General features: G+C 40.3%; 1 protein-coding gene across 1 annotated transcript; it reads left to right on the top strand.

Annotated features, from left to right (window-relative positions):
- The first annotated feature begins 41022 nt into the window (after nucleotides 1–41022).
- On the top strand, nucleotides 41023–80159 carry SPTLC1 (serine palmitoyltransferase long chain base subunit 1). The gene is made up of 15 exons (XM_063295256.1): nucleotides 41023–41115; nucleotides 43377–43484; nucleotides 45477–45571; nucleotides 52085–52178; nucleotides 55338–55410; nucleotides 58204–58336; nucleotides 62500–62629; nucleotides 63268–63357; nucleotides 64602–64709; nucleotides 67265–67360; nucleotides 68785–68881; nucleotides 73276–73330; nucleotides 76786–76903; nucleotides 77618–77691; nucleotides 78701–80159. Exons 1-15 carry the CDS (start codon nucleotides 41053–41055, stop codon nucleotides 78792–78794), a joined length of 1428 nt encoding a protein of 475 aa, XP_063151326.1. The 5' UTR covers nucleotides 41023–41052; the 3' UTR covers nucleotides 78795–80159.
- The last annotated feature ends 43499 nt before the right edge of the window (nucleotides 80160–123658 follow it).

The raw sequence follows: 123658 nt of genomic DNA, 5'->3' as shown, positions 1-123658 counted from the left end.
TTGAATTCACATCCTGGATTGGAAGTGCCCATATGAAAGCAAGAAAAGGAGAAATATAGCGTCTTTTCCCCTTCATTATAATGAAGGCCAGTATGCAATCTCTGGCTGACTTATTTAGGATGGTACTTTCATTCCTTCATTTAGGATTGCCTTTCTCATTCATACTCAGATGACACTCTAAAATCCAACCCATGGCCTCAGGATAGGTTTAGAGCAATTGGGCTCATCCTCATGTCTCCCTAATTTCAGCACTAATATACCCCAGTAACTGTTTTTGTATGACATTGTTGGCATTTTTTTTCTGCTCTTGGCTACCATGGTAATTAAGTACTTCCTTAAGCATCAGCCAGGTGAAGAGGTTGAATTTAATTGTCCTCAGTTTAGGTGTTAACAGTTGCATTGCCTGAGGGGAAGGCAGCTTGCAGGACTTTTGTTTAGTTTTTTAGCCTTGCAGCCGAGTAAGCAGCTCCTCTCTGAGAGCGTGTGTGCATGCACAAGCCTGTAAATATGTTTTTGTGCTTTCTGTAAATAATTTTTTTTTTATAGAAATGCGTGGTGTGTGATTTTTCTGATCTCCTGGGCCAACCACTTCCTAGCCTACTCTGACAGACATGACCTTACAACATTCCCTTTGACTCATCCCTGGAACATAGCTGAGGCAGCTTAAAGTCATGTTTAGGCTATTCCAGTTTTAAAGTACTGTTTTCCTCTTCTCACTGCACAGTTTTTGCTGTGGACATGATCCAGGACACTTCATCAACAAGGTGGTTGGCAAGGCTGTCAAGCTTTATTCTGCCCAGCTTCTATTAGCTGCTTAGGCTGCTGCAATCACTGGGTGCTGCCCACCAAGGCTATTTTGGCTTAGGCTGCAGGAGTGACAGGACACCTGGCTTCTACAGACAGCTGTCTGTGTAATTCCTAACCAGTGCCTTTAGAAGTATATTTCAGGTCTACCATGGCTTCTTTTAAAGGTATTAGACCTGAAATAATGCTAGATCTGTGGGCTGATTGCTAGTTCTGTGATGCACAGCTCCCACTATATCTGTGTGAAGCTCATCATCTCTAAATAAATGTTGTTAGAATCCTCTAAATTGCTCATGAACCCGCCCCCTGGGGGGTGACCTACAGTTTGGGAGTGTTCATAAATAACATGTTAACATTTCTTCATTAAATGTTAACTCCAACATACACATGACACAACTGTATATTGCTCAAAACTATATATGGTTTTTGACAAGAACACAACCCAAACTATCACTCATGGTAAACCATCTGTCTTCTGTTCCTCCCTTTGCTTCTGTTCTAGCTACCAGTTAACCTCTATCTAATCAAATTTGTACTACTAGTGAAGAATTAATGATTTGTGATCTGAAAGATGAAGACTGGCAAAGAATTATTCACTACGGTTTTTCTATCTCTTTCTCATCCATGTGCCGCCTCCTGTTTTACTTCCACTGAAGTCTGGATAACAGATGTGCCCAGATGACTATAAAGGGATTCCTAATTGTTTATCTGAGGGTATTCTTTGCCAGATTAGCTCACTTTCCTCCTAAAAAAATGAGTGCATTCTTCTAAATACAAGAGACAGTCTGCTTCCAGACAGAAGGAAAACACTGGATCACATTTCATCTCCAAAGATTATGTTGGTGTCCAAAAGTTATGTGAAGGATGAACATTTGTTTCAGTAGGATGTAGCCTGCCTGCCTGCCTGCCTACCTCCTTCCTTTTGATAATGTTCCAGCTTGGGTCTTCCTCTTCCATCGTGTTTTGGAATAATTCCATAATTTTGTGGCAAGATTTTTCTTCATTATTAGATTATTTTTCAGTAAAGACAACTTTCTCAGAAAGTAAATGTGACACTTTATTTTTGGAGCATCTTCCATATTATTTGATACCACAGATTCATCAGAATATTACATGGACAGCAAATGTGTACTGCAAATACCCAGAGTGTTTAAAAATAAAGAATGCATAACAGTGATAGACAGGTGGAACATTCTGCACCCAAACTATATACATCTAGTCTTGGATATTGAAATATAATATTCCAATTTTATTCAAGAACATCTGCCCAGGAAAATAGAAGAGTACAATATCTGGATTATCAGCAATAAAATTATATGAAGTAAAAAAGAATGATTGTATTATACATTCCTTGTCTGGAACATTTCAGCATGGGATCCAAATAATGTTAATGTCTAACTGCAATCCTCCTGTGGTTTCCCAGTTTCCTGCTTCCATCTTCTTACTGGAGAAAGTTCAACTTATTTTTAGAATGGAAGAATCATGCAATCTTGTTCTTAGAAGAATAATGGAGAAGCTCACAATAAAACTAAAGGGAATGGCAGATAGCACTCAGGTATAATGATATTTTGTAACCATTTTATACAAATCATTTTGCAAGAATATCTCCCACATGTTCTCAAAAATTCAAATTCACCCACTTTTATACTGTATAAAATATAGTACAGAAGCCCACTGACAACCCAACTGCTTTGCTTACATTCAATTTCCTTCCAAAAGAACACAAAGGGCATATGATGCTCCCTTCCCTTCCCTTCCGTCCTCACCCAGTGAGGTAGGGAAAGTCATAAAAAAAAACACTGCCAGATGGAGACAGAAGACACTGATTTCCATTCACTTAACATCTTTTTTTTTTCTTATGTGCTGAGAGAAAAGATATAGGAAACAGTGAAAACATACAAAGGAGGTAGAAGACATCATCATCTGGACCCTGTAAAATTCCATGGGTGAGTCAGGAGAAATGCACAATGAAAACTTAATCTGGAAGTACTCAGGGTGACTGGTTCTTCAAATTTCAGTCTCTGCACAGTCTTCTGGCTTGCTGACTGGAAATTCTGGAATTTGTTAATCCCAACACATCTGGAGAGTACCAGGTTGGGGAAGGCTTGTGTAAACAGTTCTTAATGCAAATACAACCAAGAGACCTGTGGCTTTTTACAAACCAACAATTATTATGGTAGAGGTTTTTGTGGGCCAGAAACTGTATCATTATAGGCATGGATGTCACCCTCAGGGGGCAGATTATACGTGTACAGATGGGTACAGGAAAAAGAAGAAGTATGTTAGATTGGAGAGAAATGAAATACAAGAAGTTCAAGCTTTTACAATTACATTAAAATGTAGATCTTTAAAAAATATTTACAGACACCAGTAAGTATTGTTGAAAAACATATTGGCATTCAATCAATTAATTAATAAGTGAAATGCAATAAAATGCCACTGGAGCTAGAACTGAGCGTATTTTGGTTATCAAATGACTGACTGTCATGATACCACAATTTTTTTTCATGTTTCTGCTTGTAACAACTTTTAATAGAAATTAGGAGCATTGTAAGAGTTTTGATGGCAATGTAACTGCTTTTTTTCCTTGTCTGGACACTTTGCTTCCAAACTGAGACCTTTCTAAGGAGGAGCTGTCACTTCAACATCCAACCATACCTGAATCTGGAGTTAAACCTCAGACCCTGTACATAAAATTCAGATCTGTAAATTTTTGGTATGCAACCAGTACACAAAGAACAATACAGGATAAATGTAGGCACTTCAAGTGAAACTAAAGCCAGATTCTGACTAGTCTGGACTGATCCAGATCTCTACACTTAAATATTGTATTACCTCTAATTAATTTTTTTTTAAAAAGTTCTTTTACATGTTCAGTTCATAATCATATCCTTCTGTCTCGAGTCAAGTAATTTCTTTTCCAACCGGACTTTTTGGCTGACATCATAATTTGGAAAGGTATGATCCCATCGGTTAAGATAATTCTATATAGATTTTTATGAAATTTGGCAATTATGGCAATCGCAAAAGCTCAGTATAAAACATGCAGAGTTTAAATGCAAAATTAAATTGCCATCTGTTGTAAAAGAAACTGTTCCGTTAGCAGTTTGCCCCAGCAATTCAATTTCCTGATATGAAGGGAAGCAACTTCTTCAGAAGACCACTTAGTCTGAGACATTCATGCAGAGTTCTCTAACTTTGCGCCTGGCCAACGGGTGTGCTAACTGGGAATGAGGGAGCTGTAGTTCAAAGAAGTTACTAGACGAATATGCTGCATTGATATTGTGAAACATGGCTTCATATTAGAAAAAGCCCCCAAGTAGCATATAAAATCAGAGCTGCAAAACAGCTTAAGGAAACTGGGCTGAAATTGGAAGGTCAGTCTGCTAGTTTAGATTAGTTCACTAAACGACAAATTTGACACCATTGCAATTTAATTAATATAAGTTTTGAAAGCTCCTGGCTCATTCCGGCTGATCCTGGGTCAGACCAGATTACTATCTGAAAGTTGAAAAACATCCCAGAAAGGATGTTTTAAATGTGAAAGCATCTGAGTTCTCATATCACCTTATTATTGGGATGGAGAATCTCTGATCCAGAAATCAAATGCAGCCAGCCAGACTTTCCCATCCAGCCTCCTCCTTAAATCCAGCCTGTCCCATATCCCTTTGCCTCCTTTTCATCTTTCAGGAAAAGTTTCTAAATGGTTCCAGGATTTTGCCCACCCATTCTGGAGAACTCTGCCTTGTCATAGCTGATTCAGTACAGTTCTGTTCCTGGCAATAGTTCTGGTTTCTTTGGAACTGACGTGCCAAGTGCCTCTAAGCTGGGTCTTCTGAAGCAGGCTAAACTAGCTTACAAGCAGCTGCTTAATAATATTCATGAAACCCTGAAATGATAGCTCCCCAGGATTTCTTTGACTTCAGACAGTAGTTTTCAAGGAGCCACTCTGGTCATCACCACCAGGTGTCATCTGTCACTGGAAGGAACTCTGACACTTCTGCATGGAACTGTGAAAGATTGGTGAGGAGATGGTGGTGTGGACCCCATTTTGCACATAAAAGGTTTAGCTAGCTGAGGCAATATGTCTGTAACTTAACAAACTTGTACTATAACTTCTTCCACAGATGTACTTAGAAAACATTGCTAAGCAAGCTTTGTAGATTGCATCAATGTATTGTAAAACACTCTTACCGGTAAGCCTTTTATCTGCATTTCTGCTTGTAACAATTAAGATAAAGAGGACAACACAGTTCCCTAATCTAACACCTGCTAAGGGAGAATGAGTGATGGCTATACACAAGAAATAATGTTCCCATAAAATTTTTCTTAGCAAAGAATCACTTATCAGAGTACCCAAATTATTGACAAGAGATATCATCAGACCATCCCTGAGGTGTTATCTGCTAGAGACAATGCTTTATTCAACGTATCTCTGGCAGAAGGTCAATTATCTAGATTCACAAGCTATTGACAAGATATATTAACAGACCCTTCCAGATGCTGTTTGCTAGAGACCCTGTCTTAAATAAAAATATTTCTGGCAGAAGGTCCACTATCTGAAGTTATGACAAAGTCACTGATAAGGCTTGCTATCAGCCATCTCCACATGTTATGGTTTGTTCTCTGTGTCTCTTAAGAAAGGTATAAAAATGGCAGAAGACCCCAAACAGTTTGAACCTCAGCATAGACTTAAGTCCCAGGAAGAAGAAGTGCAATGCAATTGCTGGTTCATAGAGTGTACTGTACCTGCTACCACTTTCAGAGGTCCTGGTAAGCTGAAGAAATATAGACTGGTATATCTTCCTTTCTCTATAATTCTCTTAATTTTTATTCAATAAAATCCTTTTTGGCATTTTACCCTGAACTGAGCTGAGAGTCTTAAAGAACCTGGTGTATCCTGGTTGGCCACTGGGTGGCAGCACGTTACCTCAATCTCACCTTAGTAACATCCTGATTTAATAGAATTGACTGTACCATTGCAAGGGGAAATATAACTTTTGTATGATTTTCTTTTGAATGAAAATTTTAAAAAACCTCTACAAACAATAATCAGAAAAGTTCAAGTACAGTCATGTACTCAGGCTGAAAGAACCGATTTTTCATTCTGTAATTGTAAGTCAAGTTTATGAGTTCTTCTTTAACTGTAATCTTTAGTTCCCACTAGTGTCCGATTTCTAAAATCTTATTTTTTTTTAAATCAAAACAGAAGAATTTTCCAACATGAAGGATTCCTTATAATTAATTCCAAAATCTTATTTCAAATTTATCTGAACCCTTAGTCTATTTGTAGGTTTCTAAAATAAAAGTTTAAATCACCCTTTTGCTGTTTATTCCAAAAGGTTTTTATCAAAGGCCTCCTTACTTGAACAAAATCAAGCACGCTTTTTAAGAACCATTCTGGGGACTGACAGGAATACATCTGCAACAGCAGTAAGAGCTGAAAGAGGCACCCATTCCATTTATAGTCTATCAGTAATCAAAGTCTTCAATTACTGGTAGTGGATTCTCCCAATGGAACATGATAGACTACCAAAAATGTGCCTTGAAGAACAGATGGGCACACCTCAACCCACCACTTGGATCAACTCCTCCAAACTATCGCATTCCTCAGCTTTTCATCACAATACTTACTTTCAGCTGGAGACCAGGCCAAGGCAATATTCAAACAAAGAGTCTTGGATGTTAATGCCCAAACAGACATTGAGTCACTTGCACACAATAGGTCGTCAAAATGGCTGGCCAAGAATAAACTGTCCTTTCAAATAGAAAAATACCTGGCAATGGGTCTGACTCAATACCATAGGATAGCTCTTACTAGAGCACGATTTGAGCAACTAGATTCTATGGTCAAATACGGACGATTCCACCAAGTGCCTTACCTTGAGAGGACATGTGTTTGCGGAGCACCCAAAGTAGAAGACATCGCACGTGTCCTATTTAACTGCCAACTATATGCCCCAGCAATGGCTCAGTACCGTCAGACATTAATTGACAGAACCACACACTGGGACTGTAACAAAAGACTGTGTTACTTCCTCCAGGGCACAAATACAGTATGTATGTGGTCAACAGAACTGTTAAGTTTATAGTTAGGGCTGTCCAACTGAGAACGCAATTTATAGAACGCATTGGGGAGGCATGTAAAAGCGATAAATTCATTTAAACTTGCATTGTTTTTGTATTTTATTACTTGTTTTATTACATCTTGCATTTTATCTTACAATTTTATCTCTATTTTACCTTACTATATCTTACCTTATTTTATCTTATCATAGTATATTTTAGCTAATTTTACTGTATTTTAGCTGTTTTATGGTATCATATTTTATATTTTATATCTTATAGTGGCTGATGCCCAACTTTCTGATATGGTCATTTGACTAATCAATAAAGTTACTTTGATTAGAAAAGGAAGTATGCGAACTTAGTGCCTGTTCAAAGGCACAGACCACAGTTTGAGCCTTGTCTCCCAGAGCTCTAAACTCTCTGGAGACTGCAATCTTGTGGTCTCCTTGTGAGGAGCAACTGTCTGGAGCACTTGTGGGTGATCACAAGTCCTCTCCTTGTCCAGAGAGGAATTACTGAAAAGCTGGTCTACTTGCCAGCTCTTCATCCCGCCGCAGTCATCAGTTCCCCCTTTTGCAGAGCTGTCTTTAGTCCGCCATTTCTTCCTTTGGAAGTCCCTCAAATTCAGGCCTTTTCTGTGAGTTCTCCAACATACTGGAGAAGTTTTTGGAGCAGTCAATTGTAGGGGGAAGGGACAGTAAATTCCCTTGAAAAAGATCATTTCCATCTCTTAATATTTAATACAATCCAAAGCTTATATTTGGCTCCTCATATATGTAAATGTGTTTCATATTTATCTTACTAATTATGAAAGTGAAAGCATCAGAATCCCAAATAAGATTCACTTTAGACAGAACTCAGTTTAGGCAGTATAATCATGTGGCCTTAGACAAAACTCTTGACACCTCTTACTTGCATCTAATCATGGGACAAACATGCCATGGCAGCCGTTTTCCTCTGCCAGATACTCACGATATTGCCTTCCTCTTCTCCTCAGGTCATATCTGATGCAGGTTTAAACTATTCTCAGCTGTTCCTTTTTGTTTATCATGAATTTTCAGATGACATTGGAAGTGAGATAAGCCACAACTGTTGGCCACCTTAGGCTGTTGAGGGCACATCTCTTCCGCTCTGCTCCCTGTTCTCCAAAGCCATTCTGGTTTGGGCAGATGTAGAATGGCCTTGAAGGACAGGAGGAAGAACTGCTACCAAAACAATGGTCAGATAGAAGGGGGCCTGATCCCGGATCAAGAACTCAAGTAAACATGTCAGACAAGCCCCTCCCTAGTTCACATGAAGGTGGAGATGAAGAACTGAAGTGGGATGGGAGAAGCACATTCAGACTTGCAAGATTCTGTTACTATAGCTGTTACAATAAAAATAGTCCTGACTTACATGGGATTGGTTTCTTAGTCTGGTCTACCTTGAAGGGCTGACAGCAGCAGGAGAATCCAGTTCTTTCAAATTAGGCTCTCCCCTATATCCATCTTGTCACTACATTGTTCCCTGGTTTGGAAACCCATCTTGGAAAGATGTGCAGTGAAGCACAACACAGAGAACAAACTTTACTGCACCACACGTGAACACCCTGTCAGCTGCTAATTGAGCTTCTTTCAAAAGAGCACTAAACTCATAGGTAAAAGGACCCCCACTAACAACTGACTCAAGTGGCCAACAGTTGATGGCTTATCCCACTCCCAGGGTCATCTAAAAATTCATGGTAACAAGGAACAGCTGAGGATAGTTTAAACCTGCATCAGACATGAACCAAGGAGAATATGCAGACAATATCATGGGGACATGGCTGAAGAAAAAGGCTGCCATGGCATGTTTGTCCCATGATTAGGTGCAAGTAAGAGGTGCCAAGAGTTTTGTCTAAGGCCACATGATTACAGTGCCTAAACTGAGTCTGAGTTTGTGTGCAGTGCAGCAGTGGGGGCAAGCTCTCCCTTTTGATGTCCTCTCCCTGCTGCTTTTAAATACCGAACCAACAGCTGACAGATGGGGGTGTGCGGTGCAGAAGAGAGCCCTGTGGTGGTCTCTCCCACTTCACCGCATAGCCCCCACACCACCACTCAGCTGTCAGCCCTTCAAGGTAGGCTGGACTTGGACACCAAAGTCGTGAATACTAAAACTACTTTAGTGCCTCCCTGTCAGGGTAGCCATGCTTCAAATAAAACACAGACTCGCTTAGAGGGTCTAAGGATTTCTGGCTTTATTGAAACGGAATGCATACAGAGCGAAAGACGGGAATGCTTATGGGGTGACAAGTTGCCCTGTTTATACTTTGCTGGCGGACGTTGTGCTTCTCCTCCCCTTTAGCCAAGGCCAGATGCTTCCCCTGGGGAAATGGGAAGGTATCTCCTCGATCTTTGTTTAGATGTTAAATTCTGTTTGATGTTACCTTGATCTTTCATTTGGGTGTTAGATTCTGTTTTATGGGTGCTATTATTGTGTGGGATGTGTGAATGTGTCCCCAGGGAAATAGTGCGTTGGTCTTCCTGTCTTTGATGGGTGTTTAGTGTATGCCTGGGTGATTTAAGGATTATGTTTATCCTTTCCTTTTATCTAGAGTGCATGTTTCCTGTTGTGATGCCCGTAGGCCTTGCAACGGGGGACATGACATGCCGCCCCCCAAAGGAAATCCTAGGGTGCTGGTTTGGATGGGTATGCTTCATGGAAGTCCCTTACTAACTGTTTAGCTGAGACATGTTGAGCTGGGACCCACTCTGGTGTGGGAAATGCTTCCATTTGACAAGGTATTGCAGTGTACCCCTTTGTTTCCTAGAGTCGAGTATTTCTTGTATTTCGAAATGTTGTTGGCCGTCTATCATGATGGGTGGGGGGGTTTCAGTGTGCCATTTTGAAGGGGTGTCTGGTTTCAGGAGGGCACAGTGGAAAACTGGGTGTATGCGCCTTAGATTGTGGGGTAACTCCAGTTTGAAGGTGACTGGGTTAATAATTTCTGTGATGGGGAATGGTCCAATGAATTTGGGTGCCAGTTTCTTGGAGGGCTGTGGGGATTTGATGAACTTAGTGGAGAGGTAGACCCTATCTCCCACTTTGTAGTTCGGTTGCTCCACCCTGTGATTGTCTGCGAATTTCTTGTATGCTGCTTGTGCATCAGCCAGGGCAAGCTGTATGATGGGCCAAACCGTGCTTAATTGTGCTGCCCAGTCATCTGGAGAGCAGGGTGGGGTGTCTGGTTGGGGCAGTTCTGGGATTGGTACAAAGTCTCTGCCATAAACCACCTTGAATGGGGTGTGACCTGTGCTTTGGTGTACCGCGTTGTTGTAAGCCACCTCTGCAAAAGGAAGCAGGTCCACCCAATTGTCCTGTTGGTAATTAATAAATGCCCTCAGGAACTGTTCCAGTGTAGAATTGAGGATCTCCGTAGAGCCATCTGTGTGGGGGTGCCAAGCCGTTGACAGTGCTTGCTTCGTGCCAATGAGTTTTAGGAATTCTTTCCAGAACCTGGAGGTAAATTGTGTGCCCCTATCTGTCACCAACTTCAGCAAAGGATCGTTACCTTGTCGTGGTGCTGGAGCTTGAGCACCTCAATGATGCCATGAGCTAAACCGTGAAGGGCCACCCAAGACGGGAAGGTCATGACAGAGAGGTCAGACTAAATGCGATCCCTGGGGAAGGTAATGGCAACCCACCTCAGTATTCTTGCCGTGAAAACTAAATGGATCAGTACAACCAGAGATATGTCGGTATACCATCGGAAGATGAGACCCCCAGGTCGGAAGATGGTCAAAATGCTACTGGGGAGGAACAGAGGATGAGCTCAACTAGCCCCAGACGTGATGACGCAGCTAGCTCAAAGCCGAAAGGACGGCTAGCGGCCGACGGTGCTGGTGGTGAACGGCGAATCCGATGTTCTAAGGATCAACACACCATTGGAACCTGGAATGTAAGATCTATGAGCCAGGGCAAATTGGATGTGGTTATTGGTGAGATGTCAAGATTAAAGATAGACATTCTGGGCATCAGTGAACTGAAATGGACTGGAATGGGCCACTTCACATCAAATGACCACCAGATCTACTACTGCGGACAAGAGGACCACAGAAGAAATGGAGTAGCCTTCATAATTAATAGTAAAGTGGCTAAAGCAGTACTTGGATACAACCCAAAAAACGACAGAATGATCTCAATTCGAATTCAGGGCAAGCCATCTAACATCACAGTGATCCAAATATACGCCCCAACCACAAATGCTGAAGAAGCTGAAGTAGAGCAGTTCTATGAGGATCTGCAGCAACTACTGGACAACACGCCTAAAAGAGATGTTATTTTCATCACAGGAGACTGGAATGCTAAGGTGGGCAGTCAAATGACACCTCGAATTACAGGTAAGTATGGCCTGGGAGAACAAAACGAAGCAGGACACAGGCTGATAGAATTTTGCCAAGACAATTCACTCTGCATAACAAACACTCTCTTCCAACAACCTAAGAGACGGCTTTATACATGGACTTCACCAGATGGACAACACCGAAATCAGATTGATTACATCCTTTGCAGCCAAAGGTGGCGGACATCTGTACAGTCGGTAAAAACAAGGCCTGGAGCTGACTGTAGTTCAGATCACGAACTTCTTCTTGCACAATTTAGGATCAGACTAAAGAGATTAGGGAAGACCCACAGATCAGCTAGATATGAGCTCACTAATATTCCTAAGGAATATGCAGTGGAGGTGAAGAATCGATTTAAGGGACTGGACTTAGTAGATAGGGTCCCGGAAGAACTCTGGACAGAAGTTGGCAGCATTGTTCAGGAGGCGGCAACAAAATACATCCCAAAGAAAGAGAAAACCAAGAAGGCAAAATGGCTGTCTGCTGAGACACTAGAAGTAGCCCAAGAAAGAAGGAAAGCAAAAGGCAACAGTGATAGGGGGAGATATGCCCAATTAAATGCAAAATTCCAGAGGTTAGCCAGAAGAGATAAGGAATTATTTTTAAACAAGCAATGCGCGGAAGTGGAAGAAGACAATAGAATAGGAAGGACAAGAGACCTCTTCCAGAAAATTAGAAACATTGGAGGTAAATTCCAGGCCAAAATGGGTATGATCAAAAACAAAGATGGCAAGGACCTAACAGAAGAAGAAGAGATCAAGAAAAGGTGGCAAGAATATACAGAAGACCTGTATAGGAAGGATAACAATATCGGGGATAGCTTTGACGGTGTGGTCGGTGAGCTAGAGCCAGACATCCTGAAGAGTGAGGTTGAGTGGGCCTTAAGAAGCATTGCTAATAACAAGGAAACAGGAGACGACGGCATCCCAGCTGAACTGTTCAAAATCTTGCAAGATGATGCTGTCAAGGTAATGCATGCTATATGCCAGCAAATTTGGAAAACACAAGAATGGCCATCAGAATGGAAAAAATCAACTTATATCTCCATACCAAAAAACGGGAACACTAAAGAATGTTCACACTATCAAACAGTGGCACTCATTTCACATGCCAGTAAGGTAATGCTCAAGATCCTGCAAGGTAGACTTCAGCAATTCATGGAGCGAGAATTGCCAGATGTACAAGCTGGGTTTAGAAAAGGCAGAGGAACTAGAGACCAAATTGCCAATATCCGCTGGATAATGGAAAAAGCCAGGGAGTTTCAGAAAAACATCTATTTCTGTTTTATTGACTATTCTAAAGCCTTTGACTGTGTGGACCATAACAAATTGTGGCAAGTTCTTAGTGGTATGGGGATACCAAGTCATCTTGTATGCCTCCTGAAGAATCTGTATAACGACCAAGTAGCAACAGTAAGAACAGACCACGGAACAACGGACTGGTTTAAGATTGGGAAAGGAGTACGGCAGGGCTGTATACTCTCACCCTACCTATTCAACTTGTATGCAGAACACATCATGCGACAAGCTGGCCTTGAGGAATCCAAGGCTGGAGTTAAAATCTCTGGAAGAAACATTAACAATCTCAGATATGCAGATGATACCACTTTGATGGCTGAAAGTGAAGAGGAACTGAGGAGCCTTATGATGAAGGTGAAAGAAGAAAGTGCAAAAGCTGGTTTGCAGCTAAACCTCAAAAAAACCAAGATTATGGCAACCAGCTTGATTGATAACTGGCAAATAGAGGGAGAAAATGTAGAAGCAGTGAAAGACTTTGTATTCCTAGGTGCAAAAATTACTGCAGATGCTGACTGCAGTCAGGAAATCAGAAGACGCTTAATCCTTGGAAGAAGAGCAATGACAAATCTCGATAAAATAGTGAAGAGCAGAGACATCACACTGACAACAAAGGCCCGCATAGTTAAAGCAATGGTGTTCCCTGTAGTAACATATGGCTGCGAGAGCTGGACCATAAGGAAGGCTGAGCGAAGGAAGATCGATGCTTTTGAACTGTGGTGTTGGAGGAAAATTCTGAGAGTGCCTTGGACTGCAAGAAGATCAAACCAGTCCATCCTCCAGGAAATAAAGCCAGACTGCTCACTTGAGGGAATGATATTAAAGGCAAAACTGAAATTCTTTGGCCACATAATGAGAAGACAGGACACCCTGGAGAAGATGCTGATGCTAGGGAGAGTGGAGGGCAAAAGGAAGAGGGGCCGACCAAGGGCAAGATGGATGGATGATATTCTAGAGGTGACGGACTCGTCCCTGGGGGAGCTGGGGGTGTTGACGACCGACAGGAAGCTCTGGCGTGGGCTGGTCCATGAAGTCACGAAGAGTCGGAAGCGACTAAACGAATAAACAACAACATCTGTCACCAAACGGTAGGGGGCGCCGTGGATTTTGTAGATATGGGTGAGGAAGAGGCGTGCCAACTGCTGCGCAGAGGGGATGGATGTGCAGGGTATGAAGTGTGCTTGTTTGGAAAAATAGTCTTTTACCACCCAAATTACGGTTTTCTTTTGGCTTGGTGGCAGGTCTACTATAAAGTCCATGGAAATTTCCTCCCAGGGGCGGGAGGGGCTTGCCACTTTCTGCAGCAGTCCCTGGGGTTTCCCCACCTTCCATTTTGACCTTGCACAAGTGGGGCAGGTCTTAACATAGTCTTTGACATCTTTTCTTAGGGCAGGCCACCAGAATTGCCTCCTAATTAGGTGTAGGGTTTTAATGAACCCAAAGTGTCCAGCCGTTTTGTCATCGTGGGAGTGGTTTAAAACCTCCGCTCTCAATGATTCTGGCACGTATAAGGTTTTTTGTTTCCAGGCAAGCCGTTCGTAAGAGATACAAGGTGCTGATTGTTTTGCAACCATGTATCTTTCTCGAGGGCTTGACTGAGTCTTTGTTGCCAGTCCGGTGACACTGACTTGCGCCTCCCCCCGTTCTCCGGTGGTTGCGCTGAGGCACGGTTTTTTGACCGGCTGCGTGTAACAGCAGGGCAGCCCAGCTGTGTGTTTGTCCACACAGTCCCCACAATGTTCGGTGCCTGGCCCTCATCTTGAGGGCGTCGGGAAAGGGCATCCGCCAAGAAGTTCTTTTTCCCCGGAATAAACTTAAGTTTGAAGTTGAATCTGGTAAAGAATTGCGCCCAGCGTATTTGCTTTGGGCTGAGGCGTTTCGGGGTGCTGAAAGCCTCCAGGTTTTTGTGGTCAGTCCAAACCTCGAAGGGGCAGGAGGCCCCTTCCAGGAGGTGCCTCCATGTTTCCAGGGCTGCCTTGACTGCGAACGTCTCCACACGTGCCATCTCCTTTCCATTTCAGAAAACTTTCGGGAGAGGTACGCGCAGGGCTTCAGCTGATTGTCAAAATCGCGCTGAAGGAGGAGCGCTCCTATAGAAAAGTCTGAGGCGTCTACTTGGACGACAAAGGGTCTGGTGGGGTCGGGATGCTGTAACACTGGCTCTGCCGTGAAAAGGCTTTTTAGGCGCTCGAAAGCCGTTTGACAATCAGCTGACCAGTTTAACAGCGCCCCCGGGTTTCGTGATCTTCGGGTATCTCCCAGGCCCTTTGTCCGGAGGAGGTTGGTCAGTGGTAATACAATTTCCGCTAGTCCCTGCAGGAAACCCCTGTAAAAATTCGTGAATCCGAGGAAACTTTGAAGTTGTTTCCTCGTGCGTGGGCATTCCCACGCTAGTATAGCCTGGACCTTGCTGGGGTCCATTTCTATCCCCCTTGTCGAGATGCGGTAGCCAAGGTATTCGATTTGCTCTTTGTGAAACTCACACTTGGAGAGCTTGGCGTATAGCTCTGCCTTGCGGAGTTTCGTGAGCATGGATCTTACAAGGCGTTCGTGCAACCCAAAAGGTAGGACCCGGTATTGAAACGACCCCAGCGTGCAATTGAAAGCCGTCTTCCATTCATCCCCCTCCTTTATTCGAACCTGGAAGTAGGCTTCCCTGAGGTCTAGTTTCGTGAATATTTTACCCTTGGCGAGGTGGGCTAGGAAGTCTTTTATTATGGGCAGGGGATATTTATTTGATATGGATGCGGCATTGAGCCCACGGTAATCTGTACAGAGTCGGAGGGACCCGTCCTTCTTTTCCCTAAAGAGGACTGGTGCTCCAACTGGCGAGTTAGCCGGTTCGATAAACCCCCGTGCCAAGTTCTTATCAATAAAGTCCCTTAATGTTGCCAACTCCCTCTGAGTCATTGCATAAACTTTCGGCTTTGGTAAGGATGCCCCTGGGATCATGTTGATGGTGCAGTCCGTTTTCCTATGGCGGGGGAGTTTGTCAGCTTCCTTTTCACCGAAAACGTTGGCAAAGTCTGCATATCTGGTTGGCAGGCCCTCCGGGAGTGCTGCCTCCATGTGCATTGAGGTTGTTGTTGCCCTCCCCATAGCAGCGCAGGGAACCCGATCCCCTGTGGGTGCTTTGTAACGCCCGTCCAAAAAGGTGATCTCTCTTGTTTTCCGATTTATTTGGGGGTTGTGGTGCACCAGCCACGGGATCCCTAAGATGAGTAGAGGTTGCCCCACCGGTGCCACGATGAAAGGGAGGCTTTCCTCGTGGTCGCCAAGCCTCATCCCCACTTTCTCTGTGTGTTGGGTGACCGGGCCCCCTCCCGCTGCTGATCCATCCAACTGCGTGAACACCAAATGGTGCTGAAGTGGATAGCAGCGGAGGTTGAGCGTGGCTACCAGGTCCGGGTGCATGAAGCATTTCGAGCAACCGGAGTCAATTAGCGCCCAAACCTTTTCGATTTCCCCCCCGTGGGCCAGGGTGACTCTCACATATAGGGTAGGACAGTTTTCACTCACCCCAGGGTCCTTGCGCCCTTTGTTTTTTTCTTTCACCTGTCTTTTGGCGCTCTTCAAGGCAGGTGGCTGGCGTTTCCCGCCTGTTCTTTGCTTCCACTTTCCTCGTCAGTGTAGACATCAGGGAATTCCCTTGCCGAGGTTTCCCCTTTTGCGGCTGGCCTTTTTTTTGGTGTTGGAGTTGGTTTGAAGGGAGCCTTCCCCAGGCTGTCCCTTTCCCTTGCTTTCAGGCAAGCGGCCGCCTTGTGGTTCGTCTCCCCACAATTGAAACACTGACCATTGGCAAAACTTCGGTCCCATTCATCCATGCGATGTAGGGGTCTTGGGTTTGCCGGTCTTACAGCTGTGCGGGGTCGTCTCGCCGCCTCTGCGTGTTGCGCTTCCCTCCGCGCCTGGAGGAAAGTCTCCTGGGCGTCCTCTGCCTCCCCTGCCAGTCGGATCCACTCCACCAGAGTGTTGGGGTTGTTTCTGCAGAGTGCCCATCTGAGTACATTTAGGTTCAACCCTTCTTTGAATTTCTCGATGAGGGTTGATTGGGACCAAACCTCGACTTTGCCGGCCAAAGCTTGGAACTCCATGGCATAATCTGCCATGGAGCTCTGTCCTTGCCTGAAGGCTTTTAAAACTCTTTTTGCCCTCTCCCTTTCCAAGGGGTCCTGGAAATGCATTTCCAATGCCCACAGGAACTCCTGGCAATCCTCGAGTTCTGGGGCGCCCGACTGGCACATCTGGACATACCAGTCGGCTGCTCGTCCTTGCAGTTTGACAGCTAGGGCGTTTACTTTGCCCTTCTCCGTCCGAAAATAGGGGCCCCATTCCTCCATGTATATCCTCGCGTTTGTGAGGAAGAAGGAAAGTTTCATGGGGTCCCCATCGAAGTTGATCCCAAAGTCCTTGACTGCCACTCTTGGTGGGCTCCAAGCCACCGCTGGGCGATGCTGGGTACTGTGGGCAATCGAGGCTCCGTTGTTGGGATGCGGGGGTTCCCTCCATCTGGCGTCGGGTTGTGTCAGCGCCCACTCGTGTCAGTCTCCGTTGTGTTGGAGTCGTCTAGGTGGTGGGATGGGGGGGGTGGGGTGTCGCACATCTGGCGGGTACCTGGGGCCGGAGTCTGCCTGGTGTTGCGTCGTCCTCCGGACCTCTCCTTCGTCTCTATGGCTGGTGCGTCTCTGAGGGGGGGGTGAGGGGTGTTGGGCTTCCGGTGCCTTGTCCCTCTGCTCCCCGGCTGTGGGACTCATACACCTCTGCTAACCTGTGGAGCAGCTGTTGCATCGCCTCCAGTTTCTCCTCGACCGCTCTCATCCTCTCCGCCATTTGCGAGCTTGCCCTGGAGTGGTTGTCATTGTCCCCTGACACCTCTGCTTTCGGGGCGACCTGCGGTCCCACCAGTGTGCCTGCCACCCCAAGGAAAGATTCGTCCGTCGCGTTGAGGGTGCACCACAAGCCTTGGGACTCACGGGTAACGTTCGCCTCGTCATCTCCCTCCGACGTTGATCCTGAGTCCCCTCGGACGTCGCTCCGTCGGGGCTCTGGGCATCTCTCGTTCGCCTGGATGGGGGTTTCGTTGACGGCTGCTGAGTGGCCGCTTCCCCGTGAGTTGTAGTCTTCCATCCTAGCGTGGATCCCTCACAGAACTGGCCTGGATTGGTGCTAGGGGAAAAAAAATTTTGGACTCCCGTCTTTATGTCAGGGTAGCCACGCTTCAAATAAAACACAGACTCGCTTAGAGGGTCTAAGGATTTCTGGCTTTATTGAAACGGAATGCATACAGAGCGAAAGACGGGAATGCTTATGGGGTGACAGGTTGCCCTGTTTATACTTTGCTGGCGGACGTTGTGCTTCTCCCCCCCTTTAGCCAAGGCCAGATGCTTCCCCTGGGGAAATGGGAAGGTATCTCCTCGATCTTTGTTTAGATGTTAAATTCTGTTTGATGTTACCTTGATCTTTCATTTGGGTGTTAGATTCTGTTTTATGGGTGCTATTATTGTGTGGGATGTGTGAATGTGTCCCCAGGGAAATGGTGCGTTGGTCTTCCTGTCTTTGATGGGTGTTTAGTGTATGCCCGGGTGATTTAAGGATTATGTTTATCCTTTCCTTTTATCTAGAGTGCATGTTTCCTGTTGTGATGCCCATAGGCCTTGCAATGGGGGACATGACACTCCCTCCTCCTTGCCTTTTTCCTAAAAAGAACTAAAGGGCGGGGGGCGGGGGTCAGGTCTGACATGCTTTTTCGAATTCCTTTCCTCCTTTGCGCTGAGATTTCTCCTATCTGACCGTTGCCTTGGCTGCGGCTCTTCCTCCTCTCCCTCAAGGTTATTCTCACAGCCCATTACATCACTATTTGTTAGGCTCATTGGAATGCCCCCATGCAAACACTTGCAGAAAGCTGAGAGCAGGTTTTCACAGATGGCTTAACTTACTTAATGTCAAAACACAGCCTCAGTCACATCCCATGTTAAGGAGACTCATCAGCTGCTGACATTTGACAGGAGCTGAGGGAAATAAATCTGGACAAGTAGACCAGAACCTTTCCTTAACTTGCCATAACCATCCAGGTAAGGATCCTACCATTTGGTGCAACCAAGAACAAGCAGCAAAGTGATTGGCAATGGGGGAGCCCATTTTATGCTGATGCACTTTTCTGCTGGCCTGAGGACTGGTAGATAGCACTTTAACTTGGCAGTGAGAAAGGCATATTTTTTTTATCAAATCTTGTTTATAGTTAATGGTTTTAAATTCATATATTTATTTTAAAATACGTTTGTCTCTCTCTGTTTTAACAACTGACCCCAAAAGGATGAAAGTGACTAAAACGATGGTTATAAATATGCTAATTTATTGTAATAATTGAACTGCAGAGCAATCACATTCAGGAGAACCATATCTAATTTCAGATTGGCAGGGCAGGGCTGAGCAACAGTGAGTTCTGATAACTGTTTTTCTATGAGCAATATGTATTAAGAAGGCATGACAAGGGTCTGAAGCAGAGCATTGTCTGTGGACTATTATCTTCCCTAAGTAGTTCAAGACACTTAACTTCAGAAGATCACGGATGAAATATTCCATCTAATAGTCTCTATGAAATGCATTACTTGTCTCATTTAACTGCAATACTTATGATGAATACCTCTCTAAATCTAAAGAGAAGTTGCCTTAAGGGTGTTCAGCTGGATGCCCATAAGCTGCAGCATATTTCTACCTAACCATACTACCAACATGAAACATAACTCTTACTTTTAAAGGAATACTTTAACGATACTAAACTAGGTAGGGTGGCGGGGATTACTTTACTTTTATCTCGACAAACATGTATTTTCTAGCATACTGGAAGATAATAAATTATTCCATTATGTTGTCTTTAAAAGAAAACTACACCAAAATAAACTCAGTGTCATTCTTCCCCCAAGTCAAGAAGAAAGAGGAAGCCCTTGAATCCTTTTTTAACATAGTTGATAATGAAGGATACATGTTTACTCTGTCTTTGTTGTTTAACTGTAAAAATAATGGCTTTTAAATCAGAAGGCTTCTGGGGAAGATAAATATGTGCATCTGCTCTACCCTCTACCCTGTATTATCATCATCATCATCATCATTATTATATTATTATTTCCATATATATGGATCCTGAAGAACAAGATCCACTCCATCAACATTTATGCCCTGCCAGTCATCAGATACCCTGCCAGTATAGTAAGCTGGCCAAGGGAGGACATGGAGGCTGCTGATGTGAAGACCTGGAAGCTCTTCACAATGTACAGAAGTTTCCACCCCAAGTCCAACACCCAGAGACTGTACACCAGCAGAAAAGAGGGTGGGCAGGGTCTGATGAGTGTCAAAGCCACTGTCCTGAACAAAACCCAGAGCATCCAGAAGTACATCAGTAAGACAACACCCAAAGATGAGCTGCTGAGAGAATGCCTGAGGCAGCAACAGACATGGGAGGAAGATCAAGCAAAGGAAGTGCCATGGCAAGACAATATCCTGCATGGGATGTACTACTGACAGATAGCTGTGTTCATACTTTGTCTGGGACACTGATCTCCAAATCAGTCTAAGTCTGGTTCCCAGCCTCACAGCACTTGGGGTCTTTCCAAATGGGTATGTGTCAGCTTCCTACCTCCCCTTCATCCAGTTCTGAAGTTTTACTAGGACTTCACTTTGGCCATTGCCTTCCGCTGTTCTGTTGGGGTGTTACAAAAATACTTCCCTACACTAACATATATGTCTTTGTGGGGACAGCTCAGTAGAGCTTTTGAGTCAAATGCTCCTTTACAGCTCTCTGCAAAATCCTGGATGATTTATATCCAATGTATCCTGAAGAACTTCCCTGCAGACAGGTTCTATTGCTTCTCCAGTCCCACCATTGTTCAGAAATATTTTCCTGGATTGCCAATGTTGTGCCTCTATATGCCCTATCCATAAGTAATGTTCAAAATCAGGCTGGTTTCTCCATAAATATATTTCTGCTAGTAAGTGAGAAATAACATTTTATAATCTTGAATCCATCACTTTCCAGCATAATGATAAACTATGACAATGCCATGGAGAAGTCAGGAGCAATCTGTTAAATATATACATTATCTACTATCCAGTTCTCACAAAGCATGAAAACTGTGTTTGATCTCATTGCTGGTATGCTACTGCTGAGCCAAATTGTCCAAAGTATCACCAATGATAAATTAATATGGAAGCCTAAGCATTTTCTGTGGCTAGAAAAACATGTGCAGCTTCGTTAATAATCCAAAAGTTATGCTGTGGGGTTAAGTGTGTGACTCATCATAGACTCATCAATATAAAGGATTATTTTTGTTATTATCATTCAGTAGCTTGATATTATGTTACAATTCAATGTTTCCATAAAATAAAATATGGTTGTTTATTTTTTTAAGTTTTCTGAAGGAAAGGGAACAACTATATTGACTATTCAATGGAATACATGGCAACTTGTTCTACTAAATTAGGCTCTAATTTAAAATTTGGGGCATGGCCTCACTGATAACTGCAATGAAACAAGATCTGGATTCAGCAAGGCTTTCCTTCTCACAGCAATGCTGAGAAAGAACAAGACCCTTTCCTTTGACTAATGCCTATTTTACCTATGGAGGGAAGAATCCCATTCAATCACTACATTATAAGAACCAAAAGACATTTTGTAACTTATGTACAAAAAACAAGAGGGAGAAGTTGAAGTCAATTATATAATCTTCTGTAAATTTGGTAATCACTGTTCCCAAACTACTGAAACTCGGGGACAGTTGGAATCCTTTAATCTAGCCTTCCTAAGCCTGGTAGCCTGTAACCAGATGTTTTGGTCTGCAACCCCTATCATGTCAACCTGCACAGTTGGGAAGAGCTGTGTGAATTCCATTTTTACTGACCTGGATGTGGAGGAATATGCTGCTAACTGCAGGTATGACTACTGCAATGCACTCTAATAGGGCTATTTTTGGTTTAGCTCTTCTGTTTCAGTTATGATATCAGCCAAGTGTCTTTTTCTTTTTGAAATATGAAGCTTTATTTTAAACATTTAGTCATTTTACATTCTTCAAGCTGATAGTAAAGAATCAAGAGCATAGATACAGAAAAGCGAGATACTGAAACACAGTACAAAAAAAAGTAAAACATAAAAATACCATGAGATATTTCAGTAACTCATTTCCCCCTTCCCTTCCATAGTCTCTAGACACTAATCATTACAGTTCTTGAATATTTGAGCTTTTCTTGAGATATTGGAGAATATTGCTTTCATCTGATATTTTTAGATTGATCTCTTAATTCCTTGTTTTTTTTAAAAAAAAATTCCAAATATCTAAACCTGCCTTGCTGTGTGATGTGTTGTGTGTAAGGGAGCCATTCCTGCTTGAATTTAGTTAAACTTCTGTTACGAATAATACGGTCAGCTTTGCCATTGCTGTGTATTCTCTGATTTTGGCTTGCAGTTTTGTATTGTCAGCAGGGTTTCACTTTTCCAACACTGTGCCAAACTGGTTCTTGGCCCTGTCGGCATGTATCTTACTCAGTTGTGATACTTTTCATTTATGCTCTCTGGCATTTTTCCTAATAAAAATATTTGTAGTTTCAATTAACATTTTATCTTTAAAATTTTCTGAACTTTTTAGTATATTTGCTTCCATCCAAGTTTTGAATTCTTCTCCTAGGTTTGTTTTTTCCAGGACCTCTAGCAAGAAAGTCCATTCCAAAATGTCAAAGCCTTTTTCCATATCTAAGAATATTACTACGTCTTCATTTTCTTGTTATTAATGTATTCAAATGCATTTTTTATAAAGCTGTTGTTGTCTTTCATCTCCTTTGGAATGTAACCTGTTTGATCAGTATGTGTGATTTTGGAAATGCACTTCCTCTTGTTCACTTGTGTTCACTTGTTCAGCTAATATTATGCTAAATATTTTATAATCATTCAATAAATAAATTAGTTTATTTATCCAATATATGTAGCTGCCTGTCTCAAATATATGACTCTGGAAGGCTTACCAATGGTTAAAAACAATATAAAGATACCAAAACAATATAACAATTTAAGAAGAATAAAAACAATATAAAGACCATATTTTTTAAAAAATAACAAAATTCATAGCAGAAGTAATCATATCCATCAATAGCAATAAATACAGCCACTGCACAGACTCTACCACACTCCAGGGTCCTCACATCTGTTGGCAAAACCACATTTTCAGTGACTTGCAAAAAGCCAGTAGGATGGGGGCCAATCTGATCTGGGGGGGGGCGATGATGTTCCACAGGGTGGGAGTCAAGACAGAAAAGGCTTTCTTCCTGGCCCCAGCCAGACAACACTCCCTGGATGCCTCTCCTGCCAGACCTGATGGGACAGATAGATATGATTGGGGAGAGGCCATCCCTCAAATATTCTGGTCCCATGCCATGAAGGGCTTTATAGGTCATCACCACCACCTTGAATTGAACCCAGAAGCAAAGTGGCAACCAATGAAATGTACAGTGAACAAGGGGTCCACATAACTGTCCCCCCAGCCACATTTTGTGCCAACTGAAGCTTCTGAATACTCCTCAAAGGTAGACCAATGTACAATGCATTGCAGTAATCCATAGGAGAGGTGACCAAGGCATGAGTGACCATGAGCAGGGCCTTCCAGTCCAGGAACTAGTGCAACTGGCGCACAATATATAGTCGTGCAAAGGCACTCCAGGCCACGTCTGCCACCTGTTCCTTAAACAGAAGCCAGGAGTTCAGAAGGACCCCCAAATTGTGCACAGGTTCTGTTTGGGGTAGTGCAACCCGAACCAGAACAAGAGATGGAAAGTCCCCAGAGCCAGGGGGCAACAACAACCAAAGCAACTCAGTCTTGCTTGGGTTGAGCTGAAGCCTGTTGTTCCCAATCCAAATCCCCACAGCCTCCAGACACCAAGACAGAACCTCTACAGCATCACTTAACTGGCCAAAGGTAGAGATGTAAAGCTGGATATCATCAGCATACTAATGGTACCTCACCCTGTGCTGTCAGATATCCTCACCCAGAGGCTTCATGTAGATGTTAAATAGGAGTGGAGAGAGTACCAAACTTTGCAGCACCACACAAAGCAGGGGCCAAGGGCGGGACCTCTCCCCCTTGATCAACACCAACTGCAACTGGCCCTGAAGGAAGAGAACCAGCACAGAATAGTGCTGCCCACTGCCACCCCCAGAGTTGATTCAGAAGGATACCACGGCTAATAGTATCAAAAGCCGCCAAGAGGTTGAAAAGAGCAAGGATGGACATACTAATCCATCCCACTCCCACCAGAAGTGCAACCAATGCCATTTCTGTCCCATTCCCAGGCCTGAATCCCAAGTGAAAGGGGTCTAGATAATCCACTTCCTCCAGAATCCTCATAAGCTGCTACATGACCACTTTGTCAACAACCTTCCCTAAAAGGGGAAGTTTGGAAACTGAACAAAAATTATCCAGAACAGGTGGGTCTAGCGGTGGCTTCTTGAGGAAGGGCAAACCACTGTCTCTTTAAGAGGAGGTGGGACAACCCCCTCTCTCAAGAATAAAGCACCAGCAGCATCCAACTACACATCACATCCTGGGAGGCCTTAGCCAATCAGGATGGACATGGATCTAATACAGATGGCCAAGCTCATGATTGCAAGGACCCTGTCTACTTCCTCAGGTCCAACAGGATAAAACCCCTCCCAGATAACTGAGCAAGACTGTGCCCCAGTCACCTCCACTGGACCTGCTCCAAGGCCAGAGTCTAACTGGGAACATATCTGAGTGATTTTTTTCTGACAGATGTCCAGTATATTGCCCCAAATAGCCCTGCTGGTTGTTTAGGGTGCCTGAGGCTTCTTGGGTACAGCAGGCTCAGAAGTCTACCTGCATAATGTAGGTCTTTGAAGACCTACATTATCTGAAGTAGGATAATTTGAGCCTGGTCATTTGTGCCTCTAGTGAGAACTTTGGATTGATTTGTTTGATGATCCATTTGTTTTCTTGGCTGTCCACAGTATTTTCAGGAGTCTTCTCCAACACCTTTTATACTACTGATAAGAAAACAGCATGCCCATGTAATCATTGTACTTTGAGACTGAACTCAACTCAAAGGCACTTCTGTTTACTACAAGGTTCCATTCTGGCTGCCCATATATTTTGGGTTCTCTTCCTGATGTTCAAGCCACAGGAAGAAGGGTGGTGGTGTTGGGAATATACATATCAATGTAAGGCCTGTGGAGTCCTTGGTGCTCTCTGAGCCTTGTTTTCTTGCCGACGTTTCATTGCCAGACTAGGCAACATCTTCAATGCCACTGAAGGCACTGAAGGTGTTGCCTAGTCTGGCAATAAGACGTTGGCAAGAAAACAACAAGGCTCAGAGAGCACCAAGGACTCCACAGTTCAACCCTGAGCCACAAATATTTGCTTCTAATGTAAGGCCTACATAAGCTTGGCAGTTTCTGATTTTAGAGAATCCAAGAAACAGTGATCCTGCCAGATGCCTGCTACATTCAAAGTCCTCCACAGCTCTTCTCATTCTGCACTATACTCCGCAAGGCTCACCTCCAATAGTGGGATTCAGCAGAGGACAACATCTCCAGGAGTCAGTTTATTCCTCCAGGTTTATAGGTGGCAGACCTAGTTTTACAAAGACAGTTTTGAAGAGAATGCTACAAGTTCTGTGGAATCTATTAATAATGCCCTGATCAGATACATATACGTGGAATTAAATTATATTTATTAATGTAGTCATTTTTTCTTTGCAGCTCTAAAATGTGTGAACTCTTGTTTAGGATTTTTGAAAGAAAGGTAAAGTGTCCTGAAACATAAGAGACTTTGTGCTTATCCTCTCAGAGGTAAGTTCCTGTAGTAGTAGTAATAGTAATAATGTCCCTGAACCAACTAGATCTCTGATAATAGAAGTTGCTTCATGTATTGCAACCTGAAAGGTAGGACTTCCTGGTAGGGTTTCCAAATTTTGGAAGTTTGTATCGCAGGTATTGTTGTACCTTGTGCAAATGTGCTCTCTAGCAGAAAAGATTTACCATTACCAATGATATCTTTGCCTAGTGTGGCAAGGTAGGTTAAACATTTGCCATCACAAAGACCAACATTCCCTAGCAGGACTGCTTCTCATATTTAGTCCTTCCAGATGGAAAATTGCTAGGAGATTTGTTTTTATGGAATATGTAACAACTTTTCAGCCAAGAAAAGGGAGTCTGCCCTGAGAGAAGCAGTAATTGAGCTTTCCCTATTTTTGTAGCACATTGGCAACCTACCCTATCTGGTCTCCAACTCTCTAGAGGGCAGAGCATATAGATGGGGTATATGGGGTTCCAGGGACAGGGAAGATTGCCTTCCTTCTTTTCTACCAGTGGGATTCTTCTTCTGGATCAGAAACTTCCCATGGAGAGAACAAGTCCTTCTTTCCAGGAAAAGCTTACACTGGATCCAGCCTTGTGACTTTACAATAATATTCGAAAAGTTCTAAAAGTTCATTGGATTAACCCACATTCCATGTCCATCTAACAGTATCAACTCTTGGGCCATCTAGTTTTTAATGAAACTAATTAATATTTTGGGCTATTTTCAAACCTTCAATCACTTCTTATAGTTCCAGCCAGAATAGGTATTTCTGGTAGGGCTTTCTCACCTTCTTAAAAAATTATATGAGGTTGTACAGGGTGTATGCATACAGTGGAAAAATCAGATAGAAGCAGGATAAAACACTGAATAATTTTACTTTTAACTAATAAAACTGTATTATTGAACAGATCTAACAAGTATCAGCATTTTTTTCAACATTACTAAGGCAGATTACATCTAAATATGGTGGCACACAGGATCAGGTAGTGGATCTCTATCTTCCTCTTTTCTCTATTGTTATTGTAGTTGTTCTACTAATCCTCCACACAGAAAAAGGTGAAAGACTCTTTTGAGTAGAGTGTGACTATTGTGGTTTTGTGAATACCTCCATGTAGAGGGAATCAGTATCACTCCTTTCAGGAAATTAAAATGACTGTAGCTCAGCTTTCTTGCTGAAGAAGATAATCAGGACTACAGCTATAATAAATATGATTCTCTTCCTTCTGTTAATCTCCCTGCTAATTGGGCCTCCTTTGGAAGTCCCATAAAAAAGTTCATTATCTCATTTGCCCCATGGCAGGTAGCAACATCAATAGCAAAAATGCCATTGGCCTTTGAATAACATATTAAATACATCTCACTAGATTTATGCCAGGGGAAAAGATCTATGAAGCTGGCAATTTTATATATCTCATCATCAGTAAAAGTAATTGCCTTACTTACTTTGCTTCACTGAGTGTGTAAAACACTGTAACTCCCAATAAATCACATTCAATGTATATTTTTGTAGTACTCAATAGAGACCTTGTTATTATTACCAGTGCACTGGGAACTATGATTCATGCAATGAGTTTGCACATATTTAGTCTCTTGTCCTCAAAGCCTGGTAACGATGCTGCAAGTCATAATCTCCTAATAAAAATGTTGAAGTAACACCATTATTCTGAAAGAAGTCCCACTATGTTCAGAGAAGCATGGAGAAAACTGTAGCCTAAATTAAACCCTAATCCTACCTGGGCAATGAGCCAAGGATTATCTTTAAAAGTATTTGATGCAACTAACACAAATAACATCATCTGCACAATGATGTCATGATGCATGTAACATAATTTTTCCTCCCTTGGCCCCCTGTAGGTCCCTATGGAATGCTTGTTCATGGGGAAAAGGTCATAGCAAAGGTATCACATATTTTGATATGTCAGATCTTTTATCATTAAGTCTGATAGGTACTGGCCATATATTTAAGGGCTGTTTCCAAACATCTTAAGTGCTGGAACAGTTGTACATTCTCTCCATGTTATGAGTACACTTGAATGTTGGGTCCTTGACCTTCAGCTCAGCCATCTCCCAGTTTATGTTTTGCTCTTCAAACCCTGGTTGCCATCCCACATTTGTAATCTGGAATCCTTGATGCCCCATTTCTATTTTATTTCCTCTGTTCTTCGAATCTAATTTGCTAGTAAGAATTCTACATCTTGAGACTGGCTGAATTGAAAATGCAGGTTGGTTTCAAACTGCTTTGTGAGTGACAGAAGATATACTGTACAGGTGGCACAGTGCTCAATATCTGTGTATAAATAAATAAATAAGTTGGTGGTGGGAGAGTGAGGAGGGTTAGATATATCTTTCCAGTTTACAAAGACAGACCCAGAATATAAGATTTAAAGACTGAAAAATGATTTTTGCATTTTTTCTTCTCTGAGTTTGTTGTTTGCTGAAGAAGCTGAAGTAGATCAGTTCTATGAGGATCTGCAGCACCCACTGGACAATACGCCTAAAAGAGACATTATTTTCATCACAGGAGACTGGAATGGTAAGGTGGGCAGTCAAATGACACCTGGAATTACAAGTAAGCATGGTCTGGGAGAACAAAACGAAGCTGTCATGAGCACTGACGGTGAGCAGGAGGGGGCCCCTATCCAGCGGGGAAAACGCATGCGTAGTAGTGAGGAGTTGAGCAGCCATTCAAAGAGACACAGAACAGACCCGCCTTGACTTTTGGGGTTTATCTGTCTGGGTTTTCCCACGCTTCTTCAGTTTCTTAGGATTTTCTGTCTAATGTAGCAGTAATAAAACACTAGAGACCTATTCCTCGTCTCAGCGTGGTTCCTGACTGTTAGGACAGAAGCAGGACATAGGCTGATAGAATTTTGCCAAGACAACTCACTCTGCATAACAAACACTCTCTTCCAACAACCTAAGAGACGGCTTTATACAGGGACTTCACCAGATGGACAACACTGAAATCTGATTGACTACATTATTTGCACCCAAAGGTGGCAGACATCTATACAGTCGGTAAAAACAAGACCTGGAGCTGACTGTAGTTCAGATCACGAACTTCTTCTTGCACAATTTAGGATCAGACTAAAAAGATTAGGGAAGACCCACAGATCAGCTAGATATGAGCTCACTAATATTCCTAAGGAATATGCAGTGGAGGTGAAGAATAGATTTAAGGGACTGGACTTAGTAGATAGGGTCCCGGAAGAACTCTGAACAGAAGTTGGCAACATTGTTCAGGAGGTGACAACAAAATACATCCCAAAGAAAGAGAAAACCAAGAAGGCAAAATGGCTGTCTGCTGAGACACTAGAAGTAGCCCAAGAAAGAAGAAAAGCAAAAGGCAACAGTGATAGGGGGAGATATGCCCAATTAAATGCAAAATTCCAGAGGTTAGCCAGAAGAGATAAGGAATTGTTTTTAAACAAGCAATGCGTTGCAGTGGAAGAAGACAATAGAATAGGAAGGACAAGAGACCTCTTCCAGAAAATTAGAACCATCACAGGTAAATTCCAGGCAAAAATGGGTATGATCAAAAACAAAGATGGCAAGGACCTAACAGAAGAAGAGATCAAGAAAAGGTGGCAAGAATATATGGAAGACCTGTATAGGAGGGATAACAATATCGGGGATAGCTTTGACGGTGTGGTCAGTGAGCTAGAGCCTGACATCCTGAAGAGTGAGGTTGAATGGGCCTTAAGAAGCATTGCTAATAACAAGGCAGCAGGAGACGACGGCATCCCAGCTGAACTGTTCAAAATCTTGCAAGATGATGCTGTCAAGGTAATGCATGCTATATGCCAGCAAATTTGGAAAACACAAGAATGGCCATCAGATTGGAAAAAATCAACTTATATCCCCATACCAAAAAAAGGGAAACACTAAAGAATGTTCAAACGGTCGAACAGTGGCACTCATTTCACATGCCAGTAAGGTAATGCTCAGGATCCTACAAGGTAGACTTCAGCAATTCATGGAGCAAGAATTGCCAGATGTACAAGCTGGGTTTAGAAAAGGCAGAAGAACTAGGGACCAAATTGCCAATATCCACTGGATAATGGAAAAAGCCAGGGAGTTTCAGAAAAACATCTATTTCTGTTTTATTGACTATTCTAAAGCCTTTGACTATGTGGACCATAACAAATTGTGGCAAGTTCTTAGTGGTATGGGGATACCAAGTCATCTTGTCTGCCTCCTGAGGAATCTGAATAACGACCAAGTAGCAACAGTAAGAACAGACCAGGGAACAACAGACTGGTTTAAGATTGGGAAAGGGGTACAGCAGGGTTGTATACTATCACCCTACCTATTCAACCTGTACGCACAACACATCGCGCGATGTGCTGGGCTTGAGGAATCCAAGGCTGGAGTTAAAATCGCTGGAAGAAACATTAACTATCTCAGATATGCAGATAATACCACTTTGACGGCTGAAAGCAAAGGGGAACTGAGGAGCCTTATGATGAAGGTGAAAGAAGAAAGTGCAAAAGCTGGCTTGCAGCTAAACCTCAAAAAAAACCAAGATGATGGCAACCAGCTTGATTGATAACTGGCAAATAGAGGGAGAAAATGTAGAAGCAGTGAAAGACTTTGTGCGAAGATTACTGCAGATGCTGACTGCAGTCAGGAAATCAGAAGACCCTTAATCCTTGGGAGGAGAGCAATGACAAATCTCGATAAAATGGTTAAGAGCAGAGACATCACACTGACAACAAAGGTCCGCATAGTTAAAGCAATGGTGTTCCCAGTAGTAACATATGGCTGTGAGAACTGGACCATAAGGAAGGCTGAGAGAAGGAAGATCGATGCTTTTGAACTGTGGTGTTGGAGGAAAATTCTGAGAGTGCCTTGGACTGCAAGAAGATCAAACCAGTCCATCCTCCAGGAAATAAAGCCAGACTGCTCACTTGAGGGAATGATATTAAAGGCAAAACTGAAATTCTTTGGCCACATAATGAGAAGACAGGACACCCTGGAGAAGATGCTGATACTAGGGAGAGTGGAAGGCAAAAGGAAGAGGGGCCGACCAAGGGCAAGAAGGATGGATGATATTCTAGAGGCGATGGACTCATCCCTGGGGGAGCTGGGGGTGTTGACGACCGACAGGAAGCTCTGGCGTGGGCTGGTCCATGAAGTGACAAAGAGTTGGAAGCGAATGAACAAATAAACAACAACATGAGTTTGTTTATCTTCCCAAAGCAAGATAAGGTTGTTACTACATGTTATTTCAAGGGATCACAGGAGTGAATGCCATGTTTAATACTTATATGTTCATGATGTTCATGACACTTGAAAACATGAAGATACAGCTTTATATTGTCCTAATGCCTTTTCCCCCCTCCCCAAAGAAATAAGAACGAACAAGCTATTATTTGGAACCAGAAAAAAGCTTCACAGATTAACTCTTTTGTCTATTTTTATCAACAGGTGGCACGAACTGATATATGCTAATTTCTTGTTTATTTACTTTTGTATTCAGTGTAGATAACTAAAAAGTGCTTCATGCTGATGGGAAGATTATATGGGAACATTGTTCGGCCATGCTCTTTGCAAAGCAATTCACAGGCCACATTTTTAAAATTTCAGATATTTTATTATGAATTTATAGAGATCTTAATGAGGTTAGAACCTAGACTATAAAATTAACATTCTTAATGGCATGTCAATTTCCACATATTTTACTCCAGAAGAACTATTCCCCAAAAGGCACAATTGGCACTATGCCTTTTACCAGTTTGGGCTAATAACTGAGTTATGACAATGGCCAGTTAAGGACTTCGTTGGAGGTAGAATAGAGGAGAACTCCAATAAGACAAAGTATAGTAGGAGGATAAAAGAAGTCAGGACCTTGATTACCATTTTAATTTGCTCATATTTGTAAATAAATTTAAGAATTGCTATAATTTAGGAGAAATACAATACAACTCACCATAATGGATATGAGATTGTTTTGTATGCTCAGCCTGCTTTCCATGGCCTAACTATTAATGGGCATCTTCTCTCTCTCTCTTTCTTTTACAAGTTTGAAGTAGACTTGGACAAATGGCCCTTCAAATAAAGAACAGTATCAAAGAGAGGGCTGTCTTTTTATAAAATACAATACCACCCATTTCAAAAGACCTGGATATGAATAAACCAACTGCAATAATCCATGCTTTCATAATATACTGGATTATTAGATTCTATTGAATGAGGATTGCTTCTGAAGACAATTCCAAAACTTCTGTTAATGCAGAAGAGGTTGTGAGAATCAGATGCAATAACCACGTTACAGTATTCCTTTCTTGTCTTGCCTAACTTCTGCTTAATTTCTAGACCTGATTTCCAATACCAGGTCAAGTCCATTGTGCCTTGGTCAAATCCTCTCTTAAGATGAATGAAACCTAGAAATAATAATGCCTTTTTCATTAGTATCTAATGATAATGACTTTTTTGTTATTATTGCATGCAAAATAGAAAATCCTTTTCTATTTCTCTGGTCTTTTAATATTGTTTGAATAGTCTTCTACATTTTTAAAACTTAGAATCTTTAAAGATTAACATAAGTATCACAATACTCTGTTCATTAAGTATGATTAACTACCATTGTTTTATACATGTAATTACATAGTCTTTAAATTGACAATTTTGTTCTTGAACATTGACTTTAGTAATATCATTTCTATAATGGTAAGGTCCTTTTGTCAAAAAATTAATTGGTTACATGTAAACAAGAAAATTATCAGGAGGCAACTGATATCTAAGGAATGTCAGGAAAGACCATTGTTACAAAGAGTGTAAGGTGTTTCTTTAATGGAGTAATGCAAATCTATGATATAATCTCTTCCTTCAGTTCTCAGGATAAGGATGAAACTCATGTTGGAGTGAAATGAAGAAAAAATTGCTCATGCCTTACTCATTGCTCATGTGTCTGTATTTCATAAGACCAAAGATAAAAATCTATTATGTGTTCACACAGATTTTTCCAGGCTCTGTTCTGGAGGCTGTAGTGCTAACATATCTGGAGGACACCAAGCTGTGGAAGGCAGTTATGCTTCCTGCACCTTGAACTACTATGGTTGTAAGTAGTAGCCTGCTAGATTTGAGGTTTTCTGCCAACACTTTCATGTATGTTTTACCTATAATTAGAAGGAGTTCCCATTTGCCTTCTGGTCTGGATTACATGGATTTGTAAATACAGCAGTGGCCTTGTGAATTTAAATAAGCCGGCAGGATCTACTGGTCAACATTTTTCCAGTTGACGCATGGATTTTAAAGATACCAAAGCTACTCTGGTCTGTGGTTTGAGTTTCAGCTCTCTGGAATTCAAATTTTAAACAAGTTGGCAATACTGAAAATTACAGAGTATTAATATTGTGGAAAAGCCTGAGACTGCATAGTGGTATTTGAACATTGTATAAAGATACTGTACGGTAAAAAATTGTTAACTCTCCAGTTCCTTAACAATGTTTTCCTCTTTCATATAGCCCAGTAAACATTGCAATTTTCTCCAAAAAATCTTATAAGACATTTCTTCCTGAGTTAAAGTGGAATCCACCTACATTAACCTGGCACAAGAGAAACTTGTCCTCATTGTCAATCTGTATCCTGTCCCTTTTGCCAGTCATTGCCAAGTCACCTGATTTCCCTCTAAGAAAATGGGTGACAAAGCCCAACAGATCTGACAGATCTTGAAACTGTCAAGGTGTTGGAATAAAGGGCAAAATATTACTTATATATTTGACAGCTAACAATGACTTAAGGCTGTTTCACTAATGGGTTGGGGTCAAGGTGAGGATGATGTAAAGGGGACAAGGGAAAACTAAGTCGTTTCAGCACAACTGTGCTGTGATGAAATACAAGTGGGGAGAGAGAGCTGTTGACAGAGGGTTAGACATAGAGTGGTAGTCAGGGCTTAAGTGTTTGTAAAGTTGGTTCATGGTTATAATAACTGTTCCAAAAAGATAAAATATTGATTTTATTTATATTTATATTGTATGTTTTATATTTAAATTGTAAATTTAAAGAAACCTGTGTAGAAATGGAATTGAACTTTAGGTGCTTTCAGGCCATGCAAACTTTAATTTCTCATTTCCCTTTCTGCTATAAACAGAATTTGAAACTAGGCCTTTCCCCCTTATAACCAGTTCTTATGGATATGAGTATCTTCTACTGCCATTACCTCCATATTCATATTAATCTTTTCTCATTTTCTTTTAAATTCTTTGCTCTTCTGGATTTCTTTACTACAAGTGTTCTATTACCTCATTTATCACTGCCTATCTTTCGATGCACTGTTCAGTTTCTCTTTTCCCTTTTCTCCCCATCTCCTTTATCCTTGGGGATTTCCATAGTAATATTATTTTCATCTGTTAGTTAAGTTTATCTTTCCAATCAGCAGTATTAATCTCCTACTTTATATTCAACAGCACGAATATGCTTTCTTTGCATTTTCTTATGAAATGTTCTTCCAAAGATTTTAACAAGTAATTATCTTGCCTCATTCATAAAATATCATGGAGATTCCAGGTATGATTATGTTCTGCTTACACGTCTCCTATATTTTCCTACCACTTCTTTAGCCTTTTTTATTTCAACAGAGAAAACATATTGAGGAAAAGATGGAGCAGCTCTACTGTGCCTTCTAATCAGTAATGCTATCAGATTTCTATATCCAGGATGGACAATATTTGGAGAGCCAGCATGCGACCCACCTGTGCAAATCCAGTCCTAATTTTCTTTCACCCCTTGCAACTACTTTTTTCCTATTCAAAGAATAACCTTTCTGTGATTTGTAGTCCTGCATCATTTCTCTTTTCATTGCTGTTTCTCTACTGTGAGGTTGCCTCCTTCCTTGTAGTCTCTGGGCCCTTTTTTAGGGCCCGAAGAGCTCCTAAATTTGGTTGCTGGAACTTGATGTCACAATTTCCTACCATTTCCAATGGAATCTAAAGAAAGATGTGCCAAGCCTTGAACAGATGTAGCATGTAGCACGAAACTGTGGAAAACCTCCCAAACCTTTGAAGATTACTTTGTACCTTAATAATTATTTTTAATAAGAATTTTATTTTATTAGATTTAAGACAAAGATAAAACTACAAAAACAAAAAACTACAAAGAAGAAAAGAAGAAAACTAAAAAAGTGTGAAAAATACAAGATAATTTTTTTTTAAGATTACAAGAAGAGGTGACTTCTGACTTAATGGCAAGGATATACAACAAATTTTCCATAATCAGTCCCTTACTCTATATTAAACCAAAATCACATTATAAAAATAACTAAATACAGTTGATCCATCCCGTTATATTAAATACCTCCCAATCAACTTCCCCCACAAAGATAACATTTAATTATTTCCTTCCTACTACTATTCCATACATTTCTATCTCCTATAATAAAGATCAAACTAAAAAGCATATAAATTGTCTGCCATTATGATTAATAATACAACAATTATAATAATCTTAATTTTATTTATTTATTTACTTTCTATCCTGCCTTTATTATTTTCGTAAATAACTCAAGGCGGCAAACATACTAATACTCCTTCCTCCTCCTCCTTTCCCCACAAAAACCACCCTGTGAGGTGGGTTGGGCTGAGAGTGACTGGCCCAAGGTCACCCAGCCAGCTTTCATGCATAAGGCGGGACCAGAACTCTCAGTCTCCTGGTTTCTAGCCCGTTGCCTTAACCACTAGACCAAACTGGCTCTCATCATATTAAGCCTAAAACCAAGCATTTATTATTATACCTTATTCATCGTAATCCAAATCATTAAAAATGAAGTCAAACAAACCCTAGAAGCAATCCAGATAAATATTCTTAAACCCTTACCCCACTTCAAAATAAACCAAAACATTTACATAACCCCACAATGCACACACAGCTTTTTTCATAAAGAAATCAAACAGCCAACTGCCCCCCTTGAAAACACTGACTTCTCAACAGAAAGCCTCCCATACATAATAACCCCTTCTTTTCCATAACATTCCATCATAAAATCAAATTCACTTATGGTTCGCAACTCGATCTGTCCCTTTAATTTCTTCAACTCGACTATCCAATCTTCATCTAGCATTTCAAGAGAAGCCCCGATCTCCCTATTAGAAGAACCATTTCTATCATTGTTAAGCTCTTCAATTTCTTCCATGACATTCCCAACCAGCTGACACATTTTAAACCTCATGTTTTCCACAATGTTCTGAATGCCTTGCATAAAAACTTGACAGGAATCAAAAATAATCTGTTTAAGGTCTCAATGGAAATCCAAGAAAACCTGATTAAAATCCTCCATGTGTCACGCAGTAGATTATGGTGCCCCCTAGGTACTTAACCAGAGAAAGTGGGAGATAATAGAAAAATTTCAATACATGTTTACACAAGTGAAAGTATGATAACAGGCAGTTCCCCAGGGAAAGTAGCAACAGAAAGCTGAAACTTCAAAATAGCAGATTCAACATGTAGGAAAATGCTAAAATCTTCAAATTTAGTACAAAAATAGTAACAGGGAGACAATTACATAGTCTCAAACTTCCTTAATATTTGGATGGAAAGCAAAATCCAAAACTTAAAAAAAAAAATTAAAAAGGAAATTAATCACAAAAATAATGATAAGTACCAAGATAACGTGTTTCTCCTTGCTATAGAAAGCCTCTCTTAGGGTACACATACTTTAAAAATAAATAAATAAATTGGGTGATATAGAAATGGGTGGCTGGTCTTAATGTCCCTTTAAGGTCACAGCACGGCTTGGAAATGATGACGCCCCAGCCTTCCGGCTGCTCTTATCAGTCAATCAGAAACACTGTTTGCGATTTTCTGGCTGCAAGCAGCCTTCCCGAGGACAGATGGGGTGATTCCAAGTGTTTTCCTTTCTCTGAAAAAACACTCCAGAGCTTCAGGAAAAACCTACCTGAGCTCAAAAAATTGCTGTGTTGTCAGTTCTGCTCGCAGAGCCCGCAAGCACAGCTGTTCAGACTGCCATGTTCCCACTGGAAGCCTGTACCTTAATAATTTTAGAACATTTTCATAACCTTATCATACTTGCCATCCTTTGAAAGCATTTGTCCTTAAAAACAGACATAAAGAACAAACACAAAAAAAGAGATACAATTTTGTAAGACTGCTGTTTTATTGTTACATCAGTCTTGACTATGACTCATAGTGAGTTAAATAGGAAATTAAACACAAACTAATTAACTGTACTAAGGCAGAACTAGGCCTTCATACACCCCACAGTCTGCAAACGCAATTATTGACATAGAAATATAAATGTAGTTGGCTTCTGGTTTCAGTAGAATTTTAAAAATAATCCTTTCTGAGGTGGAAATGAGAAATGCCTGTAGCAATCAAAGGAAAATTTCAAGATTTCAGTGCTGATCCCTAAACAAACAGTAATAGAAATGAAAAGAATCCTTTTTTAACCAAAAACATTTATTTTTTCAGCCTTTTTTTAATAACTTTATTTCTTTTTCCTACTGTACACTCCCACAATATTTCCACTCTCCAGTCCCTCACTGACCAATTTGAAGCTGATCTGCAATCATCTTCATTTCTGCCTACTGTCTGCCCTCAAACACAGAGAAGAGATAACATGAATCAATACATTCCCTCAGATCTTCTTCCAGGCTAAATCCAACACTCAACTAAATTAAAAAATCTAATCTATACTAGCTGATTTTTCAATTAAATGTTGCTTTTCCACTGGTACTTCCATACATGATGACTACAATATTTCGTTGTCTGTAATGTATTCAGCAGCAAAATACATTAATTTATACTTTAATTTATAGCTTAACTGCCTGCATCTCAAAAGCCCATCTTTCTGTATGCTCTGCAGAATTAATTGCAATGTTTTCTTAAGCAAGACATTTGCTTTGCCCTGCCTCCCAGGCCTCAGGTGACAGAGCATTCTGTTCACAAGTCCTTAAAAGGAAAACACAGCTTGACAATTTCACAATCTCCCTTTAAAATAATTGCTGGGAGAGGGGTGCATAAGATCAGACAAATATATACAACACTACAGATACCTCTATGAAACTTATCTGAGATTAAGCTGCTGTTTGTTTTGATTTTCTTTGGATGCATGGAACCATTTTTCCAGGAAGTGGCGGTTAAGGATTTTTGTTGCTCCAGGATTTGCACTGTTTGGGCACTAATTAAATTACATTTTTTTGCACTCTCTTATTAGCACTCTGGCAGGTTTGCTCTGACTGAGTCATAATATGCTCTGCATTCTGATGTCTGCAGTGGGGGAGATGGTCACACAGCCAGCTTCAAAACAGTTTGAAAGGACTTGAGAAGCAGTGCTGCCTGGATGTGCCCTTAACTGATTTTGCAGTCTACATGATCACCACAGGGTATGCTCAGATTCTGAAGATGTGATGGTCTATCTAGGTTCAACAGCCTATTCTCAAAGTTCCCTTACACTCATGAGCTCACACAATGAGCAAATTAGAAGCCAAACCTCTAAGCACACATGTGGGGGATGGGGGGACTAACCCTACCATTTGTGTCTGAAAATGGAAATGTTACAAATAGCTCTTCTTGGGAGATGTTAAATTGTACCTACAGGTAGTCCTTGTTTAGCAACTGCCTCATTTAGTGACCATTTACAGTTACAATGGTGTGAAAAAGTAACCTTGTGACCAATCCTCTCATTTATGACATTCGCAGGTCTGTAAAACAAAGGAAACCTGAAGTAAGATCATAAATACACTTGTGCTTTCACTTAGCAACCACTTCACTTAACAACTGAGTTGTCAGTCCCACTTGTGGTTGCTAAACAAGGATTACCTGTACAGGAATGAGGATGAGAGCAAAACCGGTTGGGTCATCTTCATTCATACACTGATAGCATTCAGGATTTGTTTGTGCTGCACAATACACATGTTTTGGGAAAGAATACAATCCATCAGGCACATAATTGGTTTAGATTTTCTCCTTTCTATTTTTTTCCCTTTTTGCTTTGTGATTGTTTTGCAAAATGAAAATACAAACTCTAGAAGGTAATTAAATAGAAACATTAACAGTCTGTAAGGCTAAAAGCAACCAAAAAGAAAAAAAGAAAAAGAAAAGGAATTTGGAAGTGTACCAACTGGGAACCGAACCATTGAAATGCAGAAATACTAAGGGTAGAATGTAGTCCCACCAGGCAGAATAACAAATCCTGACATAATGCCTTTTCTGTTTACGCTTGTCTAAGCCAAGCCATTTGGGAGGGGAGACTGTATGAAGTAGAGTGATATCATAAACACAGTCCAATAAACACTCATGACGCTGTGCAATCCTTAACACTCATCACAGATAATAAGAGGAATTGATGGAGGGAAGGTGGTGTGTGTCTTATCTTCCCAGATAAATTGCAGTTTGAGAACTTCAATATTGTACATGATGTCTGTATAAGTGAGACACTGCATTGTTGAATGGGAACAGGATTTCCTTACTGGGGGGAAACCCCACTCATGTTATTTATTTATATCCCATCCATTTCACACCACCCTCTCCACTATCACTCTTGCTATTTGGGGAGAAATCAGTTTTGCTGCAGGGACATCTGCATCTTATGCTACACAATTTAGGCAAAATTGACCTTATTTCCACAAAGCAGACCAAAGCAACTTGTTTTCTTCTGCCCTAAACAGAAGAATGTGAAGGTTCTGAAGATATTCTTTTTAATGACAACCAGATTTATTTAAACTGTTGCTTATAAAGCCAAGCATGGAAGGGTGTGGCTGTGCTGAAGCTACAAAATTGCACTCGTTTCACTACTTGTTTTGTCCTTGGCCACTAGCTGAAACGTATCATAATTTCAGCCCCTCCTCCTACCCACTTCTTGTGTTATTACCAGTGGCTGAAATGATAGTTTCACAAATTGCTGAAAGTTTTGTGCATAAAGTATACTCTTGTAATTTATCCTTACCAAGCTATTAGCTCTGATCCTACATGAAGATCCTTTCAGGAAACAGCACACAGGTGAACCAAGCGACAAGCCATTCTTTCAAAATACTGATGAGTAGGCCACATTCAGTTTTCATGTAAAAAGAGAAAATCTAATCACTGCTGTATATATAAACTGTTACAACTTGTATTAGCAAAATTAATAGCCACCTGCTGACACTGGGAAAGTCATCTTAATCACTGTATGGTATTGGTTATATTACTGAAAATAATACAAGCCTGAGGATGCTACTCCCAAAAGTTTTTAGATGCCTACCAAGAATGTACAGGATTACAGGCAGAATCATTATTACCCTTTAAAAGCAGTTACTTATTTATACATACATACATACATCAAATTTATATATTGATCCACCTCATGAAAAAGTGACTCTGGGTGGTGTACAACGAAACTATAAAACAGTGAGCATATAAAAACAATTATTATTAAATAAAAAAATTAAATTAAAAAACACAAAGGCTAAGAGAGAATGGTAGATATTAACAACAATGGAACCACCTCAGTAACTTGCTGGTCCCCTACGGCCCCTAGGCCTGATGGCATAACCAGGTTTTGAGGGACTTCCGGAAAATCAACAGGGAAGGAGCCAGCCTTACTTGGGGGTGGGGGGAATGTTCCATTAGGCGGGCACCCTTGCAGAAAAGACTTGCCTCCTGGGTCCCACCAAATGTAGCTCCCTAGCAGAAGGGACCTGTAGGATGCTTCTTCTGCTGGATCTGATATAATCAGGGAGAGGTGGCCCCTCAGATAACCTGGCCCCATGCCAGGAATGGCTTTAAAGGTCAAAACCAGCACCTTGAATTGGACCCCGAAGCAGACTGGCGACCAATGCAGCTCACAGAGCAGAGGTGTGACATGTACTGTTCTGGGAGCACACATAACTGCCTGCACCATTGCATTTTGCACCAGCTGAAGCTTCCAGATACCCTTCAAGGGCAGCCCCATGTAGAGTGCATTACAGTAGTCCAATTGGGAGGTGATTAGGGCATGAGTGACCAAGAGCAGAGCCTCCTCCCAGCCCCCAATCTAGGAACAGGCACAACTGGGCCCGTTTTCTTATTTATTAAAAGAAAAAAAAAATACCCAGTCATGCTAAGTTGTTTAGAGGGAACTTGGGAAGCATCCCAACTTCTCTGGACTAGAGCAGGAACTTTATCAAGTTTATGAGATACTTTTTAAATGCTTTGAAAGGTGAGGAGACACTTGCCTGAACGCTGCTAAGCTACACACAAAACTAAATTATTATAATAATTATTTAAATAAATCTGTATGCCACCCTACTCCCAACGACTCTGGGCCGCTGACTTAATAAGTGTTGTCTGGGGAGGAGAACCTGGGAAATCCCATTAGAGTAGAGTAAGAAATCACCAATGCTAGCAGCGGGAACACATTCCTAAGCCTCGTTGCTCTGTTTTCAGGCTAGAGTATGGAAAAATCGCTCCTCCCTTGCTAGAAAACCCGGATTAGAACAGTTCATATCCTCACCATCGCGCCCTAGCCGTGTTTAATCCAAGGAAACCTCGATGGACATCCACACTCATCGCATTCCACTAAAACTCAGAACGCCCGCCTCTTTCGGCTCTCGCTGCTTTAGAGAAAAGAAAAAAAAAAGCAGACGGGAAAGACCTGCTCCACCCATCTCCGCCTGCTCTGTCAGCGCTCTTCCCCCTGCTCCTATCCACGCTCGGTGACGTACCTCCACTCGTACCCGGAAGGAGCTCAGGACGATGGCGGCGGAGGCTGTGGGGCAGCAGTGGGTGTTGGTGGAGATGGTCCAGGCCTTCTATGAGGTAAGGGCCAAGAGGCTGGGCTTGGATGGGCTCCACTGAGGGTTTGGGAACATCGCCTCCAGCCCACCCCCCACCCCCGCCTCAAGCGTGGTGGGGGAGTCCGAGACCTCAGGCGGAATTGCCTGTCACCTTCCTCCCCCATAAGGGCTGTGGTTGAAAAAGGCTCCGGACGGGAAGGGGAAGGGGAAGGGAAGGTCGAGTTCTCTTGAGGACGGCGGGAATAGGAAGAAGGACTTGGGCTGGGAGGCGAAGGAATCGTCGTGTTGGTTTAGGTATGGCTTGGGGATGTATTGTAGATATTCTCTATACTTACGTGACCTCAACCAATGAAGCGAACAGGATAATTTATTTGTCTACTTACTTCAGTTGGTGTTCGGTGTTATCCGTTTCTGGGATTAGATCTTGAAAAGGCTTTAGAAGTTTTACTTTTTCTCGTCTGTCCCTCCAAGATAGCTCCCCCTCCCCCATTTCTTTATGTTTTTATTTTTGACTCTGAAGGAAGAGACTCTTACCCACTGTTTGCCCAAGTTTAAAGATGCTCTACCGATATCTGTCCATTCCAAATGCATCTTGTCATCTTGGCTTTAGATCAGGCGAGGATGGGTTTTTTTGTTTGTTGTAGGTGTTGCTGAAGAATTATTAACTATGTGGTTATGTAGAATAAATGAATTCTGGGTATCTCCCTACATCCATTCTTACTGAAATGCCACAACAGTTATAAGTATTAACTTAACATTATTTTGAAAATTCTTGTCCAATTTTGCACAGAATTTAAATCTCTCTGAATTTTTAAATGGATATGTTATTAAACATCTCTTAGAATAAAAAATGCCAAAACAATAATTAATACTGTAATGATCAGGATGCTTCCTAGAAAAAAATCAGCCTGTTCCACTTAATCAAAGGGATATTAAATACTTCCATATTTATTTGTGAGGCTGACTTAACATCCTGAATTTTAAAGTTTGTGGACCATATTAACTCTGACTGACCCATGTCCTAATGTTGAAAGTTTATTTAAAAGTTAGGTTTAGAAGCTTGTACCAGAAGAAACGGTCATGGAATATGCAGTTGGCAAGGACACAAACTTGCCTTAAATTGCTAATAGTATAATTCTACAGGGTGGATTGTGATATAGTAGTCAACATATTCGACTAGAAACACAGAAACCTAGAGTTATGTCATCCTCATCCATGGATGCTCCCTAGATGATTTTCGACCAGTCATTCATTCTAGGCCCCATCTACCTCATAGAGGTGTTATTTTGGAGAAAAGTGGAGGGGAGACTGCTATGTATATCTCCTTCAGTTCTTGGAGGAAAGATAGAAAATAAATTAACACATGGACACAAACACACTTCCATATATACACACACATGCATATAGGCACAAATAGAAATATTATCATACACAATACACACATGAACATATATAGTGCCAGTCCCCATAGACCTGGAATTCAAAGCAGGTTGGTTGTTGGGATGAGGTGTCTTGTTCTGAATGTAAAACTATTCCAGAAACATGACCATATGATTTGTAGCTATAAACGTATGCTTCACAAAACTGGTACAAGTATTGTTGGCTGAGTGAGAAACTTGACTTTTTGATCTATGCTTTAGGACTGGAGATGTACACTTGTTTAGTCTCACAAAGTAAGTATAGTATGAATTCACTTAATGCTGGTCAGCACAGTCTTGCATGAATTAAAAATGTGAATACATTTGAAATGTATACATTTCTCTACTGTGATTTTGGAGATTTCTCTACTCATTTTGCATGAGAGGACAGAGATCAGAAAAGATACTGTGTGCACACAATGGGCATTCATTCACAAACTTAAAATTGTTTTCTAACCTAAAACAGTTAAGCATTCAGTACTGAAGACTTGGCAGAGGCTTGGAATAAAATGGAGTTTTAATTGTGTTGCTTAGCATTTTAGTTCATATTAGTTTTATCAGCCTCAAATTAGAGTTCCAGCTGTGGGCAGCTTGATTTGTAGTTTCAAAGCTGTAGAAATTTCTGCATCACAGTAAGGCATGCATAAAAATATATGCAATCTCTTTTCAGTATCTCTTATGAAATACTTTTTAATCAGATCATATTCGGTCTCCAAAAGTCATTCTTGCACAATCATAATAGTTGTGTTTTAAATAGAGCTTAATCACTGCAGAAATTGTGTGCTTGTAATGTGGACTTTTTGAAATAACTTAGGTTATTCATTGTTCATTAATTATTTCTCCTATCTTTTTGTTTAATTTCTAGGCTCCAACTTACCACCTTATTTTAGAAGGTATTCTGATCCTATGGATAATCAGGCTGCTTTTCTCTAAAACTTACAAGCTTCAAGAGCGATCTGATCTTACACCTAAGGTCTGAGTTCTAAAACACTCTCTCTCCCTTTCTTTCTTATTCTCTCTCTCTCTCTCTCTCTCTCTCTCTATATATATATATATATATATATATATATACACACACACACATACATACATACACACACACACACACACACAGTGTGTGTGTGTGTGTGCATTTGCTATAACAGAAAACAGATTTAGGCATTGCTGCAGCGGAAGTTGGATTTTTGGGTAGCCAGCTGAGGTCAAGTGAGCTTTCCATCCTTCCAAGGTCAGTAAAATGAGTACCCAGCTTCCTGGGGAAGGTGATGACTGGGGAAGGCAATGGCAAACCACCCCGATATAGTCTGCCAAGAAAACATCGCGAAAGCGGCATCTGCCCAAACAGACATGACTTTGTGCTTACACAGGGACCTTTCACCTTTTTGTGCTTTCATAGCTGTTGTGTTTCTCAAATAGGGGTACTTCAAAGCATGAAAGTTGTAACTTTGGCAACTCCTTCATAAATATGTCTTGATAGCATGGTGTTGCCCTACATAGCTGCTGTTTTACAGGTAAAGCTGTGCTTGGTTTAAGGAGTTGCCAACAGATGCTACATGCATGGCCAAGCATTGTCTAAAACACCTTTTTGAATTAAAAACAAAGGAAGGACATGAGCCAGATGTAATTTGGCAATTACATCTGGCTCATGTCCTTTTTTTGTTTTTAATTCCAGTGTTTAAACAAATATAATTCTGTTTTGCAACAACATACTAACCCCTCCAGGCCATGCCAGAATGATTCAACAGCACAGCTGATAATGTTCTAAACAAACACACATTAGGGCTGCAACCCCACCTAGCTCAAGGAGGATGCTGTCAGGTTAGCTCATCAACTCTAACCAAGAGGGTGGTCTCAGAGAGGTGGGCATTTTGAACTTTCCCCTCACTGCCAACCATCTTGAAAAATAGAGTTATCTCTGAGCCCACCCACTCCACGTCATTACCTGCATTATTATAGAACCTTATACAGGAATTCTAAAAGAAGGGGCTGGTGTATCACCCTCAGAATTCCAAGAGCTACAGCTGCAAATGTAATCCGGGGAGGGTTGTCTGTTCGAGTTACAGGTGGCAGAAACTCCCTTTATTGAATTCCAGCAATGACATGGAACAAGGATGCATGTCCATTGTCATTTCTGCTGTCATAAAAGTAGTACCTGCCCAGCATTGTCTTTCACAATCTGCTGGACCAGAAGAACAGCAGCTGGCCAACACATCCTCCAAAAAGACTTCTCATCCTGGCACACTACCCAGATATAAGTAACTCCAAAGAAAAGGACTTTTGCTGCAGTTGCTTCAGGAAGCCCTGGGGATGTAAGAAACAGAGATGCATATCTATCATTGACTAGTGCCTAGTATCTCAGCACCTAATACAGAATTATCTCCTTTTACTTTATAATTATTGATTTTATACTTTCTAGGCATAGTTGGGTTTTAATGTTTCAGTTGCTATTTTACAGTTTTTATGCTGTTTCTTATGCTGATCAAAGACTGTTGTATAAGAAATTTAATTCAATTCAAAAGCATACTAGCTGGTTAATCAACAACTTACAAATGTGTACTAAAGTTGTATAAAAGCTGTAGTTCAAAAAAGTATTGTAAATGATACAGCAACCAATTAGTATTCCTAATATTTTTAGGAAAACTATGAATTATGAAAAGGAGAACTTGATTTAAGGGAATGGTATAAAACTACCTTTAGTAGATTTTAAATGAAGGTGATTTCAATCTGGTTAGCTTAATCTCTTGCTTTAATTTCTTTTTTACCACATAGTGTATAAATTTTGGCATCTGCTTAGACCCCATTTTTCATTCCTTTCATAATACATTAAGGTTAAGGTGTTGTTACAAAGGAAAATTAGAGGAGGGACTGCTATATATGCCATGTTGAGCTCTGGAGAAAAGGCAGGATATATTGTATATATATTGAATAAATATATTGCTCAGTATTCTGTCTCTGTTTGCTACAGGAAAAGGAAGAGTTGATTGAAGAATGGCAGCCAGAACCACTTGTTCCTCCTGTACCAAACGACCATCCAGCACTGAACTACAATATTGTTTCAGGGTAAATTTGGATTATCATAATTTCATATTAGATTTACAGCCCAGTTTTTTGCATGTTTAGATGAAATATAATGGCATTCCAAAGTATATGCTTCTAGCAGATGTATTTAGGATTGTGACCTTGATCACTTTCTAGGGTAATTATGGATTGTTATCTTACAAATTTCAAGAACTGGGTTTCAGCACAGATTTAAACTCTAATATAGAACTGAGTTGTGAAATATGTCAAGTAAGCACAGTAAGTTACTTCATTTGCATCACTCTGCTTTGCAGATAAAATATGGATGCCTGATCCTTAGAGGTGCTCGTGAAATGAGAAATTTGTTTCCTTGGAACTTAAAATGAACAGACTGGCTCAGAAGTTCAGCTAAACTGTTCTAGGTAGCCTGTGTTGGTCAAACCAAAGCCAAGTACTTTTTGGTTGTTCCAAATGTTGACTAAAAAGCATCTTGGAGGGACCCACAGGGAAAGTAAGGCCACACTGATATGCCCCACCAATCTCTCCAATTGGTTATTCACATGCTTAGCCCAAGGAAGGAGGCAATGGAAAACCACTTCTGAAAAACCTTGCCAAGAAAAGTGCAGGAACTTGTCCATGCAGTCTCAGAATTGGACATGATTGAACAGATTAGAAAAGAATTGTTAATTTACTCAAACATTATTAGCACTAGTAACCCCAGATTTACTTAATTTGTTAAATGTTTCAGTAATTATCAACAGGCATAATCCATTCAAAGGGTATTAAATCTCAGAATACGGAACCTAAGACAGATACTCATGGATGTTTGGTATTTTCTACTCCACACTTATTTCAACAGTTCCCTGTTGGTTTGGTGGAAGAGCTTGTACTTTGCCTGCAGGACATCTCAGATTCAAAATTTAGCACATAGCGCTAGAAAAACTGGCTGCAATCCTGGCAAGATGCTGCCAGTCAACGTAGGCTGTATTGGACCAGATGGATCAGCAGTCTGACTGTGGTAGCTTCCTGTTTTACTAATGCAGAAAATGGAAAATCTATTTACAGTAACATTAAAAAGGACAGTTTGTATAACGAAGGAGGATTTTAACTGCTGCTCTTTTCTTAAACTAATTAGCTCTCTACCTAGTTCTCAGATACTTCATTCCTCCCCTTTTTCTCTACCAATTTTACATATGCACACTTAAATCTGAACTAGTTTCTGAAAAAATACTGGGTGTTACGCATGTTAAATCAGTTCTTAATACAATGGAGGTTAATGGAACTTCATCATAACTAAGCATATGAAGGATTGTAGCCTTAAACATTAAATTTTGAGGATGCTTGTTTACTGTGCCATAAGTTTAAAAAGTCACAGAGGAATTTCATTATACCTCTAAGCCCACTTGGTGTTCTAAGTAACATTTGTCTATTTATATTCTCTATAAAATACACCATATTACATTGGTATTTCCTTATGTTGCCCTTTTTTACTGTTAATGTCAGGGAAATTTCTAAGCAAATTATGGATGTTTGGTCCCTGCTTAAAATGAATGCCAAAGTCTTTCTGAGAATGCCGTTATTATGTGGTAAATATTATGCATGGAATACATCTGCATGATGCATACAATTATACATATTAATAAATCATGAGATATTTTCTGTCTATGTGGCTTGATTTAGTCTAACAAAATAAGTGCCTTTTGATGTGGGATTGCACCGTGGTTTAACAAAGAGAAATGTTACATTCTTTAAAGCAGTGTGTGAAGTATCTCAAATAAACTGAATAAATGGCAACATGACAAAATTATGTTATTTTGAGGAATTCACTGCTTAAATGAGGTACCTTAATAAATGGCTGTGCTGAATTAGCTTTAATTTTCAAACATAGTCTTTTACATAGTTACAAATAGTTACAGAATAAAATTCTTGGACATATTCGATGACACAGGAGTGCAAGTAGTATGATCTTCAGAACATCTTTAATGAGATTGGTGTACCTAAGTATACAACCATAATAAATAAATTGATTGATACTTCAAAAAACCCCACAATTAAATGAAAGGATCTTTAAACTTAAAGAAAAACTAATAGAAACCAAAAAAAGAAAATAATAAAAAATGCCAAACAAACTAAAAAAGAAAAAAAATTACCATATATATTAAACTTATCAATAACCATTGGTTTACTAATAAATACCATAGACTACTATAAGTGTAGGAATTATAATTAGCTGCTCATGATAGTGATATGTAGGCTATGAAAAACTTCAAAATATATTATCAACTACATTGACTAAGCAATAAAATAATAAAAGACATTCCTTGGAATTCTGAAATGATGCATGTTGGGATAAAGAATTCTCAGTCCATGAGCAATATAGAGATCTGAAATGACAAAAATCCGTCAAATGTTAAGGTTATGATAGATGGTAGTATGCAGTCATAACTTGCTAAGTGATTACAGCAAAAGAAAAGTAAGGATTATTATTAGGTAAGGTTAAAAATAGACAAGCAGTTTTGTTCTCTGTTTATGGTGCAACCACATTTGAAACACTCCATGTACGATATTACGGTGCTGGAAAGCATACTGAAAAAGGTTGCAATTGATGCAACTTCTTGATGAGGAAAGGCCAGTGAGTTTCAGATGAAAAATAATATATAAGTAGAGTCCTTGGTGTTCTCTGAGCCTTGTTGTTTTCTTGCAGACATTTCATTGCCAGACTAGGCAACATCTTCTGCAAGAAAACAACAAGGCTCAGAGAGCACCAAGGACTCCACAGTTCAACCCTGAACTACAGATATTCTCTTTGATAATATATAAGTGTTGTGGGTATAATAGTTTTATGAACTCTTGTGTAGTTTGGAGCAAAAGGATAGTTTTTTTCTTCCCTTCATGTTAGAATGTTACTGAATTATATGAATTTAAAAGGAGATAAGACAAATCCAGCCTTTTCCCATCTGGTACTTTTAAGATGTGAATGCAGCTTCTAGAACTTCTGGAATGCTAATTGGGAATATTGAAAACCTCATCCTGAACATATCTGGAGAAAATTATGTAAATTAATAACAGTTAACCAATATAAAGGTTTAGAGAAAGTAAGCCTCTTAATAGCAGGTGATGGATGACTTGAAACTTGGCTATTGTGTAACTGATCTTCATTTGATTTGGAAGAACTTTTTGGTGTGCTGTTATTTGGAGTTATTACATCAAAAACGACCTGTATTTAAAGGAAGAGGTCAGATTGAGTCTTGAGCTAGTAAAATTGTGGTGTATAGGAAGAGTTGCAGTACTTAAATACAGGTTTTTAATGTTAAGGAACTTGGGTTATGAGTTATGTTGCACAGCTCTTTTCATAGGCTAATGTTCACCAGCCAAATGTAGGGATGTACCTAGAGCTCCCAAACAGTTGCCATATACTTTTTAATACGATTGAAGGGGACAAATACTAAATCCCTGTGGATAACTATTTTATTTTACATTAGTTAGATAGGTTAAATGTAAAATATATCATATTTTATTTTTCTCCTGATCATCCATTTATTTGCTTCTGGCCTTACTTTATTACAATATTCAAGGTAATATGCGACCCTCAACCTAAAAAAGTGTGTGCAGCCCTAGCCTAAAATGATGTGCCCATCTTCAGGGGGTGGGGAAGGGATATTTTTGTTGGAGTTTGCGCAGCATGTGCAGAGTGCCGGAAAGTGTTTGGCACGGGAGTTCAGAAAGAAGACATCAGGCATTTCATCAAAAAAGTTGTATTCAAAGAAAACAGAAATCATAAACAGTTTCTCATCCAGATTCCTGGATGGGGTTCAAAAGCTTCTTAAATACAAAAGAGCATATTTACAAGTACATGCACACACACAAGGGTTGAAGAGAAGCTGCAAACAGGAGAAGCAAGGTTATTGGACACTTAAACCTTGTTGACCAAATGAGGCCTGACCTTTGACTCTGCCAAACACTTAAGAAATTATTTGTTACCATGGATACCTGGGTTTCTTTAGCTTATTCCCAAGCAGAAACAAATAATACCAACAGTTTTGATGACTGCAGTACTTGGAAGCTTTTAGTTGTACTCACAAGGATTAATATTATGATCCCCAGTTATCACAGAATGTGTGATCAGTTCTTTCACATAAAATATTGAGACCACCAGTCTTATAAAGTAATGGCTTCTAGTTGTAGTATTTTGAAATTGCTGTAATTAAAACAAAGGCTGTCATTGAGTGGTATTGAATAATTCTGTTTGTTTGTTTACATTTTTATACCGACAAACTAAAAATGAATCCCAGTCATTTACATCAGAAAAATAGAAAGCATAGTTAAACTAACATCAAAATAACACACAAATCTATAACGGTGGAATATGCTCAGTGGTGATCATTCACATCTCAAAGGCCCTTTGGAACATATTTGTTTTTAATAATGGAGGGCACCAGCCTAATTCCCCAAAGAAAACTGTTCCATAACTGCAGATAGACAGACATCTCAAACCCAAACCCCGGTCTCCCACGTGACAGGTGGGGATACTTACCACTATACTATGTGGGTATAAGATGCAGGCAGGAACAGCATACACTGAACGCCACAACCAAGTAGCTGGCATTGTGTACAGGAACATCTGCACAGTGTACGGGCTAGACCCTCCCAAGTCCAGTTGGGAGGTTCCACAGAAGGTTGTGGAGAATGACAGGGTTACGATCCTGTGGAACTTCCAGATCCAGATGGACAGGCAGGTAGTGGCCAATCAACCAGACATCATGGTATTAGACAAGGACAAGGACACAGTGGTGGTGATAGATGTAGTGGTACCAAGTGACAGCAACATCAGGAAGAAGGAGTATGAGAAGCTGGAAAAGTAACAGGATGTAGAAAGTAAAGGCCAAAGTGGTCCCAGTGGTGGTAGGAGCATATGAAAAGAGCTGTGCAACATAAATCATAACCCAAGTTCCTTAACATTAAAAAATTGTGTTTACAGTACTGCAACTTTTCCTAGAACATAAACCACAATTTTACTAGCTCAAGACTCAATCTGACCTCTTCCTTTAAATACAGGTCATTTTTGATGCAATAACTCCAAATAACAGCACACCAAAAAGTTCTTCCAAATCAAATGAAGATCAGTTACACAAAAGCCAAGTTTCAAGTCATCCATCAACTGCTTTTAAGAGGCTTACTTTCTCTAAACCTTTATAATGATTAACTGTAACTCATTTACATGTCTCCTAATATCTCCCTTTACCTCACATACCTGAGTGACCATTAAAACAGTGGTTTTCAAACTTTTTTCAGGCCATAAAACATGTTCATTTAAAAAACAAATCCCAGAACCCATGATCAAGAGAGGTAGGTTGACTGATATAAACCCCACCCTTTCCATTGTAGCTTAGTCACTATGGGGGGAGAAAAAAATCTCCACAAGGGAATATGGGAAAACTCTTCTTAAGAGAGCAAAGAGTAGGAAAAAAGGCTAAGTTCCTTGCAAAGGATTTTTCCTTAGATCCTTGCAAAGAGAGTTTTTTCCCTTTAATTCTTTGTGGAAGGGCTAAGTGAAAAAAACCCTCCACAAGCACTAAACTTTTTTTTCCCCTTAGTCCCATGGAACCCATTCAAGTCCTTGTGGAACTCGTAAAGTTCCATGCAACCCAGTTGGAAAAAACTCCACATTAAAATATGTTGCAGGCATGCGCATGCTGGATGTGTTCAGCAGGCCCCTTCTATGTGGATAATGAAAAGAGATATTGCAATGCCAGCCAAAAGTGTTTCCTTGTCAACTTTCTTCTGAGCACAAGGCTACCCCATTTCAGTGGGTCTTGTGAATGTCAAAACTGACTGGCAGGGATGAAATCTTTTCCTTGAGATCCAAGCCATAATAACATCTGGCAATATTTATTGTATGGCACTTCAGTAAATTAGTGTAGAATATTTGTAGGACTGTTCGTTGTCACAGTCTCTTGATAGATGATTGCTTTAGAATGAGTTTTCTCTCTAGTTTATTTGACTGACTTTATTTGATGGCTTAGTTTGCAAGTCAATTGATCTTTCAGAGACTTAATTAAAATTAATTCATCCTGTGAATTCATCTTATGAATTAAGCAATGAAACAACAGATTTTTAAGCACACTGGATTTTCTTAAGTGGCATATTAAACCTTTTTCTTAGGATGTAATTTTGATATTAGTTGGTGCATGTTTATTATATTGTCTGATAGCACTGTTGTTACTCAACCAAAATACTTCTTTTTTAAAAATTTTAAAAAAATAGATAAAACATGTTCCAAAAACTCTGAAAAGTATTCCATGAAAGGTATGAAATGTGACTGTCAGCAATGAAGAGGTTCCTTTGGAATTCAACAACTGATTGTGAAATTAAATTTAAATTAAATTAAAACAAAACAATTTGTATTAATAGCAAAAAGAACAAGTATTCTTAACTAATATATAAACCTCTACAGCAAATAGTATCCCCACAGTTACTGATCGAAGAATTCTACATTTGTGTGTGTGGTTCCCCAAATTTGTTCACTTTGCAAACCATTTTTTTTATATATTTAAGGCCTCCAAGACACAACATTATCGTGAATGGCAAGGAATGCATAAACTTTGCATCATTTAACTTTCTTGGGCTTTTGGATAATGAAAGGCTTAAAGTAAGTGCCTCCACAGATGTCACAGTATAGACTTTATGTTAAAAGAACTATTTGAATGACCCATGGATGCTTATAATAATTTAGAATGTAATTGTTACTTTAGTATTCCTCCTCCTCCTCTCTGTATAGAACCTTTGAACAACTGTGTTGATATCTCTTAGTATTACATTTATTTACAAGAGTGCCTCTAGACTGCACATAGGTGTCATAGGATCTGGCCAGAAAAAAACAAACAAGGATTAGTTGGAGTAATAGGAAGTATCCTGGTGGGCTAAAGGGAGGTCAGAGTACAACATCACCATTCAGCTTGTGGTAAACCAAGTTTTCATTTTCAAAATAGTCCAGCAGCCTTGTGGGAGTGTCCATAGCATGCATGCCTGCATACATACATAGCCATCATGTTAGTCCCTCTTGGGTAAGCAATCTTATATAAAGTGGAGAGAAGGAGTTATAGTAAGCAAAAGAATTTACAGGTAGAAGATAAGAGAGAAGAAAATGTAACTAAATCTAGGTTACACCAACACCATTCACTGTACCTTTCTGTAGCTTTTGTCCTTTCAAATCAGTCTTGCTTCTGCTGTGTCTGTACATTGATTCTTACATTGCTTTTTCTTCTGTAAAGTTGCCATCTCTTTTTTCTTTTTTGGCAGGGGAGGGGGAGTTCATTAGCTCCATCCAATCATGAATTTCTCCTCTCAAGCCTATTCACTCTTCCTTCATGTATTTGTTTTGCATTTTAATTCTCTGTATATGATCAAAACACTTCAGGTTTTTTTTTTACTTTTGTAATCTGTTCACATTTATTTTTCACTCATTCATTTTTTAAATCTATATCTGTTGTTTTACCATGCACACTTATTAAGTTACCATTTCCCACTGTACTCAGCTTGTTTTTATGTCTCCTGATATATCCAACCCCTCATAATAAATAAAGCAAAAAACTCTTTTAGATATAGCCCTTTTCACTTCTTTTGATAACTTCCATTTTTCTCAACAAACCATGTTACCTCCTACCTTTCTATCAGCATTTGCACATCTTAAAATGTCTCCATTTATTTTCCTGTCTTTTGTGAACCATCTTTTAAGTACCCAAACTCAAGTAGTTGCTCTAATTTTTCCCACATATATAATTTATAATAATTCTCTCCTTTTCCCTGTCAGAAACAACTACTTTGATATTTCATATATTAATTTTCAGATTTGTTGTCCTTATTGCATCATACAATCTCACCAACATTTGCTGCAATTTATTCTAGTTCTTAGCAAACAACATAGCATTGTCTGTGTACAAAAGTACACATACATTCATATTACCAAGCAGCACATCTCCAATGTCATCACAGACATTTCTTAATACATTTACTCAAATACATTAAACAGAAGAAGGGGCATTACATATCCTTCTCTTAATATCTAGTGTAGGCTGCCCAGAGTTGTTCTGGAGTCAGGCACCTCTAAATCTCACGAATGAAGCTGCTCAGTGCTGAACCATTTGCTGAGCTTTCTCACACATGCTTTACTTCCATCGTATGCTGCTCTTCACACATATAGCAACCAGACTTGAGCTCCATATTTGGACGTAACGTTCCATAAGTCAAGTGTACTTGCTTTACCACACTTTTTCTCTAAATCAACAACTGTACAAAAAAACTTTTTTCTTCTACGTACATTTCTCAGAAACCTGCTAAAGAACAAAAACTCTGGTCTGCATATTCCCTGCCTGATGTAAGGCCATACTAGCTTTTCCAAATGTTGCTTGTCACATATCATACCCTTTTGATCAGAACTCTGCAACTTCCTAAAGACTTAAACTAATCCTCCTGTAGTTTTTTTTTAATTCACTCTTGTTACTTTTCTCTAAGGCAGTGAAACGTCTGCAGACCATCAATGTCTATAGAAGCCAACCATGTGGTCCTTCATAGCTTCCCTATATTTTCAGGCCAAAGCCTCTAATAGCCTCAGTCCAACATTCCCTTTTGCATGATGAACTGACAAGTGTCTGCTCACCACCTCAATCCCTTCTTCTCTGTGTGCACTGATAGTCAGCTGGTGGAACCCTGCTTACCACCGGTAGCCCTGCTTCCCTGTGTGCTCCAGATCAACTGGTTCACAAGAATGTATGGCTGGAAACTGATTTATTGAAGTGTACAATTGGTACAATAAGTAGCAACCTGAGTACCATTTTTTTTTTAAAAATGCAAATAAAAAATACTCGGTGAATATCTAAAAATGGGATTTCATTGTGCTGGAGATTCATTCAATCTTCATCCTTTAATATTCAGATGTTTGTATTGAACAATATTCTTGACCAGCAAGTTGGTAAAAACTTTAGTTGAAAGGTCTTTAGAACAGAAGGCATTCACAAATGCAATCATAAGCATTATCTTTTTAGCCAAAAAAAAAAAATTCCACGCTCTTAAAAATATAGGGAGGGAGTGTTTGCTTTATTGGTGGTCCATGCATTTTCCAAATGTTTATTTAGTGGTTCACATGTATAGAAAGTAAAGGAACCAAAATGATATTCTTTCAATCATCAGGCAAAGATGCAGTCTTTACACTTGTAATAAGTCACATAAGGAGACCCCATCCACATATTGGCATTTCTCCAGTTACATCTTCTACACCTGCAGCCTTATCATTTTTTAGTGTTGTCAAACGTTTACAATTTTCTTTTCATCAACGGTTTAATTCTACTCTTCAACATTAGAATGCCCTTCCTATACAAATCTCTAAAATACTCCTTCCAGCATTACATCCCATATTATTTCATTTCTTTAATTTTTAGTTCTATTCACTTTTCTCCTTGTTAGCCCTTTTCATCCACTTCTGGAACAATTTTTATTTCCATCAAAATCATGCCAAAGAATGTTACTTCTTTACCATCTTCTTTCTCTTAAGATCTTCAAAATTCCACCCACGCATGCTATGGGAGGTGATAGGATGTCTGAATGAACAAAAAAAAGTTTCTCTGGTCCCACATGCTGTCTGTATGAGCCCAGGAGATTATTCCTGGGGGAATGCAGACAGACATAGAAAAGTTATGTTATAAAAAATAATGGTGATATGAAAGGATCAATATAATGTATGATATCAATGTGGTAATCATTTTATTCTACAACAGAATTACATGTAATATTTTATTGTTATACTTCTTTGAAGAATGCAGCCCAGGCATCTCTGGCAAAATACGGTGTTGGCACATGTGGCCCTAGAGGATTTTATGGCACTTTTGGTAAGTATTGCATACTTTTCAATATAGGATTGAATGTGTTAACAACTACCTTGATTATAACTTCATGTGAAAGAATTGAAGCTGGGAAGCCCTGGTGATATGTTTGCACAGTTTAAAGAGATGCTTCTGAAGCTCCTTACATTCAGCTTTGTATTTAACCATCCTGAATAGTTTAGTATATTTGCAAACTTGAGCAGTTTGCTGCTTTTTTGAAAGTCAGGATCATTTAAGAGCAAGTTAATACAAATTGGCCCTGACACAGATTCTTAAGTCAGGCAGCATGCAAGCTTAATATATTATTATTACTATTATTCTCCATTTCTTACTTACTTCCATTGAAAAAATTGTCTGTTTAGTCCCTCCTCCTCTTCCTCTTCCTCCTCCTCATTATTATTACTATTATTTTATCCTGCCTCTTAAATACTTCAATCAGCTCAAGGTGGCGAGCATACATAATATTCCTGCCTCCTATTTTGCCCTCAGCTCAACCCTGTGAGATGGGTTGGGCTGAGAGATTGTGACTGGCCCAAAGTTACCCAGCTGGCTTTCGTGTTGAAAGGAGTTCTAGAACTCAACGGTCTCCTGGTTTCTAGACCAGCACCTTAACCACTACACCAAATTGGTTCTCTTTATTCCTATTTGTTGCTTTCTTTAGCCAGCTATCGGTCCCTAAAAGGACATGCACTTTTCTCCTATGATTCCTAGTTTATTCAAGGGCAGTTGATAGGTAGAGGGTGAGAGACTTTATCAAAGGCTTTTTTTAAAAATTAACAATTCATACATGCTCCACCACAGTTCCTGTCGATTCACACATAACTGCAGTGCTGCTGTTTTGCTAAAAAATCCTGGGTGGCATGCTGAGATTTAATTATTCCCACCTTATGATTCTGATGAAGATTCATTTACCTTTCATTTAATTTTCATAGCTTTGAAAAGTGTTGTATAAGGAGGTTTAACTGTTGTTGAAGATTGAAATGTCTAATACTGAAGTATTACTTTCAAAGAGACCACAAGAGGGCAGTCTGCTGACTGGTTGAAGCATTTAAATTAGCTTTTTACACAGTAATGCAAATATTCTAAAATAATATATATATATATATGACAATCATGGTATTTTAATCTAGGCCTGAAACAGAGGATTTTTGTAATTCAAATCCTAGTATGAAAATCCCAGTCTGTGCTTAATCATGATATTGTGATGATATTTCACATTCCCTTTACATCTCTTTAATGACAATAATAGTACTATGATCCTAAGCATTTACTTTATCTTCATAATGGACTGACTTTCTGGAAGTGTAAGTCTTGCAAGTGTTTTTATACATAATTAAAATGTCTTCCATGATGCCATGTGGAAATGTCAGGTCTTACAATGGAGTTATTCACCTTACTATAGTATTTTGGCATTATGGATCAATCATTTTCTCTGTAAGAACTGCCCTGATAAATGTCCATGCCTAACTGACCTTAGCTGATCTCTGAAAGCCAGCCAGGTTTAGATCTGATTAATTCTTAGGTAGAATTTTAAGAAATATCAGGGCAACAGATTAATCTTGAAGTTGGAAAAAAAAATCCTAGAAGGCAGCAGTGGCAAACCACTTCCATATTTTTGCCAAGAAAATTGTTTGGGTGCGTTCAAGAAGTCTCTAGGAGTTAATTTTATCAAATCAGTGGGTGGTAGTAAAATTCTTTCTAGCTCCTTTATTGAAGTTAAAATCTGGGGTGAAACTTTACTATTACTAATAGTAATACTATTACTATAATTATTATTACTATTATTACCCCTTCACACAAAGCTGGTTCCTGGAGAAGCCACTTGTAATTTGTGCGAAGGGGCTCAGAGGGGCATGTTTGGGCACGAAGGGGCACCTTTGAGTGAAGGGGCATGCTTTTGCTGACTTCACACGAAGCCAGCAAAAGCACACCCCTTCACTCAAAGGTGCCCCTTTGCGCCAAGGCACACCACTTGTTGTCAGATGTTGGTGAACGCTGGCGTGTCACCCAAAACTTCATGGTGTGTCACCTTTGACACGCATGTCATAGGTTCGCCATCACTGTCTTAGGTTCATTGTGGATAGCTTAATGACTTTGGGGGGAAAAAACTGTTAGGAATCATTAGAAAAGGAAGTGAAATAAAACTGTTTCTTTACAGGATTCTATGATACATCTGCATCTGGAATACTGGGTATTGTTCTCGTTGCCACATGAGCCTTGGCTGTTCTTATGTGTTTATTTGCCCTACCCGAGTTTGCATTTACTTAAGGGACAAGAACAGAACAGTGAATGACTTCAGCCTTGTTAGGCATTCTGTTATCTGTAACTCAATAGTATGTGAATAGTCCAGATACTTCCCCTGCTGCTGTTGCGTTAGGGATATATGAAGAAGGAAAACCTTCACAAGTATAGCTGCGTGTAGGTCGACTTCAGCACAAGCCTGGACCTAGCATTAATAGTAATATGCATGCAGGCTTTCTCTAACTATATAAATGTTTGCAAAAAACTAATGTCATTTGTGTAGTGGAGGCAGCACCTAACAGAATGTTCATGTGCTGAATGCTCCAGTTAATGTGAAAAGAAATCAGACTTTTGTGTGAGGTAAAAGAATAGGATATCAGTCAGTATATGTTACTCCACTTTCTGTAGGAAATAAGTAATAATAGTGTCACACTTCCAGTACTAAAGAACTTGAGAAGCTTCAGTGGATTTTTCATTGTGTTAATAACCTTCAATACTTGTGAGATTTTTAAAGCCAGAATTCTGCTCATATATATGTGAACTATACTTCCTAAACAGATGTACATTTGGAACTGGAAGAGCGACTTGCCAGATTTATGAAGACTGAGGAAGCTATCATATATTCCTATGGATTTGCTACAATTGCCAGTGCTATTCCTGCCTATTCAAAACGGGGAGACATTTTGTTTGTGTACGTACCCATTCCTGATATTTAGAAAAAAAAAATCTGGAGAGCTAGTTATCTATATACTACTGAAACTCTTGTGTCTGTCTGTTTGTAACCTTTAGCTAGGCGAAACGGTGCATCGTAGGGCAACAATTTTTGAACCAAGGTACCTCAAATGGGCTGACTTACAGAATGCGTCCAAAATCCAGGACCAATAACTCCTGTGGAATGGAAATTTGGCAAATGTTATAAAACATTTTATGACATAAAAATTATCATAAAACATTTTATGACATAATACAAAATGTCATAAAATATTTCCTATAGACAACACCTGATGTTTGTGCTATACAGTTCAATATGAATGACATGGGCTATTTTCAGGCAGATACATCTCTGAATATCTCCCTGAATTTTTAAGAACTTTTCCAGTGAAGTCAGTACATTAGAAGCTCTGCCATTGTTGAAGGCATTGAGGAATCTGGTAAGGAAATATCTCTGAAATGATGACTTCATAGTTGTCTAGTTAAAGATTAAAGTTCGATATTAAATAGTAATTTAAATTGTGGAGTTGTATTCCACAAATAGTAATTTTAGGACCAGTGTAGGGATTATAGAGAGCCAGTTTGGTCTAGTGGTTAAGGCTCTGGCCTAGAAACCAGGAGACCGTGAGTTCTAGTCCCGTCTTAGGCATGAAAGCTGGCTGGGTGACCTTGGGCCAGTCACTCTTAGTCCAACCCACCTCACAGGGCTGTTGTTGTGGGGAAAATAGGAGGAGGAAGGAGTATTAGGTATGTTTGCTGCCTTGAGTTATTTATAAAAATAATAAAGGCAGGATAGAAAATAAAATAAATTATTATCTTGAGCTCTTCATTCATTTGTGTAGAAAAAGAATGCACAGCTTTCTCTGGACACAAGACTTTTCAGTGGCATGGTGGGGACTATACCACAATTATGTTTAATTTAATTTACACTAAAATCTAATGAAAATTAAATATAGTTAATATGATTACTTTCTAGTCATGTATTTATTTTTTTAAGATCATCATCATGTCTGAAAAATTAATTTTATGATCAAATAAGATTACTGAATATATTTATAGCATATAGTTATTTAATAAGCTTTTTTGTAGGAAAAATGTGAACATGGTGTTCCAGTACTTAGAGAAATTGTCATGGATAATTTTTCAAAACTCATTTAAATTGTTTAAGTTTTACTTAAGAGCTCTCATTTGATCTTGTCAATTTCAAAGCATTGCTTTGGTATCATTTTCAGTTGCTTGTTAAACTACAATTTTAATCATTTATGAAATACTTTTAAAATGACTACTTCTTACAATAGATTGCTGTTGCAAAATAAACTGTTTTAAAAATTACTAGCAGCTGTTCAAATGCTTTGTCAGTATTCCCATAGGATATAGCCAAGTAAAAAGTGCAGTTGACAAGAGTGATTAGAATAAATTAATATCAGACAGGAATTTCATCTAGGAAAGTTTTGTTAAATTGCTTATGTTTGTCCTGGGCCTGTAACTATGATCCTATGCATATACTCAGAAGTAAATACCACTGAGTTCAATCAAATTTATTCTCAAGTTAGTGTGTAGGATTGCAGCTTGAATATTTTTTTTCTGATCTGTGTAACATAACAATGCACAAACTTTTATGGGCCCAAGGACTGCACTTTGTCTGAATGTTGCAGGAACCTCATTCCAAAAGTAGATGAAGCCAGACAAATCATCATGTTTTTTCTTACAGCACTTATACCTCACAAAATGCAATAGACTGCAGGAGGCTTACAAATAAAACAAAATATCCATAACTAAAATCCAATATAATATCAATAAATCAATTAAAATTAGCAGTAAAATTGATTAAAATTAGAATTAAATTGCAAAAATATTAGGCCCAAAAGTACAGTGGAATAGTAAGGAAAGGACAAAAAGTTTGATTTATTTCACTGTAATTAAAATTAGTATCAAAAGATTACTTCAAATAAATTTAACTTCTCCTTGTTAAAATTTCAGTTCTGTAGCCATATTTAGTTTGAGGGGCTATCCCTAGGGGCTTTGGGGGCAGAATATAACCCTCAGGCTGTGAATGATTGCAATAGCTAAGTATTACCAGCAACAATAATTCATCCTTACTTATATTCAGTAAGGTAGCAGACTAAAAACCCCAAAAAAGCTCTAATGAAATAATTTTCAAAGTACACATTCAGTTTACCTTTATAGTTAAATGTTCAGAATTAATGTGGAACCATCAGCAAAGCTCTCACTTAAGAAGCTTATAAATATCTAAACGTCTCTGGCAAGAAGCTTTGGCAGCTGCCTGAACTGAAAATAATTTTTCCCCAGCACAAATTCAGAGTTCTCTTTAGCAAGATTTGTTAAAATGAAAGTAATTGTAGAATTCCAGCAAGTGAATTACAGGTCATCCTTGTTTAACAACCACTCATTTAGTGACCATTTGAATTTACGACATTACTGAACAAGTGGCTGTAAGTATGAGGACCATGACTGGTCCTCATACTTACAGCCATTGCTGCATCCCTGCGGTCATGTGATCCTGACCCCAGCTTGTGATGACAATGTTGCAATGTCCTGCAGTCATGTGGTCGCTATTTGCGACCTTCCGCACCAGCTTCCAACAAGAAAAGTCACCATTTGCAACCTCCTGCTGACTGTCATCAGGTCGCAAATGGTGACCTCATGACATGCTTAATGATGGTGCAGGATCCGCTTGACAACAGCAATCGGAATTGCCGAAACTGATGTTGCTAAGTGCTGTGGTCACATGATGTCATGCTTTATGATTGTGTCACTTAGTGACAGAAATTCCAGTCCCAATTAAGCGAGACTAGCTGTACTTTTCAATTTAGAACCAATGTTAACTCATTGTGTATTAGAATAGAGACTTTCTCACAGCCCTATGGTGCACTAGAGGGGAGGGGACTTTCTTCATTAATAATGAGAAGTCTGGAATTGGTTGTTTATATAACTGTCACTTTAATCTTAGTCTGAAAACCAGCTTTTATAATCCTTATTGAAAAGGAAGGTTTTTGCCACTTTTCAGGTGGACAAGAACTTTTTCAGAAAGACTTCTGTTTCAGCACTATATGTCATGAGTAAGGATGGTGAGCAGGGGGCTCCCACCCAGACTGTCAAGCGCATGCGTAGCACTGAGGAACTGTTCAGCCATTCAAAGAGACACAGATCGGGACTGCCTTAACCCTTGGGGTTTATATGGCTGGGTTTTTCCCACGCTTCCTCAGTTTGTTAGGATTCTTGTTAAGTACTAGTAATAAATATTAGAGACCAAGTCATTGTCTCAGTGTGTTTCCTGGTAGTTAGGACACTATACTACAAAATGGACTGATTTCTGATAGCAAATCAGAACTTTGGAAACTTGCCTTGGATTTCTGAAGTGACAAAGGGGTAGATGTCATTTGCCCTCTCTCAGTGTTTGGATTATCTTGCCCAGCTGGTCCATATAGGAGTTAAACGCTTTAGAAGAGGAAATGAATCCAGAGGGAATGTTGTAGTGCTAAGACAAAAGGAAGAACTGAAACCATTGCAGCACATTGCCTTTGAGTCCTAATTAAATTAGGCAGTCCCAAAACAAAGAGTCAATATTACTGAACACTGACTCTTGAGAAAGCAGGAAACTCAACAGCAGTACTTTGTCTCCTACAAGTGAAATTAAAGAGTTCTACGTCATAAACGGAGCCTTCCAGACTGGAAGGAATAAAATTAATTTTAAGAAAATATGCCTGTAGCTGAAACTGCCAGCACATAGTCAAAGCCTTTGCTTAGATATGATAAACTTGAAAAAGATACAGCTTTTAAAGAAGTAATTTTAGAACATCTGCCTTAAGAATTGTTGAAACCATAAGCTCTAATAAGATTTTTTTTTTAACCAACCAGACCTCACTCTGATTTGCCTGCTCTGATAAGCCAAATGGGGCAAAAGTTTCACTTTAAGAACTTTGTCTACCTGGCTTGCACAAATATAACAATAATTTATAACTTTTTCATACCTGAATATAGTTTAATTGGAGTTAGGAATGCAAGTGTAGAAAAGAGTTACATGAAGCACCAATATGTTATCACGCATTGTGGAGAAACGTTAGCCTTGAAGAGTTAGTCTAAACCGAGGGCGAACTGAGAGAATTCTTTGTGTATTTACAGTGATGAAGCAGCCTGCTTTGCCGTTCAGAAGGGGCTACAGGCATCCAGAAGCAACATTAAGTTTTTTAAGCATAATGATATAGCTGATCTTGAGCATTTACTACAAGAGCAAGAGATTGAAGATCAAAAGGTACCGGTCTTTTGAAGAAATTTGAGTACAACAAGCAATATTTTTTAACTAGATAGCATATCTGAATGGCTTCATTGTTCATTATTTATCTTCTAAGCCATCCTGAAACCTGATGTGTAACATTTGAAATAGATTTAGGTGCTGTATTTAATTTAGTGATTGCATTGCTTGAAAAAGGCAGTGACATAACAAACAGGATAAAAATCTGCCAGTAGAATTGGATGCCTTTTATTTTGTACACGGGTGCGCATACCCAGCTACGTTGTCACTGATAATCAACACAGGGTTAAAAATGCTCAGTACTTTGTTTTGTTTCTGAGAAAAGTCGTAGATAGTAATCCTTTGGACCATGCTCCTCCCCTGGGTAAAGTATTTATTGAAGTAAATCATCCTTTGTTTTAGAAGGCTAAGAAAAAACAGCAGTAAGCATTTTAATCAGGTACTTGTTAAAAGAGTGCTTTACTGTATATAGAGAGCATTTTCTCAGTTACCAGTATGCTTACTGCACTTCTGATAGAGTGAACATAACTTGATTTTCAACATACTATCTACTTCTGATAACAAAAAGTAAGCTAAGACATTGTTTTTCATTAAAAAAAAAAAAGGTGAGGTATTTATACTAAATTGTTTCTCTACAGAATCCTCGAAAAGCCCGTGTAACACGAAGATTTATTGTGGTGGAAGGGTTATTTGTTAATACTGGGGACATTTGTCCTCTGCCAGAATTGGTAAGTAATTCCTTTGTTTGTTTGTTTTTTAACACAGCAAGCTTTACAGACTGCAAAGCTAAAAATGAAAAAAAATGCTAAGTTGCTTACTGAAAGGGATTTGATCTTCTATAAATAGATGCTAAAGGTGATCTTCCCTGTGCCAGCTTTGATGCTGGTTCCAGTAAGATGGTGGCTGAGGCAGAGAGCTGAAGAGCAGACTTGGCAATGGCAAGTCAGAAGGCAATAGTTCTGCTGTATTCCATTCTCTTGTCCTGCTGGAAAAAGTTAACGTTCAGATGTTTGCCATAATTTAAAGGCTTAGATTTTGAGGGCCAGCCCCTGGACTTTCTACACTTTTAGGCAATACAGTAAACATCTTTTACAATCATAGTGCTCAGTGTTCCACTGAACAAAAGTCAACGAACTGAGCATCAAATCATTCAGCATCAGAAAAATCTCAGTTTTGTAAAATCAACAGTTACTGCTTATGACTTTCAAAATCAGGCTTAAAATCATAGCTGCTGCAACATCTGCAAGGATGATTTCATCAAGTTTTGTACAGGAATGAGAGAATGTCAGTATCCTCTGTAGTCTAGTACGATTTCTACCAGCTTGAAGCAGCAGCAGATTCCACTAATTAAGAAAACGCTTTCACAATTGCCAAGTTTATGTAACATAAATAAATTCAGTTTCTTGGCAAAGGAATATTTTTTCATAGAACATAAATATTGACAGGTCCACCATCCTGGGGTCATTTTATACTGAGGATGCAGGCTACAAATGGTGCTTTTAAAAAATTCCCCATGGTTAGTTACTCAAAATCCTACTTCTTTCCATAACACACGACGTCTTAGTGAGAAAGTGTATTAGAGTGTTTCTGTGTGCTGTTTGAAGGATATCCTTCTCTCAAACCTCAGTGTAACTGTGGCAAAATAAAATATTTAAAAATATAAACATACCATAAAAGGCAATCTGTCTAACTTACTAACACTAGTAGCATTGATGTTACCTTACCTAGACCACAAAAAGTCAGTTTGAAACAAAAAATGCAGCTATGGTTCTAGAAGATACTCTGTTCATCTGTGCGTAATCAGTGGAAATCTACATCTAGCAATGAAAATGCGTGAAGGTTGAGTGTTGGGCTGAGGGCAGTCAGTGGTAGAATATTTTGATAAATTATGAAAGTATTTGGTAGAGTGCTTTTCCTGAGCATTCGTTAATCTTGCATTGCTTTGTGTGATATGTTAATGCATAATCTGCAGGTAAAGTTAAAATATAAATACAAAGTGAGATTATTTTTGGAAGAAAGTCTCTCCTTCGGAGTATTGGGAGAACATGGACGAGGAGTTACAGAACATTTTGGAGTCAATGTAAGTGTGTGACGTACCTGGATAATAATAGAGCTTAATGCTAGGAGCCAGGAAGAAAATACGTTTTGATCTAGTATCATTTTTACAGCAATGTCTTTACAGAAATTAAAGAAAATATATGAAGTGTACATGGCAGTCTTGTGTGTTGCATACATAGTAAGCAACGTAGCACCCACAGCATTCATGGAACCTCAGAATTAGAAGAATTTTTCTTTTTTTAATTTTGTAAGATCTTCTCATCTCATGAGATTTCAGTGTTCTCACAAGATCTCAGGAGAAATTTGGCCATTTTATAATTTTAAATATTTTATTGTACTTTATATGAGTACCCATGTCATTAGATATGATCGTGCAGTGGTGCCCATCACCTAAAAAGATTCCTTGCCTCTGGCATAGATCCTCCTTTTAAATACCAGTTTTTCATTGAAATGATAACTTTTTGGCAACAGTATTTTAGAAGAAAGACAGGTTATCACTGTCTTTAAATGATTTACTCCAATGTCCTCAGTTGCATTTTGGAGAGTTGTCTGAAAAAAACCTGTATAAGTTTAATAAGAATTTGCTTTAGATTGCATCAAAACGATTAAAAAAACTAATTAAGAACAGTTATGCCATTTTTCTTAGTGCCATGGAGAAAGTATATATAATAGTATGACTCCATAATATGTATGTTGCAATTTTGTAAGCTACCCAGAGCCACATATATGAGATCCGTGGCCATATAAATCCATTAAATAAAAATGAATAAAATAATAAAATAATAATAAAATAAATATTAAATTTATAATTTATAATGCTTAAAACCTTTGGTTCATTTTACAAAATACTGCGAGGAACCAGAGGGCTACCTATAGTGCAATTTGTATGTTCAAGAGCTTTTTAAGCCTCTTAATTTCAAGTCAGCTGCGTGACTTTGGGCCAGTCACTCTCTCTCAGCCCAACTCACCTCACAGGGTTGTTGTGGGAAAAATAGAAGGAGGAAGGAGTATTATGTTTGTTCCCCACCTTGAGTTATTTATAAAAATAATAAAGGCGGAATAAAAATAAATAAAATATAAATACAAAATATAAAGAATCCACAATTCTTCCAGAAGCAGTGTTAAGAAATTGACTACGTCCCTTCACATAAAAGGAAAAAAAAATGACAAAATCCCAAAAAACAATAAATAGTTAAAAACAGGAGAAAACACAGATAACCCAAACTAAGACAACCATGACCATAACAGGGGTCCCATGAACATATTAATGCCAGGCCTGGTACCAAAGCCAGGTCTTAGGGCTTTCTGGAACCCCAGGAGAGAGGGCACCAACTGTATCTCTGGGAAGATGCCGTTCCTGAGAGTGGGACCGTGACACAGAAGGCATGCTTCCTCAGACCCACTGTGCCATGAAGGGCTTTTTAGGTGATGACAGGCAACTTGAATTGCACCAGGAAGCTGACTGGCAACCAATGTAGCTCATGTAGCAGTGGTAATACATGGGCATAACAAAAAGTGCCTGTTACTGCTCGTGCTATTGCATTTTATACCAGCTGTAGCTTCTAGATGGTCTTCAAGGGCAGCCCCATGTAGAGCAATTGCAATAATCCAATCATGAGGTGACTAGAGTGAGTAACTGAAGGGACTCCCAGTTGAGGAAGGGACACATCTGGCACACAAGATGAACCTGTGCAAAGCCCCTCCTGGCCATAGCTGCTACCTGCCCTTCGAGCAGTAGCTGTGAGTCCAGAAGGACCTCCAAGCTGAACACCAGTCTCAAATGGGGAAGTGCTATGCCATCCAAGACCAATGTTGAAAATGTCCCCAGTCCAGGGGCCAAACAGCCACAGCTACTCAGTCTTGCCAGGATTGAGCCAAAGTCTGTTCTACCCCATTTGGACCCAAACAGCCTCCAGAAACTGGGTCAGTACACCAACAACTTTACCTGTGCAGCCTGAGGTTGAGATATAAAGTTGGGTGTTGTCAGTATGCCAAACCCCAAACCGACAGATGACCTTAAATTATTCTGGAATAATGTGCTGTGTAATAATCAAGAAATGGCACTCTACAAGTTACCAGAAAATCCTGTAATTTTATGCTGTTTAATTGAAATTGTGGAACCTGTAGTTTACAATATAAGTTGTATTTAAACAGTGTCTAAAACAAGTATAGCACAATTTTGGAACAGAATAAAAGCACTGAACTTTTGTGTTTTTTCCTGCCTTGTACTATTGATTGCATTTTTGTTCTTTGTATTTGCTTTTTCTATATATAATATTATTTTTAAAAAGACAGAGGGAGAAAAATGAGCTGAGGTTAGAACAGTCTCAAATACACTTAGCTCTTTTAGATCTTGATGGGTGGAATAAGAAACTTCAAATGGAAATATGTGGTAGCAGAAATGCAAACTGCATTTCTTCTTTCTTGTAACTTCACTGTCATTCGTTAGGGATTTTTTATTATTTAGCTGTATATAACTAAATTCTTTGGAGAGTTAGTATTTACTTTCTTATAGCTGTATGACTGTAACTAAGCTTTCACTTTTTAACATTAAGCAATTGGCATTTCTTGTGTTAGATTGATGATATTGATCTTATAAGCGCAAATATGGAAAATTCTCTGGCTTCTATTGGAGGATTTTGCTGTGGACGATCCTTTGTTATTGACCACCAGGTATGTGAAAAATCCTTGAAAGGCAAACTGTGATGTATATTACGAAGTTAACTTTTTGTGGAGCACTGTATCCAACATAGGTAATTATTTGTATGCTTATTTATTGATTGATTGTTACAATTATGTCCCACTGCAATCAAATAAGTCCCTTGGTGGTTCTCAAGATATATAAAAAAATAACTAAGCCGTGGTAAGTCTAAATAAAAACATGTATAATCAATTTAAAAATCTATAAAAACTATCCGACAGGAGAGACCAGAAAACATATATTGTCAAGTTGAGCCACATATATACATTGTTGGCTGATTCTGCATTGGAAGCACTCCATGAAACAGCTGTTTTTTAACATTTTCATGAATTAAATCAGGGAGGTGGCCAGTCTGCTGGAAGGCTGCTCCAGGTGCTGTCACTGAAAATCAGCATCATTTAGCTCAAACCCCTTTACTTCATAGAAATGAGAAACTATTAGCTGTTTGTCCTGAGGCAACCTTATTGGGCAGGCCTATTCCAGTTAGAAGTATCAGGATGAATGGGAATACACATCCTCTCAGTCTTGCACATATCTGGTACAAATTGCTTGCTCTCCATGTTGTCAGTTCAGAATTATATCAATTGTTGGCAGCCATAGGACTTTGTGGGAATAGCATGTCAGTATCAGATGCTGGGAATTAGCTTTTATTTGGTACAGGAAAATCCATGCACCTTCCTCGTCAAGAATGAACTGCCCTGACATGGTGTAGCTGACAGGTGAGGGGTGGAGAAAAGATATAACTAGAAAGATGTTAGAATAACAGCCAATTGTTCTGTTCCTTTCCTGATCTAATTATCATAATTATCACAGACACTAGGCTAGTTATATTCCCTTTGAAATGATAAGGAGACTTAGGTTGTCTGTGTACAGGATGGTTGTAACTCTGAAGAATTTTTAAATATAGCACTTTGAGATTTTTTGGCAGGTTTAAACTGATCTGTCAGACCATGTTATATATGTAGCTTTTGCTGGTGTGGACAAAGATGCAGTTTTGAATTAATCAGACCATGGACTTTACATGTAGATGTTGCCAATAAGAATGTAGACACAGCTATAGATTAACTGTTGTATTTACAGAGGCAAAGATTGGGTTTTTTTCCCTCAAATACTTTTGAAATAGAAAAGTAAAGTTAGATTTATTAAGTGTTAATGCAGACATATTTGTTGCTACGATTTATATGTTGCTTAAGCTAGCAAGGCTCAAGTTAGATAAAATACATAAATAAGAACTCATCTCTGTCTTTTTGGATACAGTGTTCTTAAATTCAGGTTTCTCTTCCTTTCAGTTAAATAAATAGTTCTTTTAGGAAAAGCTGCATATTTATCAATAGAGAATTTATATAGAGAATAAAGAATACTTGGAAGTTTACTCCTTTAATCTTCTCCTTCTCAGAGGTTGTCTGGTCAAGGCTATTGCTTTTCCGCCTCTCTGCCTCCCCTCCTAGCTGCTGCTGCTATTGAAGCTCTCAGTATCATGGAAGAAAATCCAGGTAATTTTTCAAGAACTGAATAATTTTAGAGAATCAAATTATGTTCTGAAAAGTACTTGAGCTAGAGACATGGATTCACATTCTGGCATGGACTTACTGGGTGGTTTTGACTATGTCAGTCACAGTTGCCTGCAAGATAATGTGGGATTGCAGTTCGTATTCGTCTCGAACTGAGAGTTTTCAGAATGATGTCTATACTGGAAGTATATAGATTATAAACTTAGGTCTATCTTAACTGCAGAGAGGAATGCATAATGTGGTAGCAAAGTTTGCAGATGATGCATGCTTATCAAGAAAGGCTTTCTAGCAGTTTAAGGGACTGTAAGAAATGTTAAAAGAGCTTCATTTCATGCACTACACCATGGAAGAAGAGAGAACAGTCATATTCTTTGAAAAACGCTATCTTATCGCCCACTCAGTCATTTGTCAAGGCTAAATATACACAGCTCCTTTATCTTTCTTCACAGGGGTTGATTTCTAGTTTCCTGAACATCCTCATTACCCTTTCTTTGAACCTGGTCCATTTTCTCTTACTCCTTCTTAAAATGTGATACTCAAAACTGTTCACAATAGTCAGAGTGGGATCACACCAAAGCAGAGTGGCTTCCCATAATTTACGAATTATATTTTAGTTGATCTAGCCTAAAATTGCACTTTTTTTTCCCCTTTTTGGTGATAGGAATAGCATTTGTTTTTCTTCATCTAGCACTTCATCAGTTCTCCAGGATTCTCCATAGGTAGTACATACAGGATTATTCAGACTGTCAGCTAGTTATGCCAAAAGTTTGGGGTGTAATTCATCTGATTCTGGAGATTTAAACAAATTCAAAGTAAAGACATATTTCCTACCACGTTTTTTGTCAATTTCTAGCTTCAGTCCTGCCCCTTCAGCCTGCCCTTCACAAATTTCCTGGTGGAATACATACTTACTTGATTACAGAAAATAAAGTCAGTCTGGCTTTTCTTCATGTTGCCTTTATTGGCCAGTTGGTATGCTTTTCCTATCCTTTTATTTTGAAAATATCTAAATCCTTTTTTTACTATTCTTGATATCCTTCACTATCTCTGGCTTATTCTGACCTTTGACTTTCCTGAGGCCATCTCCCAAGATCTAGGTTACCTATTTGTACTCTTCCTTTTTGAAAGCTTTCTTGCCATCTGTTCATTTCTAACATGTGTCCTATTTCTTTTCAGATCTTCCATAAGCCTTTTGTGTAGCTTCTTTTGCTATCCTACATTTTTCCTCTTCACTGAATTTGTTTCCAGTAGTGTTTTTTAGTATCTCTTTTAGGACTTGCCCACCATAAGCTATTTTTCTCATTAGCTGGAAGAGTTTTCCCCCTCCACAGGGTCCTACTTAACATTGCTCTGAACTTAATAAAATCCACTTTTTTGAACATTCAAAATACTTGTTTGATTATGAGCAGTTTTATTTTCCCTTAAAATCATGAAGATTATATGTTATTTTCCTCCAATGTTTCTGCTACTTCCATTTTCTCCACTATTTTTCTCTCTTGATTGATATAAAATCGAGAATAGCTGACCCTTTCCCCCCTTCCTAGACCTTTGAGGGAGAATGTTATCAGCAACACAAGTCAGGAATTTCCTGGAAGATTGTGCTTGGCAGAATTTCTCTCTCAACAATGTCAGAGTAATTAAAACCCCTATTACTACAAATTCATATTTCTTAGAAAGGTCTACAGTTTGCTTTTGGAAAGCATCATCCACAGCTCCTCTTTGGTAGGGAGGTCAATAATAGACACCAACAACGGTGTTGCTTAATTTGTTCCTGTACTTATTTTAACTTATAACATTGGCAAGTTCATTGATTTAGATATCTGAACAGGAATGGATATGTTTAATGTACTGTGCAACCTTTCCTCTTTTCTGTTGCTTATGTCCCTTCCAAACAAATGGTACCCTTCACTTCCTATATTCCAGTTGTGGGAATCATCATATTTTCCCTGCTATACGAAGAACTCAAACTCATCTTGTTTACTTTGGTACTCTGAGCATTAGTGTATAGGCAGTGTACTTTATGAGGCAGCATTCTTTCTGATTTTTCTTTCAGCCTTTCTTTAAAAGGCTCCATTTCAGCAACACTTCTACTTATTATAATGTATAAGTCTTTATCTGAGATACTTAATGAGAGGATTTCTGTTTCTGCCTCCCATTAGATTCAGTTTGAAGCCCTTTCGTGTATTTCCCCATGCTTTGGCCAAACACATTTTACCTGTATTTGTTAACCCCATCGTATTTCAGCAGTTCATCATCTAGATAACTCAAACTATGATTCCAGAAATCAAATCTCCTGTGAACATCACTTATGTGGCTGGCTATTGATCTGTAGTATTCGTCATTCCTTTTCTGGTCCTTTTCTGTGGGCTGAAAGGATGGATGAGAATGTTACCTGCAGACACATACCCAGAGTATTGGATTTCTTTCTTTAATATTTAAAGTTTGATCACAAGGTTATAGTTGTTCTTTGCAAGAGCACTTGTCTCCAAATGTATCAGCAGGAAAAGATAATTTTCATTAGATTTGATACATCTTGGATGTTGTTGTTCTGTTGCATCTTCAGTTCTTGCTCTTGGCAGATATCACCCTTCGCAAGCTGATGGGTCTGACTGACCTATTTTTCTCTCAATTCTTCATACCTGGACTGTGCTATATAGGGCACAGTTGGCATCCTCTCTGCCCTTTAAGGATTCTCCATCCTGTCTCCATTTTAGTGTTGAAGTCCTGTCTCTATAAAAAAAAAAATCAATCCTACCCTGATGTCATTATATCGTCATCATCACATCTGAGTGCTCTTTGTTTGCCAAAATAATAATTTTAAAAGTTTGGTCTTCAGATGCACAAGCTTGCCAGCCCCAAATATAGTCTCAGCCATAGAGTGGGTGGAAGAGCTTTAGACAAATAGAGAATTCATTGCCATCAGCATTTTATATCTCTTCTGTGCCATCATGAACTTTCAGGTTTTTTAAAGAAAAGCATCATATGGAAAGAAATTGGCCAGGAACAGTCTTGGAACCATAGTAACAAAGCCACTCTGCTCAGAGTGGTCCAAAAAAGACAAATTCAGCATTAGGATCTGTTATAAAAGGTTGAAAGATTGTAAATAAAATTAATGACATTAAAAACACTTAGGATGTCATCATATAAAATTGTGTCTGCAGTTGTAGCTGTCATTAAATGAATATTAGAGAAATGAGAGAGGAATAGAAGATGAGCAGTTAAAAAATTCATAGAGCCATTTTTTGTTATGAAGCTACAATCTGCTTCCTTTCTGCAAGTGACTCAGTGCATTAGAAAGAGAAAGTGCTTGACTCTAGAGCAAGAACACAATTTCTAGGCTGAGGGCCACATTTGGTCTTTAAGCCTTAAGCTGGGAGTCATACTCCAAAAAATAGTTGGTATGCATAGGACAAAAACTAAATTTGATTTATTTTATTTACATTTAACTCAATTAAATACAAGTATGCTAATATGAAAGGGGACGCGGTGGCGCTGCGGGTTAAAACGCTGAGCTGTCGATCGGAAGGTCGGCGGTTCGAAACCGCGCGGCGGGGTGAGTTCCCGTTGCTAGTCCCAGCTCCTGCTCACCTAGCAGTTCGAAAACATGCAAATGTGAGTAGATCAATAGGTACCGCTTCGGCGGGAAGGTAACGGCGTTCCGTGTCGTCATGCTGGCCACATGACCCGGAAGTGTCCTATGGACAACGCCGGCTCTAACGGCTTAGAAACAGAGATGAGCACCGCCCCCTAGAGTCAGACACGACTGGACTTTACGTCAAGGGAAACCTTTACCTTTACCTTTATGCTAATATGATTACTTTTTAGTGATATTTTAATACTTTTCTCTCTGGTTATATTAAACAGTATAACCTGGAAGCTGTACCTCTGTTCTGGAGTCCCAAATTCTAAAATCACCATTCTCCGTGCTTCTTTTCATGAAAATGAAGATAAGAGAGTCTTCTTGTACATCAGTGTGATGTTGCATACTTGACATGTTTGTGGCATTTCCTGCAAACTTTTTGCTACAGAGCAGTTCTATAACCCTTAATGGAAACAAGGGGAAACTCTTATTTTTTGGTCACTTAGTTTGAGACAAAATGTCCAACTGTTGCCATGTTGCCATATACAGTTGTTCTATTCTTGGATGCCTTTATCTGTTCTTCAAAGCCTGGAGTAATACCTGGGACCCCCGTGTTTCTGGGACCAAGAATCTAGAGTGTTAATGTATTTGTATCTTTTCTTTTAAGACTTCTGAAAGTGGAAGATTGGAAGAAGGGACAAATTGCAGTCTAGTCTTAAACAGCTATTTAAACTGATATGTCATGTTTAAATAATTAAGTTGATATTCAAGGTTTTTTTGTTTATTTTTTGTTTAGGCATTTTTCAGGTTTTACAACAAAAATGTAAGCAAATATACAAAGCCTTACAAGGGTAAGTAAATTCTTTGTCATCTTATTTAAAACTTGACTTTAAAAAGAAAATGACTTTTAAAGGGTTTACAATAGTGGAAATGTTTACCGTTTTAAGCTCTATATTTCAGCTACTTCAGTAAGAACAACTTCTTTTTACTACAGCGATATCCTAGACTGGTATAGTTAAGAAAAATATTTTTGAGTTGAAAATAATTTGTTGTAGTACATTGTAGGCCACATAGTCAAAAATTGGTCTTATATTAAAAATAATTCTTCCAGGTATTTCAGTGATACGCATGTATTAAAGTGACCACTGCGCTTCAAACTGTGTGATGCAGATAAACATGTTGTATACAAAGTAGTTTTTAGGCAATCACAGCTAGTTTTCTCTTGGAAATTGCATTATTGTCAGAAAATACAACATTAATAACAGAAATACAATCTGTTTTAAATGAAAGTTGGGACACAATTAAGATGTAGTTACTTTAAAAACAGTTTGCTTATTACTAAGCACCTTCAATGTCTTCTTGAAAAATATCCCATTTGCATTACAAAGGTTTAGCACATGCATTAATGCAGAGACTATTGACAAGGTTATCTGAACCTCTCTTATGTGAAAATCATGTCTATGTACCCCAGTATATTTTAAACAAGGTATGTCATGTTCCAGTCCTTTGAGTCTTGATTAGGGTCTTTGCTGTTCCTATCCACCAATCTGTCCTAGGTTTCTCCTTTAGAGCTGTAACCCAGGGCTGAACACAAAATGGAAAATGTTTCATTTCAAACTTGAAACCAAAATATCACATTCCAGATGTTCTGCTGAACAAAACCTGGAATATTTTTTTGCTCCAAATTTTGCCCAAAACAATACCTGGAGGGATGTTGTCATGATTTTTATGGGATAGTGGAGCCCTCTCTTCCCCCAACAGCTTCCAACATAACATATCCCACTAGATTGCCCATTCCTTCCTCCATCTTCTCAGACATCCCTTTCATCTTAATCTTCCCTTCCTGTTTGTCTCTCCTCAGCTGCTGTTGCTGATGTTCCAGCCTGGCATACCCCATCACCCTACCTGCACCTTGAACTTCCCGATGGTTTTTTCTTTCTTGCTGCCCTGCCCCTTCTCAACTACCAATGCCCTTGGCTTTTCTCACTTTTACCTTCCCCCACACACTTTCTGGAATTAGTGTGTTGCAGTTTATATCCAAAACAAAATATTCTTGCATTGTCTCATACCCATATTCATTAGCTGTAGCATGCACAGAATAATTTGGGCATGAACCATTTTACATATCTCTATTTTAACCCCAATTTTTTGCTACATCTTTTCTAGCTTACATTTTCATTGTGCAAAGATCGTGCAGATTTCCGCTGTGTTCTTTTAGAACAGCGGTTGTCAAACCTTTTGGTCTCAGGACCCCTTTACATTCTTAAAATGATTGAGGACCCCAAAGAGCTTTGGTTTATGTGGATTGTATCTATCAGTGTGTACTGTATTAGAAATTAAAACTGAGAAATGTTAAAATATGTATTTATTTGACTTCTTGGACTCACTGAAAGGGTCTTGGGGATCCCCAGGGATCCCCAGACCACACTTTGAGAACTGCTGCTTTAGAATATGATCAGCTTGCTTATAAAAGCTAACTGCTGTTCTCCCACACAATCTCTAATTGATTGACCTTTTGTCTGAAAGGGCCTGTGTCTGTCTCTTTGCTTTGCTTATTCTTTTCTGATGAGATGTGTACTTGAGTCAGATGACAGTTTATTTTAAGTAACTGACGAAAGTAACAGAAATCAACTTGAGGTTTGTATAGCAGCCTCTAGAAATTCAGACTATGTTTATTACAGAGTGTTGTTTGGCCAAAACCTGAAAATGTCAAAGCTTTGATTTGGCTGAGGTTCAGAGGTGTCTTCTCACATTACCTCAGCTGTTCCTTTTATACCCATTATTTTCATTTCTGAAATATTTTAGCGGTCTGTTTTGTTAAAAATGTCTGACAGAATTCAACAATAAGCATGAACAAATTGCTTCCGAGAATAGCACATTGATTTCACAATTTTCATCTTGCTGCTTACTGGTAACAGTGGCCCATGATACAATACTGTCTTGCCTGTTAGTAATTTAAACATTCACATTATTCTAATTCTAGACCTGTTGTTTGTTCATTATTAAAAAAATTCATATCTACTGAACCAAGTGGCAATTTGCAATGTGTGCAATAATTGTTATAATTACCAACAGCACTCCATTGGGATTATAACTTCCCACATTATTTCAAACTGCTCTTGATTGATTGCACATTTATTATGAGTTTCTTGGATTCTATGCTGCTATTGCATTATTCTTCTTTAAATAGTTATACTTCTGTGTTAGATACTGTAACATGTACATAATCAGGAAATTTATCTTGTATAAAAATCTGGATAATTATATTTTAGGCTCAAATTTGCTGATAGAATTTCAGTTAATATTGCCATGCTTATATTGTCATCTAAACATAGCTGCTGGTTCTCTCTTGTTAATGGCTTTCTATTAAAAAGCTTTCATGACAAATGACTATTATATTGCAAAATCACAATAAATACAAATTCATAGCATTTTTAATCTGTTACCTTTTGGAAATTAAGATTTTCTGCAAGTAATCCCTGCTCCTTTCTAAAATAATGGGCTTAAGTCTCTTCATGCACACCTTTACATTGACTTTATATAATCCATTTAGGACATTGTCCACTTGCTCTAAATTGGCCATTTCGATTTCATTTAGTTAATTTCAGTCAATAAGATTAGCAGTTCTGGGTTGACAGTGCTTTTGTGATTAACTGATAGCAGTAAAAATTCAGGTTAAGAAATGCCTTTTTTTCCACCCATCCTAGGTTAGAAGTATATTTTTGGCACATAGAACTCTAAGTGGCCTAGTGTGGTCGAGTCTTTCAAATTGTGAGTCATAAGCTAGAGCAATAGCTTGTGTAGCAGTGGGAGAAGAGATAACTTCAGGAACAATGCTTAGTCATGCTTTGGCTTCATGGAGCATTTCCAGAAGTAGCATTGTATGCTCTTTAGAGTATCTGGAACTAGATGATATCATAGGAAAATTACCATTCATCTAATCTAGGAATGTTTTTATTTTGTCGCTTAACAAGTACATGTAGAAAAATACTGATAATACTGATATAGCTAACCTGAACAGGAACAGAAAAGTAGATCAGGCGGGATAGCTAGAAAGGCCATTCATGGTTTGCCTCTACTCAGTCTTATGAAAGATTGTGGGAAGTGATCTTAGTGATCAGGTCATCTGCCTTGAGGTGAAGTGTGGACTTGATTATGTAATTCCTGCTTTGCAGCCTTGCGCAAAACCAAGTAGTATGTTATATTCAGTTCACTGTTACAGCAAAATTGTTAACGATTTCACATTGAGTTTTATTCAGTGACATTTCTAACCCTGTATTTGGTTTACTGTGGTTGCTTTTTTTAGAATTCCTGGTCTACGAGTGGTGGGACAGTCATTTTCCCCAGCATTACATCTCCAGTTAGAAGAAAGCACTGGATCTCGAGAAAGTGACATGAGGCTACTGAAAGAAATCGTAGATTATGTAAGATTCCTTTTGAAAATGTTGAATTCTTCTAAACTGGACTTGTTAAGAAGCATGGCCTAATAGTTTAGTGCTTTGCCATGAGTCTTAAACTAAGTTGCATCTGCCCTCAATTTCTGCTGGCATGGCTGCAAAGAGAGGATGGCAAACCATGATCATCACAGTCTGAATTTGGCTTGTTTCAGTAAACTTCATTTTACATTAATCATAGTTTATTATGAATTGTGCTACAGTATGAAACCAGAGTTGTTAATGGCAGCAAAAGGTTCTACACACTTCAAGGGTGCACTACAGAAGTGAGGTGGGAGTCAGCAAGTTAGATCTTCTGCACATTAAATTTTGGCTCAGTTCATATATCACATGAAGACATCGTCTGTTGAACGAGCCACAGTAGCTGGATTTATGCATTATGCTAATCCATAAACTAAAGCATAATAGTTAGAAGCAGACAACATGCTATGCACAAATGGGGATGGTGTTTTTACTAAGTGGAAGAAAGGAATAGTAGTGAGAACTGATAGAAGAGTGGTGCATTATGGCAAGGGGTGTGGTGGTTGTGAGGAAAGCTAAAGAGAAGATAGCAACAGCAGAAACTAGGATAAAAACTGGGACTGAAAAAAAATCCTACTATATATTAACAGTGTTTAATAATCAGAACATCAAAGAGGAGCTCATATACTTAGTTCTTTAACTGGTTCCATGTCTTTTTTCCAGTGTATGAACAGAGGTATTGCTTTAACTCAGGCTCGCTATTTGGAAAAAGAAGAGAAACATCTCCCTCCACCCAGGTTAGTACTAGTTTATTCTACTAAAACAAAACTGCTTGGGTCCAGTTGTATGATAGAGTTGCTGCAGATTGTGTTGGAACCTCTAGAGTTTAAATATTCAATTTAAACGTTTCTACTATGTTTCTAGATTGTCATTAAGCAGAGATTAAGAAAGTGACAGGATTCTTTTTTATTCCCTGGCTGAACAATGGAAACTAATCTGAAGCACAAACTTGATGATCTGGGCACAAGAAAGCAGAAAACAATAAGAAACAAAGAAGAACTTTTACATGAAGCTCCCTCAAACTTGATGGAATCACAAAACATGTTAAGCTATGGTTGATATTGAGTCAGTCCATTGGCCAGTTGATCCCAGTATCATCTGATTGGAATAACAATCCTTCTTCACAGATTGACTGTCCTGTTTATATGTATTTTTATTTATCCATTTTTAAAATCTACCTTTCTCCCAACGGAAGCAGACAGAGCAACTAGCAAAGTCCAGAAAACAGTCAGAATTACAGTGACAATAATCTGCATTATTACAGTTATAAGTAAGATAGCAACAAAGGGTACAAATAAAAGAAATCCAGCCAATATATAACGATACGAAATCACAAGGTACTGAAAGGGAGAAGTGTTAAACTGCAAATAAAACCTCAATAGAGAAGACAATCTATATTCTTAGGCCAGGCTCTCTCACTTGTTGCTAATCCATGCCTTAGAAGTTCTTGGTAGAATTTAGATAGCCTATGAATTGATTTTAAAAGATATGCAGATTTGCATGGGTTTGAGGGTAGAGACAAATATAATCTCTCAAATAACTTGTAGGGCTTGGAAGATAACCACATTATCAATTGCATTGTGAAAGAAATCAGGAACCATCACAGTTGATATAATAAATCTAATTACAGCTTTTAACTTAATTCAATATGTACAGGTCAACCTATACTAATCTCTAGATATAGTAAGGCAGTTGTTTCGCTGTACAGCAAATAGATGTCAATTGACCTGTTTTTGTCCCTTCCAGCATACGAGTTGTAGTGACTGTAGAACAAACAGAACAGGAATTGGACAAAGCTGCCTCCCTCATCAGAGAAGCTGCAGAATCTGTGCTAAACTGAGGCCGGATCGCTTGGATTTCTGTCTCACACAACACTAGGATACTGTTTTTTCCTCAGTGTGATGTCTTGCTCTTCAAAGATTTGAGTTATTCAGACTATCATCTGACGGAACTGAAAGCTTGACTTCATTGGGTCATTTCACACACAAAAACAGATATACAAATACTGGAATACAGAACGTGCACTGTATGTACAAAACTTAGTTCTGTTTTTAGATGGTTTAAATTGGGGATCATCATTACACTGATATTTCACATGAGTGAAATGTCGTCTCTGTTCTTAACAGTCGTCTTTCTTTCCCTAGTTTTCTAAATGCATAACTAGCTTTTTTGAAATACAATGTTAAAGAACATGAAAAGATTATGAAAGTTTACAGAATACTCTTAATTTAATCACTCTTAATAAAATACATTGTTCTGAACATTTTTCAAAAAAGTTCCTTTTGTCAAAATAGATACTTAAAATGATATTATGGGATCCTAGTTTAGAATTAAGTACTTAAGGAGCTGTTATTACCCTGGTATATGAATTTTTGTTGAGAACATTCCACCTTTGAAATTCTCGAAAACATCAGCTTTTTAAAAATCTTTGTTGAATTTAAATCACATATCTCATTTCATTCCGGTACCGTTATGAGTTGCCATTTTTCTTTTTTTGCCACATGCTTCACTTTTACACCAGTGTCCCAATCACCAATACTGTGCAGTCATTAAGGGCCATGATATGGACACAAAGTTACCTATTTACACTTCAGGTGGAGTGTGCAGTGCTTTGTATATTAAGAGTTTTACACAGGGTTGATGTCTTCATTGAATGCAGTTTGAGAGCCAGTGTTTGACAGCAAGAATAGAGATTGGGCACAAAGAGAATGTAACAGCAATTTGGTAGGTGCTTTAATCACTGGATAAATTAGTTTAGTAATGATCTATGTTATATATGCTTACTCATCAATACTGCTAAAAATTTTAAGAAATTAGAAATGTGTACATGTCATTGCATGGGGTACATATCATCTGTAATAAAGTACTTCCAAACTTTATACCTAGAAGCTACTTGCTTGAGATCACAATTAAAATCTTTGGTATATATTTGCAGAAGATTACAATAAAACAACAGTCAGTTACACTGCAGAAGGTACAATATATCAACATTCTTGTAGCCTTCAAGGTAGCTGAGATGTTATAATATATGTAATATGATTTGCCATAAGTAGGGTTCCAAAGTCATGATTAAGACTATGTTTAAGGTTTTCCAATATGTCCAGGTTAGATTCTTTACCCTTGTGCCTTCTTTGGTTGCTGCTAAATGGATTCCAGTGCTATATTTGGACATATTTTTTTAATAAAAGATATATTTGATCCAGTATTTGAATTATTTCTGAATTCTTGGTTTGATATGTTGTACTCAGTTGTATGCGTCAATTACAAGAGTGTTTCTGATTCAAAAAATAGCTGAATCTGATTTGGATTGATTTGGACACCTCCTGCCACAAATTTAAGTGTCCTTTTGACAGTTATTTGAAATCAATAGTTGGTTTAAAGTTTGTTACATAATTGGATGATGTTGTCGATCTAATTCCTCCAGATTATCTCATCCCCAACCCAGCAGGTAAATTCTGTGGCACTTGAGCCCTAAGTCCTATTATCGTCAGTAAGATAATAGATAGTTAAGTTGTAAAGATAAATAATTACAGTACAGAGTGTTCTTCAGATTTGGCCAAATTTGCCAAATCTGAAGGCAAATTTATGATATGTAAATTGAATACACCAAAATGGACCAAATCTGAATCTCCAGACTTTATTTAGGAATATAGAAATGGGGCAGAATTAATTTTTATGTATCACACCTGAGTGTGCAGCATCTGACCTAGCGTTTCTAGTATCTCTAAACCAGTACTGTCTCATCTGTATATGTTGTCTCGAAAAACTTGCAGTGTGAACTATTGTTTAGAGATGAAAGTTATAGAAAAGTATGGGAACATAATTTGAGACTACAATTAGAACCAGCTCTAATAGCCTTTAATGTGAACAGAAAAAAACCCTTACATCTGTATCAGTCCAGTTCAGGGAAATCACACAATATTTTGCACCAATAGCACTTAGATTTATGAGTCTGAATTGCATCAATCAGTCTTCTGAGTAGGGTGATTAATAATAGAGACTGTAATGTTTTATGTGATGGAATGGAAAATAAACCTGATGGGAAAGATTGTTGAAATACTTAAAATTGTAAAGAAAATGCCTCCTCCAAAGCTAATAAGAATAAAACACTCCAGTGCTAAGAAAAGAGGTGTTTTCAGTCTTCCTGCTCAAAGCCCTGAAATGCAGAACTTGCCAATCCTGAGTCACAAGGATAGCTGCATAACTGTTCGGTTTTATATGTGGGGAAGATTGTAATGAGAGATTCCATTTTCAAAGCGATGAAGTCAGATCTCTAGATATAAAAAGAATTTTAGAGAGAAAATGGGAAAGTAGGAAAAAGAAAAGAAGGCAACAATCCTAGACAGAATTCTTTAGTTTGAGCACATACTCAGAAATGATTGCAGAGAATATATTTGGAATAAGAGCATCTCGGTCTTCTCCTTCTATGTAATACACAGGACCTTGGGTCTTTCTCCTTCCTGACTATTGCTTTGCCCAGGGAAGGAAAATGCTCCAAGAAGGATGTCCTGGATCCAGCCAGCAAATCAGAAATTAGCAGTTAAACCTATCTCCCTAATGACCTTCAGTGGATGTGTGCAATAAGTCTGTTCCATTTGCTACAAAAGACTGTCATGGCCACCCTTCTGGAAGCAGTGATATTTTAGTAAACGGCAGTGTCTGTGGAAAAAACTGATAGTTGGAAAGACTGGCCAGCTAGTATTAAACATGGCCTTCAGAAAGCTGAAGTTCAAACCTTCAAAAGAATAGACTGAAAAATAATCTTGCTTTATACACACTGCAATTATTTCAAGTCACCTGTGGTGTGTCTCCCTGAAGTTAATGGAGGCATGTGGATTTTTTCCTTCATTTTTTTTTAATGAAGGAAAGTATTTTAGTTTGAGGTGAAACTTCAAATTTCTCCGAGTGCAATGATTCCAATCTGGATCTGATCCTGTGCTCTTCTACATAAAAGGCCCCATTTCTGCATTATGTAATTACAGGTAGACCTCACATAGCAACTGCCTTAGCAGTTATAATGGTAATAAAAAAGTAACTTTGCGACCAATTGTCACATTTATGACCTTCACAGCGTCTTTCAGTCACATGTTTGCCATTACAGTCAGTATGTGTTGTCCTCTGCCAGACCTGTTTTTCCTTCTCCTCCCCTCGCAGAGCACAGAGATTGCCTAAACAATCTCTTCTTGAGCTGCTTTTCTCTGCACTGCAACTCTAAAACAGTGTTAACTGTTCTGTGACCTTAATTAGCCTGCTTGCAGCTGCTGCCTGAAATTGACTAGACCCCAATCAGTTTCACACTAAAGGCTTTTGTTTGCCTCCTAAGCAGCTGGCAAACAGCCAGCATTAGCACATTCCTTTCCATGTATATTCCCCATGCTGCTTACTCTCTTGTACTCCCTTCCTCTCCGGTGAATGTAAATGCAAACATTATTTCCTTTCTCACTAATTATCCCAGGGCCAGGGTGCACATTCCAAAGGGCAGGGGAGTGGGGGGGAAAGGGAAGCTGAAGTAAAATTGTAAGCATAGTTACAGTCACATGATTTTCCACTTAGTGACTACATCACTTAGAGACAGAGTTGCCAGTCCCAATTATGGTAATTAAATAAGGACTGCCTTTAATGCAATATTTACTTTTGTTCTCAAATGTGTTTAGCAAATATTCTTCAGCTCTTCTGGAATAAACTCTTGGGATAGACCTAGTATCTACTATCAAATTCTCTGGTTTCTCCTCTCATAAATCATACTGTTCAAGTGTGAGGGACCTGATGTTGTTGGATTACAATTCTCATTCTGAGCAATGACTTTTAGTTTAGATATCCAGAGGTTTTCTTTTTCCATATTAATGAAAGACTCTGACTGAATATGTGGTAGTAGAAGTGGTAAGAGGAATCTTTATTTTGCTTATTTATTCCCTACCTCTCTCTAAAATAGGACAGAATCTATTAGACTGAAATAAATTTGAGGAATAAAATAAACAAGGTCATAATCAGTGAGAGGTGTGACTATAGCACCATTCTTTTCAATCAATTTGCGTGACCACTCTGTTTCAGGAGTGAAGAAATTTGCATGGTGCTGACAGAATACAAACTTTTAGTCCAGTCCTTCAAAAGCTGCTCTGGCCTTCTCCATCCAGTTGGGCCAAAAGCATTGTATTTTCCACACAGCTTCCTTGTTGAAGTTCTGCCTGGCGACACAAGTCAACCTAATCTCAGTAGCTTCTAAGAAGAAAAATATCCTTTAGGATCTACTGGAACCTTCTGCAATCTTCCTTTGTAACTTCCAAATGTGTAGGGACTGTAATTCCCAGAATTCCTAGCCAATTATTAGTGGGAATTCTTACACAGTCCCAAAAAATTTATTGACCAAACAAAGGAAGGCTGATCTAAAGTTTCTGTTTCTTGGATGATATGCATTTTAATTTTCTTCTTTATTTTTTTTTTTTCAAATCTTGCTTTTTTCTCAGAATAACAGATTAAATAGCTGGATATTAAAATGCATCCTGATGAACCCTCAGGCTAAAAGGATTGTAAGAATCATACTGACATCTGTTAATCTGCAAATGAAAAAGTCAAGAAGCAAAGCAAAATCATCTTTATATTCATGGAGAATATAAAGAAAAGAATATTTCTCTGTCCCTGTATTAATAATCCACCTTAAGGCCAATGTGCTTCAACTTTAGAGATATTGACGTATTATTTTGAATAAAAGAATATGGCAAGCCATTTGACTTCAGCAAAGGATCGTTACCTTGTTGTGGTGCTGGAGCATGAGCACCTCAATGATGCCATGAGCTAAACCGTGAAGGGCCACCCAAGACGGGAAGGTCATGACAGAGAGGTCAGACTAAATGCGGTCCCTGGGGAAGGTCATGGCAACCCACCCCAGTATTCTTGCCGTGAAAACTAAATGGATCAGTACAACCAGAGATATGTCAGTATACCATCAGAAGATGAGACCCCCAGGTCGGAAGATGGTCAAAATGCTACTGGGGGGGAACAGAGGATGAGTTCAACTAGCCCCAGACATGATGACGCAGCTAGCTCAAAGCCAAAAGGACGGCTGGCGGCCGATGGTGCTGGTGGTGAACGGCGAATCCGATGTTCTAAGGATCAACTCACCATTGGAACCTGGAATGTAAGATCTATGAGCCAGGGCAAATTGGATGTGGTTATTGGTGAGATGTCAAGATTAAAGATAGACATTCTGGGCGTCAGTGAACTGAAATGGACTGGAATGGGCCACTTCACATCAAATGACCACCAGATCTACTACTGTGGACAAGAGGACCACAGAAGAAATGGAGTAGCCTTCATAATTAATAGTAAAGTGGCTAAAGCAGTGCTTGGATACAATCCAAAAAACGATAGAATGATCTCAATTCGAATTCAGGGCAAGCCATCTAACATCACAGTGATCCAAATATATGCCCCAACCACAGATGCTGAAGAAGCTGGAGTAGACCAGTTCTATGAGGATCTGCAGCACCTACTGGACAACATGCCTAAAAGAGATGTTATTTTCATCACAGGAGACTGGAATGCTAAGGTGGGCAGTCAAATGACACCTGGAATTACAGGTAAGCATGGCCTGGGTGAACAAAACGAAGCAGGACATAGGCTGATAGAATTTTGCCAAGAAAACTCAATGTGCATAACAAACACTCTCTTCCAGCAACCTAAGAGACGGCTTTATACATGGACTTCCCCAGATGGACAACACCAAAACCAGATTGACTACATCCTTTGCAGCCAAAGGTGGCGGACATCTATACAGTCGGTAAAAACAAGACCCGGAGCTGACTGTAGTTCAGATCACGAACATCTTCTTGCACAATTTAGGATCAGACTAAAGAGATTAGGGAACACCCACAGATCAGCTAGATATGAGCTCACTAATATCCCTCAGGAATATGCAGTGGAAGTGAAGAATCGATTTAAGGGACTGGACTTAGTAGATAGGGTCCCAGAAGAACTATGGACAGAAGTCAGCAACATTGTTCAAGAGGCGGCAACAAAATACATCCCAAAGAAAGAGAAAACCAAGAAGGCAAAATGGCTGTCTGCTGAGACACTAGAAGTAGCCCAAGAAAGAAGGAAAGCAAAAGGCAACAGTGATAGGGGGAGATATGCCCAATTAAATGCAAAATTCCAGAGGTTAGCCAGAAGAGATAAGGAATTATTTTTAAACAAGCAATGCGTGGAAGTGAAAGAAGACAATAAAATAGGAAGGACAAGAGACCTCTTCCACATCGGAGGTAAATTCCAGGCAAAAATGGGTATGATCAAAAACAAAGATGGCAAGGACCTAACAGAAGACGAAGAGATCAAGAAAAGGTGGCAAGAATATACGGAAGACCTGTATAGGAAGGATAACAATATCAGGGATAGCTTTGATGGTGTGGTCAGTGAGCTAGAGCCAGACATCCTGAAGAGTGAGGTTGAATGGGCCTTAAGAAGCATTGCTAATAACAAGGCAGCAGGAGACGACGGCATCCCAGCTGAACCGTTCAAAATCTTGCAAGATGATGCTGTCAAGGTAATGCATGCTATATGCCAACAAATTTGGAAAACACAAGAATGGCCATCAGAATGGAAAAAATCAACTTATATCCCCATACCAAAAAAGGGGAACACTAAAGAATGTTCACACTATCAAACAGTGGCACTCATTTCACATGCCAGTAAGGTAATGCTCAAGATACTGCAAGGTAGACTTCAGCAACTCATGGAGCGAGAATTGCCAGATGTACAAGCTGGGTTTAGAAAAGGCAGAGGAACTAGGGACCAAATTGCCAATATCCGCTGGATAATGGAAAAAGCCAGGGAGTTTCAGAAAAACATCTATTTCTGTTTTATTGACTATTCTAAAGCCTTTGACTGTGTGGACCATAACAAATTGTGGCAAGTTCTTAGTGGTATGGGGATACCAAGTCATCTTGTCTGCCTCCTGAAGAATCTGTATAATGACCAAGTAGCAACAGTAAGAACAGACCACGGAACAACGGACTGGTTTAAGATTGGGAAAGGAGTACGGCAGGGCTGTATACTCTCACCCTACCTATTCAACTTGTACGCAGAACACATCATGCAACATGCTGGGCTTGAGGAATCCAAGGCTGGAGTTAAAATTGCTGGAAGAAACATCAACAATCTCAGGTATGCAGATGATACCACTTTGATGGCTGAAAGCGAAGAGGAACTGAGAAGCCTTATGATGAAGGTGAAAGAAGAAAGTGCAAAAGCTGGCTTGCAGCTAAACCTCAAAAAGACCAAGATTATGGCAACCAGCTTGATTGATAACTGGCAAATAGAGGGAGAAAATGTAGAAGCAGTGAAAGACTTTGTATTTCTAGGTGCGAAGATTACTGCAGATGCTGACTGCAGTCAGGAAATCAGAAGACGCTTAATCCTTGGGAGAAGAGCAATGACAAATCTTGATAAAATAGTTAAGAGCAGAGACATCACACTGACAACAAAGGTCCGCATAGTTAAAGCAATGGTGTTCCCCGTAGTAACATATGGCTGCGAGAGCTGGACCGTAAGGAAGGCTGAGAGAAGGAAGATCGATGCTTTTGAACTGTGGTGTTGGAGGAAAATTCTGAGAGTGCCTTGGACTGCAAGAAGATCAAACCAGTCCATCCTCCAGGAAATCAAGGCAGACTGCTCACTTGAGGGAACGATATTAAAGGCAAAACTGAAATACTTTGGCCACATAATGAGAAGACAGGACACCCTGGAGAAGATGCTGATGCTAGGGAGAGTGGAGGGCAAAAGGAAGAGGGGCCGACCAAGGGCAAGGTGGATGGATGATATTCTAGAGGTGATGGATTCGTCCCTGGGGGAGCTGGGGGTGTTGACCGACAGGAAGCTCTGGCGTGGGCTGGTCCATGAAGTCACGAAGAGTCGGAAGCGACTAAACGAATAAACAACAAAGCCATCTGAAGGGAGATATTATTCGAACTATACAGTAGAATTTCTGGTGGCCACATGCAAAACGACTAATCTCCAAGATGATTTGTTTTAATTAGAATAATTTGAACTGAACATCTGCTTTCTGGTAGATGAAATATTGAATGTCCAATTATTTATCATATGATCAAATGAAGGCATGAAATAAATGAGAATAGGAAATTCTAGCCAAGGCAGAACTAGCAACCTGATGTTCCCAGACCTTTTGGAGGTTGAAGGAGAAAGTAGAATGTTTAAAGTGCAGAACGTGGGCCAAGGAGACCCAGGTTGAAGTCCCACTCAGCCTCAGAGTTCGTAGGGTGACTTTAGGGCAGTCACTGTAGTTCTATTCAAGCAATACATTCCTATGAGGAATTCAACGTGCAAAAAGTAGAAAAAAGCCTTTCCCCCCTTGAAGTTGCATTATGGCATTAATAAACAGCCAGACATCCACAGGTAAATGTTAGTCTATGCAGAGAAGATCCTTCACTTACATGCCAACTTCTTGATGTGAGTGGAAATCCTTCACTCTCAGAATTTTAACTCACATGGAATGGTTCACATATACCTATGAACAATTTCCACATGCTAAATTCTACAGGGAATCTATTACCTAAACTGGGTTTATGGCTGAACTCAAGGTACCCTGCAGGATTATCGTTCTGGGATAAAATTAAGAATACCCACATGTAAGCCACCAGAAAGTTAGAATATATGGAGACTGTGGTGCTCTCTGAGCTTGGGTGTTTGCTTGCAGACCTTTCATTACCTGACTAGGTAACATCTTCAGTGCTAGAAGGGAGTGGGGTTTACTCTCTAAGTTAGAATGTACTTAGAATACATAATAATTTCCAATAGATCCAAGGAACACAACCAATGATGAAGAATTCTAGAGAGTTGGTCAGATTGCCTTCCACTTAACTAGAAGTATTGCACAAGCTAAAAGGATTTTAAATGACTCATTTTTTTAACAACCGAATGACTTGCTTTTTGAACAATTTGGTTTATGACTAAGGGAGTCTGATAATTATATTTTTCATTTCCTTCTGTTTTCTGAAGAACCTCATAATTGCTGTGTTTATCTTGAACAATGTCATAAGGTCTTCTGTGAAGATTTACAGTATCTCCCCCCACCCCCATCCCAAAGCTCATTTTTGAGACATGGGCTAACATACTTTGGTGCCAATACCTTGGATTAAACCAGGAAACTTTAGAGTTTATTAGAAAAAAGCACCCAGTGAGGGGAGCATGATTAATGGGACTGACATTGTTCGGTGTAAGGGCTTCAGTTTTGTACTTGAACCTGAGCCAAATTCACATACTTCATCTCTCCTGTGAGGAAGGGGATCCATCAGCCTCAAAATATTTTCTGGGAGTATTCCCCTTAGAAAGTTTACCTAGGACTTTATAGCACTGCATACATACACCTGATTACCCCTCAGAACATGCTTGGAAAATTGTGTGAATACACTCACTTCTGTCACTTTATGGATGTCTGAAATTGTTCACACACATTTGTTTCCTAATTCAATGGACAGAAGGGAAATTTACTTCTACTTAAAAGAAAAAATCTGTTTTCAAAATTTAGATTTGTAGCATATTGAATGTAATCTGTATGTTTCTTTTCTTTTTCTGCACTTCTGACTTTGCTCTTTTTTCTATTTTCTATTTTGTTTTCTTTTTAAATTTCTTGTTAGCTTTTATCTTTTTATCTTGAAATTTTAATGAATTTTAATAAAAAAAGAGAAAGTAATCTGTATGGACATTTTATATGAAAGCAGTCTTAACACTTCTAGTGTTGTGATGATAACATTTTATGCAGCCTTTCCAAAACAGGACTGGACTAAGCATTATGGTTGAAGATTAGAAAGCAAGATGGTTATTTTGCACCTCCCTCCTCCTTCCCTTTATCTTCAAGGAAACTAGGGAGGGTCAAATCTGAGATGTTTTCTCAAATTACATTTCTGCCTCCGACTCAAATTTCTTTTGTCTGACCATTGTGTTGGTTGCAGCTCTTCCTCCTGCTCCTCAGGATTATTGCTACTGCCCATTACAAAACATCAATTCAAGCTGAATCAAGATGAGTTATGGATTTGGGCTCATAATAGCAGGATTTCCACATAATATTAAACTGTAATGTGTTTGTGTATGTAGGTTGCCCAGTACAGGGGTAGACAATGTGGTATCCCAGTCACCCTGTATGGTGCTGCCTGGTCTTCCTATCCTACCTGACTGAAATAATATTAAAATTAATCCATTTATTTAAAAGGTAAATACATATGCAGCTGGTAAGTTGAAAGGAGAGTGCCAGCCTCTAGCATTATCTTTATTTCAAAGAATGCCTCTAGGACCTTTGGCTCCAATGGTGTTCTTAGAAAATAACAGTGCTTTGTTTGAAAGTGTCTTAAGTGTGACCACCTGCCTTCAAAAAAATACCCTGAGGTAAATGTGTCCACAGAGTCACTATTACGTACTTGAATTATTTTCTTGCAACAGGGAGACTGCAGAGAAAATGTTTGAAGTAGTACTGTTCTGCTGAAAAGAGCTGGTGCTAAAACAGTCTTTATGCAAATAGATTAGACAGTATGCAATTATTTCTGTATCTTTACCACCTCAAAGACTGAAAACTAAACCAACAGACACATTTGGAAAATAATGTGTGATTCTTAAAGGTGAAATCTGTCATTCTCAATTGATGCTTATGAAAATATTATTTTAGAAGTGGAGGTTTGCTGAATATATTTCTCTTTTGCATTTTTGAAATGTGATCCTGGTCACTGTGAAGAATGGTGGACTGTCTTCATTTTTCATTTCTTCTTTTTTTCTCACTTCATCTGGACTTTATTACTTCAAAGGACTTGTGGAGTATTGGCATTTACTGGTATCTGGCTGCTACTGCAAATCAAGCTTGCATCCTGAGAAGATTTATAAAAGGAACTACAAAAGCAGAAGGAATATTGTGGCTATACTCTTAGCACATGTGAATTTAATACTGTTGTTACTCCCAGAAATGGAGATGTCTGTACATGTGTGTATGCATGCATATGTGGTATATGTTTTGTTTGCTCACAGCATGGAGAAATATGAGCTGATGGGCCTTTCCCCACTTACACCTAACCATGGCACTAATATACCATGGCAACATTTTTGCTATGTCCCCATGACATTGCCTTCATCTTGGTCCAGCCTGGCAGTAAAGAATATCAGAACCAAGTGCTCTCTCACAGTTTTGAGAAAGTCATTAGTTTGAATTCTTGTAAATACCCTGGAATAATTACTCCATGGAAGAGTTCTTCATTTGTGAATTTGTAAATATGTAAATCTATCAAACTATTTCATATTAATATTGATATAAATAGATGGTGAAAATTCCCAGTAAGTTTATGGGATAAGATAAATGTTGTAGAAATGAATATTTCTCTAAGACTGATATAAAAGGATGTTAATACCTGTAAAGTATTTCAAGCAGGTTGTTTAATTATTAAGATTTTTTTTTAATGGGAAGGATATCCCCCTAGATTTTCTTTATTCAAACTACGGCTATGATAGGATTATAGGGATTTTAACTTTCCTGACTTTCAGCTTTATTGTTAGATGAAATCAAGTGATCAGTTTCAGAAACTACCCTGAGCACCATTAGAGATTTATCTCACTGATGCTTTCTTTTTTACTCAAAATTCAATTGTATTTCCAACATAATGAGCTGCAAGGCATAGGTGGAAGGATGGAAGTATAATGTCTTCACGTGAGAAATGTATACTGTGTGGCGATCCCAGTTTGAAAATTGCCGTAAAGTTTTCTTTTGGAATTCATGGGTTAATAGCAGTATTACTATTTTAGATCAGCTTATTGCCAACCAAGTTTTTAAACCTTTGAGTTTTAGCAAGAGAATTTAGATTGTCAGAAACTGAGGAGTGGCACAATATTCAGTTAAAATATCTTTTGCTTTCACAGTTTCAGTAGTATCTAAAATTCCAAATTTACTTTAGCTGTAAGTGTTTTGGATATTAACTATTTTTTAATCAACAAATAATATTATTAAAGTGGTAAGTTATTTGGAGCAATTTTGGAATAAAGAGTTGCAATACCCCTATATATGGTCTATTATCTTGGACTTAAAGAATTTTAAATATGTTTCGTATAACATAAGGCTAATTCAACAAGGAAAAAAACCATGCTACTTGGACACCTCAAAGAATGTTTAAAAAGGGTTGGCTCTCAACTTTGATGTTGAAAGTGTAAAATAAAGGAGATGACACTGAGTAATATGGGTTTGCCCCACTATGGCCCAATTTTGGATTAATATCCATAAGTTTGTTAATATGGTTTTGTGAAGAATAATATGGTTTAAAGATATGAATGTGATTTTAAATTAGAAACCAAAATTTTGAATTTATACAACAAATGTTGGATTTATTAAGCATAGAGTGTAACAAAAAGATTTTATGATGGCATTGCCTCAGATTTTCAATCTTGGCTTGATGATATGTGAATTCTCTCTGCTTATGAACTGGCTGTTTACCCATGTAATGGAAAAATTGATCAGTATTATTCCATGTGTTTTAATGCTGTGTTTAAAAACTGAGCTGCATTTTATGTGTATTTTGTATTTCTTTTGCTTTCTGATCATTTTTCCTTTTATCATACCTTTTTCCCTTCCTTTGTACACGAAAGCAAGAAAAACATAAACAAGGCTAAAAAGCAGCCTATGTCAACCCAAGGGTATCTTTACCTTTACATTTCAACTGAGTGGAACATTACCATGTCAGATTATCCTGTCAAATGATCTATTAAAGGCTGGAAATTCTTGGAAGTTGTGTTTTCAAGACATCTAACCCCAGAATATGAAAAGAAAGGTCATTTGGTAAGAATGTCATTGAGCACTATGCTGGGCTCAAAAGCCTTCTCATAGATCTTAACATAGCAGACCATCATTCCATATTTTTTTTAAATTAAGAGTAAAAACCATTGGACTTACTTCTTAATAGTGATATATGCTGTAGAAATGTGTTACTGGCCCCACATGCATGCAGGATTCCACAAATAACCTCCAATAATCCTCCAATAATTCCAGCCTGATGGTTTCTGCCAAAGGGGTTGGACTTCAGCTCTCATTATCCCTGAACAATAAGCCTGTTGCTAGGCTGATGGAGATGGTGGGAGTTGTAATCCAACATATCTAGTGGACAAAATTTGGAGGAAGGTTGGCTAATGCAACCATTTTTCTCTTTGTAGCACAGCCACTCATCTTCATAAAAAAAGAAAGCCATATCAGCGCAACAGTCTTATTCCATCTCCCAAAGAAGGCAGAAGTCAGAACAAGGATCTTATGATTGAATCTGAAAACAGTCTTCTAGAGCTTCTGCTGTGATGCTTTAACAGTTCTGATAAGTTAAAGCCACAAAGGTTTGGCAAACCTGTGTAAAATTAAGAGAAGGGAAAGAAAGTGGAAGAAAATAAATACTCTCACCAGGGAAAGGAAATAAAACAAATACTCTGAATATTTTGGTATTTGATGTTCACTTGAGTCATAGCATCACCATTGCTTCAAGAATGAAATGGCCTTTATATCCATAGTTAGATGATAAGGAAATCTACCTGGAAAAACAACTGGATTGAGACAGGGTATATAGATGCTTAAAGTAAAAGTAATGAGATGAGCACATCATTTATTTATTTATTTATTTATTTATCCTATTTCTTTACATCATGGGCATATTGTTTGTGAAAGGAGAAAGGAATATGTTGCAACCACTAATGCAGGACTGTTCAGAGTAGGGTTTCTCAACCAGGGTTCTGCGAGAGGTCACTAGAGGTTCCCTGGGAGATCATGATTTATTTAAAAAATTATTTCAAATTCAGGCAACTTGTCCTTTCTTAGAGCGAAGAACCACGCTGAGATGGTATCTTGGTCTCTAGTGTTTATTGAACTACTCTAGTAGATAGAAAATCCTGCCAACCAAGGCAGGTCTGCTCTGAGTTTCTTTGAAGGAAAGTACAAAGCCTCTAAACTAGGCATGCATTTTTCCCCCTGAATAGGGCCCCCCTCCTGCTCACCATCAGTACTCATGACACAACTTCACATTAAACAGGTAAGTTTCATTCTTTATTTTCAGCTTAAGTGTAAAGCTTAATGCATGCATACAGGCCTACTCATGAAACAAATATAATAATTTTGTAACTTCTGTCCTATATTTGAGCCTGAATGTGCAGGGGTTCCCCAAGGCCTGAAAAATATTTCAAGGGTTCCTCCAGGATCAAAAGGTTGAGAAAGGCTGCCATTGACACAAGTAGTTTCAAAGCCTCATTGCCACATGAGGGGACAATGTCAGGGGAGAACTGGGGATGGAAGGATTAACCCTTCCTTTACTAACTCCCCTGCAGAAAACCACTCTTTGTGTATGCTGTAAAATAGTTTTCCCTCTTTTGAACAGAGATCCTGATCTGGACTGCAAAAACCAGATGACCACAAGACGAGACAGAACAATCTAATTTGTTGCTGCCATCGTGTGGTCATTCAGATTTTTGCAGCCCAGATCTGGTACCCCTACCCCAAATGTTTATGTGTTTGAGGGTTAATGTGAGGGTATCTGCACGCACGTGCACCTGCACATGCATGTCTGGGATCTAATACTGTGATAAACCTTCCTGTGGCTTGTTTGGCTTTGGCTTAGTGAGCTGTGTTCACCCAACCCTTTTAGATGGTAAACAAAGATTTATGGTTTAATGCTTGTGAACCGAGCCAGCAATGGTTTATTCAATAAGCTATGGGTAAGCAAGCCTTGCTTAACAAGATGTGTCAGGAGTCACATGCCCACAGTTGGCCTCTCTGCCCAGTCTGGGCATGAATCTGCTGACATGCTTCCCTGGAATCAGTTCAGCTCTGGTGAAATAGGTCCTCTTCTCTCTGAGAAGAGATCACACATACATATTTGGTCCCGCTGGAACATTAGTTCCAGAGCTCCATAGAATAATCTGTCTCTTGGCCACGTCTTCTCCTCACTTCATCCCTTTCCAGGGGGTTTGTTCTTGCAATGTGCAATTCTGGAATGTATTTAAATAACATTTAGTACATTCAGGAGCACAGGAAACAGAAACAATCTGCCCTAAGGCTTCATCAAATACAAATGGAATTGCTGGCAGTAGGCTAAATATGCTCATTTGGTCAGTAGTGCACAGGTGCTATTTTCTAACCCAAAATAGATTACAGAAAATTGTTCAAGGGAAAACTATTTTCATGCTGTTTTAGCAGCCAGTCTGCTTATATTTCGGTTGAGCTGCGAGAGAGATTTTTTTCCCCCTGCAGTGTGTTTTGTGAGGAAACAACCTTAACAATTTCATTCTCTGCTTGGCCTAAGACCTAAAATATTTTTCTGAAGCTTGGAACAGGCTTGCTGGCTCTCTCTTTCAGCCAAAAGGCTGACAAGTTAAATTACACCTCATCATGGTGAAGTTAAACACTAACTTTCTTAGAATCCTTCTGCCTCTATGTCAGGCATCTACGTATATGTATACAGAGCACTTCTCTTTACAAGCAACACATAATTGTAAGGCAGGAGTCTGAAGATTGCAGATAAACAGCCAAACTGAGCCTCACTTTTCATAAATCCCAAGATCAGGACTGCTACAATCCAACAAAAGGCATCCATGGGGGGACAGAAGGTTAAAAAAAAAATCAAGATGGCAGCTGCAGGATCATGATCAAAACTCTGTTCCTTTTTTACATGTGACGCACATTTAAAAAGGGTAGAGATTTGATTGCATAGTCATGGCCATCATCTTGACTTTCCTGACTGCCCTTCCCCCAGTGGACAGCTTGAACAACAAAGAATGACAGTTGTGTTAATTAAAAAGGATGGATCTGGTATGTGCAGCCTCCTGATCCAACCTCATTTATGGAGGCAGGATTCATCACATCCCATCTGGAAAACTTTCTTAGCTTCCCAGGCGTGAAACAGCTCAAAACAGCAAACAGAATGTGCTCATAAATACACTTAGCCAGGTTTGGTACTCAGGGCCACACCTGGGGGGGGGAAAGCAGGGCATGTGCCCAGGAGTTGCGCTGGGGGGTTACCAAAATGAGTGCTGGGGGAGTGCCAAAATGGACGTGGAGTCTATGTTTGCTCTGGGTGACACAGACCCTAGGTGCAGGCCTGTTGGCACTAACCATGCTAAGGTAGGCAAACTTCAACCAGCCATGGTTTGTAGGTCATCTTCTATATTAGGTTATATCCCATCTGGTGGCAAAATGGTACTTTCTGGTTTGGTTGGTTGTTTATTGTTTCAGTAAACATATACACAGAGAGAACAAAACTGTGTCAGCTCTACTGAAGTTGGAACCACAGAACAAGTGATGGAAGAAGGTGATAAATGGTGATTGAGCATCATTTGAAGAGCCATAAATTCCCACTTTTGTGGTATATAAATTTAAACAGTGGTGATGGAGAAAGGGAGGAGAGCCTTGACTATCACCCTGAGCTCTTCAAGGAAAAAAATACAACATAAATACATACATACCACATTACATGCAGTGAATGCATATGGTCAACCCTGGGGCAGTGAATGTCCACTTTGCTTTTGAGTGACCACTCTTGTTCACAGTTCAGTAGACAGCAGGAAAAAGGATGAATTGGCCCAGTGCAAGCAAACCATGACATCTAAAACCAGGAAGTTCTTTTACTCAAGTCAGACTGCTTGTCCTTCTGGTCCAACACTGTTTCCTCTGGCTGAAAGCACTCAAGGTCACAGGCAGAGAAGGAGTTTCTTCATCACTTACAACCTGGTTCTGTTCACCAAAGTTGCCAATAGTAGGACAGCAAGTTATGCATTACCAAACAGGTTGTTTATTTACATAGAAGTCACAGTTGCCAACTAATGCAAGTATAGATGAAAATTTGGAATACTATTTGGGTGACCTGTCTGATTGCTCAGCAACTTTGAGAATACATCTCTTTTTACTTTCAACTGTTTAAGCCAGGCATAGGCCTTTTCAAATAGAGAACTGACAGCTTTTCAAATAGAGGTTTATTCTTTTAAAAATATAAATAAATATCCAAAACTGAAAATGGAACCTTCTGCATATGAAGTGTATATTCATCTCTGAGTTACAGTTCTTCCCAAAGGGCCATAATTAAGATCAGGAAGTGAGCAAGATAGTATGAGGTCAAAACCAGGTAATGGAATATCAGAACTGACTCACATAAACATTCCAAGTGATTGCTGAAGTTTGCACTCACACTTCAGCACACTGGAGATAAGACAGCATGCAATCTGAAAATCTCTGTGATCTTCCAGCTGTAATGCAGTTTGTGGCTCCTCCAGAACATTGTCAGTACAGAAAAGTGTATGAAGTGAGAGATGCAACTTAGCATCATTGCAAGGCAAGTTAGACTATGACTCTCCTGTGATGAACCAAAGCTGCAGGAGCTGGCAAAATATCTCCCATCACAGTAGTAGAATTGCACAATCAAGCTTCATGAGTCCCATCCTTCAGACCTGTATCTAGTGGAGCAAATAGTTCAGTTATGGAGCATATATTTAGTGAGCAGAAGACCCTATGTTGAATTGCTTTCCAGTTCAAAGAGTCCAGCTAGCCAGTTATGGAATCTATTTAAGGTCTTAGAGGGCTCCCTGCTAACTGGAGCAGACAATACTGGGCTAGCCTGCAACTCCTTTTTTGACTCTGCTCTGCATATTCTATGCTTTTGCGGGTGGGCCATCTTGGATGTAAAACTATATATCTATGCATGCTCTGAAACAAAACTTGGTAAAATTTCAGGTAGCTTGGAGAGGCTGGATGTGGTTTACAGTGGTCAGGAGAGAGCTTTCACACACATTTGTATCAGCTAATACAATTATAGTTATCCATGCTTTGATTTTAGGTTCAGCACTCAAGAAATTATTTTGCTACCTGAAGCGGGATAACACCTATCCCTGTCAAAGTGCATCAAGATCCAAGTATATTAAGATAAACATCCCAACATAGCTTCTCCTAATCCCCAGCAATAAAACAATAAACATGTAAATGAATAATGATTGATTTGCTAACTCTGTGAAAAGCTTTATTTCGGATATCTATTTTGAAGCTGATTGTATCAAATCTCCAAAATGAATCAATTTTGGAAAGCAATTTGGAAAGCAAAATCAAATTGTTGAACTGAATCAGATGCCTGAAGATAACTCTGATGATTTGGAAGTGTTTGCACATGCACAAATCCCATTTTTTTGAATTGGTTCAGGAGAATGAATCAGCTATTCAACACATCAAACCAATGGTCCAGATTGATTCAAACAGTCTAATCCTTTTCCAGATCAATTCAAATTAACAGATAAATGATACAGAGTAAACTGAAGGCAGCTTCTATTTGTATTTTATTTCATGTGTTCGATTTATTTATTGAATTCAGAGGCCACCTAACTCCGGACAATTTTATAATTTAAAAAGTGCATTCCCTCTCCTTCATTCTCTCTTACTTTCTATCCCAGTACCTCTCCTCTTCGAAACAGAACATATATTATGCAAAGCAAGTGCAAGGTTCTATAGAGACTAAAAATCAACATGCACTGCCATTTTGAAGTTCCAGAAGCCTGCATGCTCCGTGGATGGAACTAGACAAATATATTGAGTTTCAGGAATTTGAGCATGAGGGTCCAGTCAAGAGCATTCGGGAAGAATGCAAAGGAGGGAAAACAACAAAAAGATTGTGTGTGGATGCAAGAAACAGCCAGCCAGTCAGAAGACGTGAATAATGCCCTCCTGGACTAGATTACAGAACTTTCAGAAAGGAAAGTGGTAACAATGGGAAACTATTGGAAAATCAACTTTGCCAAGATTTCAAGGGCCCAAAAATTCCTCAGTGGGCTTGCTAATTGTTTCATTATTCCAGAAGACTGAAGAAGACGTAAGGGGATTGGTTCCTTTGATCCAATAGGGAAGAGCTCAGTGGAGATGTAAAAGCAGTGGGAACTTTGGGAAGAACTGATCATGTCATCCTGAGATTCAAGATACTACTGAAAGAGAAATTGGATCACAGTCATGCCTGGATAGGATTTCAGGAGAGCCAATTTCAACTAACATAGAGAAGTGGTTCTCATGGGCAGAAATTCTCTGGGCAAACAACACAGGACGATTGGGGACTTCTCAGAAATAAGATACTGCATGTGCACTTGCACACCATTCCAACAAGAAAAAAAAAATGGAGGGAAGCAGTTGAAGTTGCATAGGAAGCTTTTGACTGAGCTACAAATTAAAGCTGAGTGTGCATCAGTAGCTCCACTTCAAGTTGGAGGGAAGTGTTAAGTGGAGCACTACATAGCTCCTTTCTAGGCCCGGTGCTGTTCAACATGTTAAAGATCTTCCCAGGCACATTCTGATTTAAAGGATAGGAGAAATGATTATGAGCAAAATTTGAGAAGCACGTTGTAGTTTTATGATATGCAGAGCATGTGTAGACTAGGGTTTACAATGTGTAGACCAGGGTTTACAAACCCACAAAAGGGTTTGTTTCTTTGTTTTTGCTCTTCAGCAAGTCATCAAGGAATATATGAATATGAGAAATTGTTTAACTGAGTTATATGATCTGAAGGGTTGCTTAATTGTTGATTTAGACAATGTGTGCAATAGGTTTGAATTAAGGATGTTTTGTGCAAATATGAAGTTGAAGGTTGGCTGCTGAATACAATGAGTGTTAAACGATGGAAGTAAAGCATGCTTGAGAATAAATGGAAAGCCTGGTGAACGGTTCAACACTGAGCAGGGAATAAGGCAAAGATATATGATCTCTATGGTTGTTTAATATATTTATCTATGGGGAATGATATGTTGGTTGAGAATGTGAAATGTAGCTCTGTATGCAGACCGTGGTGTGTTAGTGCCTGAAAGCCGTCATTTGTATGTTAACTGCATTGTATAATGAAATGAGGAAGATATATCTAAAAATTAGTGTCACCAAAGACCAAAGTAGTTGCATTTGATAGACAAAATGGAATTCATATATGGCAAAATCCAGAGCAAGTAAATAAATTTGTGCACCCTGTCCTTGCTGGGATGTTTTCTAAAAAAGTGTAGTTAGTAAAACAGAGATAGGGTTATGAATGAATAGGAATGAATGTGGATTGAGTACAAAAGTGAGTAACTAGTATGAAGGAAGTACTGTGAAGTGGTTTAATCATACAGAGTGAGTAAATGAGAATCAAATCTCAAAGCAAATACTGTACATTAAAGAAGAGTGAATGGCTCACAAGGAAGGGAAAGACTAAGATGTGGTTGGATGGATGAAGTCTGCTAAAAGAAAGACGTTTAAATAACAAATGACAATACATAGTATATAGACATGGTGGAAACAAGGATAGTTTGCAAGGTTAGAAAGATATGGAGCAGCACCATGAGTGATGTTGGCGTAAAGTAGGTTTATTTAGATTTTCCTTTCTTCTCTCTAATGCCCTGCCTTTTATTGCCCAGTTGATTTTCCAATAGTTTCCCATTGTTACCACTTTCCTTTCTGAAAGTTCTGTAATCTAGTCCAGGAGGGCATTATTCATGTCTTCTGACTGGCTGGCTCACTTTTTTTATTATGCTTTGTAGAACACTACTTATCCCAGAAGGGAATAGCATGATGTGTGTGTATAGATGTCATGTCTGATGACAGATTGGTATCCATTTCTTGGATCACATAGTTTGACCAGTTTGTTCTTTATAACAAATTATTTCCAGTCTTGCCTGGCAAACCCTTTGTTTACTCCCACTTCATAAGATAATGTGGTTTGAGAAATGCTGGATTTAAATCCTTTGCACACACATTTCTGATGAATCTAAATATCCCAAACAGAAGAAATTAGGTAATTTTAACAGAAGATTTCCTTTCCTACTTAGATATAGCAGTAGAATCCCTAAAAGGTCTACTCTTGCAAGTTATGAGCACAGTAATTAATGGTCACATTTAAAAAGTAACGCTTCCCTCCTCCAGGCAGGTGATGATATTTTGACCTTTTTGTACATGGAGCGGCTTTAATCATTTAGATATACAGTAGAACTAAGAAGGTTCCAGATGGAAGCTGAACCTACGACCTCTTAACATAAAAACATCTCTGACACCAATTATACCATCTGTTGGTCATAAAACCGCATTCACTATCTTCCCTAGCCTCTTGTGTTCTATAAAGCTGAAGGTTGAGATTTGGGACTGTTCAAGTTTATCCAGGAACTTTAATACAGAACACATTTCTACCCAGAGAGAACAAAGCACAAAAGCCCTGTACTTAAATTTATGTTCTTAAGTCAGTGAAAACAAAACAAAAATGAAAATAAGAAACAGTTGTCCAAAAGTCATTATTTTTTACCCCAGACTAGAGTTTCAGATGAGTACATCTCATCCTTCTTGCTGATTATATTACATATATTTACATTAGATAGATAAGATTTAGAATCTGAAAACTTGTTTAAAATAAAAAAAAAGTTTTGTTTGTGATATATAAAAATAAACATAATTAGCAATATGAACCCCAATTCAATTGGCAAGCATTATTTTGTGCTTCCCTCTCTCCTTCTTCCCTGCCCCCTCTCTTTTTTATACTTGTCTTTCTGGAATTTTGAGTAAGTATATTTTGAGCACATTTTCTGAAACAGGGATTCTCAGCCTTGGCCGCTTGAAGATGTGTGGACTTCAACTCTGGCTGGGGAATGCTGGGAGTTGAAGTCCACACATCTTCAAGTGGCCAAGGTTGAGAAACACTGATTTGAAAATAGGTCCAGGAGACTTCACTGGGTCCTTTTAAAGCTTAGGAATAAAAGGTTATTTTTAGAGTTGCTATAAAGTTGTCCTTAAAGAAGTATTGAAGCATGGGATGCTCTAAGTGTAGGAGAGGCACTCTATTCTATCCTTCTACCTCCATAGTTTTTAATTTCTTGTTCTTACAACACCAGCTGGCACTGCAGAGTCACTGGGAATGCTTAACTTACATTGGCTAGCTTTTTAGGGGCATTTATACAAACCTTGGGATTCCTTCCTAGCTTGGTTATACCTCCCTCTTGTGCATAGGAGGTGCTGTTTTAGCTATAAAAAGCAATGGTTTTCCCTCCCTGATGTTTATATCCAGTAGGAAAACTTGCCCAAATGGTTTGGCATTTTGATGGAATGACCTCACAAGATATTTCTGGTTTTAATTATATTATAATACACAGCTTCTAAGTATTACTGCTGATCACAAATTAATGCTAACTTTTGGGGAACAAGTGAGATTTAGTTGCAGTTACCATACCATTTTTTTTTTTGAGTTGAGATTACACAAACTGTTTTTAAATGAGCTGATCTAAAGTACAAAGGGCAATCCTTATTCCAGGAAAGGACTGAAGGTGCTCTGCTCGAACATTCAAAATCACGTTCAGCGAATTAATGGGAATTTTGCCCTAGAACTATGCATATTCAGTCAATACCAGAAAAAAGGTTCCTATGGAATACCTTAAGTACAGCAGGCATTCAGATTAAGCTGACTGATTCCTCCCCATATGTTGAGAGAATATGGTTTTGAAAATCTGTATATCATCAGATGATCAGGGACCCCACTGTAGAATGGGGTTAAACCACAATTCCAATCATAACGATAAAAGGTAGCAGTTTGTAACAATATAACTACCACACTATGGGTAGTCCTTGCTTACCAACCACTTATTCAGCAACTGTTCAAAGTTGCAATGGTGCTGAACGAGTGGTACTTATGACTGGTCCTCAAAGTTCTGGCTGTCTCAGTGCCCCTGCGGTCACATGATCGCAATTCAGGCTCTTGGCAACCAGTTCACACTTAGGACAGTTGCCGCATCCTGTGGTCTTGTGATTGCCATTTTGGACCTTCCCCTGCTGGCTTCCCACAAGCAAAGTCAATGGGGAAGCTGGCAGAGAAGGTTGCAAGTCGCTCTGCAAAGTCCCTCCCCCAGCCTTCCTGCACACCACGCCATACCTGCCTTCCCTTGGCCTTCCTGTGCTTGCGCCTCACCACAGCATCCCCTCCCCTCTCCTCCCCCAACTCTCATGCAGGCTGCACCGGGCCTCCCAGGGCCTCCCCCACCCCCCTGCAGTACCCTGCACTCCTTATCTGGGACTTCCGCCGCTTCCCACTTAACCACCCATGCATTTTGGGGTTATGACAGCAACCGGAACTGCCTGGATTGCTGTCGCTAAGCGATGTGGTCACATGATGTCAGTTTACGATCGCATTGCTTAGAGATGGCAATCCCAGTCCCAATTGCAATCGTAACCCAAGGACTACCTGCACTGTTTATTTAATGAGTTAAAAAAGCGAATATCCACCTAATTGAGGTGGCCCATCATATTTGATAACTCAGATCCATGGGGAAGTTTAACAGGAAGATTAATAACCATGGAGTGAGGTTCCTCCCCATGAGTAAATTTTATCTTGACATTTTATTTCCAAGAAGAAGGGCTTTCAGCCTTTGGGTGCTGATAGGCACATTTTGAAAATAGTGCTATTGTAATCACAAAGATACTATTATGGGTAACATGGGCACTCATAGACACTCATTCCTGGGGAAGCAATCCTAAAAAGCTCAGAGGCCAGAAGGACAAAGCTGAGACTGAATCTGAATTTAAAAAACAAACAAACAAAGCACTTTTCTGCTCCAAATTTATTTCACAGAAGGTAAAGTGAGATGCTCCAGCAAAGCAGAAATGCTGTTTTTTCCTGCTGTGTCCACATGACACTTGTCTTCATCTCATCCCCAGTCCGTGGATGAGGCAGGTTTAAGTTATCCTTAAAGTGGTGTTTCTCCCCTGATTCCAAAGGGATCCTCAAGGTGTGCAAAATCTTGGAAGGATGTCAGGTGATTCCAGTGACTTGAAACAGAGGCAATCAGAGCATGATAGGAATGGCAATGTGGACAGCAAATTTCCTGCCAGTATAGTTTTCTGCTGACTCAAGTGTGTGTGGACAGCATTTCAATTTAGCAGGAGGAAAAGGCTGAGAAATCAATAACTGAAAGACAAATGTCCCATAGGAGGGGTGTCTACAAGGAGGGCTAGCAAATGTCACGATGGAGGTCAATGTAATGGTTGCCTCGTTTCCCAATAAGGCATGGACTCACTTAGATGGGGCTAAGGATTTCCGTTTATTGAGTACAGAGTGCATATGCGCAAAAAGACAGGAATGCGGGCGTGGTTGCGGGGTACCTCGTAAATACCCGCGGTGCAGACCCTGCCCTCCTCCACCCCCCATTGTCCCACAAGCTGGATCCGGATCCTTGATGGGCGATCTGGAAGCGATACCGGCCTGTTGATGGGCGATCATGATGATCATCGCTGGTCTCCTCTGTCTCCTTCCCGTGTCTGGTGCAGGTGTGTCCCCCGGGGTAATGTGGAGATGTTCAGGCGATATGTTGATGGCTCCTCTGGTCCGGGCAAAGGTGTGCCTCCTTTGTCCTTGTGATTGCTTTAGTGTTTAAGTGTTTAAGGGATTAGGATTATTCCTTCCTCCTTCCTTCCCCCTTCCTGAGAGGCATGTTCCCCGTTGTGATGCATGGGTGCCTTGCAAGGGGGAACATGACAGTCACAACCATGTAATCAAAGCTCTGCCCCTTTTCACATGCTTTGCATCATAAAAAGGGGGCAGGCTTGATTGCATGGTTGTGGCTGCCATCTTGACTTCTGTGATACCCTTGCAACAAGCAAAGCACACACACTCACAAATGCACTCCTCAAACCAGTAGAAATATAAATAATTCTGCAGCTTTGAGGCATCTCATCTTTTCTCTTGTGAAGGGAGGCAAATGAAGAATTTATATTTTTCCTCATTAAAGTTCCCCTTGGAAGACTCTGGGAAAGCAGGTCAGTCTGGATTTGGGCTGTTATTTGTCCAGCTATCTTTTTCTTTCCCAGAAAGTGACTCATCCAAGATAAAATAGAAACAATGTAGCAGGAAACCTTTCTGAAGATTACAAGTAGGAGGCAAAAGTTAGCTAAATCAGGAATGAATATGAATCATCATTATCAGAATTTGAATTAAATCACATTAATATTATATTAACACATCAGACTTGCAATAAATTTAAAACCAAGAAGAAATCATGATCGATGTTGAAATGTCTTATCATGTGATAATGGCACACTGTAATGATTGCCTAATCCCAAATACTCAGTCTCACAAGCTCGGGCTTAAAGATAACTGATTTATTAAAGGAATAGTATGCAAATACAGAGAAAGCTGAGAATGAGCAAAAGCGCGCCAAATACAAACTTAAAAGCCTTGCTTGTGAGCAGGTCCCGCCCCGTCGCCCGTCAGGACGCTCCCTCTCCCAGGTGCTAGAAGCCGTTAGACGCGCCTGGGAAAGTAACCTTGAACAGGAGCGCAAACCCAAACATGCATTCCAAGCCCTCAAAACAATGGAGGGCGAAGGAATGGAAAAACCCCGGGTGAAGGAACACGGAACAGAAAAAGACATGTGAAACGTTACAATGTTAACCAGACATTAGAACGAGAACATGACATATTGCCCCCCCAAAAGAAACTAGGGAGATGGTTTGTCAGGATAGGCAGAGTGAAATTGGGTTACGAGACGAGGAGAATGTACGTCTGGAGCAGCAACCCATTCAGGATGAGGGAAATGTTTCCAGCGGACGAGGTACTGTAAAGCGGAGCGCTGGCGTCTGGAGTCGAGGATAGATGCCACCTCGAAGTGTTGCTGGTTGTCAATCATGAGGGGAGGTGGAGGAATGGGTTGCGGATGCCAACGGTCCGACGACAGGCAGGGTTTGAGTAAACTACAATGGAAAACAGGATGTAAACGTTTAAGGTTGTGCGGCAAATCAAGTTTAAACGTAACAGGGTTGAGCTGAGCAACAATTGGAAAAGGACCCACAAATTTAGGACCAAGTTTCTTAGAGGGTTGTGGGGACTTGATAAACTTAGTTGATAAATAGACTTTATCCCCGACAGCAAAGGATGGTTCTGGGGAACGCTTCGCATCGGCATGGCGTTTATAGGTAGCCTGGGCATGGCGGAGAGCGAGTAGAATATTAGACCATGAGTCTTTGAGAGAGTCTGCCCAGTCAGCAAGGGTGGCTGGTAGCGGTTGAGGATGAGGAAGTTCAGGAATCGGAACAAATTCACGTCCAAAAACTGTTTTAAAGGGAACTTGACCAGTGGTTTGATGAATGGCATTGTTGTAAGCAACCTCAGCAAATGGGAGTAAATCGACCCAATTGTCTTGTTGGTAGTTAACAAAAGCTCTGAGGTATTGTTCCAATGTAGAATTAACCGCCTCTGTAGATCCGTCCGTTTCCGGATGCCAGGAGGTGGAAAGCGACTGTTTTGTACCCAGAAGTTTTAAAAATGCCCGCCAAAATTGTGACGTAAATTGTGTGCCTCTGTCACTCACCAAACGGGCGGGGATACCGTGGAGGCGGTACACGTGGATGAGGAAGAGGCGTGCCAGCTGTTGTGCGGTGGGGATAGAAGCGCATGGGATAAAGTGGGCTTGTTTGGAAAAAAAGTCTTTGACGACCCAAATGACAGTTTTGCGTTGACTAGGGGGTAGATCAACGATAAAGTCCATGGAGATATCCTGCCAAGGGACAGATGGAGTGGCAACGGGTTGAAGGAGACCTTGGGGTTTGCCTGGTTTGCGCTTTATCGCCGCACATACAGGGCACGCAGTGACATACTCCTTCAAGTCTTTGAGTAAAGTTGGCCACCAGAATTGGCGGCGAACGAGGTGCAAAGTTTTTACGTAGCCAAAATGTCCAGCTAGCTTGTCATCGTGGCAGTGCTGGAGTATGGTTTTCCGCATTGCCTCGGGTATATAGAGACGATCGTTGCGCCAGGCAAGATCATCGGTGAAAGTTAAAATGTGTCTATTGGTTTGCAACCAAGTATCTGTTTTAAGGTGGGAAAGCAACTGTTGTTGCAAATCGGAGGGAATTGACAAGGGCGCTGGGCGGCTGGAAGGCAGAGCGGCTGGAGGCGGAGTTGATTGCGCTCGGATCTGGCTGCGAGTCACTGCTGCCAAACTTAATTGTTTGTCGGTCCAGACGGTGCCTTGGACCGTTGGCCCTGGGCCAGCATCTTGGGGTCTGCGCGAGAGTGCATCAGCTAAAAAGTTTTTCTTGCCTGGTATAAATTTAAGAGTGAAGTCAAAGCGGCTGAAAAACTCAGCCCAGCGCAGCTGTTTGGGACTGAGTTTCCGACTGGTGGTTAAAGCTTCCAGGTTTTTATGGTCAGTCCAGACTTCAAAAGGGTTTGAAGTGCCTTCCAATAGGTGTCGCCATGTCTCTAAAGCCGTTTTTACAGCAAAAGCCTCTTTTTCCCAAACATGCCATCTTCTCTCTGTTTCTGTGAACTTGCGAGAGAGGTAGGCACAGGGTTTTAAAGCGCCAGATTGGTCAGATTGTAATAGAATTGCTCCTATGGAAAAATCTGAAGCATCGACTTGTACAACGAAGGGTTTAGAGGGGTTTGGATGCTGTAAAATTGGTTCTGTGGTAAAGATTTGTTTGAGCGCTTCGAACGCTTGCTGACAGGCTGGAGTCCATTTAAGGAGTGCGCCTGGGTTCTTTGAACGTCGCGTATCCCCCTGTCCTTTAGTTTTTAACAGTTCAGTAAGGGGGAGGGCGAGTTCTGCAAAATTTTGGGCGAATGCCCGATAGAAATTAGAGAATCCAAGGAAACTTTGTAATTGTTTCCTGGTACGGGGAGGTTCCCATGCCACGATAGCTTCTACTTTTGCAGGGTCCATTTCAATGCCCTGAGCTGAAATCCGGTACCCTAGGTAATCAATTTGTGACTGATGAAACGCACATTTTGACAGTTTTGCGTACAACTCTGCTTTTTTCAATTTAGCCAGTACCTGACGCACCAAGTGGATATGTTCTGACATGGTTTCAGTATAAATCAATACATCATCCAAATATACCAGTACCCCATTGAATAGGTGGTCATGCAAGACCTCATTGATTAGTTGCATAAAAACCCCAGGTGCCCCAGATAAACCGAATGGTAAGACTTTATATTGGAAAGCCCCAAGAGGACAGTTGAACGCTGTTTTCCACTCATCCCCTTCCCTTATGCGAATGCGAAAGTAAGCCTCTCTCAAATCCAGTTTGGAGAAAATTTTGCCTCTGGCCAGATGTGATAACATATCTTTGATCAGGGGCAAAGGATATTTATTTAATATTGAGACCGCATTGAGCCCGCGGAAATCGGTACAAAGCCTTAATGACCCATCCTTTTTTGGCCTGAATAGGACAGGAGCTCCTACCGGAGAATTTGCCGGCTCAATGAAACCCCTAGCCAGATTTTTGTCAATGAACTCCCTTAGCGTGGTAAGCTCTTTGGGAGACATGGGGTATATTTTTGGGTGAGGCAATTTTACATTTGGTAAAAACTCAATGGCACAGTCCGTTTTTCGGTGGGGTGGCAAGCGATCCGCTTCCTTTTCCCCAAATACTTCAGCAAAATCTTGGTATTGATTGGGTAGTCCCTCAAGAGGTTGAAGCGTTTGCACAGTGGTATACGCTACCCCTCCACCCTCCATGTCCTCCAGTAGGTCCTTTTCGGGTACTTTGTAAAATCCATCTGCAAACGTCACAGTTCTATGCAGCCAGTTGATAAAAGGGTTTTGTTGCACAAACCAAGGCATCCCCAAGATTACCAGAGGACCCCCCACTGGAGCTACCACAAATGGCAGCTTTTCCTGATGGGAGCCCATCTGCAAGGCGACCAGTCCCGTGGAAAGATTGACTGCTTTCCCTCCCGCCATAGTTCCATCCAATTGGGTGAAAATCATGGGTCTTGGCAAAGGGAACGTGGGCAGTTCCAGAGCCGCTACGACATCAGGGTGCATTAGGGAACGGGAGCAACCCGAGTCTAGCATGGCCCACACTTCCACCGTTTTGGTTTTTGAGCTCAGTTTAACTTTAACAGTCAGTGTGGGGAAGTTTCCACTCACCGAATCATGGTTACGCCCGGTTTCTTCCACCTGCCCTAGGGCGCCCTTCAGGGCAGGTGGTAGGCTTTTCCCGCCGGTTGCTCGAATTGCAACTCTTCCTCCTCTTCTCCGAAGGGAAGGTCTGGGGGGTCCAGTTCCGCGAGGGCTGCCTTCAGTTTTCGCGGTGGAGCAGGAGCAGGCGTCTTTACCGTGGGTTTAGTCTGTCGTTCCTCTGGACGGCGTCTCGGGCACGACGTGGCTCGATGCCCTTCTTTCCCACATCGGAGGCACTGACCCTTGGAGAACCGTTGCTCCCTCTCTTCTTCCCAGGTTTTCGGTTTGGGGCGGCTGGCAAGTCCAGATGTGCGCGCTCCTCTAGCGAGACGTGTTTGTCTAAGCTCTTTGGTATGGGCATAGGTTCGTAGGGCATTTTCTGCGCTTCCCGCCAACTGAATCCACCCATATAGCGTTTTAGGATCATCTCTGCCCAGAGCCCATCGAAGGATTTCGGGTTCAAGCCCCTGCTTGAACAATTCGATGATTGTTGGCTCAGACCAGTCTTCCACTTTTCCTGCCAAAGCTTTAAACTCCAACGCATATTTGGCAACTGAGAGGGACCCTTGGTAGAGTTTCCGCAGGTCATTTTTGGCCGTTTCTTGAGCTAGGGGGTCTTCGAAATGCTCTTTTAGTGCCCACAAAAAGTCATCGAAGTCCTCTAACTCAGTTGCCTCAGCTTGGCATAGTTGCACATACCAATCCGCTGCCCTTCCTCTCAGCTTGTTGGCAATGAAATTGACCTTGCCATGTTCAGACCGAAAGTTTCGACCCCAATCTTCTATATAATGCTTGGCATTAGTAATAAAGAAGGAGAGCGTTGTGGGATCCCCATCGAACTTCACTCCAAATGGTGGGAAGGTTCTTGCCGGCTCAGCTGGCTGTGGCGGTGCCGCGAATGTCAGCGTGCGCCGAGCCCCCATGGGTGGTCGATCCCTAGGAGGTCTTGCCTCTCGCTCCCCCCCTTGACGGGCTGATCGAGTCTTGCTTCTCCCCCGGGTCGACATGGTACTGTGCCTGGGGTACTGTGACGGCTCTTCTTCCCAATCCTCCGGGGTGGGCTCTGCCTCTCTGGGTAGATCCTCTCTGGGTAGATCCTTGAGGATCGTCACTATTAAATCCATCTTATCTTCTAATGCCCTCATACGAGCCGGAGTGACCGGCTCCTCCGGGGGTTGGTTGGTTACCACCACCCTCGGTGACAAGGGGACTTCGTGCTCCCAGGACAATTGTGGAGACCCCCTCCCCGGTGCTCTTTCCATAACAGTTCTATGTTCACTCCTGAGACTCTCCTGCATGGATATCAGCAGCTCGTCCAATTGGATATCTCGCAACTCCCGACGTGCTGCTCTTTGCGCTCTCGAGGTTAGCGCTGGCCGGCTTTTGGCCGCCTCCCGCTCCTCTTCGCTTCCCTCACTTGCGCGAAGTTGAGGTTCTGTCATCGCTAGCGTACCCTCTTATCCAATGATTGGATGGGGCTAGCGGAAAATGGATAAAATGATTCTCAGCTTTATGTAATGATTGCCTAATCCCAAATACTCAGTCTCACAAGCTCGGGCTTAAAGATAACTGATTTATTAAAGGAATAGTATGCAAATACAGAGAAAGCTGAGAATGAGCAAAAGCGCGCCAAATACAAACTTAAAAGCCTTGCTTGTGAGCAGGTCCCGCCCCGTCGCCCGTCAGGACGCTCCCTCTCCCAGGTGCTAGAAGCCGTTAGACGCGCCTGGGAAAGTAACCTTGAACAGGAGCGCAAACCCAAACATGCATTCCAAGCCCTCAAAACAATGGAGGGCGAAGGAATGGAAAAACCCCGGGTGAAGGAACACGGAACAGAAAAAGACATGTGAAACGTTACAATGTTAACCAGACATTAGAACGAGAACATGACACACACCTTGAGTTTTAGTTTATTTCCAATCCACTATGAAGATAAATGATAATTGTTTTGGTGAATGTATAAAGAATATCCAAGTACTAATTGTTTGCCTATTTCAGTCAGTGGTGAGTCAGGCAAGAAAGATGCTTATGTGGGTTATAATATGAGAAATACAATGAAATTCCAGGGAAAACTAGAATTCAGTCCCTAATAGGTAAATGATTTAATGCCATCATGAAGACATGTAGGGCCAGATCCATGCACCATAGGCTCTCTCTTCTACAATCAGCTCTACATACTACCCTAAAAGCAATTTTCTAGGTTGAAGGCTATCTGGGATAGCATCCTCTAAGGAGTGAGCTGCTTTCACTAGAAAGATTAATGTGCCTTTCACTGTGAAACTACTTTTCAGCTGGGTTTAGAAATTAACAGTTGCATACATATTCCATCTGCAACTTCTTTATCAGTGTCTGTAGGTATTGGAGATGGCTGTGATGAGATTACACAATCCAGTTTAAAAGCCTAATCCAGAATTCTGGAAACGGCCCAACCCACTCTCTGTAGCATTAGAAGTAACTTGTTCTAACTGAAGCAGGAGGATATGAAATATATATACCAACCAGGCAGTTATGGTGGGACAAAATGTGGAATAAGGTTATAAAAATTGGTCTGGTTGAGTTTTGCTCCTTTGATATGTTAAAATACTAAACAATAATAAAATACTGTTCGGGGGACCAACTATGAGAAAATATGTAGCAATAATAGCCCCTATCATAGGGAACACTTACCAATTTCAAGCAGAAACATTGAGGGCTTTTGTTCAAAAAGAAGGGCTATTTGTAAGGAATTATAGTGCCCCTTCCTGAATGTAATGAAACAGTTTATAATGGAGCAAGGTGAAAATATAAGGAGTTGACTCAGTGGTGCATAAAAGTTGCTCCTAGCTGACATAATTCACAAAACAGCAGGATGACGAATTGGTGACAATGAGGTATTATAGATGCTATGGATGAGTGACCAATGACGGGACTTGATCATAAAGATGATTCTGGTCTGAGGGAAAATCTTTGGTATTCAAGACTCCCATCCCCCAGAGCATTTTACTCAACTGCTGACCTTTGTTTCCCCTTGCTTTTGGTGCTGTGGTTTCAATGCCACCATTCTTCAGACCTCTGGAAAAAGAGATCAGGTATGGAGTTTCTCTGAGGTCCAGAATTGAAATGGGGAGAAGTCAAACCTCTCTACTCCATCCAAAGTAATAACAATCAAATGCACACTCCTAGCACTGGTACATATTGGGTTAAATTGGGGGAAATTGAGCTGTTCCCAGAGATTTACAGCACTTTTTAAAAAGCTTCCAAGAAATCATTTGCACCTTGCTGCCATGCCTACTTTGATACTATGTCCTGGGTTTATTTAAAAAATGCCCAAGAATGTGTGTAATCAAGAGCATGTTCATTTTGTCAGTGGCTGCTTTTACTCGAGCAATTAGAGTCTTGCCTATAGGTCAAAGATGTGTGGCTCTCCACAGCCTAGCCCAACAAACAGCCTCCTGACCTTTAATCCAGCATTATAATGGAAAATGATGGAGCATAAAATTAGCCTTCTTTTAAATTAACAAAGGTGACATTTACACAAAACCTACCAAGAAAACATTTCAATTGATAGCAATAAAATATGGCTTGGCAAAGGCATAAAGCATGCATAGGCAATATATGATAAGATTAGTTGTTGAAACAAGAATATGAAAAGCAGTCCAGTGTTGGCATAATTGTGTGATTTATGGCAGTTCTTGAGTTCATGCAGTTGTTTATTTGCTGGCATTGCAAGCCTTAAACTAAGGCCAAGGATTGTTGAGTGCCAGCATGGCTTAAATGGTTACTGATTTTTGTTGTTTATGTTTTGTCTGGTTGAAATAATTGTTTAAAGTAGACATTTAGGTCCAAAAGCCACATCTGGTACCCAGTTTGGGATTGGGGGCTGCAGACATGTGTATGCATGCGCTGCGCCTACCAGATCTGGGCTGCAAAAATCCAGATGGCCACTTTTGTTGTTGTTGTTCACTTGTTCAGTTGCTTCCAACTCTTCGCAACCTGATGGACATCATTTTCTGATAGACCAAGATGGTCTGTCAGAAACTGCTTCTTTGAGTTCCTGTAAGATCACACTTATTTCATCTGGGATTGTGTTGAACCACTTTGTCTTCTGTTGGCCTCTTTTTCAATTGCCTTTGACTTCTCCAATGATTCATGCCTTTCTATTATGTATCCAAAATATATAAGCTTTAGGTTCATTATAGGGCTTCCAGGAGTGGAATTTAGGTGGATTCCAGTGTGAAGGTGCATGGCATTTTTGATTGGTAAGGCTAGAAGTCTTCTGTGGAGTCCTTGGTGCTCTCTGATGTTGCCCAACTAGGCAACATCTTCAGTGCTAGAAGAGAGTGGAGTTTGCTCTCTGTTTGTATACAGTAGCTTGCCCTGACAGTGTTGGTGGGGTTGTTGTTCTCTCCTTGGTAGTTCCCTGATTAGGGTATTGTCTACTGCTTGATTGTTCATCTGGTGTTAATCCTGGTGTTAATCTTTGCTTATCTGGGTGTTGATTGCTGGCAAGGAGGTGTTCTGGTCTTTTTGTTTCCTTTTTAGCTTTTTTATTGTCTCTTTCGAATGGTTTATAAATGTTGTTTACCTCTGTGTGCCTGTTGATGGTTGACTTGTCTGAGTGCCAAGCTTCCAGGAATTCCCTATTGTTTTTGGATTTAGCTTGGTCTAGGATGCTCCCAGTTTCTACCAACTCAGACAAACAATCAAGCAGTAAACTTGTAGCAGTAAACAGCCTAATCAAGGAATTACCAAGGAGAGAACAACACCCCCACCCACACTGTCAGGGCAAGCTACTGTATATAAACAGAGAGCAAGGCCCACTCCCTTCTAGCACTGAAGATGTTGCCTAGTCGGGCAACGAAACATCTGCCAGCAAATGACCAAGCTCAGAGAGCACCAAGGACTCCGCAGTTCAACCCTGAGCTACAGATATTCTCTTCTATTGTAGAAGTCTTCTGTCTGCAAGCACCTCTTAACCTCTTGGGTATCCTAGCAGAGCTATCAAGATATCTGTTAGAAAAATACAGACAGGCATTTGTTATAAACTTTTATTGGCATTGCAGCTTTGCATTAAGAATCTACCACTGACAATATAGGCTTTGTCTCTCTAAGGACTTTAGAAAGGCAAAAGTCTCCATGAGAGGTCTTATGCGGAGAAAGCGATAGAATTGCCTTGTAAATGTTAACATGATGAGTGTATTCCTCTTCAGCATGAAATAAAAAGTCAGTAAACGATGTCCCGATAAAAAGATGTGCCTTATAAACTGCTCTCTCAACTGTGGATAATTCTTGCTCAAAACTTAGTGCCAAAGAATTGTGGTTCATATTTCTATATATGGTAATTCTAAAAAATATGGTAATGTTAAAATGTAATCCTTTTGTTGGAAGGGGAAGGTATGTATGTTTTTTGTTTATAGAGAAGCTGGTTATGTACTTTTGTTACATGCGTCTGATTAGAACTTGCCAAGAAGGTTGTAAACTTGCTTTCCTGGGAACACTCCATTCTTTTTCTAGCATTGGAGACTTTATTATTTCCATAAGCTTTCCATCTTATTCAGCTCTTTGTTTCAAGTCTCCCCTCCTCCTACACCAACAAATTCTACTTGTTATTCTTCAAATCAACTTAATATATTGCATCAGATTTTAAAATAAATGCTGACAGCAGCAGGACCGGACTGAAATACCAGGCTGATAACACATGGTTTAAATAATGGACGGAACCCCACAGAGCATGGATCAAATCAAAATCCTTGGACAGTCATTGCTTAACATTGATTCAGATCTCTGTCTTTAAAACTTCTCGTTGATTTTTCCCTGTAATTGAGCTGGGGGGTAGGGGGTGGAATATATCCTCCTCTGGATATATTTATGTAATTCTCATTGAAACTAATAAGATTTCCCAAGGCTTCCTGGAACTGCAGCTTAGTTACTTGGTCAGCTTAAATCTTCCTCCTCAACCAGCAATCCTGCTCCAAACACATATGTTGGCATGTTTGCCTGACATACTGCAGCAAACAACATCACAGCACTGATGCAAAAAACTACCAACTCTCCCTGGCCAAGTTTATTATGGTCATAGATCTCAGTTCAGGTAAAATGACCCTTACATGCAGTCAACAGAGTATCCCAGTGACATCACAGACATCTATACAGTTTGGTGTGTGTGTGTGTGTGGGGTGTATGTGTTTGTTAATCAATACTATCCCATGGCAATGATCTTATTATGGCATGCCTTTATTGCTTGTGCACAGAATTTTGCAATGAAGTAACTTTTGAGTTTCTTTTTTCACACACACATACACACACCAGAAGACATGATAAAGTACAACCAATAGTATAGCAGTGCTAATAAAATCAGAAAAAAATTAGAATAATGAATAAGTGAGTGATATTCGTAGAAACTAAAAGTATATCCATAAAATGTCAATATAGAACTAGCTCAGTCCTTTGACATGTTATTAAATCTAATCATATAAACCATCTATTGCTCCATCTTCTCAGTTTTAGTACAATATGTCATTTCAATGCAATGATATTTATACTGTATTGTATAATAGCATTGGATCAATATTATAGCCACTTACATAATAGAATATTAAGGCATTTTGAGTTTCTACCTGCTAGCAGGTGACTTAAGGTTTATATAACTTCATCTAGTTGACTAGACAAAGCTGTTATGAAAGGCAGAAGCAACCTTAGGGCTGATCTGCACTTCCTCCTTGCCCCAGTGCATGGATGGGCTACACCACTTACTACTTTAGGAGTAGAGGATGTCCTTTCAAGCCTGTTGGTAGCATGCTGGGAAGGTGACCTCCATCTGAATGTTCTGCCACACATCAAAAGTAGCATTTCCCCCTTTCTGTTGACAAGAGCAGGGCCCAGGGCAGTCCACTACAGTCCACCTGTATTACTGCATTCAGTCCTGTGCAAATGCCTCCACTGCAGTTGGCGAGTGCTCTGGCAGGCACCCTCTCCCTCTTCCCACCTGCATTGGTCCGATGTTGTGAAAGGCCAAACCTGTGGTTTTAGTTTTATAAATTCAGGAGTGGTATAGTGAAATGCTGGCCATTTCTTTGTTTTTTTCTTTTTTTCTTTTAACAGTTTCACTGATGGAATGGTGATTGTTCTTCTTTTAACTGGGTGAAATCAATAAGATTTCTGTCAAGTTTCGCCTCATAGCCCCTCACAGCAGGTTCTGCTTAGATCGCACCATTGCGGCTGCCATCTTGACATTTTGAACATAGTCTACAGACACCCCTCAACCCCACATTTTGAACATACTGTACAGAGACCCCTGAACCTCATCACCTAGTTACAATTTGATGCACCAAATCACAACATACAGTTACCTATATGTCCAGATGACAGAGAGAGCATGGAAAGATGTATGACATGGAACTATGTAGTGACAGCAGCTCCAGGTGATTCCATCAAACCACCCACTATGGGAAACTGGTCATATAGATCAGCTGCAAAAGTCTATCTTTTGCAAGTGATTTATAGGCCTGTCATATTTTGTCAATCTCCAATTATATATGCCAGTGTGTAATGATTGCCCTAGCCCAAATACTCAGACTCACAAGAGGCTGCTATATGAAATCTGATTTATTAAAGAACTAAAGGCAAATACAGAGAAAGCTGAGAATGAGCAAAAGCGCGCCAAATACAAACTTAAACCCTTGGTACAAACGTATCCCGCCTCCCTTGTAACAGCCCCGCCCGGCACAGGTGCAAGCAATCGTCAGAGTTGCTAGCCTGGGAAAGTAACCTTGAACGCAGTAGATAATGCAAATACATTCCAGAGCAAAGCCAAAAGATAAGTACTCCCATCCTCCCGAGAAAGATGAAACACGCATACTGCTAATGACATGCGAAACGTTACGATGTATCAAAGACATTGAAACGGTGAACATGACATACCGCCCCCCTAAAAATACCCCTAGGGGCCCGGCTTAGTGGGATAAGCAGAGTGGAAACGGGCAACTAGGACAGGGGAAGCCACATCTGGTGCAGCGACCCACTCTGGATGAGGGAAATGTTTCCAACGAACTAGGTATTGCAGAGTATTGCGAAGGCGTCTAGAGTCCAAAATTTCTTTAACTTCAAAGTGTTGCTGACCGTCAATCATGATGGGGGTTGGAGGTGGAGGTTGGCGATGCCAGCGGTCAGAAGGAATAGTCGGTTTGAGCAAACTGCAATGAAAAACAGGGTGTAAGCGTTTGAGGTTATGAGGCAAGTCAAGTTTAAAAGTCACAGGGTTAATTTGAGCGGTAATTGGGAAAGGACCCACAAATTTAGGAGCCAGCTTCTTGGAAGGTTGTGAGGACTTTATGAACTTGGTGGAAAGGTAAACCGAGTCCCCTACTTGAAACGCCGGCTGAGGAGCACGCTTCCGATCAGCATACTGTTTGTAATCCAATTGTGCCTCAGCTAGTGCCTTTTGAATCATTGGCCAGGAGTCTGCCAGTTGCGATGCCCAATCACCCGGAGTGGCCGATCCGCCCGAAGGCTGTGGTAGATCAGGGATAGGTACAAAGTCTTTGCCTTGGGCCACCCGAAATGGGGTTTGGCCGGTGCTTTGATGCACTGCATTGTTGTAAGCCACTTCGGCAAAAGGGAGGAGGTCTACCCAATTGTCCTGCTGGTAATTCACAAAAGCTCGAAGGTATTGCTCCAGAGTAGAATTTAAAGCCTCTGTGGCCCCATCTGTCTGGGGGTGCCAAGCCGTGGACAGGGCTTGCTTCGTTCCCAACAATTTGAGGAACGCCCGCCAAAATTGTGAGGTAAATTGTGTGCCCCTGTCCGAAATTAAGCGGGAAGGACATCCGTGTAGCCTGTACACGTGTACTAGAAACAGGCGGGCCAATTGACGTGCCGACGGAATGGACACGCAAGGGATGAAATGGGCTTGTTTTGAGAAATAGTCTTTGACCACCCAAATGACAGTTTTGCGTTGACTGGGTGGTAATTCAACAATAAAGTCCATGGAGATTTCATCCCAGGGGCAAGAAGGGGCAGCCACCGGCTGCAGCAGTCCTTGGGGCTTCCCCACCTTGCGCTTAGACATCGCACAAACAGTGCAGGAGGCAATATAGTCTTTGACATCCTTACGTAATGTGGGCCACCAGAACTGCCTCCTAACAAGGTGCAAGGTTTTTACAAAACCGAAGTGACCTGCCAGTTTATCATCGTGTGAACGTAGTAATACCTCTTTTCTGAGGCTTTCAGGGACGTAGAGGCGGTCGGATTTCCAAGCGAAGCCTCGGTCAAAAGTAACATTGTTTTTATTTGCTAGCAATCAAGTATCTGTTTTCAGTTCTTTTAGAAACTTTTGTTGCAACTGGGAAGGAATTGACAAAGCGCTCGGCTGGGCGGCGTCCGCAGCAGGTTGCTGCTGTGCGCGCGTTTGGCTACGCGTCACAGCCTGCATACCCAATTGGGGCGCTGTCCACAGGGTGCTAACCACTTCTGGCACTGCCCCCGAATCCTGAGGTTGCCTTGACAACGCATCAGCCAGGAAATTCTTTTTCCCCGGAATAAACTTCAAATGAAAATTGAACCGATTAAAAAATTGAGCCCAACGAACTTGTTTCGGGCTCAGTTTTCGAGGGGTGCTAAGAGCCTCCAAATTTTTATGGTCAGTCCACACCTCAAAGGGGTGATTCGCCCCTTCTAACAGATGCCGCCAAGCTTCCAACGCGGCTTTTACTGCGAATGCCTCCTTTTCCCATACATGCCAACGTCGCTCAGTCTCTGAGAACTTGCGGGACAAGTAGGCACATGGCTTGAGGCATCCTGTCCCGTCTTGTTGCATCAACAATGCCCCAATGGAATAATCGGAGGCATCCGCCTGCACCACAAACGGTTTGGAGGGATCAGGATGTTGCAAAATGGGCTCTTTGATAAAAGCTGCTTTCAGCCGCTCAAACGCCGTTTGACAAGCAGGCGTCCAGCGCAACAGCGCTCCTGGATTCTTTACTCTCCGAGTATCTCCCACACCCTTGGTTCGGAGCAGTTCTGTTAGTGGCAAGGCAATTTCAGCAAATCCCCTTATGAATAATCTGTAGTAGTTGCTGAACCCCAGGAAACTTTGAAGTTGCCTGCGGGTGCGGGGGCTTTCCCAGTCCATGATAGCCTGCACCTTGGCAGGGTCCATTTCTATGCCTTTATCTGAAATTCTATACCCCAAATAGTCAATTTGTGTCTGGTGAAATGCACATTTAGACAGTTTGGCATACAATTCTGCTGATCTGAGTTTACTCAGCACTTTTTTTACCAGAGACACATGCTCTTCCATGGTTTCAGTATAAATCAATACATCATCCAAATACACCAATACCCCTTTAAACAGATGTTCATGCAGTACTTCATTGATCAGTTGCATAAATACCCCAGGGGCCCCAGCCAAACCAAAAGGTAACACCTTATACTGGAAAGCTCCCAACGGGCAATTGAAGGCAGTTTTCCACTCATCGCCCTCCTTGATGCGTACACGATAGTAGGCTTCTCTTAAATCAAGTTTAGAGAAGATCTTTCCCTTAGCCAGATGTGACAACATGTCCTTGATCAATGGCAAGGGATATTTATTGGAAATTGAGACGGCATTTAATCCGCGGAAATCGGTACAGAGTCTCAATGTCCCATCCTTTTTTGGGCGAAAGAGAACCGGCGCCCCCACCGGTGAATTCGCCGGCTCGATGAATCCGCGCGCCAAATTTTTGTCCACAAAGTCTCGTAACAGAGTCAGTTCCTTTTGTGTCATGGAATAAATCTTTGGCTTGGGCAATTGGGTGTTGGGCACCAGTTCAATGGCACAGTCTGTCTTTCTATGGGGGGGGTAATTGGTCGGCTTCCTTTTCGCCAAACACATCAGCAAACGTCTTGTACTCTGCTGGCAAGCCTTCCAGAGGAGGGGCCGGGACATGCGGAGTCGCAGCTGCCGCAACCCCCACCATCTCCTCTGGGGCACCCTTCCCCTCAGTCGCTTGGTAGAACCCATCCCTAAACGTGATAGTCCGGTAAACCCAGTTTATTTGGGGATTTTGCTGAACCAACCAAGGCACCCCCAACACCACCAAGGGACCCCCTACTGGAGCCACGACAAAAGACAAACCTTCCTGATGGCTGCCCAGCTGCAAGGATACCCGCCCTGTGAAATGGGTGACCGGTTTGCCCCCTGCCATGGACCCATCCAGCTGTGTAAAGGCGATGGGTCGCTGTAAAGGGAAAGTGGGTAGCTCCAGAGCCGCTACCACATCAGGGTGCATTAGACACCGGGAACACCCCGAATCAATCATGGCCCATACTTCTACAGTCTTGGATTGGGAGCCCAACTTCAACTTCACCGTGAGAATGCGGTAACTGCCACTCACCGATGAAGGCTCGCGCCCTTCTTCCACCACCTGCCCTGCGGCGCCCTTTAAAGCAGGTGGCTGGCGTTTCCTGCCGGCTGCAGGATTTCAGGCTCACCCTCCTCCTCGTAGAACATCGCATCGTCTCCCACGGTTTCAGCCACCGCAGCTTTCTGCTTCCTCGGCAGGGCAGGGGACTTCGTCGGTGGCTTGCCGAGCCGTTCCTCTCCCTTTGCCTTCGGGCACGCCGCCACTCGATGCCCCTCTTTACCACATCTCAGACACAGGCCTTTTGCATACCGCTTCTCTCGCTCCTCATCCCAGGGTCGTTGTCCTGGTCTCCCCCCGGTGCTCGATGGGCGGCTGGGCTTCACCTCCCGCCCCGATTTGGCGGTCTTTCGATGGGCGAAGATCTCATGGGCATGCTCAGCCCTCCCCGCCAGTTGGATCCATTCGTAAAGCGTATATGGGTCATCCCTCCCCAAGGACCAGCGCAGCACCTCTGTATTCAGGCCATCCTTGAATAGCTCGATAATGGTGGCTTGGGACCAGTCATCCACCTTCCCAGCAAGCGCTTTAAACTCCAGTGCATAATCAGCCACGGATCTTGACCCCTGCTTAAGTTCCTTCAGAGCTCGCTTTGCCCTCTCTTTCGCCAAGGGATCCTCGAAGTGTTGTCTCAATGCCCAGAGGAACTCATCGAATTTCTCCAGTTCAGGCGCTTCCGACTGGCACATCTGGACATACCAGTCTGCTGCCCTCCCTTTCAGCTTGGTGGCAATGGTGATGATCTTTGCCTTTTCCGATTGAAAAAGCGACCCCCATTCCTCCATGTAGGCGTTAGCATTCGTCAGGAAAAATGAGAGTTTGGTTGGGTCCCCATCAAACTTGACAGGGAAGTCTCTCATCCCGCCCCCCGCCGGGCTGCGCCCCGCCACCGGGGCTGCAGGGGTTGGTACCTCCCGGGCTCGCGGCGGCGCGGGGCCTGGGGGCGGCCGCGCCGGCGATGCTGCGATTTCCATCTGGACCGACTGGTCCCCCTCGCGCCTCCGCGCCGGCCGCCGTTGCTCCGGGGACCGCCCATGGGACGAAGGGGTTGAATGCTGCTGGCTTGATCCTTCCCGGGTTTCTCTCAACGAGGTCACATCTAGGCTCAGCTGCTTCAGTATAGTTTCTAACGAGTCCATTTTTGACTCCAGTACTCGGATACGATCCGGGGTGGGGGAGCCCTCCGTTGGCTGCACCTGCACCACGGTGGGGGATAATGGGTATCTCTGCCTCCAGGATGGGCCCCCTGCCACCGTGACATCCCCTTGGGTCTCATCCCAGGTGACCAGCTCGCCCGGAGAATTTACGGTAGTCTCCGGGGCGGTTTTCAGACCCTCGCCTTCACCCTCCGACTCGGAGCTCGCCTCTTCTAGGATGGCTGACAGCTCCCCCCTCTGGGACGGTCGGTCGGGCCGCCTCACGGTCGAATCCGGTTCCCCTTCTTCCATCATCACGATGTCGGGTTCGGTCATCGCTGGCGCTCTCCCTCACAGGGTTAGACAACTTGTCTTTTCCTGGACAGGGGCCAGCGGAGTTGGGATCTTAGATTCTCAGCTTTATGTAATGATTGCCCTAGCCCAAATACTCAGACTCACAAGAGGCTGCTATATGAAATCTGATTTATTAAAGAACTAAAGGCAAATACAGAGAAAGCTGAGAATGAGCAAAAGCGCGCCAAATACAAACTTAAACCCTTGGTACAAACGTATCCCGCCTCCCTCGTAACAGCCCCGCCCGGCACAGGTGCAAGCAATCGTCAGAGTTGCTAGCCTGGGAAAGTAACCTTGAACGCAGTAGATAATGCAAATACATTCCAGAGCAAAGCCAAAAGATAAGTACTCCCATCCTCCCGAGAAAGATGAAACACGCATACTGCTAATGACATGCGAAACGTTACGATGTATCAAAGACATTGAAACGGCGAACATGAACATGACTGCTGGCTGGGGAATTCTGGGAGTTGAAGTCCACACATCTTCAGGCTGCCAAGGTTGAGAAACACTGGTATACACACACGCACACACACACACTCCTATTAGCTGTCTATTCTGAAGTGTATTTTTAGCAATGGTATAGGAATCCTCTGCAAGTCTGTTTTGCTTTTAGTAAATTAACTCTGATGTGCAGACAATGTTTATATCTTATCAATCTAGGCAATTTACAATTATCACAGTGTATTTACAGCAGCTGTTTGCTATGTGAGAAAGTCTTTTCTGTTTGCATTTTAAGAAAATAGCAGTCTGGATCTCATTTTTTTAAAAAAGAAATCTCTATAGTGGTTATGTCATTTCCAATGGAATCATTGGAAGAATGAAAGCCTGACAGCTGTCTTGCCACAAAAAACTGCATCCTGGGTCAAAATATAAACACTAGACAAAACCTGAACTAGCTACAGTGTTCAGTTCTTCACCATGTAAAGAAAGGATGGTAATGATTGCAGCATCCACAAGAGTTTGTTGCTTTCAATAGCTCTGCCCGTTATCTGGATTTCTGAAGCTCAGGTATGGTAAGGTTACCTAGGTTCCAGCTGCTGATGGGCTGCTTCAGAGTCACTGCTTTCTATTCTTAGGCATCTCTATCTTTAACCAGTCTTGGCCTGGACAGTTCTTTAAAGACCATTTCAAACCGTAGTCCAATTTATGAAAGCCCAACCCTCTTTATGGTTGGTCATACAGCCCCTTATTCTGCCCATTGTTGGCACTTTAAAACTGGGAGTCAATTATGTTGAATTCACCCCATCTTTCCATTATGGTTAATATAAGCTTTCATAATCTCATATTTACGAAGAACCCAGTATAAACCTGCATAAGAGGGCTGCAGATCATGGCCATTATTCCTGTGATTTTTTAAAATCAGTTGAGATAGGTATTGGTAATCTTGCCTCAGCCTATCCAATCTCATAAAATTTTGTCAATTTAAGCAATTAAAATTATTTTTATTTAATGGTGAGGCTGTAAGCACTGTTTTAGGGTGCAACAGATACCCTGATGGCTATGATAAATAAATTGATTTATTTAAACCTGTAAGGAATATTCAGTTATAAAATATATGATGTTCCTGATTTCTTTTTACCTGCATGTCTCTCATTTCATATTTGATGACAAGAGGGCAAGCAATTCTCTATGCCACCACTAGGAGACAAAGCTGATGCATTCACACAATGCATGATGTACAGAATCATAGTAAGAGTCAAGTTAAAAATATATGATAAATCCTGTTTGTATGGGAGGAGGAGGAATATACAGGTAGATAGATATACACATACATAGATACCTAAATACATACATACATGGTCTGGAATAAACAATTATATCTAACAGCTTCAGTTTTGGAAGATATTTCTATTTCAGTACAGGTGTATTATTCAATGTTTCATCATGGTAGCTGTAACAAGTTTTTATTTGCTAATACAGAAGTATTTCATAGTGATGTTAAACATTCATGTGAATGTTTATATTTATCATTTCTTGTTAGACAAAAACCCAGTGGTGACATACAGAGTTGCTAAATACTGCCAGCTTCAAGGACCTGGCAGGGCTGGACTAATGTATATGACTGTTCAAGCACTGGATGTGTGTCCCTTTTTTGTGGTTCTATTTTATCTTGGTATTGCTGGTCTAAGACCTAATAAAATTATTTAACTGAAAGACATAAACTCAGAAAATAAACCCATTTGCTAAGTTGTATTCATACTAGAGGACCCTGCAACACTCTGGACTCATTACTGCTCTGAGCAGCCATTTGGAGAGACTCAGTCCATAGCTATCTATATCCTCCTTGGCAATCCAGTAACAAAGATTTTACTGCATTTAACCAGAAATACTCCAAGTAAAATGGTCTGCATAAATGGGAGCATCAAATGATAACAAAAAGGTGGAGGAATAGATAGGTAGATAGATATACACATACATAGATACCTAAATACATACATACATGGTCTGGAATAAACAATTATATCTAACAGCTTCAGTTCTGGAAGATATTTCTATTTCAGTACAGGTGTATTATTCGATGTTTTATCATGGTAGCTGAAGTATGCATAGTAGATGTTCCAGGGGAGAAGACCAACAATTCTGCCATATCCAACTACATTTTTTCCCTAGATAACTGACCTTCTCTCTAGATAATCTTATTTATTTATAAATCAAATTTACAGGCTGCCTAACTCACTACAACTCTGGGTGACACACAAGTGAAAAACACATCCAAACAAGAAAAACATCACAGAGAATTCTATGGTGTTTCTATAACAAGAAAGAATTGCAACTTCAAAGATTCATTCCGAATGTGAGGAAGTTGACAAGAATGGAGATGGAAAGAATGGGAAAAGCTACTGGGCTCATCCTTACTTTCCCTCTTTTGTGTTGTAACTGCATTTTGGAATACCACAAGGAA

This window comes from Candoia aspera, chromosome 2 (genome assembly GCF_035149785.1).
Source record: "Candoia aspera isolate rCanAsp1 chromosome 2, rCanAsp1.hap2, whole genome shotgun sequence".
NCBI lineage: Eukaryota > Metazoa > Chordata > Lepidosauria > Squamata > Boidae > Candoia > Candoia aspera.
This window is presented reverse-complemented; position numbering and strand designations above follow the sequence as displayed.

Excerpts from the sequence above, each read along its gene's own strand:
- SPTLC1 (XM_063295256.1), top strand. The coding sequence starts at position 41,053 with ATGGCGGCGGAGGCTGTGGGGCAGCAGTGGGTGTTGGTGGAGATGGTC. Across the intron at positions 52,179-55,337 it reads TGGATAATGAAAGGCTTAAA|AATGCAGCCCAGGCATCTCT; the intron begins GTAAGTGCCTCC and ends ACTTCTTTGAAG. Across the intron at positions 55,411-58,203 it reads AGGATTTTATGGCACTTTTG|ATGTACATTTGGAACTGGAA; the intron begins GTAAGTATTGCA and ends CTTCCTAAACAG.